This window comes from Gavia stellata, chromosome 4 (assembly GCF_030936135.1).
Source record: "Gavia stellata isolate bGavSte3 chromosome 4, bGavSte3.hap2, whole genome shotgun sequence".
Taxonomy (NCBI): domain Eukaryota; kingdom Metazoa; phylum Chordata; class Aves; order Gaviiformes; family Gaviidae; genus Gavia; species Gavia stellata.
Genome location: NC_082597.1, coordinates 9,653,628 through 9,797,806, shown reverse-complemented (window position 1 = coordinate 9,797,806; position 144,179 = coordinate 9,653,628). Strand labels below are relative to the sequence as shown.

The following is a 144,179-nucleotide window of genomic DNA, read 5'->3' as shown; positions in this document are numbered from 1 at the left end:
TTCCAAAAGTGATGAGGCCTGCAGCCATGCTCTCTCAGGGGGTGAGCTGCACACATGTGTCTTCTCTCTCAGACTGCTCATACTTGGGCCAGATCCACTCAGTTGTGAGTCACATCCACCAGCTCCCGCTGGCCAGCTCCACTTCTTAGCCCTCACCTTGCTAATAGTGTTTCACTGAAATATCTTGAGCTGAGTGGTAGACAGAGATTAGAAGTTACTCCAGAGGGCTGAAGGATGCAAGCCCCAAAGGAATGTCTTGCAGCTAGGCAGAATGCTCTGAGGTAAAGCAGTACCTCTTGCTACAACATGTCCACTCCATCATCAGGGAGTTTTCCTGTGTCCTTCTGGACACTTCCGCAGTCTCCTCTTGCCCCTCTAGTCTCTAGGGGCTTATAGTCTCTACTTCGGAAAAGGACTAAAAATAGTCTTAGGTACCTTATAACCAATTTATTGTCTGTGAAGACTATAATAACTAGAAAAAAAAAATCAATTATTGGTTTACATGTCTACACCAAAACCTCATGAGGGAGGCCCCGAATCCCCTGCTGTGATCAGTGTGGTCAGAGAAGAAAATCACGGTGGTGTGTTCAGGATAGCGTGTTGCTAAGCAGGGCCTGCTGTTGTGCTTCAAACAAATAGTGGCTTTCTTGGTTTATGAAACTTCATTCCTTCATTCCTAGGAATGGAGAATCTTATTAGTCAAGTCTGAGAGGGAAGAATTTCTGCACCAGCAGAGGCAGGTATGTGCTCTAGTGGAAGAGACAGTACTCTGGCCCATGCAGATGGAAACTGCCTTTTTCAGGCATTTGGTAGCACTGCCAGGAAGGACTCCTATTTTGTTACCGACTTCCTCATGAGGCACCTCTCCAGATAGGACTGGGGAGTTCAGAGAAAACAATTTCTCCCAAATGCTCCTTTCTCCCTTGACCAGTCTTTTTTTTCCTTCCTTCCTTCCTTCCTTCCTTCCTTCCTTCCTTCCTTCCTTCCTTCCTTCCTTCCTTCCTTCCTCCCTCCCTCCCTCCCTCCCTCCCTTTTTAAAAAGCACTTTATTGTTTCAGTCTGGCTCTGAGGAAGGTGGAGATGCAGTTTCTGTCTGATACCAAGCTGAGCTAACTGTGAATTGCCAGGGACATTGACTGCTGATATATTAGTCCAGATTGCTGCACAAGGTTTGTAGAGATGTTGAACAAGTACAGAGAATGTTAATGATTTCTCCAGGAGAGAGAAAGTCTTCAGGGGAGATTTCAAAGTGGAGAAACGTTGTTCATGGAACACCTCAGATACTACCTGAGGGAAAACAATTAAACCACTTTGAGTTTTTGCCATTTAGTTTGCTCATCTCTGATTGTCAGGCAGAAATTACTGGAGTACTTAAAGGAAAGAGAAATTATTATATTTCTCCATGTGAATGCACTGGAATCTGGCTATGCTCAAAATAACAAATGTACACTCTTTAGACATTAATACAAAACAATAATAAAAAGGATGCATAACTTACAATTTACTCGCACATACCTGTTTATGTAGCCATGGCTTGCAGAGTTTTTCCCAGTGATTCAGCAGATGTCTTTTATACTATTTTTCAGTAGTCATAATATGAAGAAAATCTATTATATTCAACTTGTCCCTGAACTGATTTTACATCAACTTTTAGTAACATTGAAAATTTTAGCAGCAATATTTAAGTAAGAAAGGTACCAAAAGGCACTTTGCAAAACAATGGGGACATTTACTCTGTGTCATTCTAACAAACACAAACCAAAATATAAACAGGGAAAAAAAGGACAGGAAATTTCATTTAAATGTTGAAAAATTAAATCTAGAGACTGCAACACCACAGCCATTAAGCATGGCCATGACACTGTATTCACTTTCTACCCCATGAGACTAGCAGGACAGAAGAGCTTGACCTCAGGAGACATCCAGCACTCCCACAGCTGGCAACTGAGTGGGATACTGGGGTGTTCATGCAGCCACAGTCATGGGCAAGTTAGAGCTGTTAAAAGAAACACAGTAAGAACAGTAAAATTATTTTCCTAATTTTCCCAATATTGCACATGAAGCTTGAGACAGAGTCAAGAATTTGTTTCTCAGTCTGATACATCTATTTGCTACGTTATCTTTTTTTTTCCTTAAAATCCATGAATGCTTCTGAAATATGCTCTCTAAAGGAAAATCAACATGCTTTCAATGGAGTTACATGGTCTGCTATGTAAGGTAAGTACCCAATAGATACCATATAATATAATGTTTTGTACTTCATATTTTGCTGGGTTTTAACCTATTTACATATTGCCTGGTATAAGAACCAGGACTTATTCCACAAACTATTTCTCTCTTTTCCTATATTTATTTTTTTAACAGGCCTAGAAATTTAAAATATTTTCCTATCCATGGGACTGAAGCCAGGGCTGGGCAATATTTCATCACAATAGCAGTTCGTGAAAAATAATGGTTGTGTCAATGTTTGGAAATGGCACATTTTAAAGTGAAGTCATTATTTATAGGATCAGAGAGGGGCCCATATACAATGATCTCAGATCTAGAATGCAAATTAAATAGACATGGGGTGATTTTCTCAGATGTGATGCCCTAAAGTTCAGAGAGAAGAAAGCAAGCCTCTTCCCTTCACATTGAAATACTTTAAAATACAATTGTGGGCAGTCAAGATGCCAACTTAAAAAATTTCTCCCTATTACATATAGTTAGACACTTCCCTGAGCCACACATTATCCTAGAGCATGCTTCTGAAAATCTTAATGGTTTAACTGGTAGAGGCTTCACAATACATTATTCCTATATCTTCAAACACCTATATCACTTCAACAAGCTAGAGGAGACAATTAGAATAAATATTTTAATAAAAATGTTCTAAGCTAAATATCTGGCTCTGCACTATTCTTTCTATTTATGGCTTTCTAATGAACATTAAGAATGTGCTGAAGATATTCTTACAGATGGATCACAAGGAAGTTCTGTACATAATTTACATTAGCATACTGAAGTTGTTCACAGCAAAGCAGAGATTTCAGAAAATTAAAGTTTTGTGTGGTTTTTTTAGACAATCTTGTCATATTGGGGGGAAATAGTCTTGCCAGTTCTCATGATTTTACTTCATTTCTCATGACAATTGTTAGTTGCTGAAGATAGCTGCTTCTAAAACTGAGAGGTATGCAAAAATCCCACTTTTCTCTCAGAAGGAAATGGAGGAAGAGGAGGAAGAGGTAATTTTCTCTCCTTACTAATCAGAAGCAAACATCAAAGACTCAAAAAACAGACAACACAATTTTCTATACCTTGAAAAATGACTTTAGAAGTCTTTATTTCATTGCTAAAATATGTTCAAATGCTGAAAACCTAAGAACATTTCATGCTTACAGTGAGGATGATAAAGATTTTAGAATATTAGAGGTCTGCAGTATTACAAATAGCAGTTTCATGTCTTTAGGGAGACAGAACATATGCCAAGCAGAGGAGACCACACAAAGTCTATAATTATTGTCTTGTCTGGCAACTCTGATTTTTTTAACTGGCCAGCTATCATTCATTGCTGGGGAAATATCCAGCACATGGGTATTTTGTGGGTCTGACTGGAAAAAAGAAAAAGCAATGAATGCAGAAAAATAACAAACCAACTACAACCTTAAGTCAAGAAACTTCTAATTGCAACAGGGACTCGCCATGATTATCGGCCTTTTCCTTAGATGCATTAATGGCCTGCAGGCAGGAAGGCTGATTCTCTGTTCAATGAATCTCCACACAGCATATACAGTGTAAGGTTTAAGAAAACTTTTCTCCAGATACCTAGTGCATTCCCTAAGCACAGACATCCCTGATTTCTTCTTAAAATAGATGTCTAAAATAAGACAGATGAATTAGTCCCTAAAAGTGCCTCTGACATCACCATGACCCCAAAAGGAGTGTCTGAGGAGGACATATAGATGCCGGCAGTAGATGATACCATTCCCACTCTGGGTAGCAGAAGTCTGCTTACTGAAACAAGCCTACGCAGGCTACTGTATCCCATTTCTCAATAATAATGCTGCATCTGGTATTTGAGTTAGAGCTGTTAAAGCTGAGCTGGTCTACGCTGACTGTTTATACCATGGATTGTCTTCATCATTACTGGGAGTAACAAAGTAGAGAAACAGCCTTAACCTGTCAGGAGTTGGTGTAGTTTCCAAGCGGGATATGGCATCTAAATTCTAAAGGAGCCAGGGATTGAATGGTTTCTCATGCAAATCTACACCTTGGAAAGTCAGGTCATTTTTAATAAGATGCCAGTATTTTCAAATAGCTGTTTCACATCAAACATCTGCCATTTCCACATTGGCCTTCGTTCTTTCAGAGTTGATTGATTGTAGAATAGAGGTGGAGAATAAGTTTCTTGCCATCTAAAATGGCTGTTGACATAGAATAACTCAGGAATGTACTTTTGGTCTTTATTTTATAGTGCAAATCTGTGATTCATTTTGACAATCTAAGTAATCTCTTTATGATCTTAATTTTTTTCCTTTGTGTGACTGATCATCTTCTCACTTGTTTTGATCAAAAGTCCAAAAGGTATGTTCTTTATTTGGTTTTGGCAGTTTGGCCATCTTCTGTAGTAGCCTGGGAAAAAAAAGAAGAAAAAACCTAACAGTGCAAGGAACTGACAGATGGTTACAGTTTCCTGACAAATTATTTATTTGAATTCTCAAACACTCAGCTTTTACTCATGACTTTTTCACTTAAGTTTTAAGAGTCCATTTATCAACAAGAATGATCACATATTGACCATACCAGTACTCAAAAGCAAATGTATTCGTTTGTTCACTATATGGAAATGAGTTAGTGACAAGTGAACTGATTCAGACAAAAACCCCAAACTAAGGCTTCAGTCCAACGTTTGAACTATTACAAAAAGCTTGTCTACATCCTTTCTTTCTGCCTTTTTCTAAACCTTGGTTGTAGGCCCCTACTTGATATTGCATGCTCTCATGTGGATCTCTAACTGTTTCCTTTCAGAAAACGGATTTAAAAAAATCAGAGTAGGTATTTGTTGTTATTCATGTTCCAGTTTAACATAACCAAATCTCTCAGCTTCTTGAAGCAAGTATTTCTTTTACAGGTAAAACTATATCTTTGCAATTTCATCCCCCTCAAAAAGGACCATTTCTCTGTGTAATGCAATTCCTGGGTTATATATGTGTATATATACATACATATATGGTCTCTTAATTTTAAGTGAAATATAGTTTACTGGTAAACATCCACTTAAAAACATCACAAAAATGAAACACAGATTTGTCACATTTTCTTTGTCCGATTTCTCTTCCAGTACAGTGAAGCTTTGCTTCTTTTCTTAAGACATATGGTTCAGTGTTTAATTTGTAAGTATATCCAAGCCCCGTTCAGACCTTCGGCTTGTGTTTTGTCTCATTAAACAGTGATTGCACATACACTGAATTCTCATGCTACACAAATGGAGTATTTACTGTCTCCCAATGGAAACATTTGGGAGTCCAAGCTGGAAGTAATCTCTTCTAAATGTAATATTAGATGAGTGAATGTGTGTGTATATGTGGGAGGTAAAGAAAGACCTTCACTTACTCCACAATAGGCGCTGTGGAATGGAGGCAACCTGGCAAGTAGACAACGGAACTGCAAACTATTTGATTAATGTTACTTTTACAAAATGATAGCATGTTACTGAAGCAGGAATGTGGAAAGTTCCAGGTCTCTGATTTGCTTTTCCTAGGTTATTGTCTATCCTAGGATGTGAGCCGTAGTCCCTTTTTTCCCCAAAGCTTCTGTGAAATCTGCAGTAGGATGAAACAGATGAAAGAGATTTCAGATTAAGGGACAAAAAAAGTGTTTCACTCATCTCTGAACATAGTCTGTTCATTCTGAGTGTGCAGGTATCTTAAAAATTAGGTCCTTCACAAGAAAATTTATCTCACATAGTGATGACCTTAACAGTGAAAATAAAAGGCCTGTCACAAACTTCCAAATCCTATCAGCCTAGTAACAAGAATATCCTCTATTGATTCAAGTAACAAGAATTTCAGTGACACAGGACTCTAGCTGCAGAATCAATATTTAGAACATGATGAATGGGTACAAAACTAAGAAAACACACCAATCAGCCCTGCATCTGAAGGCCTTCTCTAATGGAAAAAATAACTAAGTGATGTAAACAGAAAGGGCAAACCAAGTGACAACCTGCAAGACCACCCATTGGGCTAGGCAGCTTGTTTCAGGGTTATCTGACTGCTTCCTTTGTGCCAGTTCACACAGTAACTATTGCTCTAAGTTTTGTTGACAGTGACCACAGATTAATTAGATCAGTGCATTTTTAAAATGTAAACATTCCCAAGTTAGAAGACATAGTTCTCAGTGATTTTGCTAGAAAAAGCCATATCCTCATAGATTGCTTAACTGTTGTGTTTCTACGACACAGCCTTCTTTGGAGCTTCTGGCAACAGAATATAAGTGATAGCATCTGAAGTTGTGCAATCGCAGCTATTTACACTGTATTTCTATAGTACACTTTTAGAAATCACATTTAAAACAGTTTTACAGCTTTTTGCTGAGAATTGCCAAAGATGTTCAATGTCAATTCAAAAAAGAAAACTAAGCATAAGTTACATACAGCCACTGTAGAAGAGGAACATTACACTATAAGCAAAAATAAACACACTAAAATATTTAACTGAACAGAAAAAACTTTACTAACACTCTTTATGGTATATTGGGTTTTGAAATAGCATGATCAGAGGACTTGGATCATTTCTTTTTATTGTAAGCCATCAAAAATTCAACCGTATGAATCACTTTTCTGCACAGGAAATAGTACTACACTCCACTAATAGCCCTCATAATTTCAGTGGCCTACTTTTTGAAGAAAAAAGTACTCCGCATGCGTCACAAGCCCTAAATAATGCAACGAGCTCTTGCATCTCTTGCTTTTAGGTATTTGTTCTCCTCCCTAATTTCAAGTTGCTAATAAACGCCTGAGCTTTCTATAGCAGATCCATCTAGTCCCAGATAAATGCCTTGTTCCTCCCTTGAAACTGTTGAATTGTTACCTTTACTTCCCTTCTGTGGAGTCCAAGCAAAGTGCTAGGGGAAAGTGATTGAAAGCTCCAACAACCTATTTAATTATTAAGAAGCACAATAATAAGGGGCTTGGGACAGATAACTGCCTTTCTTTTTCCAGTTTGGGAAACTCTTTCCTGGTTTTACAGGCTCCCAGACCATACTGTCTCTGAGTACAGAGTGATGACCAATAAATAGTTTTACTGATCACTGGTTGAGGGCTAAGCTATACAATTATTCCTGCTTCTCCTGAGACAAGCACACGAGGGAGGGATCAGCAATATGCTAGGAGCCAAAGTAACGCCCCTCTCCTTTTGAGAATGATATCCATCTCCGACAGCAAATATAAAAGCAGTTGAAACAAGATTTCATGGGCCTCAATTCCCACAGCTTTTTCTGGGCATCAAATTTGATCACCATTGTAAAACATTCTATGCGAGTAGCTTGGACATTGTAAAAAAAAAAAAAAAGAAAAACAGAAAAAAAATCCCAAACCCTTTAGTTCTGTGTAATTTAGAAAGTAGAATGAATCAGTTTTGTGGACGACATTTTGATGTGAACCTGACAGCTTTTAAATCAGTTTTCCACTAAGTGAATAAAGGATACTATTCCTCTTTGTTGAGCTATTGTACAATTCTTTTACCCTGATCTACCTATTGTGACTCCATTTTTTTCGATTAATGGAAAAGAATAGTGGTTGCTATTTGAACCTGGTTTAAAATACAAAATCATTATAGGGTTACAGGAAGAAGATAGCTGCTATATTATAAATTAGTTTCTGTGAATATGACACTGAAACAATTAAAATACCATGTAAAAGAGTTTTTCAAATCTGATATTTCTGTTTGGTTTTTTTCCCTTAATAGAAATGATGCCTCCCACAGCAACGTTGGAAGAGGAAAAAAGGTTAGAGATTCTTCATTAATCTTTGAATTGTTCTTTCTTTTCAGAATACATAATGCTGAATCTTATGCCCATAGACTCCATATGTGCTTTTATTCCTGGGCCAAACACACAGATCATTTTTTATTATAACCCAACATGTATGCATAATGGATGGCTACCAGATAGTCAAGACTCTTGTTTTTCTCATGTCACTGACAGATGTTTGCATAAGAATTCAACTAGGTTAACCTTACCACATTTAAAAAAAATGTTTCAGTTTACAGGCATCACAAGCCATAGGCATTTCAGTATATATTCCTGCATGTATTGAAACAAAACAATATGGAGATGTATCTAAGGCTCACACATAACTCTGAGAATGTTCCCTGGTGCTGAATTGCATGCATTTAATAAGTCTGAAAAAGGGGAATATTCTGCAAAAGGAGGGAATAGAGGCTTTCATATGACAGGTATAGGCAATTATAGAAAGATTTACTTTATTTTACTGCTGAACAGAGAACTTACAGTTACTCCAGGGAAATGGGCTCAGCTTGAACGGTTCAGCTGGGTTTAATACTTTGCTGAGTCATAGGTAGGGGTTTCTGTCATGGTGATACCAACCATCGTCATCCAATAACTGAACATTTTTTACATCAAAGTCATCTTTCAGCTTGGATAAGATTTGGACTTACTGCAACAGTAAACAAGAGGTTAAAGATAAAATCTTTCCTGTCCTTAAATTAGTACTATTTCTACTTCACATCCACTGAAACATCAGAGATTTCTCTCTAAAGCTGCCAGTGTTATTCTGTTCTGCTGACCCATAAGTAGCTGAAATTTGGGCTTACTCCAGTGTGTGATTTAGGGGTTACCCTCTCACACACAGAGCTAGCATGTGGTCTTTTTTTGCTGTAGAACTCCCTTAGCAACCCACACTTCTCTCTTTGCCAGGTTTTCTCTTGTGGATTGTGAGGGCTTGAAAACACATAAAGTCCAAAAGCTTGGAGGTTAGAGCTAGCAAACTGTAGCTTATTGTTGGGAAATGTTTTTTTCTGGAACTCCAGTAGGAGAGGAGTTTGCCTTTTAAATTCCACAAGTTCTGCTGAGTTTTGTAGGGAGAAATGTAATTTCCCTATGTTTGGAAAAATATAAACATTTCTTTTCCTTTTCTCTTCATGCAAGCCAAGTGTTATTATCTCACAATGTCTTTTAGGAAATGTTTTGTGGTAAAAGGAACATTTTGCTTCTTTGATCATTTTGTAAGGTACTATAGGATTCCACCAAACAATTTAAATTCTGTCGTTAGCTAAAATACTTAATTAATATTTAGGCTACCTCTAAACACCTTGCAAGACTTTGAGTGTCCTGCATGTATTCTTGCTAAGATGTTAATCTTTCAAGTGCAGTGAACCAACACTATAGTTGCCATAGAAAGAACTGACTGGCTAGGCTGTTCTTAATGCTTGGGAGAGTCTGGTTTTACACACTTGAATGCATACCTACAACTATATGAGAGGGTATTTTCATATGCCCTATCTTATTAGATACCCATGTGTTTCCAAGTTTTCCTGAAACTTTGGAGAAAGAGTGAGATCGCTTCCTTGAGAAGCCATCAGCAGTCATCAGGATAACAGTAGCCAAGGTGACCTGTCTGCAAAAGCTTGACTTTTATTAAAAAAGAAAACATGCTCTGACAGAAATATCTGTGTCTATACTGCATTGGCCAACCAACTTTTTAGAGTGCACTGAGGGTGTTACTGGCCCATTCCCCCCGCCTAGACACAAGATAGGGGAGAAAAATTGGTGTACTCTGAATGGTATGGAGCTGGGATGCAAATGGGCACACAGCTAGGTGTAGGAACTGGGAACTGCTCCAGCATCTGATGATATTAGGCAGAACATAATCATGTCTGTTCTGCATCTTTACTGCTTAAGGAAATACAAGAATGGTTTTAAGGCTGTTGCTGTTTTGGGATTATCAACACTGAAAATTTTCTGTGAATTTATCACACTCCTGTATAATGGCAAAACATTTTTTCTCCATTTGTGTATATCTAGTGGCTCAGTAGCTGACATTCAGTGAAACTATATTCTATATACATCCATGCATCTCTAAATAGCTGAAGTCCCCATGCGAGGACCATAGCAACCAGCATCTGCAAAAGTGATCATACTTAGAAATGTTATAAAACATAATACAGGAGATATGGTCAAGAGGTTATTTAAGCCTTCCTTGCTATTCAGAGTTCTATTATTGTCTTTTGTAAGCAGTTCATAACAAGAAAGCCTGGTTTTCTGAGAGCCATCAAATACTGACTTTTTTACCTGTTCTATGAATACTAGGACATAAAAAACAATAAAAGCTTCCTCCAGATATAAGTTAAATCATTCAGGTTAAATCCTGGCACAACTGAAGTCAGTAGCAAAATTCCTGCTGACTTCTGTGTTCGTAGATCATACACAATCTCCATTTTTTAACATTTCTCAATCTTCAATGTATTTAGCCTTACAGCCTCCTGGTGAGGCAGAGAACAGCTGTAATTTTACAGATGGCAAAGTAAGTCATGAAGGCTAGGATTCATTTAACCAGTTCCACCTATTGAAAGTTAGGCATTTAGTGTAAATTGATCACTTATGCTTCTCTAGTCAACAGAAACAGATTTTTCCTTCTAGGGAAAATCTTAAACAAAAAAAAGAATGGAAAAAAAAAAACAACAAAAAACCCACAAACAAAAAGAAAAAGTCTAGTTTAAGTAGGAAGAATCTCCTGAAGGAAGTGCCTCCGGCATTGCACAGCTCTCTCTCCCCCTGGAGTTGCTTATTTGTCTCCGCTGATAATGGGAAGAGCTCTAGATGACCAGTTTTCAGAAGAGTGAGTTAAAATCTGAATCTGCAAATGAACTTGGGGATCACTACATATACTGGTACAATGCTTAACTCCTGATCATTACATTTACTGGTACAGTGTTTAACTCATAGGCATTTGCCCACAGTGCAGTCTGTGGTTTGACCTTTGGTTAAATATTTGAGTTCCACATACAGTGCTCTGCAAGGTGGAGTGCAGATGCCACCTGAGATCACCAGCCAAAACAGACAGTAAGAGACATTTAGAAAAACAGCACTGGATCACTATTCCTTCTTAGGAGGCTCAAGAGTCTATGTTCACGATAAAGTTCATGAAAATGTTCAGCTAGAGTTCAGTTTGGATTTGTCTCCTGGGGCTGGACACCAAGATGTCCATTTCTAAAAGCACAATACAATCTCTTCTATGCATTATGTCCCTGTCCAGAGAACTCTAGAGGAATCAGAAAACCTGGGTTCAAAGCTCATCTTCTCATAAAAGGATTCATTTTAAATCCACACCTCTCACTCCCCCAGGGGAGAACTGTACGTGAGCTGTTTCAGGTGAAAGCACTTACTCTGTTCAACTTCTTAGAAAAAGACTCATGATCCAGTGAACAAGAGGGGTTATCTTTTTCTAAACGCAGTGATTAAGACAAACATCGGGTGAAGTGGAGACCTGGTCTTTGGTCTCTGCTCCCTGACTTTTAGGTAGTCTAGCTCCAGAAGCAGAAATCAGAAACTGAGTTTCCCTGCCTCAGATACTGGCTTGCTAAATATTCTAGCCAATACTGTTCCACATCTAAGGTACTGTTAAAGTTTCTGTGGTGGACTACAGCTCTCTGAGACACAAAATAATGAACTATATACCCAGAAATATAGATAATGTCATTTGATTCCTTATAAAGTGTTTTCAATGGGAAATAATTCACTGAATCTCTCTCCTCTGCCCATAAACTGTTCCAACAGTGTAAACACTTAGAATTTAAATGTTCCAACACTGACAATAGCAACTGTTTCTTCCTGAATTACATGTCCTTGCTAACCAGTGACTGCAGGCAGATGTGTTCATCCCATCAACAAACAGTGAAAATTTTCCCGGAGGTTTATTTTCCAAGGTAATGATAGCCACAAACACCTGTATTTTAACCAATAGACATCTGAAGAATTATGTGAAGTAATGAAGAGGCAACAAATCTTAACCTTGCTGCTGAACTCCCTGACAATTTAATTGTGTTTGACGGTGAGATATTTTAATCACAAGACTAGGGTGAACCCGGTCAGACAAAGAGGGTCACATTTTGTCAGTTTTTTCATCTGTGAGGGATGCACTCCAAAATTATGGGTTTCTTTTCACCTGCATAGGTATGGTAGCTTCTTAGTATTACACTTCACTTGAAAAATAAGAAAGGAAAATCTAAACAATCACACGTAACAGGTTATGCATTCTTCAGTAAAAGTCTATGGTGGCCAGGTACCATGCATGGTTGTGAATTCAGAGACATTTGTCAATGGGGGCAGGTAGCATTTTGACTATTGATACAAATCCTAGGGTTAGTGTCCTATTATTCATGTTACATCTTTTAATAAGGTATAAATTAGATTTCTATCATCTTCTCCTTTTCTGCCTATCATACATAAATGTTACATATACAAAAGATAGTGTAAAAATATTTTTATGGGCTTTTTTTTTTTGTTATGAAAATATGGGCAGTAAGCTGACTTTGCTGTATTTCTGTTATTTAATAGCAGGAAAAAGGTAGCAGATAAAAAACCTCATTAACATAAATGTATATAACTTTTGCTTACAGGACATTTATGGAATGATGAAGCTTCTTTCAGTAACATTTAGTACTGAAACAGTAGTAGGAATGCAAGGTGTATCCAATTTAATAATTGGAAAGCCTGTGTGATATTATGATCCATAATTATCAATGCAATCAGAGCTTTAAACTAAGAAAAAGATGTTTTATTTATTAGGCACATACATGAACATCATAACAGAATGACCAGACACTAGGATACAGTACAAATAATAAGTTTATTTGTCATTGGAATAATATTCCAAGGATTGTGGTAAAGTTACCAGAACTTTAAATATAAGGTATGATGAGCAAAATATATGCTTGGGTTGAACACAGTGAGCTTTACAGGGGAATTACTAGGTAAAATGATGTAGCTTGTGACACATGAAGAATAGAACCACATGGTCATAACTGCTCTTTCTGCTCATAGATCCAGGAGCCACTGGACATCCATCCTTGCTATGCTTCTCTGAGATGATGATGCTACCTTTAGTGTTTGGTGCAAATGGGGTAGATGTTTTCCTTTTTTTTTTTCTTTTATTTGTTGTTTTTTCTATTTGGATATTTTAATATGAAAAACTAGGTAGGGATTTTATCAAAGTCATTGCCACACAAACCTTTAATTGGATACTAGAGTAAGACCTAAAAAATCCACTGCCTGTCATTACTGATTTGGTTTAGAATTGAATTAATCACCCTGTGTATAATTCATTAAGTACATTAGAATATTAAGTTAATTTAATCCTCTCCTTTCCTGATTAGGATATTTTGTCAATCTCTTCTTCAGTTAGGTTTACAGTGTCAGGTATTCCAATCAGTGACATTTAAACATGACTAATTTCAACTTAGAGGTGCAATCAGTGATTTTTCACAAGCAATCACCCCAGTAGATTAAAGAGGCTGACTCTCTTTTGGGAAATCATTTTCTTCTATAGCATTTTCTGGGAAACAATTTGGTTTGAGGGTAAGCAGTATTTTGAATAAGACCCAGTAGTCTTGGCCTCTGGTATTTAACTGGAGTGTTACAAAAACAGGTGCTAATGTCAAGCACATTATGTACTCGCTCCCCAGCAGTTGTTAAGGTGATAGATAGCGTGGTGGAAAGCACCTCTTGGCAGATGAAATTTCCTGAAATGTCCTTGTATTCCACACCAGCTGTGTAAAAGTGGGGTCAACAGCCATGCCCTGTGTGCTGAGATGAGCGATTCAGTTATGAAATTTCTCAGCTACAAAGCTTTGAGGCCAAAGTAGGAATGTGAGAGAGAGGGTGAAATCCTGACCCTGGTGGAGTCCGGGGAAATGCTGCTAATAGCTTTAGGAAAGACCAGGTTTTCATTCAATGTGTTTTAGTAATTAAAGTCAGGTAAAGGATTCCCAAAAAGACAGAAGCTAAAAGAACTGTTTTGTTGGCTATAGGGCAGTAGCCCTGTTTTGAATGAGAACCATTCAAAAACTCACTGCTGAAAAACTTACGTTTGCCTTTCTTCACAAGTTTGTATCTTCTAAACCAACAAATAACACCAACCAAACCATGATTCTATTAAAAATCATCCTGATTTTATCCACAAGACAATAGTGACTTCAAAATTTCTGCATGATCCAACTTTAACATTGGGCTTTCTACCCAGCATAATAGCAGGTAAGGAAGGAGCTATGCTGAGAGTGGGAAACACACAGCAGCTTATAAGCGAAATTGCTGAAACATTTGTATGGAGCCAACAAGCACTCGGATTGCAAAGTCAGTGCCAGGCTGCCTCTTGTTCCAGATAAAGGGTGATACAAGGTCACTTCTCTGTCTCCAGGCTGTTACCACTGGTGCAGGCTGCGCTGGAAGCAGGAAGCACCAATCCCTGCTCTCAGCCACTGACTTCTCAGGAATACACAGAGGTGGTGAGATCCACATCCAGCTTTATCCTGCTTCAAACATTAACACAGACTTATCTCACCAGTTACACCATTATAAACCATGGCTGGAGCACGGGGCTTGCATTTTTGTGAAACACAACCCCCATTGGCGGAGCTTGTTCAGCAGTGCAGCTTTTCTGACCCTACTCTCTAGCTTTTGATCAATACTTGTGTCTAAAAAAAGGAATACGGAGAGAAGCATTCCTCATATTCATAATATTAATTCAACTTATCATATATAAGAAGAACCGTAATACTGTTTCAGGGGACACCTATGCGAAGTAAACAAAGAAATGAAAGGACAGCAGACAGGTTCTTTCCAACACATGGCTGCCAAAGAGCTATTTCCTGGGACAGTCTCCTAGCAAGAATATTCATTCAACATCAGAGCAATGGCTGGCTTTTTTTGAGTATCTGAGGAAGGAGAGGTTGGACAGAGGCATTCAAAGCTAGAAGGCATTCATTTGCTGGTCAGTTGCTGGAATATTCAGGACACCAAAACTATTTCCCCCGAGCTTTAAATAAGAGAACTCATTTGAACTTTTACATAGTTTATTTTTACTGAGTGGAAAGCTACAGTATTGTACTGCTCCATGAAAGAACAGAGATTAAGGCTTAGTGTTCACAACCTTGACCCTGTGGCTTGCACATATGTATCATGAGCGGCTCTCCCATTACATGATCACATAACAAATTCACACCCCTATTCCCTTTAAATAATTTGCAACTGTTAGAACCTGAGAGTTTCTCACTATTCAGCCAAGCCCCATGCCAGCCGACCACAAGTGTGCACCATATGAGCAGCTGAGGCTGTTGCTGCTCTGCTGGCTGTACCACCAAGATACACTCCCCATCGCCGGGTAGCACGTGTCCTGCTTATGTACTTAGACACCTTGTTTTTAAGATGTTTAGGCAGGTGGTGGTGTTATGGCCTGTGAAGCAGATGTGCATCTATGACTAACAGATCATAAAATGGAGAGGTTAATAAAGGGATAAGAGGTGTCACGCTTGCAATATCAATGGTGAGGTGGGCTCGACGGGAGTCCAAGGTGTAACCATTGTTTAAAGGATATTATGTGATTTGTGAGGCTTATTAAAAAGTAAGAACTATGCCTCAGTCTTTCTCTGCAGTTCTCTCTCACCTTTCCTATTGTCTTCTCCCCACACTCCCCATGTATTTGCAAAATAATTTTGTAAGTACTGTAGTCAGTTATAATATCTCTTTTCCATACATGTTTAAAGCATAAAGCAGATTAGTTTGTATATTTCCTTCGGAATAATCTAGTAGGATGCTTGAACAGCCACCGTAATGTTTTTGGCATGATCTCTCTCTTTTTCTTCCTTTTTCTTCTTTTTTATTTATTTCAGAAATGAAAAGACCAAGCAGCATATACTGAACCCTCATGCAGATTAGATAAATAAATGAATAAATAAACAGGTAAAATCAAACTATTTGATAAACTGAAATAGCTCAGGAAAGCAAATGAGTTAAAATACGATTTCAGTACACTAAACCTGAGTTTCAGAAATCCTTTCCTAAAGTTCATTTAGGGTCAATCAGTGCTTAACAGAGAGTTAACAGCAATAATAGTAGGAGTAGCAAATAATAACAATAGCAAATTAGAAAGGAAGAAAAATGTGATCGTAATGTGCATAGTTTAATGAAGTAGATTAAGAATCAGATTTTCAAGTGGTGTAAACTCTTCTGATTTCATGGATTTTAGTTCCAACATTTTATTAGCTCTGTTTTTGTCTTTGTTTCACAACTGGATCTACAGTAAATTTCATCATAATTTTTCTCTGCCTCTGTTCCCTGATTATTTCTAGCTGCTGAAACACAGCTAGTTCAGACAGAAGCTGTATATACTTAAAGCTTTACACTGCACAGAGAAGTTTGGAAAAGCAAATGGCTACAACAGTGCATTACAAATTTTATGAAAGTCAATTCCTCATGTTAAGCATCAAACGAAACGTCTTCTCCGGAAACGATTGCGCTTTCTTTTTTTTTTTTTTTTTAAATAAACCTACTCTATGATAGAGTACAGACGTATCATATAAATGTATACTACAAGCAGAATATTGTTAAAAAAAATTAAATTGCAGGTTTGAGCACTCTCAGCCTCAGACTGGGTAGGCTAGTAAGAACTTAAAGGACTAAGTCTGAGACAGCAAAGGGACTAGATCTGATCTCCCTTTAGCTCTTTAATTTAAAGCTCCCACCTTGCAAGTTTAGAATCACAGAGTAGAAATAGACTTTTAACCTAATTCATTTAAAATGCATATTTAAATGTCTAACACTGAGACTCAAACCAGGAACTTTTTTTTAGCTGAGTCAGCAGATGCAGCAATAAACTATTCTCAGCTGGAAGTCAGTCTTTGAAGATCTTACGGAACCATTAATCCACATCTACTGATTCACCAGACTGAAGAACATAATTCAGTAACTTTTCAACTGACTCAGCAGTCCCCAGGAACTTGTGAGTTATTTGACTTTCATCCTTCATGAAGAAAAAAGAAAAGAAAAAAATTATAAAAATATGAAGACTTTTAGCTACAACATCTGATTTCAAAGCTGGCCACAATATCTAGGCTCTCCATATTTCCCTCCTGGATTATATTTCTTTTAATGGAGTTGACATGTTTGGAGTATCAATTGTACCCTGCACAAAATTTAATATCTAATTACAGAAAGTGACTGAAAGCCAGAGCAAAGATGACACCAGTTGACAGTCATTCCAGCTCCTTGGCTTTGACACAACATTTTTCATTGTTCAAGTACTAAATATCAATCCAGAGAACTTGGTGCTTCCCCTTCGGACTGCATAGTAAATGAGTCTTGTCCTCCAACACCTGTGCTTATGCAGTGTTTTGCAATTAAAGTGTGTGAGTAATGGAGTGTGAAAGAGTATCTCAGACATAAATCAAACATGCGCCCTCTGCATCATGTGAGATTTTGCCCAGACTTGAATGATCAGGAACGCCTCTTGGTGAGCAATCTGCATTTTCAAGATAAGACCAACTGCAAATGGCATAACTGGGTGCCGTGGAGAGTATTGTTTAACTTCACATGGGAATACTCTAGTATGTAACACATCATCTGTAACTTATTCCCCTTCAAGAAAATGCATGGCAATTTTAGAAGGCTTGGTCTAAAATTACTGTTAGAATGTAAAGATAAACTCTGAGTCTGTGAAATATGGAGACATTCAGACCATGTTTCTCAATTTTGACACTTTGCTATTAGGAAAGGACATGAGAGATTATCGCCAAGCCTGCTTGTCTTGCTTTCAGCAGAAGTTATGTTAGCCCTGTGCTGATTGCTCCTGAAAATCTTGCCTCCTTTAACATGCACCTTCCTGGTACTTTGTGCTGTAAGGGCAAAGTTCTCCCATTTGTGTAATTCCTTTTCATTGCAGTGGCACCACCTTTTACATGTTGATTAAAACCTTGTTGTCGGGCTTGAGGGCAAATTTCTCATCTTTTCATACTTTCCTCATTCCTTGTGATGTCACTGGGGGTTGTACTGGGATGAAGCAAATTGATTATGCCGTACAGAATAGAAGTCTTAAAAATAATTAAATTTTCAAATGCCACTTGAATAACAACAGTCCTGACAAAAAACACCTGCAATTAGCTGAAACACTTTATGTTTTGGCATAGTTTCTTTTTCAGTGGAATTTGAACTAACATTTCAACAACTCAGATAAATGCAGAATACTTTTAGTTTGAAACTGCACTGGATATCAGCAACATTGCTACTTTATGAAACTGCTAAGAAAGGAGAGTCAAGTCCTGCTTATGTTACTGGAAGTAACTATTCAGATTTATGATTGATTAGTCAAATTTCAAGTGATCTGTATTTTAATAAGAATATCCATGACAATAGAGATATAAATTTATACTTTTTCCCCATAGTTTGACAGTCGAAGACTGCAATGATCAGTCACAGAAAAGCTAGGCATTATTTTTTTCCAAAGGAGCAGTTTTCCAGCATAAACATTGACTAGCTCAGCTTGAAAATTTCAGAGGAACATGACATTTTTATCAACAATTTTTTTTGAGGAAATCATCAGAATGCTTGCTTTATCTTGGTAAATAACTTTTAAAATACAAACTACCTTAAAACATTTTAATAAGGTCAAAACAGAAATATTTCATAATATTTTGTTTGACATAAAGTTTTAAAGTGTTTGATATTTTGTAACAATTGAGAAGGAAAACAAATGTCAAAATGTCAGAATTTCCCACGGGCTGGAAAACTGTTTTAGAGCCCACTCTTAGGACAAGTATTACAGTAAACTGTAACAACGAAAACTGATGTGAGGTTTGGGAATACATCCTTGTAGATAAACTAATGAGCAGTCTTTTCAAAAACTATGTTAGGACCTGGGAATCACTTACTAATGGAATTGAATGGAACTAGATAGCAATCATCCTTCCACTCCTTTGAAAATCTTAGCCACAAAGAACAAAGGAAGGAAGACCTCTGAGCAGATTGCACCCTTAACTACAACAGATTGCTGAATTTTTGGCCCTAGAATCGTGAGAAAAAATTAACATTGTACATCCTGATTCCACCCAATAAGTGGAACATCTTCAGTGACATTTAACCTCTATCCTTCTTTTAAGTAGTGGAAACATGCATAAGTAAACTTCACAATGTCACAGTGTTAGTTAAAAGAGCGCTATTCAGAGTTTCAGCTTGAAATTCTTGGAAATTAATCCTGGCATTGGTACTCAGACAAAATGATGTCTTACAGTGGCTGCAATTTTGTTCAAATATAAGTGAAAAGACTAGTAAAAAATTAGCTTATAAGTTGTGGTTTTCTCCATGCTTTTTTCCTCCTTTTTGGCTGTATTTTTGTTTGTTTGTTTGTTTGTTTTGTTTTTATTGTTTGCCTGCCTGTATTTTGATTTTCATTACTTTTTAATATTTATTTGTTTGTTTGTTTGTTTGTTTGTTAAGAAAAACAGTATAGGAAGTTTGCTTAAAACTACAGACTTGCTGTATCTGGTAGTCAGATGTAGCAGCTTTTAGAAACATACATTTTCTGGGACTTGAAAATGAAAGCACTGAATAGTTACAATGTGAATTCAATCCATAAGCCTCGGGGTATAAATTGATTACCAGATGGGGTAAGGAAGAAATATCCCCTATGGTATAATATCATATGCACTAAGTGGGTTTAACACCTTCCTCTGAAGTGTCCAGAATTGAGACAAGATGCTGGATAAGATGGATTATTGATCTATTCTTTTAAAGCAGTTCCTCTGCTATGTTATTCCTCCCTTAACATGATGACTCATTTCATGCAATGGATTGCAGCAGCTCCAACTTGGGTGTCTCACATACATAACACAGCAAGCCACGACAAGGAATCAGGAGACCTCCTTGCTTAGCTTATGGCAAAACTGTTATTTTATTTGATAATTTTGGAAACAAGTAGGAACTTTGTTTTCAAAGCACCTAAACTCTCCAGGTAGTGTCTACAGAAGCAGCAGGTGTTCATGTCCGTCTGCAAATTCATCCCTTGGTCTACAGTGTGCATTGAATATGCTGTAAGGGGGTAGGGGGTGGGGAATATAAAGCAGAAATACAGGAAAAAATTGTAAAGAAAAAACAGATATCTTATGGTAAACATCCAACTACTCAAGGATGCGCTCCAAACAGGCATCATATGGACATCTAAGAAATTGGAAAGGAGATTTTCTCAAGGATCTGAAAATTTAGATCCCAAATTACAATTGTTAAAAAGCATGAGAACAAGGTTGATGGCATGGCCAATGCTGCCTGAGGCAGTCTCACTCTCTATTTAACTTTCTAATTGCTGTCTCTGTATTTTCACTTTCTCCTCTCTTAATTTCCTGGCACTCAGTGCACTAGATATTGAGCTACCCTGGGCCTGTATTTTGCTCCTATTGCATTTATAGGGAATTTGTAATATTACCTCCAATGGAATTAGAGTTTGGAGGGGCAATGAACTTCAGACTTTCTCAAGAGGTGGCAAAAAGTTCAACTTTTGAAATCTCCAGCTGATCACACAGGTTGCACATACTCATACACATAAAATTTGTGTTATAAAGCCGGGGAAGGAAATCAGGGGAACTCTCAAGATGTAATCAACAGCATAAGCATTTCTTACTCTGTCCTCAAAAGTTTATCCTGTCCTGTATGAGGTTACCTAAATCCTTCCCCTCTCTCCTAAGCACTGTGTAGAATGAAGGACAACTTCGTAAGTAGGTCATATGCAAAATTTCATCGTTGAACAACAGTGTATCAGTATCAGACTTCATGTGTAATACTCAAACCAGTTTTAACCTGAGCTAGATCCGCTTTTTCATTATCCCTAACCCTCAAGATGGCATATCTCTTTGACCTTTTTCTTTGATTGAAAAGTCAGCACGAAGACAGGTATCAGACACAGGTAGATTATATTGCATGAACTGAGTTCATTGCAACCATTCTGTTCGATTTCTCCCAGTACTCCCGACAGTCAAATATATTAGGGTCTGCTGGGAAACATGTGATAGCAGTTTTCTGAATTAAGTAGATGCAACAAGCTTGCATCTTTTGTAGCTGTGAAAGGAGTGTGGATACTTAGAGGACTTAAAAGAGGTGATTATTTGATCAGATTGTCAAGTTGACAATTGAGATTCTGAGGTTCTGCAGGAACCAGCATCCTAAGCATGGACCTGTAAATCCAGGGACTTCATCCAACCTTCTGCTTAACTTAGCACTAATGTGTCCACTGATAAGAAGCAGGACTGCAGAAATAGACACCTTCTTGCGGGGGGCGGGGGAGGAGATAGTAATCCAGCCAACAGATTTGCTGGTGCTCTGCAGCTGAGCATCCCCAGTAACAGGAGGCATCAGGACTTTGTACTGTTCTGCACTGGAACAACAATTAAGACATTGCTTCTGCTCTGACAGGCTGGCTCTTGAGCAATATTGCATTTGCTGCTCACCAGCACATTCAGTTTTGAGTGAACTAGGACCTTGCTTTTTACTTCATTGCAAAAAAATTATATCCTTTTGATACAAATTTTATTAGCTGAGGACAAGAAAAGTAGGAAAGAGAAGAAGTCTACCCACCTACTTTCTATGGACTTGTTCAAGTAAAGAAATGATTGTGGGAAAGATTTTCCAGATAAGACAGCTCTCCCAGTTTTTTCATGGAGACCTTGAATTCCCATTCATGTCATGCTTCTCTCTGAATCCCTAAACACAACAAATAATCATGCTTTAGTAAGCACCTGCTTGGCTTATTTGAAGAATCCTTCGGTGACGGCATTAAATCCTGACCTTTGACTTTTCCTGTCTGATGCCAAAATGATTATTTCTGCTGATTCTCAGTTTGACATCAGGGAGCAATTGGTTAAGCCTCGGATCCTTCACCTTGTTATCTGCCATTCTTATAGATGTCTGTCATGTTTCTGTACTTCAGATTTATAACGAGAGATTTAATATTCTAACAACTATAGAAAAAGATGCCTCAATTTCAACTGACGTTATCTCACCCACAATGAAAAAAAAATCCCAATGCCTTTTTTTTTCTTGCTCTTTCTTTTTTTTCCCTGTTTGCCCACAGAAACTCTGATGAATGATAAGCAGACAGCTCAGTCATAGAAACCAAACAGGCAGTCACAGACAAGTTTGAACTCTGTAGAGTTCAGGTCACCTCTGTAGAACAAACTCTGTTAATGATGATTCTGCTATTGCCGATCACATCTAGATTCAAAAAGAAAAAAAAAAAGAAAAAAGTAGTTTTTGGATTAAAGCATGTTGCAGATTAGTGCTGTCTTAGCCAATGACAAAAAAAGCTGACATTAAATGTTAAAACATTAAAAAAATAGAAGCATTGGTTTCAAAGGAAAACATCAATTTTTCAAGTCAGCAAGACATTTGAGTTCAGATATGCATATTAACAAAAGTGAGGTGAATGTACATGTCAGGTGTACCTTGGAAGTGAAGGACTCTTTTTGAATGAATTACCTATATTTTGAAGACAACATGATATTTTTTCAATCTCCAGTTTACCAAAAATGCTGACAAACTTTCTTCTAAAACAAAGCTGAAAAAAAACCCCAACGCACACTCAGAAACTCTGAGCTTCCTATAAGGGCGGGGGGGGGGGGGGGGCGGGGGGGAATCACGTACATGCTAAATTTTAAATTTTCAATGTTAAAGTTACCATTACTAGCAGCATAAGCAACATTACAAACAACTAGTAATTTTGGTTGCTAATAGAAATGCAGCTCACTAGGAATATGTGGTTTCTATGTGGGCAAAATTCTGTGCTAGCCCACTTCTGATGAAAGAAGAGACCCAGATCAAGGACTCCAGCCCCCATAGTGGAGTAAATACAGCTGCCACAGTCATGCTGCTAGAACTAATAAGCTTGTGCCATCCTGATCTACCAGCTGGGTCAACATGGATCTCCACTAGCTCTGGCAACCTTATTACACGCTCCAGCGGTGGGTGATCCATGCTCCAGCGATCCCACATGCCAGTGAGATTTCCACAAAAAGATGATGTTAGAAATGCCTTGGCACTTGTATGCAATGGAAGCTAATAAGCTGAAGTGCTCAAACACACATCAAAGTCAAGAAGCTAATGCCTAGCATGGGCAATAACAATGGCAGTGTTCTGGGTAATTTCCATTTGTGGTGCTGTGTCTTAAGGTGGATCCATTGTGACAATTTCCTAACGCATTCACTCAGAGAAGCACAGATTGTCGGGAAAGTGACATTTTAATTTAAACTGTTCAATCAAATCACATTAGATGTCATTTGTTATTTAGTCAGGTCATTGAGGTTGTTTCTATCATTGATGATTTCCTCCAAGTGCAGGTCACATCATTAGCTGAAATCAGTGCAGGAGCTCCATTTCACATTAGCACTTTGTCTTCTTCACAAAATGGATGAATTCTTTTGTTTTCATATTGGTATTTTCTTCATTATTACAGTTGCTTCCAGAACCTGCCTTGCTCTAGCCATTCTTTCAGGTAGGCAGATGTTTTATTCTGAATTCGTATATGGTTACTGTGGTTAATCCTACAGTCCACAGAGTAAGGAGTTCCCTACTAAAACAGCATATTTTTGATTCTCATCCATACCCACACTAACAGAAATAAGTAGAATGTATTGTTTTTAATATTCCATTCAACCTATCCTCTGCAGGGCTACCCCAGCACCAGATTGCCACTGTCAGTAGCCAGAACATCTCTGCTGTGCCACTTGACTGGTTGGAGACCTTCTCTTACAAGTAGATGCTGGTGCTGGTTTCACTCTCTTTCTCTAGTCCATCTTTTATTACCTTATCTTCTTCAACTACCTGCTGCCATTGATTCTCCATCCTGGACTGTATGTTGTCCTTTATCATTTGGTTTAGCCATTTGTGGTGGGTTCTGCGCCCCCGCCCCCCCCCGGCATTCTCTGGCATGCAGACTGTGAATTTTGCTTCCAATGTACCAATTCAGCACTTTGCGATTTCTACTTGCACAGTAGCTTCTTGCCGAAGTCTGTTCCCACTGAGGTCAGCTGGCAGCTCGCCACAGACTTCAGTGGGAAGAGTATCACACTGTTATTTTAAGTGCAAATTCAGTCCCAAATCTGCAATTTGAAGGATGACATTATGTCTCAGCCTCGCTCAGTTTGATCTGTTGATATTTTAACCAGTTTAACATCTTAGATCATGTTCTTGGCATGTTGCTCTGAAGCTGGACACTCCCCCATCTTTTGTTACCATCATGATTATATTCTCCATGGGTTCTTACAGTGCTCTCATCACTGTTGTATCTGAGGCCCTTCCAATTATTCATTAAGTGACTAACATCTGTCACATGTAATTCATTCCTGGTCTCCCAGGAGAAGCTCAGTGGAGAGTTTTGCCATGGCTTCCTCTTCACCACATCAAACACAAGCTATCCCCTGCCCTACCCATCAACTAAAAATTTGAGCTGGTAAGAACACACTGTCTAAAAAATCCCTCTCCAGCCATAATGAATGTTTCCAAGGTCAAGACGTTGCACTGTTCCCTATGTAAGGGTATGTTTTTGCTCCAGGATGTATCCAGATACAGATGTCTGGGCTACCTAACTCTGCAGGAGGGCATCTACATTCCAGATGTGGATTCTCATTGAGATCATATCTACACTCACGCTGGCATTACATGCCATAGTCTTGATTATTTCACGAATGTAGCTTGAGGGGTGTAGCATAAAACACTTAGATGTGCTGCAGGTATGGCTTGCCACACAGTCAGGCAATGTCCTTGTCCTCCCAAGTCCATCCACCGAAGTTTCTATTCCCTCACTGTCTCCATACACCAGCACAGAGCTGGCACTGCAAAGTAAGAGTGACTTCCTCGTACAATGTCTCGGGTTGAATATTGTCCAAAGACTGGGAAGTGAAAGAAAGAAGTGAGAAATATCATAGTTTAGAACAGCAAGTAATATAAAAATTAAAGTACTAGTTATATTAAGGAAAAATTGTAGCAAACTGCACTAGCATGTTCTTATCTATTAGAAAAATATTAATTCTTTATAAAAATACCTTACAGTCACTGAATACCCCAAAATACAATTGATTCCAATAGGGTAGGAAATATTCAGGATTAGGACTACATAGGGGATTGGAATTGCCTTTCATGATACTGTTCACAACCTTTTATTCTTCATTAGAAAAGAAAACAAAACTTCAGAAAAGCTGCAAAATTTAAAATTGTATTAAAATAACACTTTGGAAATAAAATCTTCAGGATCTTGTGTCAGAGGATTTCAGGCATTAGTCTGAACTGAATGTGCATATAGGACATTAACATGGGATATGAAATATACAGATTTCCAAATCATCTTTACGGCTCTGCAGATATGCAAAATCAGTCTGTCGCAGGTGGATTAAACCTAGATCTCATCCTTGCTCAGTGTTATTATGCATTAATGCATATAAGACCACTACGCGCAAAGAAAGGAGGGTTAAACAGCCTCTTCTTTCTTTTCTCTTTCCATCCAAAATCACATTTTGTGAAACTAAAACTGAAATAGTTTGAAACTGAATAGCAGGGCTTTTCTGTCTTAATGAATTAACGTATTTTAACAACAAAAAACTAATAAAAAGTGTTATCTATCTTTTGGGGAACAACTGGCATGAGGACCTAACAGTTGTTTTGATTTGTTGTTTTTCTTAACACCATGTAAAAAGTGAAAACATGTGAAAGTAAAAACTATTATTTCCAAATATTTCATCACTTAGCACATGAATCATGGCTTGGCAAATAAAATACTTTTGGATGATTCAGTCTGTGCAAGGGAACAGCAAATGGTGTACAATGCCACTTGTCTCGCTGGCCCTCAGAGGTGCTATATTCATCTAAAAGCAGATTGATAGGAATGCTGACATAAAATATTCTGATCTCAGACAGTCACCAGATTGATTTATCAGTAATAAGATTCTGTAAAAAAACCCCACCACAGACCAAACAAAATTCACTTGAAGTTGGAGCAGTGGTTTTCGGCGCCTTTCTTTTTAAAAGTACAAGCTGAAATTCTCACTAATTCACTAAACAGCATGGCTTTAAGAAAACATGTGATTTTGGGAATACCACAAGAAAATCTTGACAACAGCACTGGCAAGTAAAGTGGAACAGCTATACTGGGAGTAAAATAGTCTATTTTGGTTAGTATAAAACATACTGGATCCTCTGAAGGAAAACATTATTTTCATTAGAAGTTTTTATTTAAAATCTGGACAAGTTTAGGAGTGATATTTGTATAAAACTTTCATATGTTTCTTTTCATTAAAGCAGTTGTAACCTTTCTCTGTCCCCACTGTTTATGCTTTTAATGGGTCCCCTGAATAAAGGACTCAGATATTATAAATAATCACTTTTGCAATTAGCCTTCCAACTTTCAGAAAAGTTATTGGATGAATCAGGAACGCAATATGACCAGTTAGGTTATTATGGAATCGTTAATAGGGAAATAAATTCTGAGACAGCATGGGAATGAAAACCTCTCCTCTTTCAGAAATGGGCTTTATTTTTACTTTTTGCTAAAGTAAATTGTTTTAATGATTCATACCACAATAGTCAAATGTCTGCAGGAAAGTGTTGCCTTTGAGGGTTATCTAAATAGTTACTCAAATTAGTATAAGTTCACAGTGGAAGATGGAATCTACATTAATAACATGAAATACAAAAAAAACCCTCTGATCAAAAAAAAATCTGTGAGTGAGATTAATTATCCTCAAATAAGAAGCTTTCACTTGTTATAAAAATCAGCCTGAAAAGCCATACACATATGAGTAAAGATTTTGCTGTTTGTAATGGCAAGACAATATAATGAACATTAAATTTGACTCGTTTTGGAAAGCAGAATTTTCCATTTCTTCCTCTGAAATACTACCTTTCTGAGTACAGAGTCTTGTTCTACTACATCCTCTCTCTCTCTCTCTCTTTCCCCCCAAGAGGCATAACATAGGGCAGAAATCCAGGGTATCTAAGGATGTAAAAAAACTTAAATAAAAAATATTTTTTGTTGTTCTTCTAGTTCCTTTTTTTTCCCTGATCTGTTTCTTAATATTTTCTTTTACATTGTCAGTATAGCCACAGTGCTGGGTTTTGGTAGAGATGTCAGAAGAGAGGAGGATCTTTTAAAAAAAAAGTAACTTTAAGTTTTATTTTTTAAATTATTTTTATATTTAACTCGAGGGAGATTTGTATTTTCATAAGAATTGCCATACTGAAATGAATTAACCACTCGTCCTGACCTAATACTTTGTCTCCAGAAATTGAGGTGTCTAGTAGAGGAAATCAATAGAAATGCACTTTACTATTCCATACTGTCCTATAGAAAACAAACAACAAAAAGGCTTCTGCTGTCAATCAGCATTTTTCCTGCAAGGGTAGTAGGAGTTAGTAAAATTGTTCTATACTGGATAAAGACAGGTCTAATTACTAAATTATTCAGTGGTACTGATGGACATTTGAAGTCCGTGCATACTAAAGCCTGGTCTTTTTCTATTTATAATATATACTCATATATCGTCATGCCAGACTTCCAGCTATATAAGCTGAGAAAATTGTACTGTTGACAGTCACATCTTTTACCAAGTAAGAACAGAAATTCTATGCCACAAATCCAGATTCAAGGGTTATACGCCTAAATCTTTCTGTACCATATGTTTAGCCTGAGATCTTGATCTAACACAGTGACAGTTGGATATGATCTTTATTGGTCTTACCTTTGCAGAGGTTAAATACACAAATGAAACCAGTCTGTGTGGATTTAACTATATTTTTAAAATTATATGAACAGGGTGGCAAAATGCACACACAGAAAATACAAGCATCTTTCCTTTGGTGACCCAGGTTTGATCTGATTCAGCACAGAAGCATAGAAAATGTTAAAGGTCTGGGTTATGTTTTTGAAAGAAGACTCCATAGAAAATATGCACACAAATTACTATAATGAAGGACAGTTGGCAAAAATGATAAGAATGATAAGAAAAAAAAGCGAGCATTTTTTAGTCCTAAATAGTCTTTTGCTATCACATACCATCTGTTTCCACAAAGCATTGGAATGATGCTTAGCAGTGTTTTCCTAGCTGAAAATAAGAAAAAGGAAAGTCTTTCTGTCAATTCTTCATGATCATGCTAGCAATTGTTTAATGCCATGGTTCTGAAAATCTTTTCTTTGAAGTCAGACTCCCTGGAAACACTGAATTCACAGTTTATGGCAATATCTTAATGTAAATCAACAAATAATCCCCCTGGATTCTCATTCTTGCACTCCAAAGCAAATGGAAATATTCCATGTTCAATACTAAATCATTGCTTTTAGAAAAAATAAACAAACACATGGAAAAGGTATTTCAGAGCAAGTTTCACTTTGATTGGCAAATAAGAGTTTGGGTTTTGTTTGTTTTTTGTCATTTTCTTCCCCAGCTCATCCCAGGCAGCACAAGAGCTATTTGACATTTAGACTCTTTGACATTTAAAACCACTGAAATAATGAGACACACCATATTTAAAATGTCTTCCATGGAAGGAGTTGCAAAATTGAATGAGTGACTTAGCAAAATATTTAAAATACTTGGCAGAAAATCTAGGAATTTTTTTATTTTATTTTATGTTCACATAGTTCCATTTGAAGCTTTCAAAAGAAAATCAGATGTATCTGCCACGCTTTGTGAAATAACACAGTTAACTCTAGCTTTAAGTTTAGCTGAAACTTGCCCGAGAGTTTTCAAACGCTGGTATAGAACAGAAGCTGCTTCAATCAATTCAATTATTTTCTGATGCAGAAGCTGCTTAGTGAGGAATAATGTCAGACTATGACTTACAACCCATTTCTTCAATGCTGCTTACATCATCTCCCAACTAATCATGGAGAGGTTAAAAGATTTCAACAAGACAACTCACTTAATAGACTCCTACTTAGCACAGGTCAGGCAGCAAAATGGGGTTCTAAAATTATGCAGTGAAAGCTTGTCTTTGGTCAAGTCACATCGAATAACTGTGCAGCTCAGGGGCTTTTTTTTCCATCTTCAAGCAAAATGAATTTACGACCATGCCCATGTACTGCATTATGTGTTAAGTGAATGTACAAAGAAGCAATCTTTCAGTAGCGCAAATAATTTTGTACTTTGCTGACACATACTGCATTAAGGTTGAAGGAGCTTGCTCTATTTGCCACAGCAGAAGATAGGGACTCCAAGTCTATTATATCTTACTAGCTCTCTTAATCAATTCAAACAATTTGGAAGGAATTTTGAATAATAAAAGGACATATCTTTAGCCCTTTATCCTCAACACACAGTTTAGGCAATTTTGGTATCGAGTTTGAGAGATCACTGGTTGTATACAATTGATAGGGAACAAGTAACAGCGCTTGGCCATTCTTGCCAAATTTCTCTGCCACTTGTGAATGAATAAGGTTCACTGGCACCTCACAAGTGGGTTCATCAGGAGAAGGTTTTCAAGTAAATAAACTTTGAATAAACGTTTTGGCTAGCCAGGGTGGATAAATTTATATTGATAGCAGTCAATAGAATTAAGGCTGGAGATAGGTGTATCCAAAAGACTCTTCAGAGCTCCAAAACACCTTTTTGAAATTCAGGTGTTTAGGTTATTTACAAGGTTGGACAAGAGATTGGGAAGAGGGACAGAGGGTTAATGGTTGTGGAATGAGATCCATTTATGGGACTAACTTTCAGATAACCTATGAATCACACAGCACAATTAGGAAACTTTCCCACTTGCAGTTTGAGTCCTGGCTGCTCATTATAATCACCTATAATCACCTATACCAATGACAGTGCAAGAGACAAGATTTTTGGTGCTGACTCCGTATTCTCAAGTCAGACTCTTTAAAGAAAATGTTTTTATTAAGAAAATGTTATATACAGGCCTCTTGGAATTTGAAAATAGATCAACCTGCCTACAGAGAAATAACTCATGCTTTTTAGGGACGTTCAAATTCATTTAGTCTGTGACCAACTTCCATGTAGTTGATAAATCATGGATTTGTTCTTTAGTGTGCCAGAATTCATAGCTAGGGTTCTTCAAACTCTGTGATACACTCATTTCAAGGCTTAGCAAAGCTGTCTTCACAGCACAGCAGTAACCTAAGGCACGCGGGTCAGATTCAAATGTACCAACGCAGCACTGAAATGGGGCAAAATTTAAATAGGCTATTAGGAAAATAAATAAAGGAGGATGTGATATTAGGCATGCCTTGGAAATTTCAAGTGGATCAGACTGAGTTTACTGAAGCTGGAATTCAGTCAATATGCTGGAGGTATATCAGCCTGGGCTAAATTAAGTTAACTATGAATGATTTAAGGGAATGACCAAGGGTTGGAATCGCACTCCATCACATTTCTGGTACTTTAGGATCTATCATTTATGGTAAGCAAGTGAGAATGATGGCTGTTATCCTGCCATCAGTGAGCAGATGGATCCCATATTTCAATAGGAAGTAAACCTACAAATGACACAGCCAGATAATGATGGCTTTTGTGAATAGCCTTTGATAGAATATCTTTTGTAATAAAATAAGATCCTTGTGTATGGGCTATAAAACAGCATTTCAGAAAATGCTTTGAAAGATTTTTATTTTTTCCTTTTAAATATTGTGCTCCTGCAACAATATCTACAAAGACATAGGGACAAATATGCAACATCTGTGTATCTTATTTCTTTTTTTGAATAGACACCCAGCACGTTCACAGATGTATTTTTCTCAAAATAATACAAACCAGAAAACACATTATTATTTCCATTAGTTTTTTATCAAGAGAAAGGAAAAATTGCTATTCTTTTCATTTCAGCATAAGATTTTTTATTCATTTTGCCACCTCTGAAACAATGATGTTTATGACACTCACTACAACATAGTCCTAGTCACTCAGCTAGTTTAGAACTTACTTTGTCCTAATACGTTTTAGGATCTGTCATTAAAAGCCATGAATACATCTCTCATTGTTCCCAAAAAGCTATGATCAAGATTCTGTATTTTGGATTTCTCTCTCCTACAGGTATCACATATCAAATCACTGCCAAAGAAGGTGGTGTGGCTGCTAAAATATTGGCCGCTTCTTCTAGACTAAGATTTCCTTAAATCTTCTCAACTTTCTTAATGCATGTATTGTTGTTAATATGTTTCTTAAACAGTTCCTGTTACTGTAATTATTTTTATACATGCCTCAGCCAAAGTTCAGATTTTTAATTAAATGTAAGTCTGTATTATGCAAACAAAAAAGATTCATCTTTGAAAAACCATGGTGTATGACAAAATGCAATATAGTATAAGACAAACAGCAGTCTTCCTCATATACTTTCCAGGTCTTTGAGTTCCTGTCATTTCATTTAGCCAACTGGTTGCGCATTGCATAAAACAAGCTTCCCATATTATGTCTGAAATTTTGGCAGTTTCTTAGTATTATGTTTTCCTCTTTCAAATAACTTCTATCCGTAAATGTAATCCTACATTCTGTTATGAATAAAAAAGGTCTCCTTACAGTCTAAACAAAAGCAGAACATATAACGCAAACAACAAAAGCTAGAAAATAAAACCCAGAAGATTTAGTGTTGTGTGTGGAGAAAAAGGACAAGAGCACTCATGCTGAAAAAAATTCTTTTAATAGGAACAGAATGGAATTGCACCAGCGCGTAAAATAGCATGTGCTTCCTACCACTTATATTCCAGAGCGTTTTCATTTATCATAGAGGACTTTCATATGCTGCTTTAGTGACATCGAAAAGGACCAAGGAGGGAAGCTGAATTATGCAACAAGTGAATTGTGAATTCCTGAGATAAAGGCACCTCTACAAAATGGAGTTTAGATTGTATTAAGTGAAATAAAACATTGTTACCCTCTTCACCGTGTTTTAAATCCTATAGTCAGGAATGCACTTTGAAGCATGCTCCGCGTGAGAATGTGCCATCCTGTCAGGAATAAGAAAGAAAAAAATATAACAGGAAGTAAAAATACTTACCAGCTGGAAGGGAAAGAGACAAAGGAAACAATAGACAGATTCAGAAGTGTTGATTGTTGCCTATTCATGTTCTTCTACGATTTTCTTTTCACAAAAGAAAGTAATTTGAAATTAAAGGTGCAATATGCCTGTTTTGTGCAACATGCTTTACTCATAGTCCATTCTATCCAAATTGAGAATATAATTATGATTTTCTGACCTGGCAGCATATTCTCTACTGCCATTACCTTCTGTGTGGACAAGAGGTACATCAGCAGAGACTTGCACTCTCTCCTTCTGAAACTGCCTTAATGCCAGGTAAACAGATTCTCATGTTTTTGGCTTTGTCCACAACTTTGTTCAGGAGAAAAATCTGAACATTCTGAAAACCAAAAATGCTGTAACTTCTTCCCTGTTTAAAACCTTGGGTTTCAATCTAATTGAAGCAATCCTCCTCTTTATCTAGTGGCATCCTGCAGATGACACTGCAACGTTCAACTGAAGCTCAAACACGTTCAGAATTTCTTTGCAGTAAAAGGCAGATACACACAGAAGAAGGTTAATTCAATAGCTGGGTTGCTAGCCAATGTCTTAAGGTTTAGAGTTCACTTATTTTTCTCTACCACAAATGTTAAATTTGTGATTTAGGGCTAGATCCTTAATAAGACTTGCTGCCACTCTGCGACACAGCTCCTGAGCTTTAGCTGCTTAGTCTCCAGAATCAAATTTTTTGTTCTGGATTTTATGACTGGGCTGCCTACACAAAGCTGAAAAGGTGTTGGAAAAGTGTGTGCGGGGGAAACAGCTGATGGCTAGATTAATAATAACTGGCAATCCTGCTTGTTGCCTAGAAAAGCAGCTGGTAAGTTTTCTTGTACCATGCCATGTAGGGTTTACTCTCCGTGCCCCAGTGACTCACACAAATCTACAAATCCTTGTTTATGCTGCAGTCACACAGCCTGTTTGGGTCACTTATGCAGCTGTTTCAGGCCCAACAGATTTTCTGAGCTCATGTCTTGTCTCCAGTACATTAGATTCGCTGCCTTACACAGGTACATACATGGAGAATCAGAAGAAGGATGGGCACCAAATCTGCAGTTTTACATTATCAAGGCCAGATCACCATTTCCCATGTAACTGGGAGCAGTGGTACCTTTTTCATATAATAACCAGTAATAGATACATCTTCCTATTTGGCATTAACTGAAGTAGCTCTCATACAGCGTAGCCCATGCATACCCTTGGTATACCCTAGGTATACCATGCATACACTACCTTCCTTACCTTAATAATATGTTGGAAGACACAAATTAAGACATACTCTGAACATTGACTTATGTCAGACTAAGAGACAGGGAAATTCTGGTCTTTCCTCCATTAAAGGAGAATTATCGGTGTTTCCTGCAACTTTCTTATTACTTATCTGGAAGCCTGCTCTTCAGAAAGCCTTGGTCCACTGCTGAGCTTTGGGGAATGGAGCAAAGTTTACCTTAGCTGCTGATATCTAAGGGCTTTCCCTTAAGGGGAACAACAATTTTATACTGTGACCGGTCTTCCCTGTAATGCAGCATTACCCAAAAGGTGTATTACTTTGATTCCGTAACAAAATTCTGTGTTTCCTTAAATAATAAACCTCAATGACAATGACTCTCATGTGAGTATTTTTAAAAAAGCCTTGTATGTGCCCAAGCTGTTAACTTTCAAAGCTAAAACAACAGTTTCAGTGCTCCAAATGCCAACACCTGTGCTCAACTTGAAATCACTGAGAACAATCCCAATCACAGAGAGAAGCAATTCTAGTATGTGTTAGCAGATGCAGTCCAAACACTGAGTCTTTGTGGTTGTTTTCTTTATGAGGGGAAAAAAACAACAGCCAAGTTTTCCTGGGAGAAAGTTATGGACCACACCTACCTGTAAGAGAGAAGCAGAAAAGAAGCAGCTTGCTCTTTTGCTGCTGATTTTCTTTCCTGCATGTGGAAATGTATCTAACACTGGAAGACGTAATTGTAATGTAATGTAATTGCAACATTGGAAGATGTAAAAAATGATAGCCATTAACACTTTTATTGCAAGGCAAAGAATCAAACTTTGGCCAAAGGGTCAAAGTTTGTCATTTCCTGTCTTAACAACACTTCAATTTCATCCAGCAACTCTTAAAAATGCTTGCTAAATTTTTCCATTATATATTCAGTTACAAATTGTTATAAAGAATTTTAAGCAAAAGCAGGGAGGGAGATATGTGTAATAGCATTTCATAAACTGTCCTCTGTAAGCTGGTGTACATTTTTGTCCAGTATTTGATGAGGATTCCTGCAGAAATGTGCTTGGGAACTTCAGACTCTGTCACTCTGCACCAATATAGTTATTACCCTACACAGTAACTACATGGACACAGTGGTGCAAAATATATGAACCCTTAAGTATCCTCTACACTGTGTTTTCCTTTGCAGAAATCTAAATGATTATGAAGAGGCTGTTAGCTCCCAGTCGCTTGTTTTCACAGTACATATGGACTCTGTGTGTGAACACATCCCAGAACACTTCCCACCATTTGAATCATGAAGGGCTGGATTTTACTTCATACCTCTTACTTTAAGCACAGACTTCCTCAGCTAACAGCCCTTCTGGTTTCTAAGGGCCTGAAAAGAGGCACCACACACTGAAGAGTGGAGCAGAAAGAGCTCAGGAAGCAAATCAACTCTGGAAATGTTTCTGAGCAACTGTAGAAGAGCTTGCGTGCTTCTTCACGAGACTCATCACTGATTGTCTTGAAGTTTGACCCTGCTAAATCCTTGCAGAGAAAATGACATATTTCAGCCTAATTAGGTTTTCTTCCTCTGAGTGCACACAAAACAATGCTGCGTTTAAGCTCTTACTGAGCGAGCGGTGGCAGAAAGAAGCTGAAGGATTTCTTTCCTTCTTTCTTTCTTTCTCTCTGATGCCTGCCCCTGCTAACGAACCTGGATAATCAGGCAGCCTGTGCAGAGCACCTCTTCTCCTGCAGGAGCTGAAAGTGTTTTACCAGCTGGATGCAGGACCAGCTCTGGGAGACGCTGGCAGAATTCCCACTTACTTCAATGGGACCAAGATTGATCCTACATGAGACATTATCAAATGCAGCCACCTGTGGGGAGGGAGTGGGGAAACACAGCAGCTGTTTAGCAGCGCATGGTAACACAGAAACAAGAGTTCAGGCTCGGAAATGAAGAATACCGTATCCAATTGCAATTGCAGGTGGAATTTAGGTGAGGAGAACGCTATTGCTGCAGTTGGGATTTGGCATCAGCTTTCAGGCGGCAGTATCCCGGGACAAAGGGTCAGAAGCATCGTGGTCTAATGGACACAGCATGGGACTGGGAATCAGGCATCCTTGAGTGCACCAATGCGGATGTCCTTGGAAATAACATGCTGACCGTCTGTTAACAAAATAGCCTCCTTAACCTTTAATAAATCCCCTGAAACACAGGGGGCTGCGCTGAAGGCCAGAAGAGGAGGTGGACCAGTCACCCTATTTATTTTCCTGCCTAAAGATTTTTTAAATTTTTTTTTCAAAAATTTCCCTCTCCCCATAACTGTGGACAGAGGCAGCAATACCTGATTAAAAAAATGAACAACCCTTCCTTCTCCCCAATTATCCCCGTCCTGAAAACACTCTGAGGGGTGGGAGACAGTCACACTCCCTTAGAGCCAAAGGTGCTCCTGAGGCAGTCCAAGATGGATGGGCGATCAATTTGGCTTGAGGGTAACTGTAAAACACAATGTCAGTGCAGTCTTTAAGGACAACGGTAGTTGCTAATCATCTAGAAATGCATGCATTAAAAAGCTATTATTGAATTTCAATTAATAAGCATACAGCTGCCTATTGTGTATTGCTTTGCATGTGTTAATCCAAATCACTGTGAGGCCCATGGCCTCTCTAAGCTGGTGGTGTAGACTCACTCTGTTGGTCTTAGGCACGTCCTCAGTGGGGGTGTGAATCTTACCGTCCTTACTCAGGTAAAACTTATGAAGTAAGACACTTTAGATTACTGAACCTTGCATTAATATCCTTGCCATTTCCATGACATGTTGCAGACTTTGTTTCTCTGAAATCACGGGCTTAAAACAGAAGCAAAACCTCAGAATTTGCTGTTTATTATAGTACGAACGAAATATACATTTATTTCAGTTACCTTTGCATATAAGGTTAAAATATTTAGTAAAACAGCAGGCATGGCAAACACATAGCTTATTTAAGCTATACTCAGTTATCATATCAACTCAATGAGCTGCACCATTTACAGATACTCTTATTAAAATGTCTCAGTCTTATTACTCTATAAATAGTTATACTACAGAGTGAAAATCAGCCTCACTCACAAAGTCAACCTAAGTACCACTCATGCCTTACAAATTAAAAAAGAAGGCATATGCCACCCAATTCCTGTGCTGGGCTTCTGAAGGAGTGATGAATTTCACCTTACGAGAAAATATAGTCTTTACTGGTCAAATGTGAGGTATTGATCATAATCCTTGCAGCCAGTCCCTTTGGTGTGACTTTTCATTTTGGAATTTGGAGATTATATGTTTTTGTAATCTCTTCCTTTCTTCCCAGCCAATATACAGCCTGAGATATTTACTGGAGGACAGGAGAATGGAGATGCAAAAAAAATTGTAAACATTTGGAGATAATCTATTTTCATTTTTCATTTGTATTTTCATAGATTCATATGCTTTGCATCCAGTCTTTACAGCCAAGATATGTTCACAGGCAGTCTTAAAATGTGATTATTACAATTCACTTCTACAGAAAACGTCCTTGAAGAAAGTCACATAAAGTCTCCAAAAGAGGACATGAACAACCTCTGATGCTGCTTTTTCTTTGTCTTTTTTGAAAACACATGGAAATATAAAATATTTTCTATTTCCACTTACAACTTTCCCATTTTTTCCTGCTGGTTTTGCAAAGAGAGACTTGAAAGTGCAGATTTTAAAAGTATTTTAAGAGAAAAAGTATTTTCTTAGTGAAAAACATTTTTAATAAACATATTTTAAAATGAAAATGACAGCATTTTTAAAAAATAAAGCATTTAAAAATATGAAAATAAATTTAGAAAGTGGAAAACTGGGAAATTCTGTTCATGTATTTTTATTTTGATATTTCTGGTAGGTATAGATAACAGACCTAATAACAGACTAGATTTTCTGGATCTGTTTACATTGACAAAATTTCAGAAATTTAAAAATATACCTTCTGTAAATCTACCCTCAACTTCAGCCAGGGCCAGAGAAATGGCACAATGGTCTTTGTACTCTTGGCATAGTCACTTAAGCCATAAGACTTTGCCCCTTGCAAATGTACTCTGTTGTCTCCATACCAAAATATCCACCCAAGCCTTCTGTTCCTCTTACTGATTCATCATATGTTGCACCACCAGAAAGCTTCTGGCTTTGGGCATGGTTCTTTTAGTAGGAGAAATAACATGAAAAAAATGAGTAGAACAAAAAAAGCAAACCAAACACGTAAAACAAAAAAAACAACTCAAACCAAACAAAAACAGAATGCCAAAACATCCCCCCAAAAAACCCCAAACCAAAACCAAAACAAACCCCACTCCACCCCCCAAAAAACCCCAAAACCCCAGCCAAAGCACTTATATACCATAAGAGGAAGGGAACAGAATATGAAACACCACCAAAACTGAGATGTGTCTGGGCTCCTTAAAAAATATCACAACCATCTATGGCTGGACAGATGATTTCTTTGGCTTGTACTGTTTGAAACTATTAACCAGCAATCCATATCAATCAAAAAAATCACCTGGAAATGTTCTGCTTCTTACATCACATGGAAAATCTTATGCTTTAAAGCACAGAAGACTTTGATTTTAAAATGGAGAACTATACGCAGCAGCCACATCAGCAAAAAGAGAAAGGAGAGCTCTAAGCAACAGTCCCAAAAATTCCCTTTGTAAATGAAAACCCCATCTGGTCTCCAGTTTACCTCACAGTGTTTGGTTTGTGTCTGCAGCTGAATGCAAAAGCTAAGCTTAGGAAAGTCATCGTCTGAAAGCAGACTGTGATACTATGACTTTGTAGGGTTGTTTATATGTCGAGGAAACACCAGATCCCGAAGTATTCCTCCATAGAAAAGTGGAGTTACCTGACAGACCAGAGAGTCCCAAAGGCAGGAGACAATGGGCTTAACTGGTGGAAGAAAAAAACAAGCAAGTAAAAACCCAGTCTTGCTACAGCTGTCAGACCAGATGTTTCAGCCACACACTGGCAAGTGATAAACTCAAGATCACAATTTGTTATGTATCCTTACCTGACCAAAAAAAAACCCCAATACTGGTGTTTCTAACACATTTTAGGATAACTACTATTCTGATACAGAGAAATGAAATCTTACGAATCTGCCTCGTAGAATTTATAATTAAACTCTTTTCCCATGCCTTCTCTTTTGTTACTGTAATGAACTTATTTTACAAACCTCGAAATCTGGATTACAACTGCAAAGAATGTCACACTTCAGCTAACGACAGAAGCCTAGTTCAGGGTAATATTAGCAACCCTATGGTAAAATATTACAATAGAGACCATTTAAAGTTTATAAAATGTAACAGAATATATTAGAGAGACATGTGGGCTTAATTTTCCGTTCATGCAGATGTAATTCCTTAGACCTCCACATCTCATCTACAACTGTGTGCAAGAAGAACCGGGCCAATATACTCTACAGAGCAACACATAGCTTTGGGTGTGTGACTACCAGACTATAAATCAGTTAGTCTACTTAGGCTATGATTCAGTTCCAGAAGGATTTTAATCTCTTGCTGTCAGTGGAAGCTGAGCTGAACCTTGACTCCTGAAATCACACTTGCCTTTTGCAAATTAACCTCTGTTACAAAATGAACAGAAAATAAGACATTTGTATATGCACTTCTATACACATATGCTCATATGACAACACATTAGCCATTAGCAAACTCAATTTCCATTAATTGTTATTAAATATTGAGACATTATTATGAGACATGGACTCATTAAATGAATAATGAGTAATAATAAGAAATAATTATTCATTTTCTGAAATGTTAAATGCAGATCAATACCCATAATGGTTAGATTAAAGTGTTCATAGCATTTGAACTGTAGGGATCTTCTGATCTCAAAAGCACATGAACCAGAGAAAATATGTTGCATTTAACCTAATTACTTCATTATGAGTGACATAAGAACCAGGTCTAAAACCTATGTATGAACTGGAAAGTATTCAGGTTCTTAGATACCTCAAGCAATGTAAGTTTAACAGCTTAGAGAGAAAAGTATTTGCTTATGGCATGAACACACACTCACACCTGTTGTTGGAACAGTTTCCAGTAACGGAACTAGTTTATCACAATAAGTGTTAATACTTTATTCCTTTTTCTGCTAATCCCATTTTCTGTTTTATTTTAACTGACTGCAAGATTGCTACAAAGTTTAGGGCCCTGTTGGGCTTTAAAGCTTATGTCAGTTTTCAGCATTTTTATAACTACAGCTCACATTGTGCTGGTTATTCTAAGAATCTGTTTGAAACCACTTCAGTTCAGTCCAGTGCTGACCTTTTGCTGCAGTAGGGTCAATGGAAAGGTTTTGCTGAAGGAAAAGATAATGTATTAATAATTGGACTCCTGGTTGAATGCATATGTAAATAAATATCTATGTTGCATCATACGTGCTAAGGGATCTGTTTAAAGCATACAGTTATTAAGGCGGAGGCAACTTTTTTCCACCCTGGACCAAAACTTCATTTAACTTTATTTTTATGGAGCTCCTGAAGGAGGCTAGGCTCAGCTTCATTTTAACTATGGGCCTGTTGTGGCTCATAGTACAGCTCACAGCAGCCCAGCTGACCCCCAAATCGTTGATTTGAAATTTAAGCAGACTTAGGGTTGAGCCTTTAAATTATACAGAAGTGAAATGGTTTTGAAAAGAGGGGGATCCTCTCCTGTTACAGTTTCTGGGCTAGCTCATCCTCTGAACCCCTCTCTGGGACTGCAGGTTGCGGAAAGACCCACTGCTCCCCCTGCTCCTACTCCTGGGTTTGCATTGCTGAGTCCTGCCTAACAAAACCCTGTCTTACCTCCTGTAGTGATCCCTGATCTGTCCCTCTCATTCTCTGGTCTCCAAGGTCCTCCGGCCTCCTTGCATGTGGAATACCTGCTGTGCACGAGGAGCTGTGCTAGCCCTGCCAGCTATAGCATACATCTTACCCAGTATATCAAAACACAGACTTTTATCTATGCAATATTATTAAATATGCTCCCTGGGGTGGCCTGAACCCAATACAGCACACGGGTTTGGAGGATATAGAATTTATTTCCCATGATGGAAGAGGCCTTATATCTCACTTGGGGTTTTACGCTACCACTGTACCCCAGACTGATGAGGTCATTTCTTTAAGAAGAATCTCATTGCAACAACGTTTGAAATAAAAGAAATGAAAGTTGTTTTTAAGAGTAATAACATTTTAATTCAACCATTTAAATCTAATGCTCCCAGCACTGAGACCCTTAGTCATCCCAGACTTCTACTAAAGTCAGTGGGGGGAGTTCATTTGTGGAATACATACCCCCAATCATATCTAAACATAAATCAGATGATTTAGCTTTCATGGAGGAGAAAAAATATGGAAGAAGCAATCGATTTGCTTTTTTATGAAGTAGGCAAACATGTGATGAGAGTTGTCTGAAATGCAATAATTGAAGTACTGCGTCAGCACCTGGGAGAAGAGTAGGTCCTTTGTCAGCGCATGCAAATGCTGACCACCTGTTGTTCCATAGCCTTGGTGTGGTTCCACTCATTTACCTAATGTCCAAGTCAGAGAAATGGGACTTTGTGGACTGATAAAAATCTAATAAGGAATAATTGGGCAGGTTCTGTATGGTGACAGCATAACCTTCCAGCCAAGAATATTGACTATCCCTGTCTTAGGGTGCTTTTTATGTAGTTGTTTAATACCCCCCCATACCTCCTTTAAGTAGTCTTAATTGGCCTTAAAATCAAGGTACCCAAAATGACGAGCCTCTTGTGAAATGCCTGGCCTACATTATTTTGCAGCAAGAATGCCAAAAAGTTCTCTGCGTGTTCTCAAAGTACTGTACAACTGGTTAGTATCTTCAGCATCAGTCTCTCTGCTGATTAAAGGTCCTGTGCTGAGAAATTCGCTCCTGCCCACAGACGTATTTTATAATATTTAGCACTCAGTGCTTTACACTATCAAAGCATTGTACGCATGCTATCTAATATCTCCTAATTAACTCACACATCTCCTATTTAAAAAGCATCTAAAATTAATGACATATGGTATCGCTGGCTTTTATACAACACATGCAAACTCAGCTTTCAGGATTTACAAGAAATGTGGGCAAGCTGAGATTCCTTTCTGAAATCTGACAAACACTTCGCCATGTCTGACTTTCAACAGAGAGGAAATGAACAACGATGCAAATTGGATCTACACAATTATTGATCAGGGACTGAATGCGCACACAAACACTCGCATGGGCAAGGGCAAATCTACAACTTTCAGAGCCAACGTTTTCGGTTCCTTAATGAGGTGCACACCAATTACACGGGTTTCCCACAGACTTTGCTCTCCAGATCTGTAGAATGCATGAGAAACAAGTAAAGTCTGTCGTTTTGGTATCCATCAAAGCTCTCTTCCATGTGAGGAAGTGGCTAATTTGTCATTTCACACTCAAAAAGGCGTGAAAGGCAAAACGGAGGGAGGTTAGATGGAAGAGAGGAAAGGGGGGTTGTGACTCATGAGAAGAGACAGTAGGCCTGATTTTGAGCTTGTGTTTGTTGCTGCATATCAGAAATAAATTCAATGAAATCACATTGATGTAAAATAGACAAGAATGAGGCCAGTGTTTCTTGCTTATATGGAAAAATTTACACTATTAAAACGAAAATATGAACCAAGGAACAAGGAACACTTTACAAATGAAATTATGGTATATAGCAAATTTCTAACTTACAAGTTTTATTTACACATGGACATCTTTTGTTTTATTTAATTATAATAAAAGTATTAATTCCAACAATGCAAATTTTCAACTTAAAAATACATAAGATCTTTGGGAGAAAATCCCAAAGAATACACACATCTGAGGAATGTCAGCTCTGTGTCAAGAGCACTGGTCTCAGCCACTAAATATTTTCCCTCATCGTCTTTCATTTTAGCTTTGCTGTTGTCTGTTATTTTTCTTTCCTCTGCATAAAACAAAGCTAGCAAAGGGCCAGAGAAACACTCAGAGTCAAAACTTTTGAGAGATAGGAGAGGTGCAGGCAGGAATCCCATTATTTGTTAATAGGATTTGTGCACATACCTCCCATGGACCACTTAGGAAATTTACTCTCAAGCATCTCAGTGGCAGTTTCAATTAGTGTCAACATTTCATTTCAGCAGATGGCCTGCAAACTGGTGGCTACTCAAACTCTACTGAGTAACGCTTGATAATTCCCCTCCTTAAACTATGATTATGCTTTCTCTTTTTTTTATGGGCAGAATGAATGTTGTCCCTAAGCCAATGCTTAATTTGATTTTTTGCTGAGCCTCTCTGTGCTAGCAAACCCCACCCATGTGCCTGCATACAAGCCCAATGGGTAAATTAGCGGGTATTTTTGCAGATCTGTCACACATTTCTACCATGCTTTTTATTCAGAAAGATGCCAAAGAACTAGAAATACATCTTCCCTCCCCTGAAATGTAGCCACCTTTGGGGTGGAATGTGGCAGCAAATATTAACATGGGAACACGGACACTAAATCCTATGTGAAAATTATGCAGGAAGTACGGAACACAGCTCACGTAGCCTCAGGCTACCCAGAAATTAGCTAAAAGTGTACATCTTCTATTTTTAATGAATGCATTTGAAGTTATTGCCTGGTGTGTGGTACTCCAATAAGGAACGTCTCGTTTGGTATCGAATCCCATTGTACAGTCTCATACAGATTAATAGTGATGGTGAGTTATCTGATTTCAATAAGAAGCAGTACTAATTCATAGGCAAGATGCACAAAACCAGAACACAGTATTCTTTTTTTCATGGAAAATGTCCTCTCTTTAAATAGCATTTACAAACTATGTAGACAGTGGCCTGGCTGGCTCATGGTGCCTTCGGTTTCGCTTTTTTTTCATCTCCTGCACATGCTTCCATTTGGCACCACCTTTGTTCCGCTGCCGCCGTTTCTCCCGGTGCCACATCTGTTCACAGTACTCATCCAGGCTAAAGCTGGGGCTGCTGACGAGCTGGATGTAGTCTTTGTACCTCAGACGGGACTCCGTCAGCAAATCCCTCACCCGGCCCTCCTCATCCTCAGTTTTCTGAGTGCTTTCCATTTGCCCATTCTCAATGACGTTCAAATTCAGCTTCACGATGGTATGGACAAAGGTGTGCTCCTGGGCTTTGCAGAAATAGGCTCCAGCATCCCTTCTTTGCAAGCTGCGAATCAGCAGCCCATGCTCTGTTTTGATGATCCTTTCGTCAGCTTTCAGCTGTGGGGTTGGACAAAGAAGGATGCGATACGTGAGTTTCATAGGTAAAACCAGAATGCGTGTCAGTGCAATACAGATGTGGAGAAAAGGCTCGGCTGGCCCATGGCATGCCCCATCCCTCGGGCGTCAGCGTGTAGTGGGGCATGTGCAGCTGGGACAGGTACCAGGAGATCCTTTCAATGTCTGAATTCTGCTCCTAACTATAGCATCTGTATCACTGACATTTCAGCATGCAGTAGTAAAAGATACATGCTGTACAGCTGAAAGGACAGACAGTAAAGCTCGTCACACCACAACGCAATAAGTTAGACTACATTCTCCAAGGAAGGGTAGCCATTTAGTGCCACAAATCCCATCCATTTTTAACTGCTCTTCTTGAGGTATCTGTAAGGCACCCAATATACCAGGGTGCTTGTGTGTATCTGGAGTGCTGCAACGCTATTACACTGACAATAAATATTACTACTGATTTTTAAAGTGTAATGCTGTGATTCTGATCATCTTCAACTGGATTTTACAAAAGGAAGTTGATCCTGGCTTTGACTCATTGAGAAGTGATTAAAAACACGCAATGAGGTTAGACGAATACAACCCATACAATTCTTTTATTGTTTTGACTTTAAGATCTGGAAAGATCTTACAGGTGAAAAAAAAAAAAACCAAAGAAAAGAATGAGATTGCAAGTGAGAGCTGAAGTCTGTCAGAGTAGAACTGCAGTTTCATTTACGAATGGAAATATTTCAAACAATACAGCATGATCTCACATATTAAAAATAAGGTGCACCTTAAGGTAATAACACCGTCAGGTAAGTTACATATCTGGTGATCTGAATTATTTCCAAAAAAACCTAAGACTAAAAAAAAGCATAAAAAAACACCCAAAAAATCCAGGATGGGGCACTGGGCACCTAAGTATTTTTGCAGCTGGGGAACATAGAAGGTAAGTGATTTGCCAAAGACCGTATAAAGATTAGTAGCAGAGGTGGAAGCAGAAAGCAGAACCCTAACTCCCAGTGTCCAACACCAGCATTTCCTTTGAAAATGATCCTGGTCTAGTCCAAAGCTGTCACCTCCCAGGCGTGTGATGTTCTGCTGCCACACAGAGGCTGCAGCACACAACAGCACTGAAGGACCTGGAGTGCTGCTTGCTCAGCCTGCAGCAAAGCTAGTGCCTTAAACACAGCCCCAGCACTGCTGGTGGCATTGTTATAATGTAGAAAAACTTCAGCACAAGGCTGAGTAGTGGCTTTAAAAAGGGAGGGGAGTGGGGGCAGAAAGAACCAACACAGAATCTGGAAAATTTCCCGGAGTGCACATCTGACCCTCCAGCAAACTTCAGAGGATGAAGATCAGGGAGGCATAAAGATGACTAAATTAGATTTATTCACAGTGGGTAAGCTACACACTGTTTCTTTATGTAAAAAATCTGCACATGATTCCCTTTTCTACTCCATGGGAAAAAATGTATACATACGTATGACTCTCCATCTGTTATGATTCTAACTCACTAGTACTTTATCATAATAGGGTCTCTTGGAGCAAAGAGGTGGATGAGATGACCTCCCGGGGCTTTTTGCTTTACCCTGTTCTAAGTTTCTATGATAATGACTTTGGAAGGGTTAAATAATTTGAGAGACCATTTAGAGATCACCAGAAAAAGCAATACACATATACATAATAAACACACAGAGAGAGCGCCTTTGGCTTGCTACTGTATCAGCTGCAACAGTCTTCAATAACATACAGATTAGGTAGGTAGGTAGGTAAGTAGGTATGTAGGTAGATGGATAAATAGATACATGGATGGATGGATATAGGCCTATGTCCTACCATTGATCTGACTGCAGCAGATACAAGAAATCAACTGCCACAAAAGCCTGCTCAGAAGTGGCTCTGGCTGCCTGCTTCTGTGGCCAAGAATTTTTTGGCTCCTGCCACCAGTCGATGGTGTTGGGTCAACCCTGAGCTCCAGTTACCTTGTTTATAAACTATATATAAGCATGCCTACTTGGCACCAGTGGGGTGAAATCATACTAATTTCAGGAAATTCCTTGGAAAATCGATTGTCCTGACAACAGGTGCTACATGAGCACAAGCTACTTTTGATTTACTACACTGAGTTTAAACCAGAGAAATCATGGTCAAAACCCAAGCGCGTACACAGAAGATAGCAGGGAGACAGACTAGAAAAGATCACTTTTCCACCTCCAGAACCTACAGCATAAGGCAGTAGTCCTCAGTTTTATCAGCTGGTGACATTTCATCCCAAGTAAACATACCTTTCTTACAGCAAAAACAGGAGCATAAAATGTATAAATGAGTCCACAGATAAGTAGCTGTAGGCAGAAATATGTCTAGGGCAGGTGTTTCCTTGTGGTGCTGTACTCCACAGAGAGAAGCAGGAGCAGGGGCCAGGTGGAAGTGCTCGGAGGCTTGGCTGTTGCAATATGACAAGGAAGCCCCTCTTTCTCCTGCCCAGGCTTCATGTCAACATGAAGAACCAAGTTTGAGAAATGTAGGGAAAAGGATGGGAAGAAGCAGCTAATTTCCAGACATTTGGGTTTCATAAGGCACTATGCAAAGACCAAGTTCCCACATCATCTGAGTGAAAACAGGACGGATCTCTTTGAGCTCAGGGCTTGATGCAATTGCAGTAGTAGCATCTGCCTATCGGTGGCTATGCCAGTATTGTAGTCTAGAGCGTCTTGACAGCTGTGTACCTCCTACACTTGGAAGATCTCCAGCTGGCTGTTTCGGCTGGCTGGGCGCTAGTCCAAAGAACCCTCACTAGTGCTTCGCCTATTTTCAGTGAAAGAAAGGCAGAATAATGGCAGATCTAGACTTGAAAAGATCACTGGACTCCCAAGTCCAGCACCCTGCTACTCATAACTATTTACCATTTGTGTGGCAGCCATCACTTTCTAGCTGTAAATGTGTTAACTGATGGAGTCGCTCCCCCCTCTGCCTTGGGATACCACAGAGAAAGTTAACAGAGTCTAAATTCGTTGTGTCCCTTAATCCCAGCCCATCACGACTCCTATTTTTAATGAAGCAGCATTCTTACAGAATGTCCTGTGTTAACCTTGGATCTTGATTTACAGTGACTGTCACCTCCTCCTTCTCTGTGCCTTCATTGTTCATTCCTTTCTTATCCTCTGGCAAGATGAAATTATGGCTCTGATTTCACACGTATTGAGCAACACTTCATTACTGTTTTACCCCCTCACTTCTCTTTTTGGTATCCTGTTTATGTTGTTTTACCCATAGGTTCAGAACTCTTCCTGTCTTTCCTCTCTACTTTTCCCCCCACAGGGCTCTGGAGTTTCATAAACACCTGGCATTTCATTACTTGGTAGTAGATCTTTAACCTTTCACTTGAATGCTTAATGTGCTCTTTGGTTCCTGACCTATAGATGTGAAACATATTTTATTAAATTTTGAGGAGAATGAAAAAACTAGTTAGATAAAAGACATTATTTTGTTTTGGTCAACTGTGGATTCACTGCTCCCCCCCAATATGTCACAATCAATAACTCTCCTAAAATATTTGTAAATAGGATTTAACAATTCAGAAGCGTAAAGGCTTTAATGCATAAAAGCTTGCTGACATGTGCTTAAATTTGAGCATACAATAAAAATTAAACATGAGAGACACAGTTTTGTTCAATAGGGAACAGATTATAAACCACAAAATGAAGCAATTGATTACCATTGACTTTCTTGTCTCAGTGGAGTGGGATCAGATTTTTGACAATATTTTGTCAACAAATTGTACTTTTCATCCTTCATGACAAACACATCAGTTTGCCTAAAATTACATTACCTGAATTATGTCACATGCCATAGATACTGGCAATATTTGACAAAGGGAAGAGATTTCCATGCAAATCAAACACTTTATTTTTACAATCTGAATTTAACAATGGAGGAAAAATAGGCATTGCCAATAATGATGGCAAATCTTTAAACAATCAGCAAGTTGGAAAACAACCAAGCATTTGAAAGTGCTGTGGCACCAGGTTAGGTCAATGCCTTTTGTCCTTTGCTAATGATGTGTTTAGATAGCTCCCTCTTTACAAATAATTCACATGTCAACTCTTTCACAGTTAAAACACTGCACCTGTCTGGGAGAAGAAAGTGGCTTCAAAGCCTGCCTTCCCTCATTAATCAACATGTGAAAAAATGTTAGAAGTAAAGCTGGACTAATCATGGGTTAGCTGCAACCCCTGAACAAATTGAGAGGAGGAGAAAGGAAAATGAGGAACATTTGCTGAGAATTCACATTCATCGTTGTTTTTCTATTGTTTTCTTCTTCATCCTCATCACTTGACTGGAAATAAAGATCACTCTTGGTTTTTTTGGCATTATTGTTACACATGACTTTGCTTCTCTCGTACTGGGAAAATAATCATTTAACTCCAACACAGCTGTAGAGTTAATTTATCTTTTCTTTTTTTTTAAACATCTTTTTTTATGTACCAAGAAGCCACAGGAAGAATGAAGAATGTGTTGCTGGTACAATGTCATTATGGAGATGTATGATTCATGTTATTTTCAAGGTGAAGCTAACTTCTTATCCTGAGCTAACTTCTTATCCTGAGACTAAATTTTAAACTCCTTTCCCCCCCCCCAGTATATCCAAATCAAAGCAGAAATGTCACGTGCTGTATCTCAGTTCAGAGTTACTTCTTTTTTTTCCCCGGGAAACTGTCCAAAATATTAGTCTTACTTAAGAATCTCAAGGTATTAGGGGAAAGAAAAAGACAGTGAGTCATATAATAAAATGAAAGAGTGAAAGCACTAGACCTATAAGTTGTCCCTAGGCTGCAGAATGAATTTCCCCCTCTCAATCTCTTTCTCATTGACCTAAGGCTTCAAACACTGATCTACACTCCTCTAACAGAAGGTACTGCTGGAAACTCAGACTTTGGTGTACACCTTCTTCCTTACTCAGCTCTCATCCAACTTCCAGATTTTAGGGCTGGCACTGAATTTATGACCTTTCTTCACAAGATGCTGCTCACCAGATGTTTGTAGCAAAGAAAATGATCAGCATGGCACAAAAATCTCCAGCCACAAAAAGATACGGAAACTTATGTCTTGGATAGACTGAAAAATGTCTTTTCAGTCTGGCTAAAATGTGGAATGGAAACAACATCTCTTTGCTCTGAGGGGGAAGCTAGGTCACAATCTTGTGCCTAGCAAGATGTCCTGCCCAAGAGTGGGTCACACTCCTGTACCTACCAGAACATCAGATGCTCATTAAACTGGGTCCACCAGAAAAACACAGCTCAGGCTGTGGGCCAGGAATATGGAAAAGGTGAGAACCACTGAAGAAGAAACTGGAATGTCCTTCTGCTTTTCCGTGGATTGATTTTCACCCCCAGATACGAGTAGAGTAGGAAGGAGAGAGTTAAAAGTGATCTGCACCTATTCTGTCACTTCAGACCACATGGTTTGCTCTGTCCCCTGCAAGGAGACCTGGCAGCTTGTCAGACCTGGAGCCACAGGAGACTCGGGGTGAAGGGCAGCCTAAAGCAGGGGGGGCTAATACTTTTCAGAGCCATGGGGCACCAAAATTAATGGCTTTGTAGGGAGCCATGCATTTGCTTTTTGCAGTCCTGACACCTACTATATACATAACATAACACATAGGATTTTTTTTGAGAAGTAAATAAATATCTGTTTTAAGCTTCAGAAAACTTGAGCCGTTTAAGACATTAGGAACAGATGACGTCCCCACTTTTTTTTATGAACTCCAGCCACCGAAACGCTCTCCCTCATCTCAGTGACTAACCCTGCACGCACAGGAACAAACATGATCAATTGCGTGAGCAACACTAGACACAAAAGCACTAGATATTTGACTCCTGACCTTAAAACGGCCCCAAACTACACGGAAATGTACTCCCACTGGCAGCAAAATGACCTGGCGACAGCTCCTGTACCGCAGGAGATCCTGTCCCTCCCCACAGGTTGCTCTGCCTGGAAGTCACTGTTCTGAACCATGACCCTAGGGGTGAAATGTCTGGGACATCCTGCTGGGCCAAATGCTTCCCATCTAGTCTGGATTTTGCCCTTTTCCTTCCCTCAGGAAGCTGTAGTGCATGTCTGGGACAGTGCAAAGTCATCTATTTGTAAAGCCAGGTTTAAAGACTTGCTGAGACATTACAGTTCCAGCCCTGGAACTAAAAGTCCATAACCTAAGTTCCAGGTGCATGGAGTCATTTGCGACGCATGGTATCGTCATCACAGTAAGTTACACCGCTAAGACACGCACTAAAATAATGTACAGTGTTATTTGAGAAATCTGCTGCAGGAAGGGAGAGAGCGAGCAGAAAATATAATTGTAATGGGAAAAGTTATGGTAAGGCATTGGCTGAGCAAAGATCAAGCTACACATTAAATATGACCACACTGTTTCTGTCACACATGGTACTTTTGTCAAATGTAAGTACTTTGAAAAGAAAGTCAATTACTCTGCCAATCTTTGGATTTTTTAGGAAGGCCTCCATTTAGGCTCTAATACTGATGAATTCATTTTCACTGACAAGTCAAATTAGAAAACCTGAAAATCTCAATTTCTGGATCCCCAAATTAACAGGGGATTAACATTTTAACCTGCAAATACCCTTATTCTATGTAATAGGAGAAGTGATTGTTCAGCATCTCTACAGACCTGTTCATTTATTTAGGCAACCATATCTGAAATTAGGAATTTAACTTTATGTACTTGCATTTGAAAACATGCTGTTTCTAGATTAATAACTTTACCTTAAAAAATAAATAAAAAAGCTTCTTTTTTTTCTTTCTTCTAAAAATTACATCTCCTAATGTGATGATTCAAGATGTGCAAGATGAGTTTGCTCAGAAGGTGTTCTAATTCTTGGGACCCTGGAACTAACCTGGGTCAAAATACTATAAATTCTGTTACTACAAGAATTTTCTGGCAGGAATCAAACAAAACTAATAGTTATACACTGTCTTTAAGTGATCTGATCCTGTAATCATCAATGTGTGCGTATGCATTTATATAGGCTGTTATCTTCAAAGACTGTAAAAAAATATATAAAAATAAACAAACAATACCACCCCGAGGAGCTGCGGAACATGTGCTCCAACTTCTGTTTTATCAAAGCTAGATCACAAAAGCACTGCTATGGCTTTAGGGACAATATGTAGTAAAAAGCTATTTGCCTACTGTTACCGTTCATAATGTAGAAAATCTGTCTGCAGATTTCTCCTTCAAATTTTCTTCTAAATTTACCTCAAAGATTAATCTAGGCTTTTAGCAAAGCTTTACTTTTCTCATACAAACAGATGTCAGACTGTTTACACTGAGCAAGCACAGTAAACATTGCTGTGGAAGGCTGCTAAAGTGCAAAGATGTATGCTGTGTGCCTTCTGGAGCTTCAAATGCCATCACACATATGCACGCACTCCCTTACTCTCTCTCAACCTGCACAGCCTTGGCACGTTGGGCAGTCCTGCAGCAGTGAATGTCACCGTGCCTGGGTAACTGGCATTTGGCCCAGGACACGTAGCAGGGGCCAGGTCACTGCTGCAATGAACCTTTTGGAAATACAAAGTGTGGAAAAAAATAATATAGCCTTAACTTAGGCTATGCTATATAGGTTAGCCTGCCCTAACTTTGTTGAAAAGTTGGTTTGACCTGCAGTTTGTTCTGCAATCAAATAAGAAAGATAGCTTGAGCTTGGCTTCCTGACCTTCAGAGGCATATCTGAACCTGGGATTTATGAGACAATCAACTGATTATTTTTTTCCTAAATTGACACAGATAAAACTCAGAAGCAACCCTCCAAAAGAGGCTTTCAGATCTTGAAAGTGTGACTTCTTATGATACAGAAATATTATATTCTTTGCAGGGAACTGGCTGCTGTACAAAGTTTGTAGCTCCTTTTGAGAAGCTCAGGCACATGCTATAGTTGCAATACATTATTTTAAAAAATGATTGAGTGTCCTCAAAACTTGACATAACTTCCTGTTCAGAACAAAACAACAAACCCACACCAAAAAAAGCCACGAAACAAAAACCTGTTAACTATCTGCTTAAATTTACTTAAAAATGCGTCTTAAATACATGGTTAGAATTAAGCAAGTACTTTGTTTCCCTGATCAAATATGTAAGAGCATTTACAAACTGCTGCCTTAGGGAAGTAGAGCAGAGAGTCTTTTGTACAGGACACTTAAAGGTAAATCAATTAAAGCACAAACAATGAATGCCCATAGGTCTTTAAAGGCTGATACATTTCTAGCTGGGTTTTCACTTTAATCACCTGCGGCTGAGAGCGTGCTTGGCCAGCTGATCAGAAGATCACATTTTTTTTCCAAGTATGGACTGTAATGGAGGTTATAGATGGTATTTCAAACGAGTAATCTCCTTCTTTTGGTCTTTAGTGCATGTTGTGGGAAGCACTGTGTCTACAAATGAAGCTTTTATTCTCAGCAGAGGCAAGAATCTTTGCCAAGCCAAAGCATGAGTAAAAGAAGGGGAGTAAATTAAAAGTACTGCAGTGTCATAGTCAATATACAGCCTTGCAGGGCTTTCGTCATATCTGGTGGAAAATCAGAAGTGCCTTGTATCCCCTTACTCTGGCTTTCTGGGCCAAGACATAACTGGGGTGGCAACTTTGGGACTAGTCATGACTCACATCTCACCCAGATGTGATGCTCTCATGGGCACCTGCCCTGGCCTGCATCTCCCCAGCCGTTAGCAAACCAGCACACTCTCTGCACTCAGAAAGGCTCATAGGATGAATTATCATTGAGAGTGGAAGACTGGTTGGGTGTTTGATAGTCCCTGTCATTTAAACTAATTTTTGTCTCGGATGAACATTTAACAAAAACACATATCTAACACCTGGGACCAGCTCATTTGAAAGGGCGGTTCTTTTCCCTTCTCCTTCTCCGTTGCCATGGTTGCCATCACAGCAGGACTTGGCCTCAGACACAAAATCACTCGTGTAAGAGAAAGGCTATGAAAACTCCCGAGGTTTGAAACTCACTCAAACCCAGCCCAAATCAGTTCCAGCACGTTGACCTTTTGGGCTCGTCAGAGGGCCCCTTTGACACTAGCTCAGACAGGAATCAGAAGGAAATTGTGCAGGGGGTATGTGGGGACCTGGAGGCTTCTCCAGGGCTTCTCCACCAGTGAGGACCCCAACCCTGCCTCCTGCAGGAGTTAAGGGCCATCACAAGCCTCACGGCTTTCTGCTCCAGATGCAAGGCGAAATCCTTTAACCTGAAATCTCTTCATCAGCACAGAGTGCCATTTAAGAAAAATTCTCAGACACCACTAACAAGACAAAAGCAAATAAAAAGCTTTTAACTGCAGAGACCAGTCCTTCTCTGGGGAGAGGTGGAGAGAAGCAGCAAGCCATACGTGCAATTCTTAGCTACACTGCTTAACATGATAATGGAAGGCAATCAGACACTAAACAAAGCAGAGGTTTTATTAAAACAAAGGGGTTTGAACATAGTTTTACCGACACAAGTAGTTGTTGTGTTAATTACTGGATAAAAGGGCTTTTTTTTTCCAGTACTTTGATTTTTTTTACCACTATTTAAAGCCTAATTTCTCTCCTCTTCTTTTTTTTTAATAGAATGAGCACGTAAGTCAAAATAAATATCTAAATCTGCTTATGACACAGTGCAAATGGCTTCTCTCTTCCCCACTGCATGCCCCAAATGGTGATACCAGAATGCTATGTGATACCTAAGGTGAGGCAAGAAAATGTAAAATATTGACTAATCCCAATAACTCCTGCCTTTCAATGCTCAGCTGAATTCTCTGTAGAGGAAACTTGCCTTGATGACTATAACTTACCTCTTCTCGATGTTCTTCTCCAGAGCGCTGAATATACCACCTAATAGAGGCTTGCTGGGACTTAGGAATACATTCCAGAAAAGTTGAATTAAATTCAATGCCAAAAATCACCTTTTCATCAGCAGTTTCATGACTAATGCCTGGAAAGCAAACATGGTACAGGAGATTAACCCTGACCTGGTTTTTAAAGCAATGGGAAAATAGCCTGATTCAGAACAGATGCTATAAGAGTGAGTGAATTATAAAAAAGCAAAAGGAAACTTAACTTTTAGCTTAAACTATAACTATGAGGATTTAGAGGTGGCTGCTAACCTTCCTTCAGTGCAACTGGTTTTTAAGGAGGTCAATAAAATCTATATCATGAGCTTGCTCCATTTTACAGTTGAGGCTTTCACCTTTGAGGAATTTAAAATCTAACCTCTATTTTTCCTTTAAGTAATGCAACTACTAAACCTGAGCTAAAGCTGCTGAAGGTAGATTGTAGGGTCTGGTTTGTTCATCCCAAACACTTTAAAGGAGTCACAGGGCTAAAGTAAACTGAAGTTTACCTTCCTTCAGTATAATTTGAAATGTTCTGTAGTATGTTTCCGATCAAACACTGAAGGAGCCATGAGCAGATCTGGGGTCCTTTCTTGGCTTTCTGTAAACCTGAGCAAGTAGTTTCTAATCTCTGCATCTCCATTTCCCTTTCCATTCTGTTTTACCTGTGTCTTATCTGCCTTACCCTCGGACTAAAACTGTTTCTTACGCCCTGCTAATAACAGAAAGGCAGGTGAAAGCAGTGTTGTCTCCTTAATCCAAAGTTAGCTTAACAACAAAATGAATAAAATTTTGGATGGTTTTTTCAATATAGTAAGTACGAATATGAGATCTATAGAAATTCAAGCTCTCCAAATTAAATGCTTTTCTTTTATTTCACTGTGCCACTGAGATTTCAGTAGAGCCAAACAATTTCATGCAGCCAATGAAGTCTCTGAGAGGGAATCTCACACAGTGGAGCACTGAATTTAAATAGGTTTTGGGGCCATAATATTATTAATTATCGCAAATAGCATAAATAAGCCAAGACCCTGGAGTGGCACAGGTCAGCTTCATGGTTTTATGGCACACAGGGGTCATCCCCAGCTGGATAAGATTACTATTGGTGGTGCTACATCAGGGCGAAGGATTAATACCAATTTCTGTGCTAAGTCATTTTACATTTGTCTAGTAAAGCCAACTCTTCCAGTATCTCTTTATCCTTCCAGGAAAATGTGACATTGTCAGCTTTTCTTCTAGGGTTTCTATAACCTTGAGCTTTGCACAGTCTCAGATACCACTATTTGGAGAGCCATGGTAAGCAGCAAGCGGGGAAGTTCTGGCCCTTCGGGAATGAAGAGGAGTTTTGTCGTTGACTTTAATGGAAATGAGATTTTACCCTTACTTTTAAACTATGTCTGCAAGCACACACGTATAGTCGGAGCTCTCTATACTCTGCAACAGACTTAAGGCTTTGATTCTGTGGCAAGCAGCTCTGATTTCTACCGTGACTCACACCGAGCTCTGCGGCAGGCATCCAGCACCACGACGGCATGAAAATAACCAGAAATCAATGGAAAGTGGTGGCTCGTCCTGAATCAAACGTTCAGTGCAGCGATACAATCAATACTGTTTTGACTGGGTTGTTCACTTTAATAAGTGGCTAAAAGAGCTCCAGACAAACCCAAGCTTGGTTTTGAACTCTTTTCATTTATTTTACGCTGCCGCAGAGATTGCTGCGCAACCGCAGGATTTCATACTGACAGTGCTCGCTGTAAGAGAAGTGCTGCAGTTGCCAAAGGAGCAAGCCAGACCCTTTGGCATCTGAAAAGAGGGTGTGGGAAAGGGAGGGGGGAGATGGGGGCGGTAGGCTCTTGTTAATAACAGGAGTATTTAAGTAGCTGCAGGGAGGGGAAGGGGCTGGTTTGGCAGCTGGAGCTGGGCTTTGGCACGTGTGGCAAGTGTATGCGGCGGAAGGGGAGAAGATGGCGTGTTCCCCATTCATCCCTGTGGGTTTCCTCGTGGGATTATCTCCCCTGTTTCTGGATGAACAGAGGTCCTGGTAGCTACTTGTAGGGATATGTGTGATGTTTTTGCCTCACGGGCACATCTTCCTCCCCTGGGTGAGTGCTAGGGAGGGTTGCCTGTAAGGGATGCAAGGGTGCTGTCCCATACTGGCTGCCCCTTATCATCCGCAGCACTGCAAATTTAACTGAGGGAGTGGTAATGTACATGAAGTGTGGGAAAGGCAACTGCTTTAATAGTGTTATTCTGTCAGGCTCAGCAGGTTTTCGCAGACAGACGGAGACCCTTACAGCAAACTCTGTTGTCAAAGTGACTAAAGGGCAAGAAAGGTGCAAAATACTCACTGTCTTCCACATCCCAGCACTGTGCAACAGGGTCTCCATATTTGACGTCTTGCCTTCTGGCTCGCCTGTGGGAAGAGCATGCAAACTTGTAACACTTCAGGCGTAATTGCTGGAATTCAACAACAAAATACAGAGGAGCTCAGCAGATGTGGACTTGCATTGCTCCCACCCTACTGCTGACAATTACGGTCTTAACTAAAACCAGCCTCACCCTCAAAGCAGCATGTGGCCTAGAGAGATTTGTACAACCGACATCAAGAGAAGGGCCTGTGATTTGGGAAAACCACTGGGAGGGGAAAGAGAAAAAGCAAGAGAAAAAAATCTGCCTAGAATAAAGAGCATGCAATATAGTGACAGAAAGAGTATCTAAACCTGCTTTAGGAGCACGGAGGACGGGTCTCCTGGTGGGATGGACTGTCTTGGAAATACCTCAAAACATCCTTAATGTTGTATGTCATGGAAAAGATCTGAGATTCAACAGGTGATATTCAAAATTGAGCTCAGGAGAAGCCTAAGGTAATACTGGCTAGTAAACCAACTGTTTAAATGAAGAGAGAAAAGCACATGTTTTAATTTGGTAACAAACAATTGACAAATCCGATTATCTTTCATTTTTATGGACAGAAAAAAAGCTTGAGACAATGGTCTGAGATGGTCGGCTCCCTTCCACAATTAACTTGCCTGCTAATCTCTGGGTGTGTTACTTAAACTCACTGTGATTTAGTGTAATTTCAGTGTAATAGCATTTAAAAAAAAAAGCAAACTCTTCCTCTGTGGATGATTGCATTTATCTCCCAAGAGCTACAAAAAAAGTTTGTATTTTAATTTTTTAGTAGAAAAATTAGAGACCCAGGGAGGAACTGGTTCCTCCCTCACAGCCACACTGCAGATAACAGGAGTGGGACCTCCTACGTGCAGAGCAATGCCTCGGCAGGAGAGTAGGTTCCCAAGGCCGAGCTGTCCACTGTGGTAAAAGATGTAGACATGCTGGAAGCACAGGCTGCTACACAGAAGTAAAATATTCAAATAACTGATCTACTGGAGGATTCCCAGGGCCACTCACCCATCCTTTGTTTTGAAGCCACAGACTTTTGGCCTTCCCACCAAACTGCACATCTGTTAAAAAGCATGGACCATCAATCTCCGTGTCCCAGCCCACCTCAGGCTTCAGCAAGCCTCATGTGTCACTAACTTTGCAGTGAGCCTGAACACTTGCTTTTCTCCTTTCATTTATGCTTCTCTGAATTTAGTTTGCTTTGGCTTTGAGGGAAAACACATAAAGTTCCTTGACACCATGACACGATAACCTATGAGTCATTAACTTCAATGGTTTGTCTAATTGCTCAGGTCCCAGCCCTGCAGCCCCTAAGGTAGAAAGTCTCATTCCAGAGCCTGAGCTCAGACTGCAACCTCCGACCCTCACTGAAAGAATTACTCTCAGGAGGGCTTCGTCCAAAGGGTAATGAAGAGGCTGTGAAGGACCCTGGCTCAACGAGCGAGCTCAGAGCTCCGGCTAAATTAGGCAAAAACTCCAAGAGACACATCCAGCAACTTAGGTACTGCACTGCTAGAGCCCACAGCGTGCTCTCCATCCACGCAGATTCATGCTGCTGTCCTAGTGGGTGAGTACAGAAAGTTCAGATGAAGCTTCTCTGACTGTGGAAAAACTGCTCCAGATGCGGCCAAATCACAGTACTTAAATCTCTGTCTCCCTCTCATGGCTAGACCACAAATACTATCAATGAGAGTGACACTCTTGGAGCCAAATTATCTGGGTTAGTTAAATCAGTCAGGAGAAGCTTCAGGGAATTTAGATCAGGGAATTAAATGTATGTTATTATTGACCACTCTGGGATACAATTTTAAACTCTGCTTTATAACTACAGTGGTGCCCCATGCAAAAGGCAGAAGCTTAAGAGAGGCTCTTGCACCTCAGGGAGAGTCAGCCACAACCTGGACCTCCATCTGAGCAGCTCATGCCTTAAAGCATTCAGCGTAAAAAAGGAAAGTGATGGATTTATGACGTTAGCTGCAGTAGCCGAGTTACTGTCACACACACTTAAACAAAGCTATGTTGTCTTCACAGCTCTTTCAGCAGAAATGTGAAACGTGGCCAGAGTACGGTCAGATTTTAAGGCAAATGACATGCTAAGTAAAAAGGCAACACCTTCTGACTGGGAACCTCTGAAATTCTGGCAAGCAGCAAGATCTTTTACAGCATGTTGTATTTTTTTTCTTACCTTTTAGAAGTGGGGGCATATCTGGAACACGAGTTTCCATCCCAGGCACAGTATGGGTCTCTGGCAAGGCAGCAGTCCGCACAAGCCTTCCCATACGTGTGACATCTGTGCAGAGAGAGCTGAACCAATCCATCCCTGGAACCAATGTACAATTGTTGCTGCAAATCAGGCAAAGCGAATGAATTAGGAGCATTCTCCAAGTAGCCTGTTTAAATAAAAAGTTCCCTTCTTCAGTGCTACACTTGCAGACTTTCAACCCTGTCCCAGATTTTACAAAACGAGGAAGAATTCCTCCTTTACTGTAAAATGTTTCTGAGGGGTCAGTGTGAACTGGCCAGTCCCCGTCAATCCCTGGCAACACGGCAGAGAGGAAAGGGGACTGCAGTCCTGGAAAGGCACCAGCACTCAGCACTCTTACACCTTTAGATTTGTGCTGTAATAAAAAATCAGAAGCAAACCATGGAAAGAATGGTTTAATAACACATTTAAGAACAAGTGGCTGGATAACCATGACGTTAAGAATCTGGGAACTAGGGATGACCTTGTGTGAATAAAACTTCATCTTCTGCTTCTGATCCTTAGGTAGGACGGGGATAATATTACTCCCCTCTCCCCATCGTGTGAGTAGATTGGCTGTTGAGACAAGGGTGGTCCAAGCGCTTGCTGTTGAGCCGGAGCTGGCTCATGCAACACTTCCAGCTGGCCTGCCACCTTTTTTCAGGGGAGATGGGACCCAGCTGTGCTGTGCGTGCCTGCGCAGTAAAATACCTCCTCCCGTGTGAGGGAAGCGTGTTGTGCCGGAGCTGCTCTGGCCACTTTTGCCGGGCAAGGAGGGATGGCTCTGGTGTCACGCTGCCTCCCAAACGTGCATGTAGCCATCATAGAGCTTCTCCCATCAGGAAATTCCCAACTGGGACTGGCCCCTGTGACTGCCAGGATTGGACCACCCAGACTTAGACTGCAATTTTAGAGGAGGGGGACTGGTTTTCAGCCTGCGTGAGCACGAATTTTAGCACAATGAGGCCCTGATCTCTCTTGACTACTAATAAAAATAACAATGATAAAAGCAATAATAATTTATTACTGGATCGCAAAGAGACAAGTATTTCTAGTGTCCAGAAAATGAATGTACATTGACTTCATTCACAAATGCCACTACCACATGACTAAAGATTTGTTTCCATGAATAATTACCAACTTGTGTACACAAGTTACTGTTTGTAAGCAAACGTGAATTAGGCAGGCAAACAAGTTCAAACATATCTGCTTCTTTCCAGATACATTTTAAGAGTCATCCATGGAAAGCTTGGCCCATAAATAACCAGCAACACCTGAAAATAACAAGCTAAGTGTTCAGTGTACCATACATCCTGCAGTAATTAAATGAACTTGTGATTACCTGCTTCTGAGAAATCTCCATGGTTGAGATAAACGAAGGGTGCTGAAAAACAAATTAGTAAGGTGCATTAGTTTACACATTCCCTGTTCTTAATGAAAAAGAGAACAGAACTTAGTATTACAAAAAGTAAATAAAATTACAGATCCGTTTTCTTGGTTTAAACAAATATTAAAAACAAAAAACCAGAAATCACTAAATTCATGCTTCCAAAAATACCTCCATAAATTTTCCCTGATACTTATATGTCAACTGACTTTAATTCTTGGAGTTTGCAATCTATCCCATCCTGGAGATTGACAATGAACCTTCACATCAACTTAAGTTCTTATTAAGCACTATTTGAAAGGCTTAGATAGCATTTACGGGATACATAGGCAGATCCTCTGTGCCAGGATGTATTTCACTGCTATGAGAGATAGTGAAATTTTTGCCAGTGACTGATGTAAGAACAGGACAAAGCTCAGAGTATTATCTATCGCCTAATAGCAGATGATTAATCTAAGCCTATTGTTAATGTTAATGCAGTTAGAGGAAATAAGGGATGGTTTTTCAGCCTTTCAATTTTCTGGATTCAGAAACATAGAGGTAACAGTTATAGATGTTACCAATAAAAACGTGAAGGAATGTCTGCTGAGCAGAAAAAAAATAACCTTTTTTTGTTTTAAATATGATATGGTACATTTGCCCTTGACGTTATGTTTTAAGAATGCAGCAAATTGGTGCACATACTGAAACTGCTGATTATTTGGCAGGCCACTGAGTAATCTTGAAACTTTCAAAGAGTTAGTTCTAATTGGTGTCCAAGACAGTGGGAAGAAGACATGGAGATTCTTTAAATTATCATACACATGACATATCGAAAGGCATATGGAGAAATATACTCTTTGAAATAATTATTAAAGATCCTGCCCTTACATTTGGAAAACACTGTCTCTAAGTCCCAAATTCATTTATTTAGTATGGGCAGAAATTCTGGCTGAGACCTCATACAGCACATAGGAGAGGGGATGTGTGAGAAAGCAATCAAAATGCCACGGATACAGATAAAATTTGATGAAAAAACAAGGCGAAAACTGAAGAAGGGCTATACAGAATGAGAAAAAAAGTAAAATGAGAATGTAAAGAATGAAGAAGGAACTACTAAATGGAAAAGAAAATCAGTAGGGAAGACACAGGTCTCCATTTTCCTGCTGTAAGTGTATGTCGATGTCAGCTCCCTCACCAGCAATGAGGTTAATCAGAAATTGTGCCTGTGCAACAGAAAGGAGGTTTGGACTTTTGGCAAGCTCTGTTTATGAAGAAGTCATTGGTGTTAGCAGGGCTCCACTTACTTTTCTTCTTTATCATTCAGCCAGAGTAACCAAATCAAAATGGTCAAAAACGTTGAGTCAGCCTTCACCAAGAAATTAAAACACATTGATAATCAAAACTAACTTTGTTTTATTTTCTTTATGTCTTCAACTCCTAAGGTTTTTATTTTAAATAATTTCTCTGCATCTGTGGAATTTTGTTGGGTTTTTTTTTTTTTTTTTTAAATAATTGTACTACAAATAGTCCTAAAGCTGAGACAACAAAAAAAAAGGCATGAAAGATAAAATACTACTAATAAAAAAATTTGGACTTATAATAAGATTTCAAACTATTACAAGGCAGGATAAATGAGACCTTCTATGAGTTTGAAAAATCATGGTCTGTTTGGTTCTGGACTTTTTTCAATTGACTTACCCAAAGAATACCAAAGCATTTAAAAATTTACATAGTGTCCCTCTGGAAACTTGAACTAGTTCCAGTAAATAAACAACCAGACAGACAAAACCAGATTGGGCCTTAAAGTGCCCTGAATAATATTTAATTGATGTTGTGGCCACTAATGCTTACCTTGAATATCTGCAGCTCTTCCAGGACCACCTCCTCCTTAGTCCACTTCTCCTTTGTGATACTCACAGCTTTCAGGACTGTGCCTATGTCTGAAACAAATGTTTACCATGTAAAACCCACAGTTAGGCAGGATAAAGCTAATGCATCAAGGATGTAGTTTTCAGACAACCTCTCTCCCTATCTGCATCTATTGCTATTTACATAGCTCTGTACAATACATTTATGGTTTTACTGTACAGCCGAGCCAACAGAATTGTAGGCTGCTCCTGGCAGGGATGGTCTAACTCTCCTGCTACGTAAACACGGACAAGTACATCCATGCTGCCAACTAGAAGTTTCTGCACATTTCCTTGAGCCAGAACTGGTGCCCATCTGACCCCAAAGAGATCCAGCTTAGGGGACTAAATTGGTAGAAAATGATTTCCTCTTTTTCAAAGAATTAATTTTCATCCAGTACAGCACCTTAATCAGAAGTAGGTTTCATTTTAATGTGGGAAGTTAAGCAATGTACTTTTTTCATTTATCTTTTAATTGTAGGGAAATTTTTGAACAAAATCTCCATTCAGCATCAAAATCTTAATTTAATCATTACAGAAACTCTTTGGAGTTATCTAGAGATATTTTTTAAGTTAAATCTATTCATGAATTTTAATATGAATTCCTGCTTGGTGAAAAAAATTGCTGCTCATTTCATCTCAGACTATTACACATTGGTGTAATAAAAAGAAGTCTTAAAAACTGCTCTGGGGAAGTGGGCTGGGTGCTGGGATGTGCAGTGTAGAAATGACACAGAGCAGCTTAGTCCTAAGCACTGTGCATAGTACTGAAATGATGAAAACCAATACATTATAACAGAAATAATGAGTTTTTCATTCTTGTTTTCCCAAACTACTGAAGATCATATTACCAATCAAAGCCAAAAGTATTTCAGTTTGCCTTATGTATTAGAGCATTTTTTTGTTTGTTTGTTTGACATAATTACCAAAGCCTGCATATATACAAGTTGGTTGCATACATTGAAACTTATAATAAGCTCCTGATCCACTGCTCAAAATCTCCTGGGTTATTTGGTATGTCTGTATTCAGTGTCTCTATATAATATTTGAAATTTTATCTTCGAGGTTTGGGGTTTTTTTTTTTTCCATAGGAGGAGTTTAGAGGATAAAATATGACAAAAACATGTGCTTCTGGAAAAGAAAACTCACTTTTAAGGAAGGCGCTGCAGATAAATAAATATCTGCATATTATGGAGTGCCACCTAGTGACTGCATGGTACATGCTGGCCTTAACACCTCTAAACCCGAGGATTTACTCTGAAAGAATTACCATAGGTGCTGGGTAGTAACAGTTAATCCGGGAGTATTCAAGTTGCTGGTCTCTCAATATAATTCTATTCCTATGACAAATTCTATAGTGGAGGATAGCAAACATCTGAAAGCAACCTCTATAGACACTAAAAGAATATTTTGTACATTTTAACTAGTTAACTCATCTTTTCAGACAGCTAAGTTTTAAATTACTTTTTCTCATTATTATCAGAAGTAAGTTTTAGTGACTACTCCCAAATCCTAGGCATCTCACAGCTTGGGAATATGTTTCCTTTCCTTCTCTGTTAACTAAAGATTGCATTCAGAAAGCAAAAAGGATTTTCTGTCATCATGGCTAAAGCTTATTCCTGGCCTTCTCAGGCAGCAGGGGAGCAAACTGCACTAATGTTCTTTTTTATGGAGCTGTGCTCTTCTCTCTGACACCACTGCACTTGACTTGTGGGGATCATAGAGGGACTCTCACATCATCTTGTTTTGGAAGACAAGAGTTGTGAGAGGGATTGAGCTGAAAGACAGAAATGGTCCAAGAGAGGATATCTCTGGACTCGAGTGTGTCATAATGCAGCTGGGAAGCTCTTGAAGGCTGAGACAACCCACACTTTATAAGAGGCGATGTTCTGCAACAATTCACTCCTCTCCCCAAATCACTTCAGAATATCCATACCTATCAAACTATACTATATGACACCAAATTTTCTTATAGGCCAGAGAAAATGCTGTGCAACACAACAGCACTGGGATAGGATTCAAACGGAAATCTTAATTTCCCTGCAGCTCATGGCAGTAGCTCATCCACTGCCCTTGGGTAAATGTTTTCACCTCCATGTACCTTAGTTTCATCTGCTGTGTGTGGTGGTGCATTCCTTCCCCCTCTCCCCTGGACTGCTCTGCAGTCTCAGAAATTCCAGCTAGGCCCTGGCCTTTGTGTAACGAGTTGGGCGGTTAAGCGTCCCTTGACCGTATCAGGAACTCTTGCATGGTTAAGGCAGGGAACGGCACTGACTGTAGCAGGCACTCCTCTTACCTGACGGAGGCAGGTAATGAGAGCAAGAAGAATGGGATGATCTATCATTCCCTGACAGCGCTGGAGCACTCCTTATCAGGATCGTAACCCAAGTGGAATGACACCAGGGTTACTGAAATTCCATCATTTTGCTAATGACTAAAGCCAATCATCTTGTGAACCTATAAACAGCAGTTCCAAGTGAGGCCCTTCCAAGTGAGCTCTCCTGGACTGCAGCGGGCTGTGACCAGCATCTCCCTCTGAGTGGGACGCCTCTCAGAGTTTCACAAACCCTCCAGTTTGTGAAATTTTGGAGGACCGCACCAAGCTGGCAACGGGACCTGGGCTAAAACTCTCTCCTCCCTGAGACTCAACTATTGTCCATTGAGAAATGCTGAGACATTTGAAGTGAGTATTTTCATGGAACTCAAAGGGATTTTTTAACAGATACACCTTTGTTCATATCTATCTATCTATCTATCTATCTATCTTTGTGTCTGTGTGCATGCATGTGTGAATCAATTTGAGTACCTGATAGCAAGTATAGCATAAATATTACCATTTTGAATCTGTAATTAAGTCACTGTTGTGATTGTAATAAATTCTATTAACTCACTTTGCAAATGTTAACCTAATCAATGGTTAAGTGCTGCTAAAATCTTGTGATCCACCTTAAATTGTGAATGAACCTTAGATTGCTGCTAGATACATATAATCCTTTAGATATAAACCATTGACCAAGTCTGGGACTAGGAGTGGACCTAGCCAGTCTTCTCTGAACCTTGTGATTCAACGGGAGGATTTCTTTATTCCTTATACTCTTTCCTTTAGACATGAACCTTTGACCAAGTCTGAGCCTAAGTCTGGATTCAGATGCACCTAAACTCCTCTGTGAGAAGTTTAGAAAGCAAGGGGGTCCATTCTGAACCTCGTGACTCAATGGGAGGGTCTTCCCTATTCTTTACCCCTTTTGTTTCTCCGCTCTCTCTCTCTATGTATAAATTATTCTGATTCGATTTTAATTTGATATTCCTTTGTATGTTTTAATAAGTAATAGTGTGGACCTTGCCATCGAATTCTGTTAAGTCGCATTTTTTATAAACTTCTATTAAAATCACTTTTGCCAATACCCTTGAAGGTGATTCTTTAAACGGCCTAAACCACTCATTCGCAACACTGTGAGGTGGGGATAATGGCAATGACCTCCTTATTAAAGCATTCAGACATACCAGTGAGAAGTGCTTTATGAGACCTATTGCCAGTGACAGAATGTCAAATTGTGGATTAAGAACAAGAAGTTCCAGTGGAGTAAGACAGTAGATTATTACTTCAGAAATGTTATGAATAGGTATGTTAATATTTCTTAGTATACCATGCTGTTGGGCAATTCATCCAGTGATTCTAAATTTAATTACTATGGTAAAACTAGACTTTTTCCTTAAGGAATATAACTATCATAAAAATGTAAATAGATACATAATTATCTATAGAAAAACTGCAAAGCAGGTTTCTTCCCTCTCTCTATTCAGTCCTGGTCCTTTTGTTTGGAGCTATTCATGTCACTAAATGCTAAATCTTTAAAAGTATTTAAGTGGAATTGTTGCCTTAGGCTCAATTTTAAATCTTTCTTAGCTGTTCAATGCCACATGAGATTTAATGCTGAAGCACCATGTCACTACTGGTAATAGGAAGTACTCCTTGAACTTATTAGGGTTAATATTTTTTCTTTTAATCAGTTATTGATGTGCTGCCAGCAGGAATTGGAGCCAGACTACCATGTAATGTAAAGACAGATAGTGAATGGTACTTAGAGGGTAAGAAAGTCCAGGTACTCTGGCCCTTAACTGGTTTATCACCTAGGGACCAGAAGACATTAAAATCCCAATAGTAGCAGTCTCCTGAGCTGACAAATTAATCTAATTTTAGCATTTGCATGAACACCCTGCACAGAATCAGGAGTGTCTAAATGCTTCCTGAAGCTGCATGCACAGGAAAAAGATGTTAATCAACAGGTTTATTCAGGACCTGCTGAAGTAAAAGTGTTCGTAAAGGATGTGGTTTGTGCAGAATGATAGTGGAAGTCCTCTCTCATACCTGTTCCTAGGAAAATAACATCATATTGCCCATCCTCTGCCATGACGTGATCCACCACAATCTGAGTCAGACGATAGTCCACGTTGATTCGAGTGAATACCGGTCCTCCCGTCACTGGGTAAACGGATTTGTACATCAGTGGATGGCGTTTAATAAAGCTAATGACTTCATCGGGAAAGTCTCTTGTAGACTTTATGAGAGGATCATAGGTTTTGCTTGGACACTGAATGAAAGAGACAGAACGAGAACATGAGAGGAATATTAGGAAAGAAGTACAAGTAATCTGCAGGTTTCTTTGTGTACTAGGAAAGCTGCCTGGTCCAGGTCAGCTATACTGGTTTACAAAGCACATTTGCCAGCAGTTGGTAATTTGATTTTCAATTGAAAAAGCTCAGTGTTGATTTGAAAGCATGGGAGCTCACTGACAGTGTGTGCTCCTCTCGTTCTTCAAAGGGTCGTTTTCTCCCTCGTTTCTCCACTCTCTCCTCTTTTCATTTCTACCTCTCTTCAAAAGCTCTTCCCCTTCATCTTCATTTTCCTTTATCCTGTTCCCACCTATTCTTCTTTATCTTTTAAAACCACCCAAAACTTGTTAATCTGTTTCATCTCACTCATTTGTACTGCTACTCAGAATTATAAATCTTCCATTCCTGTTAGTTATATGCTCACACCTGCAACTACCTATAGATATATGCAAGCTTTGAAGAAAAATTCTTACAGGCTTTTCTTCTTTCTCAGTCAGAAATTTTGATAACCTAAATTAAAACTTAGAGGGGAGATGAACTTCCTTAGCTTCTCTAAGATACTCAGGAAAAGAAGACAGCATTAGAAAAGAGAAGTTGTCTGTTTGATGTTAGATAAAATGTGAATTAATTAATATTTATTGCATTAACATATCTGTAAACACAAACTACTGAAAGCTACACAAATTTTTTTATTTTTATCACCAATTTGTCTTTAAGACCATAACTAAGACCCTTTATGTTTCTTCATCTAGCAGTGTTCCTGAAGATAGTATGATACATGCCTTAATATTCATACCACTATCGCCAATAATGAAAATGCATTATTATTATTATTATTAACATTCAAGCAGTACATTCAGTACTGTGATGCACTTTTACCTTTTTTGTTTATCATATATTGGAGCCAGCAAAATTTAGCCATAAACAATCTAATAATATAGGAAAATACCTAATTTTTCTTTAAACATTTAGAAACTACTTGTATATAATACCATAATAGATGTCATCAGTGTAGGCCACTTTAGAAATTTGCTCTTATGAATGTCACAAATTCAATCCATATTCAAGTAGAAATCAAGTTTTCTTACTCTTGTGAGTAAGAAATCAGGTTGCTCAGTGATTTTTCTCATCCCAAAGCAGCACTTGGTCACCATTACTTCATTTTTTGAAAGCATTGCTTTAAAACTGGAGAAATTCTCATGATGGGCTCAGTACATCTGCAACGAATTTCACCTCCTCATTCCCTGCCCCAGTCACGGGGGCCTTATCAAGCTGGATATTTTACAAAGACAAGGAAATCAAGTCTGGAGTGAAGGAGACCTGTTGCGCTGTCTAGCTCTCATTTCAAGGCACTGGTACCAGCATACGGTTAAATTTGCTACATGCTGAACAAACCAGTGCAGGTATCAGTGTAAGGGACTTCCAACAGCAGGTCTAGAGTGCCCTCCGGTGGCTACCGTGGGATAATCGCAAGTACTTTAAGTGCAGGATCTTCTCACAGATCAGTTTTTCTGCTTTTTGTATTTCTGCTCCTCTTACCAGGGCTGAGTTTCTGTCCGGCTGATGGAGTGAGGCAGAAATGGGCAAGAGCCTCACCAGCATGCCCTGATGTTAAACGGCTTGATTTCTTTTGGGAGAGACGCTCAGAGTTACTGTGGCAGAAGGCCCCTAGTAAATGCTTTAAACGTGTTCTTTTTTCCAGACTGAAACACCCACATCTATCTTTTCCCTGTATATGGCCTGCAATCAGAGGCCATAACTTTTCAGTGAACTGAACCTCCTACGCCTGCTGCTTATTATTTTCTAAGAAAGGCGGTTTCTCCAGATACCAGATGGACCCTATAGCTCATTATTTCTCAGAAGTGACTTTCCTTACTCATCCACATAGCTGAAACTCTTGCCCAGGCCAATGGCTCAGCTGCTGCAGCATCCTTTTCTCTGGCTTTCAACAGCACAGTCTCATACTTTTCTGGTCCAGACAACTGCTACGGCGATCACTCCCTCAGACACTTCCCCAGTGTCACTCATTGCTGGGGTTGGCTCCCACCTCTATTAGACCCATACTGACAAACTAATCAATTCAGCTGTTTCTTTGGCTTACACAAAGTAAGTTGCTTCTCACACATCTTGCTTGAAGACCACCTTCAAACCTACCTCTTCAACCTCCTTCAAATTTTTCCCTTCTGTGCCTTTCGGGGGGAGCCCATGAACATACTTGCAACGTCAGTTATGTTAGTGACCCATCATCTCTCATGCTCACCTCTCTCTGCTTTCCTTCCCATGGATGTTTGTATATCTTTTCTGTCCCTTGTCTTACACTTAGTCTCTAATCTGAGTCTGAGAAAGCTTCTCTTTTGAATCTGGAGGTATCTGGATGTGTTAGTGGGGCACTACAAATCCTGGATAATAATAAGATGAACTGGAAACACTATTCCAGTTGGTGACACCCTTTTACATATAAACTGTTGATTGCTCCTTTTTCAACACTATTTTTAACTAAGTAATCCCTGTGTTTCCTGCCAGATGGAGCCATAACACAGCCTGTGAAGAAAGAAATGTGATTGAATAATGCCTTTGTAGTCTGCCAGGAGAAAGTTAAGATTTGCGGTGAAGTTGCTCTACAATCCTCCTTCATGGCTAATTACAACAGAGAAGAATTTAGTTCACATTCCCAAATCTCCAGTTTGACATGTGTTCAATCTATGGTGCCAGTTAAGGGCTTGTGGTTAGGATTTGTTCCACTATGAAGGGTTTGGCCTTATCCAAACCATTTGCATTAGAAGCAACACGCACAGCGCCAAGGGCTGAGCATGTCCCTCCTCCATTACTGACCAATACCCTTCTCACAGCTACACAACGTCAGCCACTAGCAGCAAATACATCCCCACTGGCTCAGGACCCGCCTGGAACCTTTTCTCCCTTGGGTTTCCACTGCCTGTTCTCTTCCTGGGCTGAGGGATGCACACAGCACACACCCTGTGGTAGTGCTTGCTAAAAAGGGAATGTAGCCTCTTCCCAGTGCATACAGGAATTATGTACACACGCCTAAGGATGAATTCTTCATGCAGTAAATACAGCTAATACATTGCAGAATCATTCTCATTATATAGTTCTATGTAAACATGCCCCTGTATAAATAACCTAAATGCAAAGACAATAGTAACCAGCTAAAAAAAAATTCTGACTGAGAATAACACGCTCAAATGTATCAGAGACTACCTGTCTATTCAGAAACAAAACAGGTCACTGAAGCACAGAACAGCTCATGTTCTACATCCACATCTACGGCCACATCTGAAATGCCTGTTGGGGGCAGTTCGTGGTCTACCTTAGACCCCAAACACTGCCGCAGCACTGCTACAGGGAGGGTACCGTTTGGAGCATGCCTGAACTATGGCAAAGCCCATCCTAGCATTAAACAGTACCGTGACTATCGGTCTGCACTTGAACCTGACTTCTGGTTTTATTTAACACAATTGTGATTTAAGAGTCTACAACCTATTTCCTATCTAGAGCCCTAACAGATTTTGTGCAAGTACCCACTTGCTTAGCGTTGTTTCAATCCATAAGAATTAAGCCTGTGCATCCTCATCTTCATAAAGGCTCTGAAATTGTTCATTGAAAATAGGCCTTAGGCTCCTGAGTCACCTAATCGATTTTGAAAATTTCTCTGTGGATAGAAAACCTGTGCCAATTAGAATTAAGATATATTCCACCGTATATTCAGTCATTTTGTTTCACTACACAATTTAATGTATGGATGTGAAAAGAACTGACAAGAAAAAATAGGTGGGTTTGTATTGTTCTCCTGTGATAACTGCTCAAAGGGCATCCCTTGAAAATACAGTTTAATACAAGTAAAAAAGAAGAAGAGGAAAGTCCTATTGAAAAAAATAGTTCAATTGGAAACATATATTGCAGTGAGTTATCCCTAGGGGTTTTATGCTCGCATTGCTGTAAGAGCTTCACCCTCTGGCTTGCTGGGTATGATCTCCCACATTCTGTTTTCTGTTGTGCTTTCACAAATTAAAGTCTTTGTAAGGTTACACCCTTAAGGTCGGCTGTAGTCAGCTTAGTTTTTGAAGATAGTATCAGTTAAATAATTTCACAAATACATGCTTTTGTATTATATAGCAACAGAGACTACAGAAAGACTGTGACAAAAAAAAACCCAATTTAGATTTTAGACTTTGGACTAAAAAATAAAGTGAACCATAATATGAGAGAAATGATTCAGACAGCACAATAACTACACAGAAATCAAATCACATGCATACTTGCTACATGAGCAGTACTTCAGGAATGAACATTTCTCCTTACCTTTAGAACAACCAAGGTCTGAGTCTTTGCCACTTATACCAGAATCAGACCTCAAAAACCCGACTGATTTCAAAAGCATGTTTATCTTTGCAGGGGTTGAAACAAAGTTTGTTGGAATCAATAGAAAGAAAAACATGTGCTTTAATTGCCTTTGGATCAAAATTTTGCAATAATTTATTCTATAGAGGATGAGAAACAAATTCACTTCTTCACTTCCCCAACCATGCAATAACTCTCTTCCCCATCACTGTGTACTAGAGGTTGACTTTTCTGTTATATGTACATTTTCAGTGATTCATGTTCTCACTCGCTACTCTGAGTTACAGTCCGCATCTTCTGGAAATTTGCTGATTGCTCACCTATTCACAGCTTAATCCCAGAAGTCCATTTCTATGTGAAAAATGGAAGTAGCCCCGCAGGTCTTAAAGATGTCCTAGATTTTTGCCAAAAATGCATCAGCAGAGGAAGATGAGAGCAATGACATCACTTACTAAAAACCACTAGGATAAAATGTCTACCAATATGGAACTATAAAGTTGTTACAGTAATCCCAAAGGCCCAAACCCTAACATGCATGATATAGGGAAATCTTTGCCAGCTTGCACAGCTAATTTAGTAGAAACAAGGACTAAGGGTCTGATCCAAAGATCCGCTTGAGTCAACAGGGCCTTTTCCGATTATTTCAGTGGGCTTTGGATCCCATCCTAAGACAGCATGACCACCAAGAACAGCTGGGCAGGTGTGACCCTGTTATGCTTGGCCAAGGGAGCTATTTCCAGACGCATCATTCACTGTGGCACGACGGATGGAACAGAGGAATGAAAAATTCATTTTGGCCACCCTTTGGCGAAGTCCTCAGGCAGCTGTTTAAAGCTGTGTCCACCCATCGTTGCAGAACAATTCCTGTAGGCTTGTGCTTCCTTTCATAGCAATCAATAGGATGTATGATAGTAAAGGCTGCAGGGCCAAGTGGGTGAGTGAAGCAGCCTTTCACCTCTGAAAATGTGAGTTCACATCCTGTTGCATGTCTCGTGATAATGATATCGGTGTTCTCTGCCCAGTTCATGGAGGACATTTATTCACATCAGCAGCACCAGATGCTGTCTCAGATATGTGACATCTCCCACTGGAGACAATGAGAGATTTGCATTTATATCAAAGGTCAGAGGAGTAGGTTGGCAGGATTGTTTCATGTGGACTACAAGAGAATCTGGGTCCATAAAAGTTCTGATAACACCATCACTTTCAGCATCTTCTGCTTTTGCAACAGGGTGGGATTCATCTCACCTCACCTAGAGTCTTATCTTGGGTGTGTGTGAAATGGACAGAGGAGGTGCTTATCTCTTTCTTTCTGATAGAGAAGTCTAAACAACTCGCTCAGATTTGATGCTTTTCTTCTAGATAGCTCACATGAAGAAAAATGAATTACATTAAATTTGTAAAATCAGCACTGCTAGGTAAGAACCCTACAAGAAACTTATAATTTAGTCTTCTGAGGTTGCTTAGGCCTTCACTGCCATGAATGATAACTTGGTCCAAACAGACATGTTAAGAAATGAAAAGTAAACAAAACAAAAGAAAAAAAGAAAAAAGAAAGAAACCCAACAGAAACAGAGTTGGAAGTGCTAAGAGCATCTCTATTCAACTGCTGTATAAACTCCGTGGCACAAAACTTTCAAAGAATCAGGTCAGTAGTTATTTAAAGTTTTTCCAGTGCCTTCTATGTGAGCTTGATTTGACAATAATCACCCTGGACTAAGTCCTGATCCCAGATGATCTACAAAGATGCCTTTTATTCCCTCACCTATTACTTGTATCCCAATGTAATCAGGAGGTGGCAAATTAAGGCTAATCCTTCTCAAATAAAAGCAAATAGACACTAACTTAGCAACACCACACATAAGTAAGCTTTTCTCTTTTTTTCGCTTGTCTTATTAAATTTGCAGCTTAGCAGAGTGCTGGATGTGTAGATCTCGCACAACACTGAGACATACGGTGTGACTGTGTTAACATTATGTGGGAAGCCTGGCCAAGATTTTCAAAAGCTGGTGCCAGAAGTTAGGCTCCTAAATAAACCTCCAATTTGCCAAAATGCACAGTGCTTCACACCATCCAGTGAAGTCAGTAAGAGCTGCTGGATCTAACACCTATTAAAACTGTGACAATTATTTGGGAACTTATCTATAAGGTATGTAAAAAATGTCCTTTTCCTTTAAGGATGCATCTTTAGTTCAGCAGTTCTGTCTACTGACAATTTTAAAACAGAATGCTGTTCCCCGTGAGCTTCAAAAGGGTTTCTATTTCAAGTGTGTTGAAAATCCCAGTTTAAAAGTGACTTGCCACATTGAGCCTTAGACCCACTTAACAATGAGACTCAAACACCCATAGGCTAAATACACAACAGGGACTTGATAATATTGAGTGCAGAAGGCATCTGCTTGGCGGATTTTGCAATGTCCAGGCTGGGAATTTTTATGCATTTCACAAGGAGAACTAAGCACCACACCAGCAAGTCACTCTCTTGGGAACATCTGAAGTCGCTGGTGTGAAACATTAAGGAGTGAAATATTTCTTAAATCTCTCCTATACTGGGGAATTAGATGTCTTAGTCTGGGCTTCCCTCCTCGGGGAGGTGTCCCTCCATTCCAGGCATGTGGACCAGAGCCATCCCGGGAGCTCCTCTCTCCTTCCTGTTCAAGGTGTTTCACTTTTCATGGGATAATTACCTCTCAGCTTAGCCAAAGGTAGTAAGAATGTTGCTCAGATGTTAACCAGGAAGGGAGAATATCTGTTTTCCTCTGAAAAGCTCTCTATTTTATTTTAAGTGCAGTAGGAACTGGAGCACCAGACCCTCCCTCAGAGGGAATGAATTAACCGCATGGTCCTTTTCTCCCAAGCTTTCAGTGAATAACTATCAAGGAGATATGGCCTTATAGTCAGCATTCTCCTACGATGAAACGTAAAGTCTTCCAAGCTCTAAATAAGGTCCCTTATCACTGATCCATCAAGCAAAAAGCAGAGAAACAGAAGAACTGCCTTCAACTAGTCACTTCTGTGTTATATGGGGATCTCCCACACACCCAACACATTGAACTTTATTTGTAGGGTTTACAAAGAAATGCAAAGTCTGAGTCCTAAGGGGTTAAGACGTAACACTCACGATTGCTGTGAGCTTCCAAGATGCCCAGAAGTACTTTATAAAATGTGGTACTTATAGGTTTGTGGTCTTCTGTGTATTACATGACAGCTGAGAGATGACTCTCAGGGCATAGGCACTTATGAGCCATAGGAGATTCAACCATAAGCCATTCTGAAGACGAAACTTGGGTGCCTGAGTAGCCTAAATACTGTGTGGCTTCTTCTTTGTAGTCTGATCAGAGTTGCACAATACATTTTGCACTTGGACATGCCTGCAAAAAGCCTTAGTGCTTCTCTAGAGGATGGATGGGTTGTGCCAGAAGGACTGGATACTCAGCAAGGAGACTTTCACGTTAACCTTGCAGCTACTCAGAGCAAGCCTGGAAGAGGGCAAGGGAGAGGGGAATGAGTCAGGTTCTGCAGGAGACAAGCAAACAACTCAAATTTTGAATGGAATCAACCTCACTCCATCCTCACCACAAAAAGCATAAACAAAACAAACAAAAAAATCCCGAAAATACATTGAAGTCCCCATTTTTTTTAAGATAGAGTTTGCATCCCACAGGATGTGTGAGACTTGTTCTATCCTGTTCCAGTGTTTGTCTTGAGAACTTTGTATTGCTTTTCCATTTAACACACCTGTTTTGTTGACAGAAAAAGCTGACATAAAAGAGCATTAATCTGAGGCTAACTGGGCTGAGACCAGCTAGGTGAGTGAACTTGACTTTGCAGGTGGCACTTTGCAATTCTCTGCCGACCTCTTCCGGCGGGAAAGGTGGCTGGGTTCGCAGTGTTTCGAAGGGCTGCTATGAACTGAAAGGTGATTCATGTCGGGGAAAACAGGTTGGTAAGTAAGAGGAGGTGGAGGAGGCTTCCTCAGGAAAATAAACCCATAAAGTGAAGCATTTCACTTAATTAAGCAGCCCCATTTACAGTGGGGAGATCAAAGGAGGGAGGAATTGGAGAAGCAAAGAATGCAGTCTATCCCATAAAAGATCAGGTGAAAGAGGAAGATAAGTCTAAAAATAACAAGGGAAACCTGTGCAACCCTCAATGTTTTATGAACATGCTTATTAAAGCAGCAAAACTAACCAGATGCGAGGACGGGGGAGGCTTTTTGGCAGACAGTATTTCTCTGTGGCTCAGCCAAGTCCCAATGGGATGGACACCACGTCTCGAGCAGCCTGTGCACTGGATTAGCAGAAGAATAAAGGAAGGGGTTTCACTGAAGAAAGGGAAAAAAAACAATAGAGAGAGAAAAAGATGAAAAAGATCACAGGAGAATCTGAGGACTTGAAAGGGAACTTGTTTTGAAAAAAATACACAAAGAATTCAGGAGCTCAGGGCCATATTCAGATCTGGATTGGAAAGAGGTGAGACAAAAAACTCTTCAAATGGACAAAAGCAATGTGCTGGGCTGTTTCTTCTTATACCTAAGAAGTGGCTTAGACTGAAAGAATCTTACTTTGCTGATCCGGAGCTTTGTTTTGAACCTTTGGCAAATCAGTTAGTAAAATATCCAGATCTATCAAAAATATTTGGTGTCGCCTTGGATAGCAGTTAGAGTCCTAGGTTTTGCAGTAGATCAGACTAAGTGTTAATCTACATCTTTAAACACTGACATTCGTCTAAAAATCTTACCTCAATGACATTTAGTCATCATCAATGAACTGAGGATGACTCCTTTGTATCCCCTCAGAATTTCCAAATGGGCACTGTGAGCTGCTCTGATACTGCAATGGTTACAGCTAAATAGATAGGCTAGAAATGTTTTTTCCTTCTAATTCACTGAAAATCTTGTTCAAATGCCTTCTGTGATTACTGGGAGGGCATTATGAAAACTCTGTTTCAGAATACAGAACACACTTTAAGGGAAGTCCTTGGTGATTTCTTTATCAATGGACAATATCCGGGGTGACACCCTAGGAGATTGGAAGAAAACTGGATTTGTTATCTAGGGACAGCTGCAGATACGCAAGTCCAATTTTTAAACAGCTAAAGAAGTCAGAGCAAAAGCTGCCTTGGTTTTGAAATCGCCCTTTGTGGTGGGGCTGCCTGCTGCATGTTTTTTCTGTCTCTTTTCTTTTCAGCTTCCAAATTGGAATAGATTTGAAGCCTTGCCTCTGTTTAATTCTCACTATTTCCACTTGCTCTTTAATAGCGCTGGGAGAAGTTAGAGCAAAAGAGCGGTACATTTTGCAGTGTATCTGATCCCTGGTCACCCTGTCCGGGGGTCTTCCAACGACGCCAGAGGGCAGGCGGACCGCGCCGCAGCACCGGGGCCGGGGCAGGCAGGGGCTCCTGCTGCCTGCACGCCGCTCAGCATTGCCAAGGCATGATATCATGGTCATGTTGGGAGTTTATCTCCGACACAAATTGCCACAGGAAGCATTTTGTCTAAATTTCAATATCAAAGTGGTCACAGCCTCTATGGTGAACAGCTTTATTTACTTAGGAGATAAAGGCAGCTGAGCAGAAAGTTAAATTAGGGTAAGCAGTCTCCTGCTTCTGTATAAATGCTGAAAGGAAGTCAATGCCTCTCTCAAAGCCAAACTTCAAAGGCAACGTATTTCCTAGTATAACCATTTTCAGACCTCGCCAGTAACTTAAAATACAAGGAATATAAAATCAGGGCAGTGCTGGCTATGCTAACTGTAGGCAACACTTAGGTAGAGTTTAGATTTCAAAAATGTTCTAGTAACTTAAAAAAGGATAGATTATCCCTCTTTGGCTTTGTTCTGAGCATTCCTGAACCACCTCGTAGTTGGCAAGAAATGATGAAATTAATCTTTAAGGAAGAGCGTTTCAGCATTCACATTGCAGTGTTCTGCAGGGGTGTAGTATGCTACTTCTTTTCCCTGCCTTTGAGCACTTTACTGCTTTTTCAGGTCCCAGCCTAAATCTGTTCATATCCCAAGGTTTGGCATAGCCCATTATAAAATGAGAGCATGGCATGAATCTACTTATTTGGATATCCTATATTAAACTACTGAGCCTGAAGTATGTTGAAGTCTGAGAGTAGCCTAGCTCACTAAGACAAAAGATAAATAGCTATGCAGCAATACATTTACCTTATCTACATGGCAAATACTACAGATATTTTTCTTCTGAGGGCTTTCTTCAGTAAAATCCACTTCCCTATTCAGTCTTTGGTCAGACAAACTCCTACAGAAATCGACTGGGTATGAAGGTCCTAAGGATTTTTATGAGACCATTTTCTCACAGCTGTTATCAGGTGCTTAAAGGAAGCAGTTGGAGACTTAAGGGGTGGCTTATGGAAAATATCCATTTATCTTTAAACTTTCCAACTTTTAAAGAACTTGCTAGCATGGATATTCAAATCGGTGATAAAGATCAGCATTGACATGCTTCAGCATTACATGTTTCCTTCCTTGCGAATCCCAGCTCAACCATGTGATGGCTAATACACTCAAAAATGCAATGAGCTTATGACCCGTCTATCTGTGCAGAGTGTTCATCCTTATGGGGCACTCAGAGTTTTTAAAGAGAGTTATTTTAATCTCTTTAGATGCCATGGGACCAGCTATTGTTCTCACTGGCACCATTTTTGTACTTAAAACTAAATGCATCTGCACTTCTTAACCAGTAATGGAGTTGCACACACTTAAAAAAAATAGAAATTAAATGTAATCTTCTTCTCAGGGGGCACTATGTATCCCGCGTGAGAGAGAGAGGCACAAGCCTACAGTGTTTAAATTGTCAAACTAGGAGCGTATTTGCTCCAGCAGAGCAGATCCTAGGCAGGCCAAATCGATCTCTGGAGCCGCCTTACTCTTTATAGAGAGAGCTGCCCTCTGCGATTCGCCTGCAGTTGAGAGGAGGGAATCAGAGCTCAGGGCCTGACCTGCTGAAGCCTGGGACCACTGAGTGCAGCAAACAGCACAGGCTTGGACGGTGCAATTGGGTTCACTGGAAGGATGATGAAGAAAACACAGAGACACAAGGAAATGTGTGAAAAGAAGAGCTAAATAAGCTAGATAATGTGGCTTGAAGCAAAGGTTACACCAGTGCTGATGTCAGAGAAATAGTGCAGAAATACCCAGAGGGCTTCTAGGTAAGGTACCAGCAGCAGCCCAACCTCAGCAGCTCAGTGCTTGGCTGGATTTATGCAGCTGCCTAGTGCTAGTCCACTGAATACTTGACCAAGACAATGTAAAGCTATCCTGGCTAATATCTATCTTACTCTTAAATCATTGCTCTTTTACATTCTACGTACAAAGAGTTGCTCAAAGTTGTGATGACTTTTTTAAAGTAGATGCATTTTTTGGAAATACCATTTTCTTCCTCAGCTGTAATGTAGGTCTGTGCTTTTCCAAATCCAATACCAAGACAGAAGTGGGGGAAGAATTCTATAATAACTCTTTCAAAATGTTCGTCTTTGTTTTGGCCCAGTTGCCATCTGAAGTCTAAGAGATTGGGGTTTAGAAGTGTTTCCAGATACTAAACTTTTCTTTTCTTCCTATCACTTATCTTTCATCACATAAAATCTCCACCAATTAACTCCTTATTTTACTTCAAAACACAACACATGCACAAACACACATAATACAATCAATGACCATATCTCAAGGAACAGGATTTTAATAGACACAAAGATAAGAGAAATACAAGACTTCAACTAAAATACCTCATCATAACTTAATACCCCACAAAGAAATACCTTTGGCTTTTTATGAAGTATTGATGTCTTACAGGTGATCCCAACAGATAGAAATACAGCTGTACAGTAGGAGAACACAATATGAGAGACAATAAAGAAATAGACAGTCTGGGCACAATGTTATCTCAGAGACATGGAAAAATCTGTATTTATTTACCTACAGGGGAGGTAGAAGTCTGAGCTGTCAACAGAAGAGAAATGGTTGAGAGGATAATTTGAAACATCCTTAGTGGAAAATATAAATTACAGTCTGTTGAGGGGTGTGAAGTATGATTGTTTTCGAGTAAAAATAGAAGTATGTAATTAAGGAGACACTTACTGTACCAGGTCTGGGATATGGGATGCGCCCTTCATATTGTACCCACCGATGATCCACACTCTCTTTGTGAGCATAAGGGCCATTGAAAACAGCTCTGATATCTGCCATGCTGTACACACAAACTGCAGAGCCCTTGAAGACAGAGCTGAAAAAGAAGATGGATTGATATGCGCATTGTAAACACCTCTTCAGTGCATGCCTCACCCAGTGAATTAATCAATTCCACAGAGTCTAATGGGGTTTGGATCAGTCCTACACCTGAGAGTCGATGTAAGTGGTGCCAAATAACAGACAATGTGTACAGGTCTGATAACTACAGCTATTTAATGTCACTGTCATTACAGTTTAAAGCTTTGCTCGGTCAAAACCTGGACTTAGCCTTTGGGACCACTTGATAGACTGACATTTTTTCTGGTGGCTGACAGTTTCCAGCTATCATTTATTAGCTGTTTTGATTAGAAGTTTCTGCAAATGAAGGACATTCCTTTACATTGTGTTCATATCTGGAAGTCTGTATATTAGTGATATTACAGGTGATGTGCCTAAGAATGACAAGTTGCATTGGACAGACAATAAAAAGAGATAGAAATAAACATTTATTTATTTTTCTATGTCTTTTTCCTTTTTTTTAAGTATTTTTCTAAAAAAAACCCCAAACAGTTCAGTTTTCCAAAGAAGACCATGGCAGGTTGTTGAGTGGCAGGTACTTTAGCTACTTCATATGCCATTTCATTCATTGTGCAACATTTCATTCAATTTAAAATATTTTATGTGGTTATATATTCTACGGAGCCACTGTGGTGGCTGCTTCTGAATTAAGGAGTGCCTTGGCAATTCTTCATTGTACTCATATTGTTCAGCATTTGGCTAGTCCTTATTATTTATACTTAATTCAAAGGTTCTGGGGACAAAAGAAAGAATTATTTATTTCCTTTCTGACAATTCTGTATAAAGCACCTCACTGTTACAGCTGAGAGGTTCATTAATTAATTAATCTATCCCCTTGAGATAAAGATGGGTTATTCTTCCATCAACTCCTGTCTATAAAAACACTGAAATATCACTTTAGAACATAGTGCATTTTGACCCTAAGTAACAGCTGATGTCAAGTTGTTGCTTACAGAAATAGTGCCTCAAGACAATGATTTGTCTTAAATAGTAACTATTTAAGTAACTATTGGTTGCTCAGTAAATATGACTGAAATTTATAAATTCAACTAGATGAGGTTGAAATAATCTAGCATGCTTTTGGTTGTTACATTTTTATTATTTTACAATCATTCTCAAAAGCCAGGCACACAAAGGTTTAGGGACATAATTTATTAATTCTGTTTCTGAAAATATTGTCCTCAGTGACTACAGCCCCAATATGGCAAGCCTTATTCAAGCAGTCTCTCACTACTCTCTGGAATCAGGATCTAGTAATAGAAGGGTTTAATAAAAGGCTGGAGTAAGATCTTCAGCACTTGTTTCCAGAGGCAAACGTGATTCTAGCACATACCTTGTTGTAGTGAAGACTCCATATATAAGCGGGTTTCTCTCATCTCTTGTAGAAAGTAAGAATATATCTTCTGCAATGGGAAAAATGATGTTTTTTTTTAATTAAACATCCACAGAATATTTCTACATTTACCATTTATAATTTGGAGATTTGTAAATATATAACAAAGCTTTATTTTTGTCTGAATTTTAATTTCTGCCATGTGAATTTATGATAATATTCTGAAGTTTGTCCACTTGCAGATAGTCTGGTTTTTATACAGAATCAGATTTTTGTTTTCCAGCTTTTGGATTGAAAGGGGAAAACCCCATATTTCTGATCAGACAAATTCCAGTTATAATCAGGGACTTCTGATAAAAGTCAGAGATCTTACCAGCACTGTTTGGAGAAGGAGTAAAATCAGAACAAGACATAGTCCTTCTACAAACGACAAAAAAACCCCAAGCAATACTGATGTCAAAATACACCGTTAAAGATAAATCAACTTACGCAGCTCATCAAAATGTGTGTCTGCTCCTTCAGGACCAGGTATCGAACACACAAGCCTGGCTTTCAGAAAAGTGGTCCACTTGTTTATCAGGCTCCTTTGACCTCCCATATCATTCTAATAAAAATAAAATTAAAAGACTTAAATATTAAACAAAAAAGAACAGTTTTAACATAAGATATTTGATGGTAGCACAGTATTAACTGTGCTTTTTCCGTCTGATTCCACAGTGTGATCTTACCACAAGAACGACAAAGTCTTCTTTTCATTATTTTTTTTTCCTGCAAAAACAGTGTAGGACAGCCTTTTTATAAGTAGCTCCAATAGACACTTCTCAGCTCAGACAGTGGGCAACTCAAATTTCCTAATTATACCCAAATCTGTTTGCAAAGTTCTCTCACCAGCTCTACAGCTGGAATGCTGTGAAAACATTGTCTATATCATGCTATTTCTTGTTCCCTAAGATGCAAATTTTTGCAGTCAGTTGTTCTTCAAGAATTCTTTACAAACCCAATAATAATACAGAACATTTTGGATAGATTTCTCAAAAAAGAAAAACTATATTCATCAGCAGTTCTTGCAATGTAAATACTGCGCTGCTTGTTTTGTGTACATAGCACAGGGAGTTACGCATTCCAGGGAAAACCAGTCATATTATTTTAATAATCATTGTTGTGGAAATATTAGTCAATCCTCCACAAAAGGGATTTTTTTTTCATTTATTTTACTATGGGTTTCCAAGTTATGAGCATGCTTGCCCAAATTTCCTGTAGTCACTGGAGAATGAAAAAAATCTATAGTTACTTGAAATTTGAATTGCCCTTCTGAAGGGTAGGTGTCCTTCTACTGACTTGGATCAGTAGAATGGTGTAGGGAGAGGGGATCTTAGAAGAAAATTTAAAATTTTAAGAAGCTGGAACCAGGAGTTTGCTTAGGAGTTTACCTCCTTCCATTGAGTACATGAAAAATCTAATGAATGACATTTATCTGTCCACTTTGGCCACAAATAACGGATCTATTTAGGTTCAGCAATGTTATTTAGGCCCCAGTTCTTTTCATACTGAAAACTCTAAGGGCAATGATATTCCAGCAGGAACCAAGAATTCAGAGACCTAAGAGAAATGTTATCACCAACAGTAGTCTCCCAGCTATAGGTTCTGAATTACCCCATGAAGGTGCCTACTTCTTTTCATTTACAAACTCTGAAGCTTAGAGGATCTGTGCTGTAAATTTAAGCACCACAAATGTGGTCATAAATATTCATCCCCTCTGGATTCATCAGGAGAAATCACTTTTTTGTTAATTGGCTTTGCAACTCTGAAGGTATAGAACCAGCCAGTAGGAAACACTGCGTGGTGGAAATTACATGGTATTTCCAAAGATTGTATTTGGCCCTTCAGGGCTGTATCATAAATATTACAGGCATTCAGAAAGATGGTTTTAAGTGCTGAAATTCACTTCACAAGGGGTAACACTTCTCTGGTAATGCACTCTAACCGTTTTCCCTTTTCATGTACTTGCTACTTTTAAATAGGTTAGCTCAGTTGGAAATAATTCCTGTTAATCTGTCGCTTTTGCAACTCCTGTTCTTACAAGAATTGCTACCTCCTCTCTTGATTTCCTGAGGTCCTGCCAAGACTGAAGCTTTGCATCTAGCCAACAGATTTATTACAAAGGTGTCAAAATTAGCAGCCTGAAGCCAATAGGAAAAAGAAGCTCTGCATGTGTGTGTTCTGTTCAAAGGCATGGCAGACAAACTTAGTGGTGTAATTAAACCCAAACAATTACAGAGATGCAACAAAGAATCTTAAGAAGCAAGAAGCGTTAAGCTTTTCCTTCCTCTGGCAATTCGGATTAGCTAAGCAATTCTCACGTTGCAGGGCTTCCACTTTGATTTCTGGTGGATGCAGTGCAGCATCACAGGATGAGATGTCTCTAACTGCCTGACTAGGATCAGAAAATGGGGACGAAGCAAGATGTGATGGGGCTGAAATGGAAAAATCACCCTCGTCTAGCTCCTGCTCCTGTCATTGCAGGCGTTCACCTTCTGCAAGAGATGGGAAAATATGTACTTGTGTTTTACCACCCTTAAGTCATGATCCAACACAGCATTTTCGCAAACGCTTATTTTATATATGTCAGTAGTTCCACTGAGTTCCTAAAGTGTAGTGTGAATCAAATACTGTGCTCAAAGGAAGCACTCTTAGCAAGTGCTATGTGCTTTAAAGTATAAGATTCCACTGGATTTAAGATGTATCCATATTTCCTCATTCTCAAGCTAGGCCACGATGTTAACCATGTTACTCGAATTTAAGAGACATTAGAACTGACATTCACTAGGTGTGCCTTACATACCCAAAAGTTGCCAATAACACTGTACAGTTTATAAAGGAGCAAGGGGAATTCAATGACCAGCCAGCACTCCATGATCTACCAAGTCATTCTGAAGCCAAAGAGTGACAAATTTATGGTGCAGAAATGGAGAGACTGAAAAGACCTTTTATTGATTTAGACAGTTGCAGATATAATATGCTGACATATCCTCCAACATGCTTCTTCCTACTGCCATGGCTGAATGAAACAAAATGTACATTTTATTAGGAGGATGTTTTCATTTGGGTTTTTTGGGTTTTTTTGGGGGTTTTTTTGATTAGCAGCCATATCACAGAATCACAGAATCACAGAATGATAGGGGTTGGAAGGGACCTCTGGAGATCATCTAGTCCAACCCTCCTGCCAGAGTAGGTTGCACAGGAATGCATCCAGGTGAGTTTTGAATATCTCCAGAGAAGGAGACTCCACAACCTCTCTGGGCAGCCTGTTCCAGTGCTCCGCCACCCTCAAAGTAAAGAAGTTCCTCCTCATGTTTAGATGGAACTTCCTATGACCAAGTTTGTGCCCATTACCTCTTGTCCTGTCACTGGGCACCACTGAAAAAACACTGGCCCCATCCTCCTGGCACCCATCCCTTAAGTATTTATAAGCATTGGTAAGATGCCCCCTCAGTCTTCTCTTCTCCAGACTAAAAAGACCCAAGTCCCTCAGTCTCTCCTCATAAGATGTTCCAGTTCCCTAATCATCTCTGTAGCCCTTTTCTGTACCGTCTCCAGCAGCTCCCTGTCCTTCTTGAACCGGGGAGCCCAGAACTGGACACACTACTCCAGATGCGGCCTCACCAGGGCAGAGTAGAGGGGGAGGATAACCTCCCTCGACCTGCTAGCCACACTCTTCTTGATGCACCCCAGGATGCCATTGGCCTTCTTGGCCCCAAGGGCACATTGCTGCCTCATGGTCATCCTGTTGGCCAGCAGGACTCCCAGGTCCCTTTCCACAGAGCTGCTCTCCAGCAGGTCAGCCCCTAACCTGTACTGATGCATGGGGTTATTCTGCCCCAGGTGCAGTACCCTACACTTGCCTTTGTTGAATTTCATAAGGTTCCTCGCTGCCCAACTCTCCAGCCTGTCCAGGTCACGCTGAAAGGCAGCGCAGCCTTCCAGTGTGTCCGTCACTCCTCCCAGTTTGGTGTCATCAGCAAACTTGCTGAGGGCACACTCTATCCCTTCATCCAGGTCATTAATGAATATATTGAACAGGACTGGACCCAGTACTGACCCCTGGGGAACACCACTTGTTACAGAGTACAATATGGTACTCTTCAATTTTTTATGCCATCTCTGAATAATACAGTGTCTTTGCTTTCCTAATATGTGCCCAGGATTCACTGACTGAGAAAGTGCAGGAATTAACAAAGGCCATGGCAATTTTATCAGCAGGTGGAATAAGCTCAGCTCAGGCCAAGGAGGGTCAAAAACTATTAATAGGATAGGCATATCTTTGCTCCTGGACTCTCAAGTAGTAGTTGTCTTACAAAGCTCTGGAAATCTCCATTTTTTTAAGAAAATGCACCCTTTCCTTCCTACACTATTTTTCGGTGCATATTAGGTCAGTCTTTGATACGTCTTGAGGCTTCAGGTGCTGGAGAACATGTGATTATTCTCCTTTCCTTCAGACCATGTTGGCATGAACTCATTAGCTTTGCATCATATCTGCCTACTTTGTTGCAGATTCCTTGGACCATCATAGTTCATGATTCCTGGCCTTTGAGAGGCTGGACAAAGGACATATTGGCCCAAAATCTTTTTGAGACTAGGTTCCTATGGAAAGAAGACAGTGTCTTCTGTGGAAAAGATTATTTAATAATATCAGTCTGCAATGGATCACTGACGTGCTCAAATGCAGTGAGCTGGATGTAGAGCATGACGTTAATATAGTAAGATGTACAGGCTGGGTAGTCAGTGGATTAGAAAAAACGGATGGAAGAGAGAAAATCACCAAGGCAAAGGCCAGTCAGTGAGCAGGTGAACAGAAATAAAGATTCAACACAAAGTTACAGAACCCTAAAACCACTGGACTGATTTACACCAAGCAAGGATTTACCTCAACCCTGCTGGAAGTGTGTGGTAAAGTGGATGCACTGAAATTATTTTGGACAAGAGATACTGGTACTGAAGACAAAGAGCATTAGATATTTTGGAGAGATGAGACAAGAAGACAAGATAAATTGAAGTGCTGAGAGAGGGGAAGGCAGCATGAGCAAGCCTTTCGTTCCAAAAATATGGCTAATCTACTTGTAACAGACGAGCAGCCACGAGTATCTGAAATCTTATCTTTCAAAATATCACTTCTAAGCACACTGGATTAGCAGTGTTTACTATAAACTTTGTTACAGTACAGATGAAGGCACTCAGGACTGCATATTTCTTTTTGAATATAAATAAAGGTTTAATTAGCACTTACTGCTTTGTAATCTCACAAGCTGTAACAGATACCAACACTTCCGCCTGAAATACCTTCTTTTTAACAGAAAGAAGTGCTTGTAAAATTTTGGTTACTTGTGTTTGCCTGAGATAGAGATTTAGATAATTGCCAACTAGAAGGTGGGCAGTTCAATCTGTCACCTGTTGAGGAATATTACCAAAAAATATCACAAAGATTTAAACACATAAATTATCTAGATAAAAGGGGAAGTGATCCAATATGATTTTAATAAACCTGACAGACTTTTATTCTACAGAAATCCTAAAATTTCAACCCTTTTCAATGAGCTGGTTCTAAAAAATAATTTGTTGGAGTGAGAAATTGGGTTTCTACCAAACCACATTAAGAATTCAAAAATCTGATGCACAACTTCAGTGAGCACAGGTAAGTGTATGGCTTTCTGGCATCCAAGAAGAATGCTGTTTAAATGCCACAACATAAAATTTGTGAAGTAAATTAAAGTCATATCATACGCCTTTCTTGGGAGAATTCCATGGAAATCTCCTTTTTCTGATCTGTATTTTATGTATAACTGAGCAAAACAACAGGTTTTTCAAACCCTCTAGTTAAAGATAACTTTATAATGAAAACAAAAACCATCAGAAAAAATATTGCTTTATGAACAAGTGATTTAAAAATCAACTTGTATTAAAGACTTTCTGTTGCATTTATTTTCTATTCTGTTGTATCTTATACATTATATAAATGTAGCTTCATTAAAATGCACAGATGTTAGCCTTGGAATCCAGTAGGCAGGGAAACAGATGGCAACAAAGCTAAAGAACATCTGCATCTTTGGGGTTTTAAATCCTTATTTGTTTGTAAGTAACAGTGACAAATTGAACATTAGAACAAAAAGTGCAGCTTTCTGAAAATCAATCAACATCAAAGATGTCAAACACTGTGATTCATAAAACTTTAAAGACAGTAATTATCCTGAACAGCCTCTTAAATAAAAAAAAAAAAAAGAAGACAATGAGTGGAATTTCTAGAAGCAGGTTATTAATTAGAGCCAGTGGCAAGATGTGCAGAAGGACCATGCAAAGTGAATTCCTGCCCTGAATAAAAGAAAATGCTGGAGAACAGAGGGGAAAAGTGCTGAAACTGCAAAAGGCCCTGGAGCCCTTCTCTTGTGTGAAGCCTAGCTACGTTACAAAGCGACCAGAAACAAACAGCATCCCCTGCAGCAAAGCCTTACCTTATGGAAAAAAACCCCTTCTAGCAGACTTTATAAACGGAGAAGCAGCCAACATCTTCTTTGGGCTTCTGTTTTCAAATTCATAGCTCTTTTTTAATTATTTCATTTTACTTTGCGTATTCTGGCCCTACCCAACTCTGTTAGGTACTGACTTAACATGGGAAAGGAAGATTTCCTCCTTCAGGAATTCAGGTTCAAAATTTCCTGTCCAAACCATACTGATATCAGATGAAAGATTCCTCCCATGATTTCAGCAGGCTATGGGTTAGATCTAAAAACATCAAGTAACACATGAAGTGTGACTTGAGAGAGGCTAAAAATACACTTGCTATACAAGCAAGAGAAAGGAGGCACATGCAATTTTAGAGCTTTGAGTGCTCTGCTATGGCTACCTTGAGTAAACTTGGGAAAGTCTGTTCATCTCTGTGGCTGCACTCACCATCTGACAGCGAGAGCAGTGACTCTGTTTAGTAATTCTGCTGTTCTATGAGATTACAGAACCTTTCACAGGGAAAGCTTCTCATTATTGCATTGCTTCATGTAAGACGGCACCAACCCCTCTGGATGCTGCAGATGCTGCTAGTGTATAGTACTTCTGCTGCTTGAACTAGCTGATCCAAAGGTGAGGATCTGAGTGGGACTCAGCTTCATGTACCACATACTTACTCACAGCGATGTCCCTTATCAAGGCTAGCGTGGCAGAATGATGCAATTCTTCGGCCTGTGGACTGTGCCTTGCAAGGTCTCTACCACTGCCGTAGCATTTACACATAATTAGACAACAGAAATAAAGGTGCAAACATGCACAGACCCCTGATAAGAACTGCACAGATTTGCACATCACCTCAACAAGAAAGCCTGGAATAAACTCGGCCCTCCTGATTTCCAAGGTCCTGGCTCCTTGCTTATTTTCCCCGTCCTGAGACAGAGACATCACGTCAGGCACTAAGACTTAAGGGCCCTCATCATTAGTGCAGTATATTTACTGATCTCCTAACGTGCCACTGCTCTGTACTGGCTGGCTTCATTCCCTTAGTGTAAACCACACTGCTTGTTGCAAAAAGAATTGGAGCGGTTAAATAGTATCTCCTACAGACTAAGATTATAGGCTGTGGATCAAATCATTCATTCAGAGATGTGCATGTCCAAAGTTGATTGCAACCAGGGTCAAATATAGATCTCAAAAAAACAAAAAGAAAAGCTAAACATTTATCTCAACCCATGCCCTTGCCTAGACAGCAGGATTAGGCAAGAAGGGCACACATACCTATAGACATCACCATGCAGGAGTGCCGTGGCTAGTGCCAAGCCTGCTTTTGGCTTCCTTGGCTGAAATTAGTAAATGCCCAGGAGGACTGAACCAGGGAAGCCTTTGGCATGAAACCAGAATGAAGCTCAAGTAGCTGAATGTATGGCAAGATGACCCAGTCTCATTGGAAAGCTGACATGAGACCTATGGGTAAGGATGTCACTCTGGGCATTCACATATTTCTAGGCATTAAGACAATGGGAAAGAGGGTCTTTATTGCAACCATAGCAAAAACTACAAGACTGTAGGGCACACCTACAGTGGAAAAACCCTCTGTCTGAACTATGAGGGAGAGAAACAGCGTTTTAACAACGAGTTCCAGCTCCTCCAGCGGATTTGTAGTTATTTCATTCAGAATGGCAATGTACTCACATTAAGCATGCATAACTGTTTTGTTCACTATGGAAAATGATGATTTTTATTTTAGAAAGTATTTAAACATCACACCCAGAGGTTTCTACTGAATTATCTTTGGATGGGATCCAAACTGGAAAATCTAACTATACAGCAAAGAAAAATTCTGGACTGTTACTAAGCATACCACGAAAAAAAAAAAAAAAGCCAGAAACTAACAGGCTCAGGTAAAGACAGGCAGATGACAACAGCAAGTTTGAATGTGGTCTGGGACAAATGGAATAATAAAATTATGCACCATTTTACCACAAGGCCGTTCAGCCATCCTGCCACGATTACCTCCAACAGGTTTGCTAGTATTGAGGACATTCCCCAAAACTGTTCAAAGGCTGCCACCAAGTAGATGTACACTACTACATCCATCATTAGGCTGTTCACTCCAACTTCAATGGAAATTTGAAGTGAGCAAAGGGTGATGGCTGAACTAATAAAGTATGTTAAGGAATTCTCAGGAAAATCTACCTTAAATTTTGAGTATAATCTGTTCATGGTTTATTCCAGTGTGTTTGACTTGCCTTTACCTGTCTCTCATCTAAACTTTCATATATACTTAATATAAATCCTATGATATAAATACATAAAAAGGATATAAAAAGACAGAGGAAAAACCCCAAAGAACAAAACCTTCAGGTTAGGAAATGTAGCATTCTTGACCATGAAGCTACAGGCAAGTCAAGTGACTAGATGGATCATGCAATTAATGTCAAATACGAGATCAGAATTTATACGGTTTGAATGCATTGAGAGCATTGTGAAACTGAAGCAGTGTGACATGCAGCACTGGGATAGGCTAGTTTCTTTCTGAACAAATAGGCCTGAATTTGCCATTCAGAATTTCACATTCTTAAATAAGAATGCCTTGAATTTCATATTCCAGGGACCCAGTAGGGCAAAGTTTCCTTTATAGTCAGTGGAAAATATGTCCTTCAAAGAGTGATTTGGGCTGAAGATGGAAGGACTCTTCCTCTAAGAAATAGCCATCTGCCTTTATTGATTGAAGTGAATGCCTGATAATTACTTTCCCAGCTTGGATACGTACAAGTGCCTAAAATCACTAGTGTGGGACAGTGTGACCACAGTATTGACAGCCACAGGTTGAGAGCTGGAAAAGCATGAGACCAAAAACCAAAGGTATGTCAACATCTTACAGAGTCCTTTTGGATTTAGCATCCTGAAACATCTGCATTTACATCAATATACGCAATCAACAACAGCAAAGCCTGAACTGTAAACCATGGTGCATTTTCATATTAAATGTACTGATAGGAAAAAACCCAGAAAGATAATTTTATCACATCAGAAAATTTCCAAAATCACAAAGTCATTATTTGCTACTCTTAGAGATATTTGAACATCTGAATCAAAGCACTCTGAAGTCAGGGACTTTGGATGAGACATTGGAACTCCACTCCAATTAACTCTGCAGTCTTCCCACTTCCAAGCCAGTGGGTTACCGACAGTGTCTTCTGCAATAAGTCTCTCTGGCAACTAGGATGATTTCCAGAGTTTGCTTCAGAGGTTGTGCAGCTGCATTTCCATAATCCAGTTTTTAAAGCTCTATCTTGACACTGCAATTTCTTTTTCATTTTCCCTGAGGCTCAGTAAAATTCAGTCACACCTCTTTATATATAAGCATAACTTACATATTTGTGCTTCATCTGCAAATCATGATTTCCCCCCTTAAAAAACCCCACCAACTACATTGTTGAAACACACCCATGAGGGACAAAAATATACAAAACTTCCTATACTCATGCCTGTACCCTTGCCAATAAGGAAAGTTGGACCAAAAGACCTGACAAAGCCTGATGTTATATCTCTTAATTCATCACAGTTAGAAGCTGACACTATATGGAACTGGCCTGTCTCCAACACATCAGCCCTTAAAATGAAATCATCTTGATGAGCATCTGCTTTTCTACATAATTTGAAAACTTTCAAATGGCACATAATATTCAAATATCAAATTTGGAACTCCAAGAGGAGTTGGCTGCTGATAGAGCCACTGCTGCAAAGATGCTCAACAGGCAAATGAGGACTAAAGTTTTTCTAGGGATGACATTTTCAAAGCGGTTTTAATCATTATCATTGAGAAATAAAAAAAAAAACACACCAACAAAAAACCCCATTACCCATGGTTAGCATTGTGGCTAGGCAATATTATGGTGACAAAGAAAGTATGTAAGCATGTAATACGCAGTAAGTTACATCTCGTCTGGAATGAGTTGCCTCCAGAACTGGAAGCAGGGTAGCTGCACGAGCGTGGCTCTGAGCCCAGGCTAATTAGCCCTGCTGAGAACATGTTAACATGGCTATTTCGCTTCCGGGACCCAAGCTAATACAGCTGAACGGTAAAGCATTACGCTATGCGGACAACTCAAATGGTTTTGGAGATAGATCAATTATCTACACAGTGATGCATTACACAATATAGAAATAAAAAGAATGTTAATGACCCAGTTATCCCTAGTCACAGTAAAGGCATGGCTAGACTATTTCCAGGACAAGAAAAACACCTCCTAACTTTTACACACAAGCAGCCCCATGGCAGAGCCCACCGGAGACCCTGGACTTGGAGTCACAGAGGAATAGCTCCCTCCTGCCATTCCGGGAATACAAATTGCCTTAAAACACCAGACGGGAGGCAAGGTCATAGCCTTGAACTCTGCTCATGTTCATGACTTTGGAAATAAATCACATTACCCAAAGGTGGAATGCAGGGTGTGTCCTGCGCTCTCAACTCAGGAGCTCTTAAAATGATTACATTCCAGTGTGTTTAGAAAGTACAGTTTAACCAAGAGGGCTGTGCCTAATTGCTGTGTTCTCGTCCCCAGGTACAGCATGGTATATATGAGGGTGGAATGGCATACCAAAAAACCAGACAAAGAGCTCACTTGTTCCCACTAGAGCAAAGGCCGCCTCTGGATACTGAACGCTTTGGGAAATATGGGAAAGCATCAGGGGTCGAGGTCTGATTTCTTGGCAGTTGAGGTCTCGGAAATCAGTCTCTAAGACTGCACACCGTAACTTTTGCAATACATCACCAAAACCGTTAAAAAGAAGCTTGTAACACAGCAAATGCAAACCGCTGTAATAATAAACAGGATTTTCATACTGCAGCAGAGAGAGACTGCTGCTTAGGCTAATTTCCACTCCATTCCAATAGAATGAGGTTGTAACTATGAAAAATTGTGTTTCTATACAGAAAACAAACTAACAAAACCCCAACAACCTTCTTCCCTCTCCAAACCTTTCTGTGGACTCCTGTAAGTTAGGGTTTTCATTTCTCACTATATTTGAGTGAGGAAAACTGGAGGGAAACCTAGGTCTTTTCTAGGGCTATATTTGTGCATATGTGAGGTTGTCCTTAAATGAAATTACAATTCCGTGATCATTTTGTGGTGGATATGTATACAAAAATGTAGCTGACTTATTACTTGACTGCAGAGGACACAGTGCATGGATGCTGCAATTTTTTTTCAGTCTGGTTCAGTGTGTAATGACTGTGTCCTGTCTTTAGCTGATACAAACTGGTTCAGCAGTGTGGGCTTGAAGACAATGTAGCTTTAAAAGCTTATGTCTGTGTTTCTAGAAATAGAAATATGTGGGTCCATGCTCTTAAGAAGTTAAGGTTTGTATGATCATGTAATATACATATATGTGTATCTGTATTGTTTTAAAAAACAAATAAACATTGCTGGCTAATCTTTAATAGTATTTTTTCTTTTGACTTATGACCTTACTTGAAAAGAAAGCAAATAACCCAACAGATTACACTTTATGTAAGTAGGAGCCTACCATAAGTAGTATCAGGTATTACGGATAAGCCACTGATACTTTTTCTGCCTCCCTCAAACCAAAAATAGGAAATGCCGTTTGCCATGATAAATTACACAACTGGTTCTGAAAGCGACTGTTGAAAGCACTTCCTCCCAATTCATACTGATATCCCCTAGCGATATACAGAATGCAGATGACGTAAATCTAAATTAGTGCTATTTAGTGCTACAGTGGCTGCGTTATTACAAGGCATGCTTCAAGATGGTAAGTATGGTCTTATGAACAGGACAAGTGACAGCTGTTTGACTCGGGGAGAAGAGTTGCCAGCAAGAGTATTGTAATCTTCTGGGTCTGAAAGTAGCTGGGAGAAGGGAATGCTTTCCAGAGAAGATTTTCCCTAAGGGGGGGGATCAGTGAGAGACCATATTGTTGAGCCATTGAAAAATAGCCAAAGAATAGGCTGCAGTGACTAACCTCATTAAAAACAAAGCTTATTCTAATTTCAGCATGTGTCTCTGGCATTAATGTACAGGAGCCCTAAGGCAGAGTGAGGTAGAGAGCAACTGAGTTCTAGTATAAAAAACCTGGGTTTACACCAAGCAAATGTTTTCAAAAGTTGCTGGGCTTCTCCCATCCACTGTTGCTCCCTGCTTGCTGGGGAAAGAAGGCAAAGGCTTAACTTTATGCAGTACAGGTCACATTAATAAGACAGTGCAAGTAGAAATCGTTGTGTTATCAACTGTTACAACCAAAGACATTGATCCCATATCAGAAAGTATTAAGCATAGCAGATGTTTCATATCAGAGCACAGATCCACAGGATCTTAGTCAATAAACAGAAGAGTCTGTTTGCATGGTTTAATTTATATTAAATACCCATAGTAAGGTAATCAAGACAAATGTACAAAAAACCAGGAGTCTGAATTTTCAAGAGAATTCTGCATCCATTGGGAAATGCTCAGTAAATAAAGATGACAGTGCAAAACTAACAATAATAAACACCTTACTTGTTTGACTATTAAAAATAAAATTCAAGACATTTTTTCCCCTTAACATGATTACTCTACAAATAAAGTCTCATTTGAGGTACGATTACGCATGGTCATTAGGATTTCCTTACGATACATTTGCTTTTATTACGATATCTTATCTCCTTTTTTCTCTAGGTAAATCATGCTGGAGATCTCTAGCTAATATATCTTAGTTTACTATAATCTCTGATGTGCCTTGGCTTGAAAATGTTGTCTACCAATTTCTCCTAATGCATTAAGTGCTTTCTCATAATCAGCAAATGCCATGTCTAGCAGCAAATCATATATGTTTGCATTTCCATTCTGCCATTAATCACACTGCTGTGAAATACCCAACTAAAGATTATCCATTCTTTCGTCTGGCTAAAAACCTACTAGAGAACTGATTTATGAATGGTTTTTGTTTTCTTAACATTTTAGGTCAAGGACAGAAGTGTGAAATGGCTGTGGTCACTGAAATCTCAATTGGAGTTAGGAGTTTGCTAGACTGCAGGGCAGTTGTAGATTTACATATTCATACACACGTGCCCACTCTTTGTTTTTCACTGTGTGTCCATTAACTGAATGGGTGCTCTTCTCCTAGACACATCTTACTGCAAATCACAAACTCTTTTGGTTTTCTACTAATTTCAAGCTTCTTAAGAAGATAATTTTTACTGCCAGCAGAGTCACATTGCTCAGAAAATGCAATCAAATGAAAGCCTCTGAACAAAATATCACAGAAATGGACCTACTTGTGTAGCTACAACGATCGCTGTGATGGTATTGCTGATATCTAGTTCATCACGAGAGAAACATTTGTTCAAAGCTTATATTTATTAATATGAAGACAACTTTAAAGTCCCATTTTCCTGACTTTTACCAGTGATTCCTGGGTACCTGGATTCACTGACGACCTAAGGACAGGATGGGAGCCTTATACTTACTGCTTCTGTTCCTATGCTATTATGGGACAAAGGAGTGGATAGACAGTATATCTGACACACAAGCCAACAGACCCTTCTGCTGTAGTGGGAAGAAGGCCTTAGCAAAACCAGCAGGTATTAAACAGCAAACTTTACACTGACTGCTGTCTTCATGTGCAGGAATTCGTTTATCTTCTCATTACCACTTGAGGAGGCTTCTGCCCTTGACAGAGATGCATCTTCAAAAAGAGTGCAGCTCATGAAAATCTGAGTCTGCATTATGAATAATACCTCAGGGGCAGAAATCTTTCATAAGGGGCATAACCAAGCATAATGAAAGCAAAAGTGAAGGCAGTAATCATTCCAAGAAGGTCAGGCACCAATCAAATGAAACTTTTTACACTGCAGCAGACCCAGGGCCTGGTTCCTCCTGGTCAACAGGTCAAGGACTGCACTTCTTCCCAGGGGAGGAAACCTCCGGGCAGATGTGGGTGTAGCTCAGAAACTATATACATTTTCAGCCTCCTCTCACTCCAACTGATTATTAGGAATGTGCAGAAAAAAATGACTGACGCCAGCCCTCAGTAATGCCCAGGAATGATGTACTGAGGGTTTGTATATCCCTCCGTTCAGTGGGCACTTTCCACAAAAACCCAAATACCTTGCCATTGTGTACACTTCGACAAGTCAATCCTTGCTGAAAGCTTATGAAAGAAAGCAGGTCACTGTTGCATATCTGAAGGTCAATACATTATCATTTAGACACAGGATTACAATTTATAAGCATATTAGCTTTTTAAAAAGAGGTACGCAGTCAATATCAAGTCTATTTGTCAGACAAGTAAATTTCAGACAGCATTAGTATTCTATAATCAGAAAAACTACTACCATGGCTCATTGGGTAACAACACTATTTCCTTCTGATCTGATGGGGAAAACAGATTTCTCACAGAAACAAACAAAATGTTTTTTTCTCTTTTTTTTTTCTTTAAATAAAATAAAAAGATAGAGTCCTCACCTTACAAACTCTCCCAACTCGGGAAAGGATTGTCTTGTCAGACGTGCCACTATCTTGTGATATTTCTCGGAAAAAGAAGTAGATTTTGTCATCATCTGGGTTGTAAGTGTCCGGGATGGGAAAAGTTCCAATGAATTTTGCTCCTAGAAGTTCCCAAAAAAAGGTTTTAAAAATCTGAAGAAAAGTCTTAATACTTGCTACTGAATTTCTGCTTCAATATCTGCATTGATGTTGCATCTTTCCATGAAATAAAAATATCACTATATAGACATGTACTGGCAAGTTTCTTACTAACTCCGAGCGAAAACCACCATAGATTCTGAAGTATTTACTCTTAGTGTGATGGTTTTGTGTATATATCTTACTGCCACCTGCATAAATATGCAGCACTGGCTATCATAATCTGTTTGAAATAGGATAACTCTCAGTACAAAACATTGCCTACAGAAATCTGCCTTACTGCTCTTGCCACCAATACCAAGCTAAGCAGATTTTCTGAAATCACATGGTATAATTTAAATTAATTTAATTACACCTTGCAGCAGTTATGAGTACAGAAATACACTACTGTTTACTAGAGCTAGCTTGCAAAGGAATGAAAGAACCTTTATGGATCTACGGGATTAAAAATTCAATATAAATACAGCTTTCCCAAGTTAAAAGTTTCCTACATATCTGTGCTATAACAATCTTACTGACTATACCTACCAAATCCAATACAGTGCCATGCCGGGATTCCCAAGTTAGCACACCAAACTCCACAACTGACCCGTCAGTCTTAAGGACATAGTTCCTTGTTGTGCGTGAAAACAGATTAGCTATATCAACGTAATGATTTGTTTGGGTTATTTAAATCTGTTTTTTGCAAGAAATGCTACAGCATGCTTTGCCTTGACATGCTGAGCCGTTATATTACTTCTGATGTCTTCCAAAGCAAGTTTGGATGTGCCTGCCTGCATCTTATAGGCATGCTTATTGGGCCAATAATTTAATATATATTCTTCACTGTCTTCCTCAGCTCACTCATCCATGATCTTGTCCTGCTCTACCTTCTCACCAGTTGTGGTTTTTTGGTTTTGTTTTGGATTTGGGTTTTTTTTCCATTAAATTTTTGCACTAAAATCAGAAATAAAACTAATTCCAGGGGTCCCTGACTGCAGCAGGGCAGGCAACAACACTGTCTTGCATGAGTGAACCAGATACTAGGGGAAGTGATTTTTAAGACGGTCCCCAATCTGCTACAATAGATGAGCTTTTCTGAGGGCACTTGGATCAATGATGTTTTTCTTTAAACAGAAGTGGCTATACAAATACGGTGCAAAGAGACCCTTGACTCTAAAATACATTCTTTCAGCAATAAAATACACAGTCTTTGTCCGCCATAAGCAGGCAGGCTCCAGTAGAAAGCAGTGAGGAGGATGACGTAAGATGGCAGAGCAAACAGAGCGCACTGGTGATATGTGGGGAACACTATTATCAGCTTTTAATGTATCTTCATGCCTTTGTCCTTTTTATAATGGTTGTTACTTTATAATAGTCTTGAGGACTTTTCACCATGAACTCTACAGTACACACAGGACAAAAAGAGGGTCCTTGATTCAAAAGTTCACAGTCGAAGGCTTGAGACAAAATGGGATGTGTTTAAGTGCTGAATGTGCACCTTCATGACAGAAGAGCAAATTTATGGGTCAAAATAGCCACAGTGCTGCTTCCATTTTAAACCTTTCTGACACTAGAGAATGGCGTCAGCAGAAAAATGAAATGATGCAGGCATCAAGCTCTATAAATTTAGGTTAGGATTTTAAAATGAACCTAAAGAAAATATTCAATTACCCCTCAGGGCCTGTAAGGCTACTTTGAAGATTAGATCTCTAAGCGTGAATAAATACATAAATACACTTCCAATATGGTTTCTTAAATATGCGGTTAGCTAAATAGCCATTTAATAGGAAAACCTGTGAAATACTTCTATAGCATGCTTTTGAATTTCACACAGGTTTTTTTTTTAATCCACGTTCATGGAACAAAACTCTGAATATATGGGTTTTTTAAATTAAATTTCATTGCTTTACTTGGCAAGCCAAATGCAAAAACAAATATCTCAATACCAATTCCTGGAAAAGATTTAGAAGAATCTCTAACAAATTAAAGGAACACAAATATTTGATGATTTTAAATCACAATTGAAAACACTGAAGTTGAAAGTTAAATCCAAACAAAAATACACTGTAAAAGATATGAAGACAAAGAGACTGAAAACAATTTAATGAAAGACATCATGATCTTAAAAGCACATTATGTTCTGCAAGTGAGATCTTCGTCTCATCTTTTGTAATCCATCCATACAACATAGAAAAGTGTGTTTAAACCAACTGTGAATTACGTTTTTGGATTCTTTGCATGGGAAACAAATTACATGATGATGATTTTAAACCACTGTTTGTTTTCCCATACACACAGTTGTCCCCCCCCAATTGCTTCAATGGAAGGTTTTCCCACATATTAATCTCATGGCTAGATTATACGTAACGAGACAGGGGGTTAAAGGCATCACGAGCTCTGACAATAGATGGTACAATAAATTTAGGTATTGCTCGTGCTTTTTTAAACATGCTCTTGTGACCTAGCAGGAAGAGCTGTTGTTACATCTAGTTCTTCACTGCTGGGTTTGTTGAAGTGGTCACGTTTGCTCTTGGTTACCTGCTGGCTATCACACCCTTCTAACGCCAGCAGTAGTTTTAAACAGTGCAACCATGCATGCCTTAGTAAGACCTACAGAGAAGTAAGACTCATTAGGCTCAAAAAAAGAGGACAGGGAACGAGTAGCAAATCCCAGAACATGAAAAAATGAAAAAGCAACCCAAAACAGTGGAAGACAGCGGCTCTTTGTAGCTGCGCTGCCAGAAATATGTGGCATGATAAAATGCAAAGGAGAGTGTTCACCTCATTTACCTTTAACCATCTAAAAGTCAAGCTCCTAACCTGTACTTATCCAGGTCCTCTCTCAGGGAGGGACACAAGGAAGAAAGTGACAATGAATAATCCTGTTTTAAGACAGACTCCTACAATAGGTGGGGTGAGTCACCCTCTGGAAGTGTCACCTCTCTCTGTAAATTACAGGGAGAGACAATCAAAACAACTGAGCTCAGACAGGATGCTAACTTTTGCCTTCTAGAGCTAAGTGAGCTGAATCCCATCCAAGGTTAGCAGGATATAAAGAAGTCATTGCCTCCAAGTCTTTGCCCTGACAAAGATGACTAAATTGCAATGAAAAAAAAAATTTAAAAAAAGGGGAATGCCATTCAGGGAAGCACTCATTCCAACTATGGCTTTAGCTTCCTATAAAGGAGGGAGGAATGCGCAGCTGTTTAGTGCATGCCTGTATGTAGGGCTCGGGTATCCCGCCACGGGACGCCTTCCTCTGCCCGCTGGGCTGGAGCGGGGCAAACTCGGTTCCAGTGGGCGGCTTTGCCATCTGGAGCAGGGCCACCAGCCCCACACGCCTGCCCCAGCCACGGGTAAGGCAGCTCCGGTCCGTGGCTGCGGGAGCGCCTGATTCTTCAGCTCTGCAGGAGAAGGGCTGAAGTCTGAGCAGAGGCAGCATCCCCTCTGTCTTCAGTGCCACCGCGTGCAGGAGTACGAGCCTGTGTGAGCGTGAATCATGGGAAAGATTAGCTGCCTTCCTCCCTTTCTCCATTGTGGAGCTGCTATTCAGTCATTGAGATTAAGACATGTCTTAATTAGTCAAGATAGAGATGCCCTGCAAGGAACTGGAAAGTATCCTACGCATTTTTCCCTTATGCTTTGTCTTCCCCTCCCTTCCCTCACGAAAGGATAATCCTGTTTCCAGAAACAGAATAAGACTAAACTTTAAAAAATATTAAGGTGCATTATAGCAAAGCTTCCTCAGCCCTCTGGAAAAAAACAAGTTATACATTTTATGCTTATCCTAAGTAAAACATGAGTTACGCCTGGAAATAATTTATTTCTAATTGTACAATTACTCAAGTATGTACAACCTTTCCTGGAGGTCTAACACACGCTTGGTAAATGGGTGGTAGATTTAGGGAAGAGGGGATTTATATGAGATGGGAATTTTAAACCTGAAATCAAGTAAATATTTTCTTTATACCAATATCAGCTGAAAGCACAAATGTAGGTAATTGGTAATATTACACAATAAACTAGAAATATATTGGCTACCCTATGGCTTATTGCAGAAATGATCCCATCATTTGGAGTTGCATTCAAAATTTTCTCCAACCTTAAAAGGACCATTTCAAAATATTAAAAGCACCTAGTTTATATCTATGCCCCTTAGCGTAACAGTGCATGGATTGTGTATGTGAACTCTTAGACAGAGCATGGCTGTAGTTTTTTATATGGCTGGAAACAAGGTAAACCTGAAGAATATATGGGGTCTTCAGTGTTTATACAGTGTGGGGTAATTTTCACGTCGCAGTCTAACACACTAAAGCTGTTATTCAAACCCAGACATGTTAATATATTATTCTCCTTAGAAAACTTTCACAAATACAGACGCTTTAAGTGAAAACAGAATAAAAAATGAATCAATCTAAAAAAAAGAAGAAAGGCAGACACCCCCACCTAGCCTCCAAACTAAAACACATAAACAGTTCTCAAACCTTTAGTTTATCCTGTGTTATTGTACTGTTCCCTTGCCTCAAACTGCTCATGAAGAAACATTAATAGCATAAAGAAATGTTTGGAACTGGGTATTTAAGCTATAAGTTCTTTCGGGCTGCGAACTGAACCCTGTAATGCTCATCAAGGTGGATCTATACTAATGATAACACCAGATGCTCCTCAGAACCAAACTGCAGTAAATCTTTCTTTTTAGGATATTAGAGCATCCCTTAGGAAAGTGGCTACCCCAACCACTTTCCATGCTGAGCATCAGCAGGTCGCTGGTGATAAAAGTGGATATCCAGTCACACAGTCAGTTATAGTTAGAGAACTGCCTGCTGGAAGGACCCATCCTGGTCCATATCGCTTACAGCCCCAATGGTCTACATTGCACACGGGATGTGTAGAAATGAGAGACAGGAGATAGGGAAGGTGGAACAAGGAAGTTTTGAGCGCAAGAGATGAAAGTGGGATAGGTCAGCAGAGTCAGATGTGAGATTTTTCTATCTGTCCAAAGGACTGCTCCTATTTGGAAAGGTAAAATGACTTTAAGTGGCTTCTCCTTTCCTCCCAATCTCCCAGCAGAAATCCTGAGGTTATGGAGTTACATCTAGACAGAAACATAAGGCAACATCTTAGAAGAAGGGAGAGGAGGAGTAGGGAAAAAAAATAACAGAAAAAAGAACACTTCCTCTTGTTGAGGTCTCAAAGAGTTAAGAGGCAAAATTATCCCTTTCAGAAGTTGTCTGCTGGGAAGACAACTTAACCCTGTGGTCAGCAGGCCCTGGCTTTACAATACACCCATAATAGTTACACAGGCATCCTGAATCAGGGCCAGTGTTGCCACATCTTTAAAGACAGTTGACGGCTAAAAGGGGGATGCTTTAATTGAGCAGGGTTAGCTTGTGAGCGAAGTTTTCCATGTTGCTCTGTGTGTGGTTTGAGACTGGCTGGGTGTAAATGCAGCCAGTTTTTTAGAGGGTTTACTAGCTCAGAATATTTTTTAACGGGCAAGAAAAAGCAGTGTTTTGCTTGGGAAGCTATTTTAGGGTGCCCTTAGTGGTTTTAAAATTATCCTCACAGCAACAAAGGGTATTTTTCCCCCTCAAAAAAGGAAAAGGAAAAAAAAAAAAAAAAAGACCTCCTACCTAAAAACGTGGAATTTCTAGTCTGTCATTTCAACATGCTGTAGGGAACAGCTTTTAACAAGTGATCGGAAAAAAGGGTTTTAAAAAAAGTTATTCCTACAAGACTGGAAATAGAAGCATTTAAGTCATGATATTATTCCAATTACAGGACTATATACAAATGTATAGATCAAAGACGGAAAGAACGATTAGGTCTTACGCCCCTACTCTTTCCTTAATTAGCATTTTCACCTCTGTGACTTTTCTCAAGTGCATTTTTGTTCCACTGAGCTTTTTTAAAGAAAGCCTACATAATCCAAAGATACCATGATACAATATCTATATTTATAGTAACTGGACATATATTTATATAAGAAAGGGGCTATTAACTTCAGAGAGGCAGGGACAATGCAAATGACAACAGCATATGTTTGGGATCTTACCAGTAAGCCAGTAATGTTCAGAAATGTCAGTTCTGATGTAATGGTGGTCGTGAGAAGGGCCCAGAGAACGTGTTAGAGCAGTGTCTTTGCCAAGGAAATCAGAAGCTGTTCCAGCATAAAGATACTCATCTGCAAATGAAAAAGAAATGGGGTTTCTGCAGCTGTGGGGTAAACAAAATTAAAACTATTTGTGTTTTTTTGGGTGAACCACACCTGTGTTTAATTGGCCTATGAACTAATTTAATATATTAAAATATTATTGGTTTATATTTTAATAGGATTTTGGGTTCTGTGAAGTTACTTACATTTAAATGAGGGTAATATTTGTAATTGTATGCTCGAGAAGTAAAGGAGTCTAAGGCTAATTTTCAGATCTTCTAGGCACTCAGAAAAGTAAAGCCCCCAGGCTTTAATGGGTGCTGGGCTCTTGAGGGTATAAAAGTGTATTTGATCTGAGCATCCTGCCCTGTGAGCCCTGACCATGGACGTGGGGGCCATGGTGAGGACACAACCATCTATTGATTAAAGCTAGCTCTTCTGTCCCAGATTTGCCACAGCTCCAATGGCTTTGCTGCGCCTGGGCTTGAGCTAGTAAACATGATGGATGCTTCACTATAGAAACCTCCTAGCTTGGCCCTTTCCTGGTGTAGGGATCTCTATCCAACACTTCATTCACAAAGAGGAGTTTAGGCACTATGGGAATTCTTCCCAACTATGTAATATGTTAATGGTAAGAATATGGCTACAGACCCAAACCGTGATCATTTTAACATAGCAAGTGGTCCCACTAAAATAAATGAGACATCTTGCATGAATAAGGCAGCCAGAATTTGTCTCACAAGGAAATTTTATCTATAATGCAGTACAGTGTGCTTGCTGCAATTGCCGTTACTTTTTAGTCTTCTGCCAGCTTTGTGGGCAATGCAAAACTTCACAATCTTAAGAACTGCCTAATATTTTCTGTTTTCCTTCAGATCTCGGCACTTTTCTACAAAGTATCAAAGAAACAGTATCACTGTGAAATTTTGTTTACCGCATAGTGCATTTTACAATTCTCTTTTTTCTGCAGAATAACAAGATGGCTTTATTGGTTGGAGGCGTTTGGTTTCTGTTTAATGACTTGCAGCAATAAATCCCTAGAGTTTGTAAAAAGAAAAAAGGTTCATGTTCATAGCTAATAATCATATAAAAAGCTATATGATACATAAAAATCCCCTTCCAGGAGTTCCTTCTCCAGGTTTTCTGATACTCTGGGTGGAAACATTTCACAAGATCTTTTAGAGAGAAGTCTTTTGTTGAGAGTGAATGCAGAATAAATACCATTCAACATAGATGTTTGTGCTTTCATTTGCAAAAGAAAACCACAACCCACCATCCACAAGTACTTTATTTGGCGGAAAAAAGATCTATCAGCTTTCTTTTTACCTCATTATTATTGTTACTTATGTATTATTTCCATGACAGTATTGGAAAGCACATCTTTCAGACAGCATGTCGCCTTTGTAAAGAAACAATAGTGCATTCTGAAAGGTATTTGTCATAATGAGGAATGGGCAGGGTAATCGGTGTTTGCTAACTGACAGGCACTCAGTGATCAATAAATCTGAAGGGCTAACAGAAATTCTCCATCCTTGCTTAGGCTCTGCTGACAAGGCATTTTCAGCACTTCTCTCGGCTTTTGGTATCTCTCATTCCAACTTCCAGTTATGTTCAGAACAGTTTTGGTGAGCGGTAATTTGTAATAGAAGATGAATGATGAGCAGATGATTTTTCAGTCAAAATGACTAGTTTTTCAAATTTATCTGTGGAATTCACTTGGGGCAAAATGCTGTGTAGAATTCAAAGAGAGATTACTTATTTCTACAAAGAATTAAAACTACTCAGTTTTGTTAACCTACATACATATATGAAAATATAATGAAATCATATTTAACTCATATATGTATAACTGATTAGAAAGTGCTTTCTGAAGGATACAAGTAATCTGTATCACCCTTTTGCAGATAAATAAAACTAGACAGAGAGAAGTGACATGCCAAAGGTTACTCCTCTCGTCAGTGGCAGAGACAGGAAATGAGCTCCCTTAAGTCCCAGGACAGTATCTTATCCACGAGCTATACTGCTCTTCTAGTACTTTTGGGAATAAAGTAATCATCAAAAGATAGGCCAAGAACGCATTCTCTGGTCAGGCCTGTAACTCTTTACAATGCTCCTTGTACATTATTGCGAAGCACTTGACACCAGGCACAGTCAGAGAAGGGATACTAGAACACCCTGACCATTAATTTTAGCTAGCCTGAAAATGCCTATGTACCGAAGTTCATGTTTTAGTTAGCTAAAAGACGGCAGCTTCTTCATTTCACGAGATTTAATAGAGCAGTCAAAGCACTAGAGTGCTACTGAAATTAGCCAATGCAATAATAAATCATGGAGTTCTATTGCATTAAAAAAAAAAAGAAAAAAAATTAAAGTTTCTAGAATCCCATTTTAAAAATAGACTTCACGGTCATTAAACAGTACTAGGGGTCCCTGAGAAGAATAAGTGCTGGCTTTAATCTATTGTTTTTAATAAAGGAAGTCCTGCCCCTTCTGTTGGGTCAGAATCACAAATCATCTATCTTATTATCTGAGAATAAAGACTGAACATTAGTCATATTCTTTTTATAACACAGAGTGACCGATACTTCAAAGCATTGTCACCACTGCTCTTTAGCTGTAAATGAAAACGTCATGGTGCTTCACTCTTATCTTGTATTCATATGCTTGACGGACAAGTTAAATGAAAATTGTCCAAAGCTATGAACCAAACCATGACAAAAGTAGCTCTTACAGTGATTTGAAATCCGGAGGTCAAGCTGACATTCCTCGGCACCAAATGTCAGACCACACAGTGCTGCGATGCTCGCAGCAGGCAGATTGCACTATCTTGTTCCTAGGCTTCCAGCTTCAGAAGTGGCTACTCGAGTAAATAGAAACCTCAAAAATGTATTTATGGAAATAGTGGATGTCAGCAGACTTCAAAGGGCAGTACATATTGATAATTGCAGCAAGAGGCCCAGAAGCGCTTGAAACGTTGTGTCCGTGTGGTTTTTTTTGTTGTCTTCTTAAAGGAGAAATGACTGGGAGAGGATGAAACCACCTTCCTGCTCAACTGGCAGAGGCTTCACAGCCACTCAGATGTCTCTGTTTGTGTTGCTGCATTTCCAGCTCTTTGGTGTCTGCAGTCTGAGGTCTCCCTCAGCACAAACCAGCTGCATTCTCTGCATCTACCTGAAAGGAGGTTGTAGAGAGGTGGGTGCTGGTCTCTTCTCCCAGGTGACAAGTGATGGGACAAGAGGAAATGGCTGCAAGTTGCGCCAGCGGAGGTTTAGATTGGATATTAGGAAAAACTTCTTCACTGAAAGGGTTTTCAGACACCGAAGCGGGCTGCCCAGGGCTGTGGCTGAGGCACCATCCCTGGAGGTATTTAAAAGATGTGTGGATGAGGCGCTTAGGGACACGGTTTAGTGGTGGACTTAGCAGGGTTAGGTTAACGGTTGGACTTGATGATCTTAAAGGCCTTTTCCAACATAAATGATTCTATGATTCTATGATTCTATGATTGGAAACATGGCTAATGCCAGAGGAGCTCCAATGATGGCATCTGCTGAGCTTCTGACCCCAGACTTCGCACTATGAACCCATCACACATCTGAGAGGAGCGCCTGGCTCTGATGGTTTCTTACCTGCCATCACCGAAGCAAATGGCTGCTGAGGATCGAAAGGGCATTTCAACCTGCCAGACTCCAAGTTCTGAGTATCCAGCCGGAATACTGTTTCCTGAGAATAAACACATATTCGTTATCCTGGTGTGGCTGCAGAGAAAAACTCACTTAGACGAAGTGGTTTGCTAACATATCAAGTGAAGGTGTGTTAGATCACGCAGCTGTCATCTCAGCATTGATGTTTATAGTCCGTGTCTCTGTTTTATATCTAGATTTTTTTAATTTATTTTTTTAACACATCCGGTTCACTCTATAGTGACAAAAAATATCCAAAAAACATAAAATTATTTTCAGAAAAAAAGATGCATTGTTCATTTCTATTCAAATTAAAAGCTGAATTGTACTTAAAAGGCACTGGCTTCTATTTGGGAAAGTGCTGATAGACTGTGTTGCAACAGGAGACCCAGAAGGGATTCTGGCTGACTCTTAAATTTCTCCAGGGACTGCTGAATAATGTTAGTGGCAGACACAGTTCAGCCCCTTTTAAATGAAAGCAGCATATGCTCTCTCTTGTTATTTTTAACAAGGCTAATGATACAAGGGATATCAGAATAGATCCTTCCTTGTAGTTCCCAAATACAGTGTGATTAATTCCTGGGTCACAGAACAAGGGCATAGAGAAAGATAAAGAAAAGAAATTATTTAAAAACTGTTCCTGATGTTTTCAGTGGGCAATCAACAACTCAATTGTTGTAAGCATCAATTTGAAGTTTTATTATAGTTTTGAATTTTCAAAAAGGATGCTTTTACTTGTTCCTTTCATTAGTTTCCTAAAAGCATGCTTAACCTGAAACCCATAGTGAGTCCTTCTGAAGGCAAATTGATTGCTCAGAGGAGTAAAGTGAAGTCTTTGAAGGTATAGAGACTTGATTTTCAGAATCCTGCTGCTGTTAGAGAGGAAAGCTTGTCTACAGAAGTGCTGTTAATACACTCTCCTACCTACAGTGATATTTAAAATCCCACTAGTGTTTAGGAATCAAATCATTGTGGGTTTAATGTCTATGGTAGAGACATAACTTTTGAAGCTAGTTTAAAAAAAATCAAAGCACCACTGTGATTTAAACAATTACTTACAAAAGGGTGAAGTGATTTTAATTATTTGTTTCTATACTTGTGCCTTGCAAGAGGAGTGAAGATTACAAATGACAGTTAAGTATGCCCAAAGATGGCCACATAGGATCAGACTTCACAACACATTAATTCACTTCATCCTTAATGTACATCAGCTTATAAATGACCAAACCTTTCTATTTCATTAAGGTGTCTCCTAAACTCTCTAGGCTCAGAAGATAAAAGCCCAGGATATTGAATAATTAAGCTCCTTAAGAGAAGAGAAAAATCAATTCCAATCTGTGAACATAAATTCCATTTCCTCCAGCAATCCTGGCTGATATAAAGCAGAATTTAATCATCAAACAAACAACCCTTGTTATCTTCCCAAACCTGTGGGATATCAGGTAAACCAAATTCTCAGGCTACTGAAGTGGATCAGAGCACACCAAGGACAAAACTAAATTAAAAATTAAGCTTTTTTTTTTTGCTGACAATGCTATGTTAGTGTCCCATTCTCCTTTCTCCTAAGATGTGCAATCCTGAGCTGCTCAGAGGACCCTTGCTGTATCACATGCAAAGAGGCTGTCTGCAAGTCCAGCAGTACTCAAGGGACTGAGGGCTTTATAGATCAACATCGAATATTTCAGACTTCACCCAGACAAACTAATGGACACTACCAGGCATTCACACAGAATTAACCTCCTGTTTTCACTTCAGACAAAGCTTTCAAAGAAAAGAGCATCCCTTGGAGAGCTGTGGCTAACAGCACCAACCGGGCCAAGCCTCTTCTTCACCAGCCAAGAGAAGTTTTGGCAGTGACTTCAGCAATAGCAGGACCAGGACTTTAATCCCCTTTAATTGTGTGATCCCGTAGGGGATTTGTCCTGCTTCAAAAGCAGTGTGTGCTGTGGTTTTGAGTCACCTGATCCACACTGTTTTCCCCTCTGTTTTCACAGCACCAGCACTGGCCAGCTGAACGCTGGGCAGATCCACCAGCAGCTTTCAAAGGTCAGTGGGGCACTGCCGGGTTTCACAGACTCCGTGAGGCTATCTCAGGCTCTGGCTCTCCCAGGCATCCCACAGCTTCCTGTAGAGGTTGCTAATTACCAAACAGCCATTCTTATAACCCAGATATAATGAAAAAGGAAAAAGGGGAGGAAAAAAAAAAACCCCAAAAAAAGGCTAAAAGAATGGATTTGCAATAAAAGTGCTTTGAATTACCACGTAGGACTCCTGGCTTCAGTTCCTACAACCAGGAGACATTTTCAGCTGTCTGTCAAATTCACGCCAATGGGTCTGTCCTGCCTTGTCACATTTATCTGGAGAGGCAGTGCAAGGACAGTGGCTGTAAGGCGTTTGGGGTCCAAGAGGAAAGGGAAAATATGCCTGATGCCATTAAAAGCTGTTAATTCTGTAGGAGGTTGTAGAAGGGACACACCATCAGAAGAGGCATGAGTAGTGCTGAACACTGTCCAACCTACCACTGCAGCTGAGCAACCAGGAGGAATGCAGGAGAGACTGGGAGACAGTGAGGGGATTAGGAAATACAATACTGGGATTCTTCTTCCATTTCCTCTCATAAGGTAATTGGCCACGTCTAACTGAGAGAGACCCCTTGTCTAGACTGGCTGCCGGACTGAACAATCAGACCAAATCCATAATTTCATAATGTCTGATGGAAACCACCTTCACAAATGAAGTAGTTAAAGGTGCAATGGTAGAGTGAATAAGGCTAATGACCCAGAGGTAAACCAGAGCCTTACTTATACTCTTGCTGAGAACCGTTCTGTTCAATACATCTGTGTATTTGATCATTCAGGCTAAGGCATCAGCATGATACAAGGGATCTAAAATTTCAGTTGCTTCAACTGGAATATTTAAAGTAGTGAAGCAAAGAAGCCTACGAAATTATTTCTTTACAAGCCCAATTATACAGCATATACCAGACAATACCAGAGGCATTAATGGCTTATTCGGGAAAGAACATCACCGTACAGATTTCAGGCAGCTTCAGTTTTCTCTGACACAGGCAGCCCCTCTGGGCTGGTCAACCAACCCACAGATTGTGTGGAATATAATGATGTGTCTCAGTCTGGGAAAGCATCTATAAATTTTTTTCTTTTTTTTTTTTTTCTTTCTTTCTGTGAGCATCTGCCCTTGATTCCGTATGTCAGAATAACTCCAATGTGTACATATTTCACATTTATCACATTTAATAACATATCATTAGACCTCATTTCTTATATTCTAGAATTTCACCAAGACCCAAAGAAAAAAAGAAAGCTATTTCTATAGCAGCATAGAAAGGCTGCACCGCAGGCACGCAGCCAGACAGGTCACATCTCGACACCGTCTGAGAACAGAGCCAGTGTTATAAATATAGCCAAGGTGTCATACATATAGGAGTTAAAAAGAGACTTGTGTACTAAGTGGCTGCTTGACACAACACCAAAATGCTTCTGTTGTGGGGGTTAGGTCTCAAACATTTGCCACTTAGGACAGAGATTTCTTTGTCACCAGCAAATGAAGACCAATCAGCTGCTAACTTCAGTTCAGGAATCAGCCACTAGTGATGGACAATACCCAACATCTACTTAGCTACAGGGCTGCAAACCATCTGCAAAGTCCTGAGATGCTGCCCTTGGACTCAGGCTCAGAGACTATTTACAATCTCTGTATTACTGTCATGCACAAGGAATAGGAAACCATCTCTGTGGACCAAGGGTATATATACATTAAAAAATAGAACTACAAGTGTCATCTTGAACTCTGCATGCGTGTGTGTGTACGTAAGCAGAAAGTATGTGCGGAAATGACTTACTAGAAAGACAGACATCTGGGTTAAATGTTCTCTTCACTTAGTTAATCATATGAAAGTGTCATTCTGAAGAACTTTGTGTATTAAGCCTTACCGAGGAAAGTGCTTTGTTCAAAAGCGATACGCACATATCAAATGTGAGAAGACAAGTTCCCGTCTGACCTGCAAAATCCACCATTTACCCTGTTATTTATGCAAGCTGCTGTCAGTTCATTTTTTACACACTCGCATAGTATTTTCCAATCTATGATGAATGCTAAACAAGATGAGGGTTATTCCTTGACATGTCAGAGTAGTGAGGAAAATAAATTACCTCTTTGTGAGTTCCAAGCTCAATGTATCCACAGAGAGGGTGAAACGCTCCTGTGCCACAGACATAAACATGGGTTCGGTTGTAGGGCTGAAGAACCCTGATGTAATTGGCACATTCTGTCTATTGGGAAAAGAAAGACAAAGGTTAATTTTCATGTTTATTCTTCTCTTTCACATTATACTTTGTCCTAGGTTATAGCCATAGTATTGGTGTATTTAGACTCAAAACTACTGTAGCAGAGACTGTTTACTACATAGTTCAAAGTTGTGATGGCTACAATTTTGCAGTGGCTATCTACTAGGCAGTTCATCAATCAGACTTGCAAACCTAATTCTTACAGCCACGAGTAGCTATGTGGTTACAGCACAGTTTGGAGGATATTTTCTCAGCCTGTGCCGCAGCAAACAACTCCTGTCAACAACTGGGCAGAGGTCGGAGAGGCACTGGGTTAGTCTGGCTACCAATCCTCCTGCCTTTGCTCCCAGTTCAGGGTTCTGCACAAGCTTTAACACCAAAGATTACATGATAGAAATCATTGTGGCAGACTGAAGGACTTCAACATCCTTTCAAGGTATGTTTTGTGTATGAGTGAATTATCTTTTGTACCAACCACATCCTACTGGTCACTTTTATTTGGGCATTTCAGAGTCCTGTGGGATGCTTGGGTCAGTCCTGGCTCTCGCTGGGCTTGGTCCTTGCTAGTAAGTCGCACAGGCATCTGCTGCACTCTGCAAGGGTGCTACATGAGGTGATAGGAAAGGCTTGCTGCAGCCTTCCCCAAAATCGAAGAAAACATATACATATAACAAGTTACTTAGGAGGCAATACACAAGAACTATGCATATGTCCAAGCTACCACCCTACGCCTAAATGAGAGGCAAGTTGCAGAGACAATGTAGGAAGCAAAAAAGGAGATATTTATGATTGATGTCCAAGACAAATATTCCCCTCTCTGATCCCTTTCCTTTTGTCTTCGTGTAGAAATAGACCAGCACAAATCCTCCATATAGACCAGTATCAGAATTTTCCCAGTGCTCAGCAGAGGTGTTGTTTAGTTTTTGTCTGCTGTAAAGATAAGGGTAGCAATAAGTTAGGATAAAAAGTTGAAATTCCTCAGGCAGAGAGCTGAGAGAGTGTTTTGAGCTGGAGTCCACCTTGGTAACAGACAAGCTGGATAGAAACCACAGGATTTGTGGAGAGAAAAGGAAGAAATTTTATTATACAGCCGGGAAATGTTTACATTTATAGTGGGCTCTAGATACATGATGTAATCTGTGCTAAAAGAGATATGAAAGTTCTATTGTACATATGAATGCACCTTAAAAAAACTTCCTAAAGAGACCTCCTAAAGAAGATTTGTGGTTTCAGGGAAAAGCTAATGAGTCTGAGATTTTGTTTTAACCTTAACTGCAGCTGTCTGCAAATTAAGTTAATTTGTACTCTGCTCTTCTACTCTGTTTCGTTAATGAATTATAATGAAGTTACATTCAGGATATTCCCAAGAAAAAAGAAGCAGTTTGATGGGAAAGAAAGGATTTCAGGGGAGTATCGCCTGGGTTACATTTCAGAGGAAAGTCCATTCCTCTCTCAACTGCATTTGTTACACACAAGGATGGCTTAGCATGATTGCTGCTTGCAATATTGAATATTTTTTCTTGAAGCATTAACACTTAAAGAAAATAATAGAAGTGTAACCTTTTTTTAAATAAAGAAAAAACACGTAGTGTTCAGGAAAAAAGTGTAACAACAGCTTACTAACCCATTTTGTGCATTTAGAAACAAATACAAAGATATACAATATTCTCAGCAATAATAAAAAAATATATACCATACTTACATGGGCATCTTTCCCAGCTAATTTGCATAATTCTACCTTTTCTTTTGCTGCAGGCCAGTAAATCTGTAACATAGTTAAAATAAGACAAAGATTATGAATATTATAAATTGTCCTGTGATTGTAGTTTAACTATGTCCTTGAATGAACAGTTAAAACAGATTTATGCATGTTGAAGGAATGTGCATGTAAACTGAAATGAATGTGACTTCGAATACAGGGTTCCATTACAAAAAGTGAAGAGGCTTTAAATAAAACCCCCTGTTCTTTGTTCATTTCTTCATTGACTATATGTACTTTTAAAACATACTTAGTTGATCTGGCTAGCACACCTTGTCACCACTATGAATTGTATGCTTTTCTCAAAGATATGATGAGCCAAATCATCTTGAAACTAAACTGACTGCAAAACAAGGCAAATTACATTTGTGATTAATTTGGTCCAGTGAACTTGGCAAAGCCATTATAAAATAATACTTAGCTGTTACTGCCAATTTTCAAATGAAAAGAAGTTTTGTTCAAAAAACTAAAGGTAGCTTAAGGGAAATTTGTAGAACAAAAAGTACATTTGACAGAAATTAATAGCACACGGTTTTAAAATGTCACTCATCAACAATAAATAAGTTTACTGAGAAAATGACATAGAAGTTTAGAGGAGAGTCATGTAACTTAGATAATTAGTAGCATATATTATTACTGTTTCTCTTTCTTCTTTCATCTGCACTGCAGAATTCTGTAAACTAGGTTTTGGTGTAGATGGAGCCAGATGATAAATTACTACCAGTTACTGCAACCCCAGCTATGTTAGCAAAGAAATGTCAATGAACAACAGCTCAGGTTCTGGCTCATTGATTTCAATTAAACAGTCAAAATTGGATATTATTGAGTATATGTTTGATTCTATTAAATTCAAACCAGAAACTAAATATAAAGCCTTCCAGAATCACCACGCTAAACATGGATCTTTCTTCCTTCTTATTTTGATAAGACAAAGCTATAGCCATTTCTCATGACTAATCATAACAACAACAAAACACGTTCATTTTTGAGCAAATATTGGTTAGGAAATTGCCTCAAGTCCCAGGAACCAGTATGCAGGTTACTAGTAGTCACAGATGCTTTAGAGTAATGTTGAGTCTCAAATCACACTTTATAAAATATTAAATAGTGACATATAAAGGAATAAAGAATTATTATAATATGCATTAGAAAAAAATCATCATCAAGGAAGGGTGCACAACTTAATCACATGCAAGAGGAGTTAACTGCTGTAATATTCCCTTTCTCTCACCCAGCTGTTGGCACCTTGTAGGATGTGGCTCGCCACATACACAGGCTCAGTGCCACACCGGTAAGGAAAGCGAAAGAGTGCCCTGTGTCAATTAGCTTTATCGCTGTCCAAAATCTACAGTCAGTGTTCCTCTCAATCTGGAAACAGTCTTTTTATTTCACTTCTTCCTCTTCTCTTCCCAGTGAAAATGGGAATTAATTAATTTCCACAAGGAAATTAATTTCCTCTCAAGTGAATTTACAGTTACCTTTCTGATTAGAAGCTCTTAGTAAAGATAATGTATTTTAAGTTACTTAAACCTTAACCCTTTACAGCAATATTTACTTAAAGTCAGAGATAAGGCAGTATAACAACATCTCAGCACCGGAGCGCAAATTTCCTTTCCTGGAGTATTTTCTCAGAATGATGTCATATTAGCATCCAGGTATGAAAAAGCAATCTGAAATCAGCCATGCCAGTGTCTGGATTACACACTGTACAATGCCAGAGAGTATGGAGGAAAGCATTGGGAACATTGCAAAGCCATCGGGAAGAGCTGAAGGTAGCACCAGCGAATTCATCTGGTCTCTGCCTGGATAGAGTGAGACGAGTCTCACTTGTAGCACTGGTCTGGCACAAGTGCCACTGGGTTAAGGAGGAGAGCTGCGGCTTAAGAGGTGCTGGTGAAGAAAAGCTGATGAAAAGGAACAGCTGGAGGAATATAAGATCATGGATCTCCAAATACATTTGGCCAAGGAGACTTAAGCTGAGATCTGATCTTCAGTTCTCTTGTACATAAACTTTATGCCCAATTCTGCCCGAGATCCCCGTATCAGTAACAGAGAAGTCTAGAGGTCTTTGGGGGGTTTTGGAGATTTTTGGCCAAAGTTTAGGTGTCCAGTTAGGTAGACAAGATGTCCCGCTGTAGGCTTATGAAAATGCCCAGCTCTCCTTGCCAACTACACAGAAGAACTGGGCCTCTGCTTTGGGAGGCCCAGTTACATTCAAAGACATCTGCTTGAAGGCGTCTCACGCATTAATGGACTCAACTCTACCCTCAATTCTTCTACAGATTCCTTCATGGGAAATAGGGTTTGTCATAGAAGGCTGAGATATACAAACCCCCTTTCCTATGATAATTGACCACAGTCAATTATCATTAAAAAATCAATTGTTTTACTTTCTGGCTACTCAACAGTCTCAGTATTTAGCATTATATGAGGCCACATTAGACAATGAAAAGTGAAGCTAAGTGATCCAACTTTAAAATCAATTTGCAATTATATATGGGAGAGTTAAAGTGATATTTATTTGCTTTCCGTATGAGAAATTAGAGGTTCCCAGAAACTGTCAGTTCTACATTGTAAAGGGTCAAGAAAATTGTATAATAAATAATGAGCTAATGTGCTGAGCAAGAAAGCATAAATTTAATTTTTTATTACATCACATGCTGTGTAACAGTACTACAGGTCTGGTTCCCTCAAACACTGACACACAAGTAATTTTACACATGTAAAATAGTCCCACTGAATTTTCACATGCATAAGCTTATTTACATGCATCTGTATTGGCTTTTCTGTAGGGGGTGAAATTAAGTCTTAGTATTATATTTTATTCAGTTGAGTTACTTAGTTTCACAATATGCAAAAAGTAAGACTAGATGCTCCAGCAGTTTCTCTTATATTTAAAATCTTTGAGCTTGTAGATGGTTTGATGCTTTGAAATTGGACATTTTTTTTCATAATTTTTTTCAGTTTACATGTTGAATTCACAATGGTAACATCTTATTTAACAAAGTCTTTTTCCTAAATTCCTCAAAAAGTAAAACCTCAAAGAAAGAAAAAAAACCCCAAATAACCAAACAATACATAATAAAGGTGACAAGAATATTGATATGTAAAATTATAATCATTTCATGTTACAAACAGCACAAATTATATATATAACGTATTTCATAGTTGCATCTGTATCTGAAATGTCTGGAGAAATCTTAGAATAGCTAGGTGGGGCTACTGAATTTAAGGCAAGAATGCAACTAGTTGAAATGCATGAACTATATACTTAAATAGGATTATTTTCTTCTCTTAATCTTCGGTTTATTTTCCTTGCAAAATATCCGTATAAAAATTCCAAAGGTTGGCTACTGTCATGATTTCCTGATTTTATCTTCTATAGCCCAATTACAAAAATACCTTACCATTACTTTTTAAATCATTCTACAAATATTTTCTTAAATTTAGCAACAGAAAATAAATTAAAAACTCCTGATAAATGCAAGTTAATAAGTTCTCTGCTAGCAGAGTGAAAGAAAACCTCCCAAGAGTACAAAATTAAGTAGTACATAAGTGCAAGACAGATAAGGTATCACCTTAAAGGGTAGCTGGAAATTGATGTCTGATTAAAACAAAACATTAAAAACCACAAAGGTCCTTTTCAGATCAGGAGCAGAGTAATTTCTAAAAGTAACATTTTTCCTTCCTCTAAACATGCATGTTTACTATAAGAAAGGAATGAAAAGGGAAAAGTGAATTAAAAAAAATAGATTATTTACATACATAAATTGATATGTGGATGCTCTATATGTCATTATACGTATATATAAATAACAGCTGGACTCACTTCTAAGAGTTTCATTTCAGCTGCCATCTGTCATGAATTAACAATACTGGTTACAAGCAAGTATTTTCCTCATCTTTCTGTATCTTTCTTTCTCTGTACAATTTTGTTCCTAGCTAACACTTAAGACTATAAATCCTTAGGAGAAGTGATGCCTCAAAAATAAAACAGTGAACTCTGATTCCAAAGAAACTGTTGTATGAAAGTACAGCTTTTTCAACAATCATTTCTCATGAAGTTACTAAATCTGGGATGATGCAGGACTTTACCAAAAGAGTGGAAAATACTATATATCGTCACAATACAAAAGAGGAGGAACACAAGATATCTAAGCAAATTGGTCTTATTTCATCTGTTTGTAAGGCTTCCAAACAAATTTTTAGCTAGGGAAGGAATAACTTAAGTTTCCAATGAATATGGAGTATGGTACAAAAGACAACGTAACTTGGTAAAGAGCCATTATTCCACTCTAATATTGTACTTTTAACATAGCTGAATTGCATACTACATTAATGTGGCAGAGCTTCTCTTCATCAGGGCTCAGTTAAGTATTTATTAAGTTGCCACATGAAAATTGATTAGCTCAGCTGGCAAAAATAGGCATTATAAGAAAAAATGGTCCGATAAGTAAAGAATTTGCCGTAGAAAGTTACTTACGAAGTTTGTCAAGAAATAGTGTCAGAGCTCATCCTATTTCGTATACCCTTCAGTAGCCTTGGCAAAAACCCAGCACCCTGTGCAGCAACATGTGCAGATGACAGAAAGTTGGGAAGCATCACTAATACAAATGAAGACTGGTAATATTATGCAGGAAGCATCAAAGGGCTCTGAAGACCAGAATTATAAACAGTCAGAGGAAATGGGTATAAACTGGTCATAAATAAATTTAGATTGTAGATTTTAACAAAAATACATCTGAAACATCAGAGTAACAAGGTTCTGGCCTATAGCAAAAACGTTGCTAAAGAAGTTGCATGAAGTACCCCACCAGGCCCCTTACAGCAGATTTGGACCAGGTTATGAAAGGAATAACTGCTACATGAGGTAGTTGCTGGTGATAGCAGGGAGTGATATCAGTTGACCAACGTGACTCCATCCAGTTCCATGTCCCCAAGATAGTCACGCTCATGCCAGCAGCAAGCACTTGAGTATCTCATTGAGGTCGACGGCTTTCAGCAGCCCTGGGGGTTTCACTGGAGCCTCTCACGTGCTTGACGCTGCACACGTGCTTCAGCACTTCTCTATCAGTATAGCCTCTGGTACGAGAAACCCCGAAGTGTTTTATTAGTGGTACATGTAGCACCAGCAGGATGTGTCTGTATCTGGAGTGAAGGACATCAGCTGATCAGCATGTCTCGTAACACTCACTCATTGAATTTGAGTCCTGTGAAGAAAGGGATTGCTTCCTCCCTATTTCAAAGGAGTAAGAGGTGGAAGCACTTAGAGGAAAAATACACTGATTTTAAATAGCTACTTGTTGCAGCAAGAGAAAGCCTGCTTTCTTCCCTTGTTTTGTTCTATCTACTAGATATTCGTTATATTGATGCTTGAGGGAAGGCATGCAATAAAATTACAGCTTCCTGGGCATCAAAATGTCTCATTAAGGCTTTGTGAATCATGTAGACCATAACTCAGAAGCTTAAGCTCATTGTTATAAGTGAATCCCCCATACAACAGTCCCAATTGCAGCTTCCAAAGAACAAAGCCAGATTGAGCTGTAAACCCATTGTTAGGCTGGCATATGCAATATACTCCCCCTGAGAAACTCTCCTCCACGAGAAACCACTCCCCTGCGTGAAAAAAAGAAAAGGATTCATGACTTAGCCCAATGTGACCATAAAGCGGGTACAGTGAAGAGGGCAACACGATCCAAAAATACCAAAGAAAACCAGGAGACAGTTTAATCCCAGTTCTGCCATTGCCCTACTATATGTGACAGTCAGGTCTCAATTTTCCCACCAGTAAAATGACAATAATGTGACTTGCTTTTTTTTTTTTTTCCCCCCAGAAGAACTTAGTAATTCAAAGCTGAAAAATCAAAAGCAAAGAAAAACAGTAAGATAGAGGAGCGCTGAGGAAAGATACAACAGTGATCCAAAGATAAGACTGTCACACTGCTGCATAAGACAATATCATAAATATCACAGCCCAATACCGTAAGAGTGGGTGTTCATGGATTGCTTCCTGAGAACTAGGACATTTGTCACTTCTGTATACTAACCCCGGGTCACTTCACTGAAAATTACGGCAAGCACTAGAAATTTATTGAATTTCCCAACAAACACTGGAAAGAATTTCATGCTTTTTTAGTATTATTTGGCTGAAAACAAAGAGTATTTTAATTAATGGGAAAAGGAGCTGATTTTAGCATACCATGCATGTATACCAGTTGCTCTCTAAATACCTCACATCTGTTGCATTCATGTATGCGGTATGGGAAGTCCACAACTTGGGGAACTGGACAGATTGTTCTCATACACAAATCCTAAGAGGAAGGTTACCCTAAGCAGTTCTTGTAACTGGCTCCCACTGTACTTGCTGTACTCTGGAATTCAATGTTTTAAGGTCATCAGCAAACAAAGGAAGTTAACACATCTCAGTTTCTTATCTGAATTTCTCCCTGTATTCAAAACCTAACCAGACTATCTTTAGAGTTAGATTTTTTCAGCTAGCTTTCTTTTTAAACAGTTTTATCTCAGAAATACTTAGAGAACCCTAAAAGCCAGGAATGTATTCTTAAATATATTTTATATCTGCCACAGACCTTCCTTCTTCCAACAGGTATTCGTACATCCTAGACACTAATCCTCATACTTGAAGTATACATCCAGGGAGACATTTGATTGGAATTTCGAACTCCAATTAGTTCATAGCAGTGGAAAATTGGATCTCTGAAAGATATAATTTGATATGGCACGGGGAGGGGGGCGGAAGAGAGGATATGAGGATCAATTCAGAGTGATTTACAACACTGCGGGAGGTACCAGTGCCAGTGTATGGCATTCTTTATTTTCATGGTGCTGTCACACTGAGTAAAATGCACTGGAAGTTGGAGGGAAATAACAGTTGTGTATTTGGATGACATGTTCACAGACTTTTGGTCGCTTAAATTGGGCAGGTGGCAGAGTGAAACCTCTTATTAGAACCAAATGGGCTTTTTATATCACATCTGTCTGAGACAAAGAGAGATCTCCACATGCCACACTTCTCTTAAACTGTGATCCACTCTCGAACACAACTTAAGAAGCAGCCAATGCTTTCAGTACTTAAGGGTTTTCTGAAAAATGCATTTTTCCATGTACGTTATGAGCATATGTGAAAGCTTAAAGAAAACGGACCAGATGCTGATTTCATTTACACTGGATTAAATCTTGAAAGGCTTCAGTGCTTTTACACCTCATTTTCCCCAGTACAACCACAGCAGACTTCTGACTACCGTCTGTTTCTCCTAAAAGGAAACAGTACACCAGGATTTTTAGGGTAAATGGCATTGCTCCTGACATGTTTATCACTTCAGACTGAAGACAAATCCTACCTTTGAAAAAGTCAAAACCTAATATGAGCAAATGTTTTCAGAGAGCAGGATACTGGTGGGTCTTTATACCTAAACATATGGGTAAAATATAAAAATGACAGCGGATGTTTAGGGAAACATAATTTATGGCAACAATGCAAAAGGAAATAACAGAGACACTCTCTTCCACCTAGGATTGTTGTCATTGTGGTTACATACTGCTTTCTTCACGTCTTGCCCCTGTCTGTTGTTTTGTGTTTGTAAAGACTGTTTAAAAGCTTCCACCTTGTCTACACAGGTGCCTAAATTTAAGTCTATCAAACAATTTTATGGACTCTGAAAGGTTTTCAGAGGTTCAAAACAAGAGTTACATAGCCCAATGGTAAGAGTCATCCAAGGGCTAGCAAGCACAAAGTTATCACCTCTGTCTCTGGAAGTCCCTAACCTGAAGCACCGTTAGCGCTTCTTCTCACACTCTTCCTTCAGTGCCCACTGCTGACCATCTTAGGGGACAGGACACTAAACTATATGGATACCCAGTAGATTGAGTCTTGTTTTTTTGTAAATGGTAGATAAGATGGTTTCTATTTCTATTAATTTTGAGAGGAAAGGAAATAGTCTAAAACAGGTGGAACCTATTTTATAAAGATTTTATAAATTTATAAAATAGGTACCCTATGAACTGCAACACCCAGGAAAGTTCCCTTTGTTTCGAAAGCAGGGCCATCAGCGTGCATTTATGCCTGGGAACTAATTCCCCATGTGTGGAGGGTCAAACCCTGCCCCGTTAAATCTCAGCCTCACCTCACTTCTTTTCTTAGAACTTTTTCTGTTCACAGAGACTGAGAGCAAACCAATGTGATCCCAGATGGACTCATGATCATCCTCCTCCAGTTCCACTGGCTTTATTCTAGACTTTCCCAGTCCTTCTGCCCCCACTTCCAGAACTTTAGATATCTTCAGTGGTTTCCATGTGACTCTTTGGCCTTCGCTGATGTCTCCTAGCAAGCCTTTTTCTTCTGACAGGTCAAGAAAGCTTCACGCTCAGACAGTCTACAGCTTTTGCTAACAGGCAGAAAGCTAAATTCCTTTGACATACAGAGTAAGCAGCAAGTATTCAGTTAGGAAGAACCAATCTTGGTGTTACTGTGTTTCAAGGCTGCAATAAACATCCTGGACTCTGTGTGTATTCCTGAGGCTCTGGCTTGACGGCAAGAACAAAAGCCTCTCTTCGATGCTGGCTAAATTCCCACCGGGTTCATTCCTAATTGAGACGACGCTTATATGGACTGGCAGGAGTTTTCCCAGTGCAATGAAGGTAAAATTTGGCTCCTGAATCTCGAGGGTGCTGCTTTACATAAATATGCATATGTATTTGTATAGATGTTCCCCTCCCTGCAGAGATGGGTAGGTCACACTGCAAATATTGCCCAGTCACAATAGTGCTGACATATAACCCCACTTGGACTGTTGGTAAGCACTGGAGTTATAGAAAGGCGCAGAATTTCTTTGCAGCTATTTCATAAGCATTTACCCAGCTGGTATGTATATATGCATATGTATTTTTTACTGTGAAATACAGATAAAAATCAATACAAGAGGGCATTAAAGAATAAGTCACAAGACAGCTGCACCTGGAAATGACAAAAAAATAGTAGCAACTACAAACTAAGGATGCTCCAAGTGACTATAATTTGTGACCCTGTGCCAATACACACTGGGGCAAATGAAAACAACTTGTTCCAAAGCTGCTATTGGGGATCTGACATGTTTATCTATTTGGCCCACATGTGGCTGTGTCTTCTAGCACTGACAGCTCCTGCAGGTTGGCAGCTTTTCAAAAGCTTGTCAGCCCTTGATAGCATTCCTATTCCTGCAGAGATGGGTGGGTCACACTGCGGATTACACGGTGATAATAGTGCTGACATATAACCCCACTTGCACTGTTAGCGAGCATAGGACTTACAGAAAGGTGCACCATTTCTTTGCAGCTATTTCATAAGTGTTTACCCAGCTGATAACATTTTGTAGTTAGTATTTATTTAGTTTAAGGAGTAAAATAACAGAGGTTTTAGGCAAACTCACAAGAAAATTCTATGTACCAAAGTAATCTTTCCAGCAGGATGCCAGAGCTTAGGATTCCTATAGCATTTCTTCTCCAGCTTCCCAGCCTCTCATGCTATTAAACATGTATGTTTGTTTGTTTTACACTGCACTTCTGCTGGTTATGGCATAGTTGTCTTCAGATTTATTGCCCACATTTGCAATGCCCTGATAAATGCAGGTTGCTGCTCTTTGCTGCTTTCTTTTGCTGAACATCTTTAATAGGAAGGAACCACAAATCCTCCAGTTTATAAATAGCTTGCAATACTTCGTCAGGCATCTCAGGATCTTTCAAGAAAAGACTATGGCACTTGATAATGCTATTCCTGCAATAGGAGCCATAGGCTTATATTAAGGACAACTTCACAGAAATTATATCCCTGATACAGAAAGACAATTATCTGTTGCTAAGCTTTATATATTTGCAACCATTTTAGTTTTCTGCATTTATCTTCCATTCTGGAAGACTTTTCTATTATACTACGGTACTCACTGTTGTTTTATAATGAGGTTTGCAAGCACTGGAAACTGGATGGATTTTTTCAAGCTGCCAGCTAAGGAAGTTTTCAACCAATTACACAATAAATTAAATAAAAACTATGATGATTTAAGAAATTTGAACTCCAGAAGAACTATTGATTTATTTCATCAGGGAAAATATACCAGGAAATAAAGCCATAACTTAATATATGTAAGTTAAATTAACCAATTTAGGTAAATAATTAGGTTGTAAAAAGGAAGTTATTAAATGATATATATGTATACATTAGAGATGGAAGCAGGATACAATGCTTTGGATGTTTCTTTGAATACTATTCCAGAAATGTCTTAATATAGAGCGTCAGACTCTACAATATAATCTTGCCAGGTAATTATATCCACAGATGAGGATTTTCTGAAAGTAAATTTTTGGGGATCCTGACTTGGCTTTTTGAGGTATCAATAGTTCCTAAAGTACTAAATATCTGAAATTGAGAGCTTTTTTAAAGTAATCTGAATCTACCCAGCATACAGCATTCTACAGTTCATATACAGTTTTGGTTTGAAAAAAGAAAACCCCAAACTATGCACAATCTTGCATTTTAGTTTCAAGAAGTTCTTACATTTCTTTTACCCCCCTCAACTTGCTATCTTTTAACCTCCTCCCTCAAAGTCATTAATAAACACGTCATTTATAGGCAGAAACTTAATATTCTATCAATTACTTCTCATTTTAGTGGCTGCGTATAAGCAGATACACTTTTTTTCCAGGCGACTCTTACTCCAGAGGAGTACAAAGGACACACTTCAGACCCTTGTAGTCCCAACATGTGTGGTTTCCTCGCACTGGGAAATCCTGGAAGCGAGCCGCCTGGCCCGGCGCCAACCTAAACCACGGTCAGTCTAAACACAGCGCCGGCAAATGCTACTCTCTGACACTTCGCTGCTACTGGAGAGTATCCTTTAGCATTGAAACCTCGTCAGTGACTGAGATTTATACACAACCGCTCATGAAACTTCCTTCATCTCATCTCTTCCCTCCCCAAACACGTTTCTACCAGCCCAGCACAGAGGAACCAAAGAGAAACGCTTGTGTTATATCATCTCATGTTACCTGGGCATTTACCTAAAAGGATAAGTTTAAAAAGTTGCTGAATACCCATGGAGATCTTGGACATCAGCACACCAGGATGCTTTGGAGAGCTTTTCAGTCAGTTTTAGCTATTTAAATATACTTTTCCTCACTGTTTTGTCTGAAAAGTTAAAGATGACCTGAATGGTTAAACTAAGTAGAAGTATTTGAACCTGCAGACAATCATTTCTTTAGTCCAGATATGCAAGTGGTTATGAATTTTATGCCCTTCTTTCAGGTTACCACCTGCAAATTTTCTTTCCAATATAAAGTGAGTCTTTGCTCTACAACATCTCTATTAAATGGCACTGTCTGGTTGTACACTAATTCTCCTGGCTCAGTCTGTGTTCTGCTCTTCTTGGAAAGCACAGCTTCCATAATGATCAGTGGTGGTTTGGCTAAAGGGGAAATGTTACCAGCTTGGATGAAGGGGCGGCTCACACAGGGTGCTACCGCCTCCAGAAAGCTCCGAACTAATCAAGACCCGCTGAACATAATGGGAGGTGACAGCACTCAGCATCTCTCAGGAGGCAAGCAGCATCCCACAGAAACAGAAATCTGCTTTTCACACAAACAAAATTTGCTTCCCACAGAAAGCCTATGCTAGAAATCAATTGTAGTCTGAAAATCTGCAACATGAATAACGCTGTTATTAATGCAATATCCTGAGGAGGTGCTGGGTTTTGAGTAAACTATTGAGATGGCAGATGCAAGTTAAGTGTTTGATAAAGCATCGCAGGGAAGAAATTTCCTGAAACGCTCAGAATCTGTGTTTTAAAGAAACTGGCATATGGAACATCGCAGAAGTCAAAATAAGAAACAACATATTCAGCCTGGTACTGTATCTCTTCTATACAATGACAGCAAGTGTTGCGCTCAGACACGTGGGGCAAAATAGTCTCCAGTTACACCTGCTAAGCCCTTGTGCTGCAGTTATATTAATTCAGGGTCAGTTACCTCTTCAGAGCTGACAGCAGAACATAGTAATTTAAAACGTCCTTCTGGTGCTTAAAGAAAATATCAAACACAGCTGAGAATTTAAATTTTCTTCAGTAAGTAGCATATCTGAAACAAGCAGGAAAGTAGTTTTCATGTGCATTCCTGCGGAAGCATCTGCTTTTTACATGTACCAGTCAATTGCGCTTACAAAAGCTCCAGTTCATCGTGTCTGCTAGAAATACCGGAGGTAAAATTGTCATCTTATTATCTGGAGTTAACACATTGTCATAGGGCATGGGAGTACATTAGATCCCAGTGGAAACTTGGCCTATCACTATTAATTCTAGATATTAATACAAATGTTAATATTAAAATTGCCACTTTTAATATAATTTAAACCATTCAAATTGCCTCTGCTCTGTTTAATATCACAGTAAAGTAATCCCAGTGATGCCAGGAAGCAAGGAAAGAGCTGTCTTCAGTTATCTTCTTTCAAATGCTTTTATTTGAGGAGGGTGACCATGACCAGAGAAATTAAGAAGCAAACACTCCGAGCTGCATTTTCGCCTATTTGCTGATATTTTGATGCTACTTTCATGCACTGCAGGACTCCTCCAGGTAGCTGATCTCTTGCAGGACATCAGCCTCACAGGAGATCATCTAGCATGAAAAATTCAATTGATTAAAGATAATCTGTATAACTATGGGATGTAAGATTATCAAATCCTGGTACACAACATTGCACAATGAATCTGCCAGTTACCCAGTGAAGAAAAAAAAAAAGGTTAAAAAAAGAGAAAAAGGAACAAAATAGAACTTAGGAGATGAACTCTGTGGAAAACAAACTGACCTTTTTTACATTTTTGTTTAAATCAACCAAGTTGAGCAGGAAGATGTGGTCTTTAGCCCCGATTAGCAGCCGGCCCCTCTCCTCATCTAGCAGCAGGGTTCGAAAATCAAGACCCTCTGTTGAGCCCAGGAATGGGATGCAGCTGTTTGAAAGCAGCAAGTCTGTGGGAAAATGAAGAAAATCTTTATAATCAAAATGTTTACATATGACTCATTGGTGTCTTTTATAAATATATGCAACCAGCATGGAGTATGCCGGTGAGATAACTGTAGTCTTGGAGCATGTCTTTCCAGGGTCATAATACAGTTCCTGTTAACCTTGGTTTTCTTTGGGGTTTTTTTACTTCCAAATTGGGTAATATTTACTTTCACAAAACATTTTTCTATATGAAATTTTCTTAATAATTATCTCTATGACAGAAAGGAATCAGAAATTCAACAGAAACTAGAAACAAAAGGACAGATCTTTGCAAAGTATGTGCTATACCTTTCCTTCATTGTAAGAAAACTAATGTAAGTTTGTATCATCATACTCATGGATACACATGATCAAGGATCAATATCTCACCATATTTGGTGCTCTACATATAAAGCAGCAAAGAAAGTCAATATCAGCAAAGAATATTTTGGAGCAGGAAACAGTAGTAAGATGTGGCAGGAATCATAGTCTCATAGACTGGTTTGAGTTGGAAGGGATATTTGGAGATCATCCAGTCCAACCCCCCTGCCATGGGCAGGGACACCTTCCACTAGAACAGGTTGTTCAAAGCCCCATCCAACCTGGCCTTGAACACTTCCAGGGAGGGGGCATCCACAACTTCCCTGTGCAACCTGTCCCAGTGTCTCACCACCCTCATCATAAAAAAAAAAAAAAAATCTTCCTTATGTCCAATTGCAATCTACCCTCTTCCAGTTTAAAATCATTGTCCCTTGTCCTGTCACTACAGGCCCTAGTAAAAAGTCTTTCTCCATCTTTCTTATAAGCTCCCGTTATACATTGAAAGGCCACAACAAGGTCTTTCTGGAGCATTCTCTTCTCCAGGCTGAACAACCACAACTCTCTCAGCCTTTCTTCATAGGAGAGGTGTTCCAGCCTCTGACCATTTTCATGGCCCTCCTCTGGACCAGCCACAACAGGTCCATGTCTTTCTTGTACTGGGGACCCTAGAACTGGATGTAGTACTGCAGGTGGGGTCTCACCAGAGCAGAGTAGAGGGGGATAATCACCTCCCTCTACCTGCTGGCCACACTTCTTTTGGTACAGCCCAGGATACGACTGGCTTTCTGGGTTGCAAGTGCATATTGCTGGCTCGTATCTAATTTTTCATCTACCATTCTCCACAGGGCTGCTCTCAATCCATTCATCACCCAGTCTGTGTTGATGAGGATTGCCCCAACCCAGGTGCAGGATCTTGGACTTGGCCTTGTTGACCTTCAGATGGTTCGCATGGGCCTCCTCCTCCAGCCTGTCAAGGGATCTTTTAATCCAATTAAATGAGGATGGCATCTTTTCCCTCAAGCTGACACCACTCAGCTTTTTGTCATCCACAAACATGGTGAGGGTGCACTCAATCCCACTAGTTATTGATGAAGTTATTAAATAGCATTGGTCCCAGTAGGGATCTTTGAGGGACACCACTCATCGTAACTGATTTCCACTTGGACATCAAGCCATATATATAGTTGAGAAGAACTGGAAGGAGGTAACAACCATAAGGTGTGTAGAAAGTTTGATATGAGGTTCAACTTGTCCATTGTCTAATATTAAGTTCTGGTGGCAGTGTAGAGAATCGCTACAATTAAATTTTCAATTGCTATCATTTAAGTTGAGAATTGAGATCTGAATCAACAGCCATCAAGGAGAAGTATATCCCTAGGGAATAGTACTGAAATGAAGGCAATATAGAGGCATATTAAGGGGAGCATCCAGTAGCAACAGCTCTAAGATCCTGAGGTCTTTACTTTCCATACAGAGGTGGCAATGGGTGGCTGTTCCTGCATCTTTGCCCTCTCTGCAGAGGAAGTTTTCCTTATTAAAAGCACAAATTTGACACTTAAGTTTTACTGTGATTTAATAGTGGTTTCCAATCTCTTTCAAAATATAATTAAGGAAAACATGTTTCTCTATGAAACTAATGAAAGAATCTATGCTTCTCCTGTAAAAAAAAGCTAAAAGGCTGTGAAGTAAAAAGTCTGTAACCTTTTGCTTAATGAATTCTCTGTGGACGTAATTCTGGGTAAGGACACAAACAACATACAGAAAAAAGCACAATGAGAGTTTAGTCTTGTTGGGTAGTCATTAATTTGGGGAGAACAAAAATAAACATGTGAATCAGTTCTTCCACAAGGAAACTCTTCAAGCTAAACTTTTCAGAAATCTTTGGACAGAAAGGCAAATCCTGTATTTAACTGAACATAAAATTAAGGGTATTTCCACCTTCCTGGCACTGGATAGAAAATGTAGCCTTCCTGCTAGAGATGCCAGACTTACAGCATAAGTTATTTACACTTCTTGATCATGATGAAAATCAGGGCCAGTGTTTTGCAGAGTAACTCCTGAATGAAATAAAGAGGGGAGGAAAAAAAAAAACAAAAAACCAAACTTTTTTCTCCAAGGTCTCTCACAAAACATGCAAGAGCCAAAGCAAAGATTAAGTCCTGTTGTTAGCTAATAAAGAGCACTGTGGGAGAAAAAATATTTTATCATTATTAATCTGACTACCTGGTGTATAATTATGACAATTATTTTTTGGCGCAGTCACTTCTACTTAAGCTCATGTGGTTTTGTCTGGCTCACTGCTGAATGTTGTTATGGTACAGTCTGAAAACAAATTGTCTTGTATTGCAGCTCCTATTCCCCTAGGTGAGATTTATTTGGCAGTACTTTGAAAAAAAATCTTACTTCACATTGAAAATTTAAATCCAATGTTAAGCACTATACTGCTTTACACCAGCGCTGTCCTTTCTCACATATCTTTTGTGAAGAAAAAGGTGCCAGGGTGTTTTTTTTTCTAAATTAGTAACACTTTGAAAGACCTGCTTATTAATTGACAGCAAGATCACATAGGAACAACTAATTGTTAGCATGGTACTATAAAAACCTAAGTCCCATCCAAACTACTCCTTACACTAGAGCTGGCTGATGAATAGCCTGGCTGAAGAATAGCCAAGGCAGTGTAATAAATAAATACAAATTTTAAAAAGGAAAAAGAAAAGCCCTCTAATCACAGAACTTCTGAAGCTTAGCTCATTCCACTAGTGTGTTTTCCCCCAATAAGAAATAAAGCTGTACTCCTCCTGACACTTGTTGTTACGGGGTTCTCTGTTACAGGACAACCACTTCTAGTGAAACTCTATTAATTTTTGTGTGTCATGTAGATATGTCTTCATTAGACGTCATACTCTGTACAAACCTCCTCCCTTGTTTTTTCTGACTGGAAATTCTTGATACTGGATATGATGCAGCTATTTATTGGGAAAAGGTTCTCTGATGCTGATCACAACACAGCAGGAGGTTTTAGTTCCCTTGGGCTACTGCTCAAATTCTTCTCAGCTGATCTCTAAAATACTGTTTACCAGCTGAGCGTTGCTGGAGCTCCTCATCTCTGAGTCTTTCTCTTCTCCACCCATGACATAAGAGCTGGCTGCATTATTAGATTATCTGATCCATTGTATATAACAATAAAGGCCTTATAAACTCTGCAGTGTAGATTAAATCCCTATTTAACAGTTCTATGTCCCAGTTAGTACATAGGATGGAGGGAAGAAGAGGAATACAGGCTCAAATTATCTAGTAATTAGTCATTCACAGGCATTAACATGAATAAACAGGAGACATTCATGAATTTCACAGGCTACTGTATTTCAGCAATCCATATCACCCTCTGTTACTTTTAAATCTCCTCTGATGACAAGCTTCAGTTTTATCACAGTGCTCGCCTGTGGGACATGAGTAGCTAAGACGCAGAATGCGAGGGAAAATTCCTTCTCATCTCCAGCCATAGGAATTTGATCTGAGTAAGGATAAATGATACATCTGTCCAAATGCTCTAAAGCACTTTCATTACTTAGAGTCATGCAATCCATGGGCCTTGGCAAGTGTGTCACTTGCCAAAATATGTAGACCCCATTCTCCACATACCTGAAAGGGGATGACTGAGACTGCTCTCCACTTCCCATTTCTTTTTTATTTGGAAGGAATGATCTCTGTAGTGACCATCCCAAAAAGACATTTATCATCTATTGCTTAACTCTTCTAGTATTTCTCAGTGAAGAACCACCTAGGACAGCTACGACAGGGAGGGAAAAAGCTGTCTCATGACTGAAACGCCCAAGTGGGAATGAGCCTTGCCTGGTGCCTTGTACAGTCATTTGTTTCATTGCGTCATAAGGAAAACATCTGCAAAATGTTCCAGACTGAAGTGACAGCATTGCACACCGATTTCTTACTGACGCAAATGGCAACACAAACTGCAAAGTGGTGAAGAACCAGGTTTGGTCAGTTATTTACTAACTATTGAAAAGAGCTTGGAAATAAGATTCTGAACGTAGCCACTGATAAGATTAAAACTGAAACATGACCTAATAAAATTTGTCAAATAAACATTAACAGAGAATTGATTAAATTACAGCCAAATTAATCATTGTTCTCACTCCATAAAAGCAAAACAATCCAATCTTACGGGTTGAAATTGCCCTTCACAGCAAGATATATTTAATATATCCAAGGATATTACACTGGAAAAATATACTATAAAAAGCATGTTTGCCCAATGGTTTTCAAGCTTAGAGAAAGCTGTTGATTTGAAGCATATCTGTAGCCAAGCTAATATAGAAACAGCATTCTCACAATACACAGAAACAAAGTTAGTTACAGGGATGATCTTTCACAAGTACATGTTCAGCACTCAGTTTATAGTGTGTATTTGCTGTTTTACTGAAAATTAAATACTTTTTTCCAGTCTGGCAATTAAATGAATATTCACCAAACTCCCTTTCTGGGTTATTATTTTACTGCTGAGTGGTAGAAGTTGGAATAGTGACTGGTTTTTATTCATTTAGAAAAGTGTCTCAGTGGACTTGGCTCACAACAGCATGATCATTGCTTACTTAAATAATCTCTAGCAGCAGAGCCACGGCGTAAAGGCTTCAAATGAAAAAATATCATTCTATTCTGGTAACATGCATTTACATTTATACAGCATATTTAGACTTCTTAGCCTCACCATATGTGGTGACCATGCTGCCATTCCTTGACTCCAGCATGGTGTAAGCATGCAGCAATCTGGAAACGCTTGATCGAGACTCAGAATTGCCTTTGTGGCTAGTCACAGACATTTTTGTAATGATAGGCCATGCCTAAATTGGCAGAAAGGGAACTCCTCAACCTGTTTCAAAACAGCTACATCTAATGACAACTTTGAAGGACTCTGAGTTTAAAGACTGTATATGTATAATCCTGTAATTTTCATGTATAGTAAAAAACAACTGTCACGTCATTTTCCTCTAGATAGGAGCAAGTCCGTTCAAGTGCTGGAAAATACCTGTGACAATTTACATGGGTATTGTGTGAATCCTCAACTAAATTTCTGGCATAAAGAAATGTCAATATAGCATGAATACAGCAATTTACTTAATTCCTGAGTTTAAAAGATCCAGTTGACCTCAGATGTATTTGTATGAAGGCAAAGAGAATAGTTCCAGTCTACTACCAATCCCTACTACATATTGCAAGAAGCAAGTTATATTGTGTTTAGCTGCGTCTCACCATGGACAATGATAATTTGTTGTGCATGCCTTGTGGCTCTCATTGCTATACAATGAATTTTATTTGGCCTGGAGGAAAATGTCATATTCATGGCATAGCAGGGTCTTTCCAAAAGGATATGGATTACTGGGAACACAGAAAACATGATTTCTTGTTGACTCATATTGTGTCAAAATCTTGGTTCTCTTTCTGAGTTCTTCCCAAAACCACCTTGTACGCCACCACACATTTTGGGGTTAGGCACTTCTGTTCCTCTTTTAGGACTGAATTTTTCTCCAGGAGGGTATTACAGTCTAGGAAGGTGACAGTGGAAAGAGAACTTTTTCAAAGATTGCCCCAAAATTCAGGAACAGTCTGCTGCAGGATTTAAGGCATTGCAGGGCATTTTCACTTCGAGCTTCAGGCACTTCTATGGGCCTGCTCAGCAATCAGCAAACTTAACATTTCCCATATCTCTGTTTGCAAATACTTATTGATAGATGTCAAATCTGTCAGCATTTTACAACCCAGAAAAATCAGAAGTAATTAAAGTAGCTCCATTATGCACTATGCTTCTCAAAGCATCATTACAGACAACGGTAACTAAGCAATAGCTCTCTGTGCAGTGCTGCAAAGACATTTTTTACACATTTCATTGGGAAGAGACAGATCATCTTATCTTCAGATAACCTTCGCAACAGCTACATAAAGAGGAAAAAAAAGAAAAAAAAAAGAAAGAAAAAAAAGAAGTAACTCACGCTGTGGGACCTGATTCTTTTTTGTATCAGTAAAGCTCACTTGAAAGGAGGTGCTTCTGCAAGATCAGAATTGAGACTAAATTATTTAGTTCGCCTATTTTAGAGCCAGGCATTATAACCAAACTACAGTCCTGTCTTTGACTCAGTGTTTTTTAAATCTGCAAAAATGGTAATACTGTAAAACAAAATAGGTAGGTGATCACCACCAAAAATACACCCAGTTAAAGCATGAACTAAACAATTCTTACTTATGTTTATGGAAGCGTACTTTAGTTGTGTTTTAACTGCAAATAAATTCGACTAGCGAACCAGCTGCACAAATAACTTGTAAAGCGTTATTATTGCAGAGATGATTAAAAGCTGCTTTGTGACTTCGTGTTATTGGTGAAAAAATGCAAAGGCCCAATTCACAAACTTCACAGAGCCAAACCAAATAATTAACTTTAGACAGAACAACTGAAAATGTATCTGAGTGAAACATTTGCTTTTCTGAAGAAGACCTAAGACCGTGGATCTGCACAGGTTCCCTTTTTCTAAGCAGTTTATCTTTCTTGCAAAACTGCCAAAGTAATCAAACTCACTGTTGTTTCCAAGGCAAATTAAATCACTTTTTTTTTTTTAAGTGATACTGTGGTTATTTAAAGAATATGCACTTCAAATGTAATTCAATATAAATGACTGGCAAGCATATGAGCTTTTGTAATGCATAGATAATTCTTGGCACCTCATCACACATACCTGTCCATTAAGAACGCCTGGCACATCGATGGACTTAAAAAGTACCAAATCTCCTCTCTAAATATAAGGCACAACATGCAAACTCATCACCTCTATTTCCTCATTTTCAATTGTCAGGACTGAACTTACCTTTTTTCCCTTCACCTCTCACAGATCCTCAACCTGGCTGCCAGTCTCATGCGTAACGGGTAAATAATCTGGGTTATTTGACTAGAAATCTGCTTTCTTCCACTTCAGCCTTATTACAAATTCCCTTCAAAGCATCCCAGTGGTGAGGGGATATTGCTCTCTAAGAACATAAGGCTTTTTCCTTACATCTAGCAGAGTAAAGTTTTAGGCCATTATTGAAGTCAGAGGCCAGTTTTCTTCTCGACCATACAGATGAGGAACTGTCAACTTAACTAGAGACCACGCTCTAGCCCTGTCTTTTAAAATTATCTTCCAGCGACCTGAGTATCAAGCAGCTGAGATAAAATCTACTCTGAGGGAGATGGCTCATAAACTCACCTATTCCTAAAGCCATTCTGAAAACCCACATTACTAGATCCATAGTGGCAAATAGCCTATGCATTTATTGACCCTGGGAAAAGGCAGCTTTAAATGAATTCTGCAACTAACTCCCACTCTCTCTAGTTAGAATTTCAATTTTTAGATGCCTTGGAGCAGCTCAAAATACAGTAATTTAATTCATGCCCTGGTTAACCATTTCCCAGTCTTTCATCCCTCCCAATCTATCAGCCAATCAAATACATAGAAAGAAAGAGAGCGATGATAGGCTTCAGGTGGAAATAATGGCAAAATCCTCTTTGACTGGCTCATTCAAAAAAGCTGAGTTAAACTCATTGATTGTGAATCAGTTTTACTGCTCCAACTAGTCTACCATCTCATCTCATCTCATGAACCTTCCAGCTACCTGGAGGTGCATAATCATATGACCTGCAATTAGAAAGGCATGAATCTTAAGAAGGACATAGACACATGAAGTGTGGAGATCAGTCCACACTCTGAGGAACAGGCAACACAAACAAAATGCACTGACAATAGGTTGCACCTAGGAGATGTCTAGCATCCAAACCATCTCAGGGATCTGGGACTTGATTAACTTACATGAATGAGCACACTCCACTCTGCAGCAGCAGACTCATTCTTTCCTGCTTGGATGGAGACATGTATTGCACTTTGCAAATACGTCCAGGTGTTAAAAATGTAACACAGTGATCATATTTAGCACTTCAAAGCATATACCTCTTACTTTGTCAAAGTATGGTTCATAAAATTATATGCAGTGCTATCCCTCCTTTCAAAACAAATTACTGTCATTATATTGCACTTCTCTTCAAAATAGTACCAACCTTTCATTTCAGACTTGACTTTGTTTGGAGTGGCACAAAAATGGCTAGAGCATTTTCAAGCACCTGTGCCTGCAATTTTCAACTAACTGCATCTTCAGAGAAACTTCTGAGAACATGATATTCTTTGGAGATGGACACTGCACCCTGAGGACAGACAGAGGAGCTCTTTGCTATGTCTTATAGCCCATATATTTGTGGGCTGATAAAACAACAGCAGGTTGTGTTATTTCTTCTGCCCATACTATCTGGTAGCAGCTGTACAGAACATGACACACTTTAAAATCCTTACTTAGTTTTGGATTTGTCAATGCAATTCCAGCCTTAGGAAGTAAGGTAAGTGGACTTTGTTTCACACTTGGAGCAAATGAGAATTTTGTTGTGGATTTCAGTGTCCAGGATTTAAACTTGGAAGGAGTTTTCTCAAGTAAATCCGTGGTACAACTGGCTACAGAAACCTGGATTTGGCTCAGTAGCAGGTCTGACACTACTGATAGGTGCTGACAGATCTCTCTGGGAGTCTGACTCACTTTATTCAGACCTGCTTTCTCAGACTGCGCACCTGACACCAGGACTTGCTCCACTGAGCCTACAGCTGTTATATATGAAAGATAGTGTTTTTAAAATGGTCAGATATCTTAATAATACGTTCACTTTAACATTTTTCTCACCAGGTATTTGCCAGCTTCCTAAAGAGTGTAATGTTCATAACAAAGTAGACAAGGCTTTCATGCTAAAAGATGAGAGACCTTGAACTGCAGTGGCATGAACTACTCTGTTGTAATAAAAGTGTCAGGTGGCATGGGCCTGGAAACCACATTAATATCGATACTAACAGGCTTAGGAGAGATACAGAGCAGCATGAGCTACTTGTGAAGAAGGTGAGTTGACAGTGCAAAGGACAGTTAATGCCAAACAGATTTGCCTGCTCAGTTACTTCATTAGTGCCTGTTTTCAAGACTTAAAAGAACAGCTCACAGACAGAAAAATCCAGATTTGTTGCCTATCATCATTGCTATTTGCAATTTCCATACTAGTGTAATTGTATACTACGCACGAGTTATAACCAGTGTCTGGGAGAAACACAGATTTTTATGAAAGCATTCAATGGCTGTACGTCCCACCCTTCCCCACCCTCTGCATGCTCCACAGGCACACAGACACACACCCCACTTGCACTCGCATCAAGACTCGAAGCCAGACCCTCAGTTTAACCACTGGGACCTGCAATAATTTTATCAGCTGAGGATTTAGCCCAGAGTGTATAGCAAGGAACCATGGGGGCCATTCTTCTCTCCGACTCCAAGCATTGGACCAGAGCCCACACAAGTTGTATGGTCAGGCTGTAAAGCTAAATAGGATACAGAGATAAAGTCCTAATTATTAATAGCATATGTCCTTGCCAAAGGGGCTGACGAGAGCTGGAGCTGGTGCAAGAGAAAGGGCAGGTCCATGCATCTAGAAGCAGATGAGGGGCGAAAGAAGGGGATATGTGTGTTTGGGGAGAAGGGAGCAGGGAGGGAGATGTCCTCAGTCCAGAAGCAGCACGCTGTTATGTTGGCCCAGCTGCCGTGAAACCACTGTCTCAGAGAGCCTATAAGATCTCTTTAAGTGCTGACGGTCCTTCAAGGCTCTTCCCACAGTCCCCCTGAGGACAAGAAAATTTCCTCATAACTGGCTTCAAAATGCTCTTTTGGTCTCTCGACTCAACCAAGACAGGTCCAGATGGAAGCGGAGGCAGAGCAGATATAGTAAAGGAGGTGAAACCAGGTCTGGGAAACAATAACCAGCTCAGCAGTGTGACCTGCTACTCAGGGAGCGAAGGCAACATTGGGCAGGGCTGAAGGGGCTGCGGTGGGAGGAGTGCCTGCACAGGAAAGGAGGTGAAGGGCAGGGACCTCTGTGAGCACATTTACCTGTCAATGGAACAGACATTTCCTCTATTGGCAGCAAACCTGCTTTAGGAGGTTCCTGCTTGCTCTCCCCACACGTAACTGCTTGTTCCTGTCCCTGCAGGGGGTTTCCCTCTCTGACATGGGCCAGATAATATTTCTTTCCCATGCTCTGAATGAGGAATGAGAACTTTTATAATGACAGTGGGGGAATTAATATTTTAGCTGTTTCTCCCATCATGACTCCTGGTTGAGCTCACAAGGCAAAATTAATAGCCCTGCTCTAAATTGCTACGGAAGGTGCAGTACAGAGATGCAATTGCTATAGGGAAACATTAAGTCACTTAGTCATTATCTGGGGTAGCTGCACAAGATGGACATTCTCTAAGACAATCTAGTTTAAGTGTAGAGAATGGTTTTTTGCAGGAAACTTCAAAGGTTTTCCTCCTTATATTCTTTTCCAGTTTTCCAGATACATTTTATTTGATTAAAAAGCAAGCAAGTGTAGCAAGGTAACTCATCTGGCTATTGTGAAGGTAGGTTTTTAAAACAGTTTTGCACTGGCAATAGCAAAAGATCACTTCCAGCAATGAAAATAAAACCAACTCGCATTATAATAGCTTGGACTAGCATCATGTTCTCCCATGGCAAGGTGAAATATATTAGCTATATTTTCTGACATTGACAGGAGTTAAGTTCTTATGAAGCCATTAAAACAGGAGGTCACTGAATATCTTTATTAATTCCCTTATAGGTTAGTTGTTTGTGTTGGAGATGTGCCTAGCAACCTCCATCACATTCAGGGTCCCACGTGCAGATGTGCAGGTGGACCCAATATCTGCCTTGTAGACTTAGGCAACATTGCAATAAGACCGTACCGACTGAAAATTGCAGGGCAAGGGATATCAGAGATGCGTGTCTGCACAAGGTAACCATGTGCACCATCCAATTACCTCCTGTCAATTATTAGTATATAGGCATAAGCTATTATTTAATATTGGAGGGTAGGGATTTTGGTATTTTTTATTATTAATATTTACATGTACTTATCCATTTTGGGGCACCAGTGGGTGTCATATAGATTGTTGTTTTGTTACACAGTTAGTGAGAAATACTTTTCAAAGAAATCCAAGGTGCATGGTTGATTCAGAGGGAGTTGTAAAGTTGTCTCAAAGCTGCCAGATAAGCTGAATATAAAATTTCGGTGTCTTCAGTAACTTCTTAGCCATCAAACTCTGTGGTACAATGCAGCATACTTCTCTGGGACAGCTAGGATTTGGATCACAAAGGAGAATGCCTGTTTTCTTGAATTAGTGGAAAAAAGGTACCTTTGTTACTCCCACCCTTGTCTAAATGCATCTGTTAACCACAGCTAGCCAATCCCTCTGACTTCTCTGATAGTGCTCTGGCGTGATAAAGGAAATTTTGTCTCTGTCTCTTTCTGCTATCTCTTTGTGTATTTATCTCCAAAGGACTTTGACTACAGAACAGACCTCCCCTGCACCCCTCGGCCCTTCTTTGAGGAACTCGTCTATAAATGGAACAGCAGAAATGGGGAGGGAGGAAAGGGAAATAGGATGTGACTCGAGGACCTGCACTGCAACCACAGATATCCAGTGCTAGACACACGCTGACGTCAAGAGGATCATGCCCTCAAATTAGCGCATAGAAAGAGAACAAGGTTGGGATCTTTAAACTACTCGGTATTGGGTTTGCTTTACAAATGTCTTTAGTAAAACTGCAATGAGACAAGTATTTTTAAAGTACCCTCTTTTAAGCTGAAGCCACTGGTCATGTATCTTCCCCACATTCTTCTAGGGAAGCAGGTTTCGGTGTTGTCTCATCCTTTTTACAAAGGACCAATCATTCTTCCCAAAGTCTTATTCTTTTGGTTTTTTTCTCTCATCTTCTGAGATTTAGTCAAGTGAACATTCAGCAGAATAGTTTGGTATTTTGTGAACACAATTCTTTTTTTATCCAATTGAGGCCCTTTTGTGATCACGAAAAAAAGAAAACTGTTGTGAGCTACAGGCTGTTTACACTGTTAAGAGGTTGATACGGGTCAGTTCTCTAAGGTTATTCTTAGTTCAACTGCTATGTAAACTGTTGATGTCACTGACTGGAGGCTGCTCTCCAGGACATTATATATATGATAATTATATGACAGAAGATGCAACATATAGTTGGACCTGACCTCCAAGTTCACTAGTTTAAAAAAGGAGAAAAATGCCTGTAAGAAACTTGCTGTTTTTCCCGTTACTAAAATGTAATAAACCCCTTCAAGTTTATACTTAGTGTACAGAATATACAGGAGTCTTTCCTCACATGGACAGCAATGCCCATCCATCTTCAACTAGGGTACATTTTAAAGTCTCAATGTTCACTGCGTCCAAAAAGCATTTTTGAGACAAAACAGGCAAAACCTATTTCAGAACTAGACAGGCATCTGAAACTAGGATCTTAACTGTCATGTAAACATTTTGTGTTACTCTACAAAGGAACCTGAGACAAATTTTTCAGAGAAATTACAAATCATCAAAAATGAATTAAACAACAAACAAGGTATTGAAGAAAAGCAGCACTTCCTCACTCAGCACATTTTCCTTGAGCTTCATGGGCATTCAGAATTACAGCTGCTGCTATTACCACAAAAGCATGTTTTTACTGATTTTTCTTCCTCTTCCTGTAGAGAAGCACAGCTGCAGAAATGCAAGCTCATTTCTAGGCTTTTTTGTACTTCACCAGTTTACCACGTTCCAACCATTCATAGTTGTGCAAGACCCCCTTCATGGTACCGGGATTACCACAGTGTCACAGACAGTTTAAGTGAGGCTCATGGAGCTGTACAATTCTAACTATATTTTACATGGATAATTAAACAATGCATGACATGGAAATAAGCCAGCTTTACTGAAACAGAACAAACTAACTGCTCTAATGCAACAGTTAAGCATCTCGTCAGTTATAAAATGAAACACATTTAAAGCAAAAATAATTTAGAAAACAGGGTGCTTGACATTGTAAAGTAGCATGTTCAGAGGATCATTTTTAGAACATTAAGGAAATGTACTAATGCAGTCAAGTTTTCAAAAGAATTCCTGGCACCAAAACGTTATCCTCTGCTTTCTTTTTCACCATGTTGTAAGAATGGGTCACTCTTAGGGGGAAGAAAATCATGTATGCAAAACACTGCATGAAGCTAAACAATTCTTAGACGCAGCTAATTTCCATGTGGAGCTAATGATTTAGCATTGTCATCCTTCAACAGAGGAGACAGAATTGCATGTCTTTAGTTTACTTATTTAAGATGAAAAAAGCGAGGAGTGGGAATTCAATCCTGCTTCAATTTACTTCAGTGGCAAAACTCTTGCCGTGACTTTAGTGGGAGTGAGAATGCATCTTAATTCATTCAACGTGAGGAAGAAAATAATGAGCTGAGAATAATGTTCTTGTTTATAAGATTTAGATTACTGCCATAGTTGTTTTTAACAGCATTAAGTAGGTTCTGTTTTAAAAGCCAAGGGTTGCCTTTAGTCTTGCCTTTTCCTATGTGCTGTGTCACAACACAGGATCCTGGTCCTCTGACCAAATCAGCACTGGTCACAGCAAGCGTGGCTTGCTTTTGGGTCATGGCAGCATTCCCGCATGGGAATGATACATGTTTTTGGATAACAATGTGGATGTGTCACTGGTGACAATGTCCAAATCTGGGCTGGGGCACACTCCCCAGCCAAGGAAGCAAGGTGCACACTTCTGTAATTTAAATGTATTCTTTGAGTGCACAGCCTACTTCTAAGATGTCCATGAAAAGCAACAAAATAAAGCAAATCAATAGGCTTAAATTTGTAGTTTAGGAGTCTGCATTTCTACTGGAAAATTTTAGGAGGGCCACAAATTGAAAGAGGTTGACAAATTTTTATCTTTTTTCCTAGAAGGTAATCAACCTTCTGGTCTAGTTATCTCTGTCTCTCCCTATAAAGTAAGACCTAGAAACACACACAAAAAATCTGTATAAAAGTACCTGCCAATAAATTGGCAAAGAGTACTGTTCAGAAGATAGACAGAAATAAGACTGTCTACGCAGTATGAATTAATCACATACATTTGTATGTATGGATTATGACACAGGCCCTTCCCTTCTTCAGTAACAGAACTGATGCCGTCCTGTAAATAACATTATTGAATGAGACTGGTATGTGAAAAACTTCTGCATTTGCTGTAGAGGTGGGAATAAGGATGTTAAATGAGGTAGCAGACAACAAGCATGTGCTGCTTAGGGAAGCTGAATGTCGCTTCTGTGTTTGCAGAGTTCTGCGGTTTAGATGATGGTCATGGGGTATCTCCAGCTGCATGAGAATGAATGATAAATCCACACTGTTGCTCTGAGACTGAATGTAGTGTTATACAATGACTATTAAAATAAGGAATATTACTCAAAAATCAGGCCCTAGTTTTCTAAAGATGGTAATCTTCAATCAGAAGACAGTTTGTTTACCTTCTCCTAATAATAAAGCTATAACATAATAATAAAACCACCTCATAATCTTGTAAAAGTATCTAAGAGATAGATTGATTAAGGTCTATATAGCGAAAGCACTCTAGAAGCATTATGATAGCAGTGATAATTCCTGGGATAGTAAAGACATGCACCAATATCTAAAAGCTAAAGCCTAAGTGAAGAAGATTAAAAGAAATTTTGAAGAATTATTCAATTAATGAATCAAGGAAAATGTGGGAATATAGGATGAAGTATGTAATTAAAGATCGTGATCTATTAACACAGGAGGAGTATACATGACTTTGCCTCTGTATTAAAAGATTCTGTAATTGACTTGTGTGTGTTTGTGGTTTTATGAGTGTATGATTTTTTAGAACACATTTTTAGAACTGGGGCAAACAACGAAGGAAATCCATCATATGACATCGTGTTGATACATCATTCACTGGAATATCTCTACCTTAGTATTTCCAGCACAGATTTCCACCCCTTAAGCTATTCACAGAAGATGAAAATGTATAATAGCCGTTCAGACAAGCTCTAAAATTTTAATTGCTGCCTGAACGCAGAGGACTTGTGACGCACTATGATTTATTGAAGCACTCTTGCGGTTATAGGCATTTCTTTTAGGTAACCCAACCTGCTCCTGCTCCCTCTTCCCCTATCCGTCACTGACTTCTTTCTTTCTCTCTCAATTTTCTCCTTCTCTGTGTTCCTTTTATACTGTTCCCTCTTCACCTTTCTCTCTTCTTGTCCCCTACACTTCACCCTCAGCATTTATGACTTGGGGGGCCCTTTCTTCTCCTTACTGTCAGGGCATGGGAAGAAGCAGTTCCCTCGCCCTCAGCTGAGGTGTGCCGGGCTGCAGCTGTGAGATGAAGTAACTGCAGGGGAAAGTCCTGCTCGCTTCCAGCTCTCCTGCCCAAGCAAATGCTCAGCTTTTCTGGGAAGATGGAGCTATGCCATCCCATAAACACATTGCACTTGGAAGGGGATGAAACCTTCCCTTGAAAGACAACATCTTTAGCAGCCAAATGAACACACATGTGTGACCAGGTTTTCAGAGCTGCCTGATGTGGCCAATTTTTGTCAGTTTTCCATAAAGAAGGAAAAGGGCCCCAGGTTATCCTCCTCATGATATTTCAAGTCTTAATTCCAAAGAATGGAGATGCCAGGACTTGTCAATGACATGACTGTAACAATGTTATGAGAACTGGCAAGACAGTTCATTTCTCCTACACCTTATTCTCAGAAACCTTGGAGTTATTTCGGCTGGAAAACTCGGGGCAGGGGGGGAAGGTAAGTTTAATTCTGACAACTATGTTCAATAGTCGGGACATCTGCCATGCAGTTATCAACAACATAAACATGATTTAATTATGACAAGCACTACCTGCACCATTCGCAACGCAGAAGCGTGAAAACAAAGCAGCAACTTTTTTCTTGTTCCCTGTGGAAAAAGAAAAATACCCCTCCCCCCAAAAAAAAGGCAAGAGGAGGGACAATAAAGTCTGATAATTCTCTTTCCTTTGGCTTTTCAGTTCCATCACAGCTCTCCAAATTAAGATTTATGTGCCATTTTGTATCTGTTGTTGCTTTTTTTTCCCCCTACAGGGATATAGGTGGATAAGTTTGGATAGGAAACTCTATCCCTCAAGCCAAACTGAAAGGTTTATAAAGTTGCTAATAAAAGTTTGGGTCAGGGCCTAAATATCAATCATCCGCTCATTGTCTCTTTAAACGAGCTCAGGCATTTTCCCAACCACTCCCAGCAGGTCTCTGCCACTATTTTAAACTACAATTTTAGTGAATATTTTTTTTCCTGTGTTGAACTCAATAATTTTTCTCTCTCCCCCTCCTTACCTGCCAAATGCATCCATCAGGATTTTGCCAAAGGCTATCTGCTTTTGAAGTCGAGAGGAATTCACTAATCGTGAGTGTCAGATCCACAATAAATGCCATCACCATATGGTATATGCTGCTATTGGGAATTATCTCAAAAGGCCGAGCTGTGAAAAGTCTGGCTATATGTTAGGGGCGTTTTATTGCTAACTTTCATAACTCATGTCAGGTCTTTCAGTTTCTGTATTCATTGGCTCAAGTGAGTGCAACTGTTTCCTGAATTTATAAAAACGTTGTCGAGATCCCTTGATCTCTCTTCCTCTGTCTCTCTCACACAAACACATTCAAGCACATATATACACAGTGGAATAGCATACACAGTGGCATACAAATCTAGCAAAAGAGGTGGTTGTAAATAAATAGTATGACATTGTGCTTACTCAATAAATTTCTGTGTGTGTTAAATTCATGATAAACATATCATAACCACTGATGAAGGCTTTACAGCCTCCTGTCCCATCACACCATCCTGAGTGTAATTCTATAATGCATAGGAAGACCTAAGTTGGAAAAAGAGAGCAGAATTAGCTGCCATAAGGGCAGGGTGCTGACATAACTGAAAAATAGCTAACTGGAGAGCATTTGCTTTAGCTAAAGAAGACGATATCAAAGTGAGGTATCTCTGTGCCTTGTAAAAACTGTGGAAGTGTACTGTACATTCAAAGCAACAAGAAATCTACCTTCTTTAAGAACTTGTCCAATAAAGAATTAAATGATACATCTGTGTTTAAACGTCTCAGCCTTTAACATTCTCAACAAGAAGTACACATAAGGTTAAGAAAGTCCTCAGAAAAACACACTTTTGTGATCCAAAGAGGTAAGAAGAAAGAAAACAACATTTCAAGAGTTTCACATACCAACTTCGTGACAGAGAAAAAAACTATTACAAAAATAAAATGGCAGTGCCATTTCAAACACTTGGAGCAGCTCTCTTGACATTTCCTGATGCTCTAGAAAGGTGTGAATGTCATCCATGTCCCATGTTACCCCCACCAGCCAGATGGGAACGTATCCAATGGGCCTCACGGCATTTCAGGTAGCGCTAGAAGCATATGTTTAGGCAATGACTCCCCCCTAATTTATGTATGGTATATTAATGCCCTCTAGGAGCAAACTGAAATAACAATTTAAAGACACAGTTATATTTCAGAAACATGTACCTCTCCACCCAAAAAAGAGAATTTAGTACTGTCCCTAGGCAGAATTCATCCATCTTGAAGGCTTCTGACATGTGTTTCTGGGAACTGTAGGGACAACCACATTTTGTTTTCCTGATTAATAATACAAATGAACTGCTGGCAACACCACATCAAAACAAAAGTGGCAGAATCAGAAAAACTGCTGAAAAGTTTACCTTTATAGGAAAGTTTAAGTCTTGGGATATTTTGTTTTGATGTTCCAGTGACTGGAAGGAACAGCATCGCTAAAGATAACAGGCTGCAGGCATGTGGTACTTGGGAAGCTCTCATTCTGCTCTCTTCTTCTGTATCTTCTTTTGCACTATGGTGAAATATCTCCCCGCTTTTCAAACAATCCAAATTTAATCTGGAAGCAAAAAGAAAATATCTGTAGATTTTTTGCATTGTTATATAAATAATAATCCCGAAAGCAAGCCAGATCTATCTTTAAAGAGTTGCTCATTTAACACATTTGCTACGAAAGTATTTTTTCTTCTGGTATAAATCAAAATGTTGTAAAACTGTTTCTTTAATACTAAACTTACACACTTTGAGCTTGGAAAAATATGTAACCTTTTCAAACACCAATGTCTAGCACAGGTAAAGTTTAAGCACACATTAAATTAATGCAGCATCCATAAAAAGAACTTTTGCCATTCAAAAGTGACCATGCAACTCGTTAGTTCGGACTGCTCCATTGGATATCTTAATGTTTTATAACTCTCTCTTTATCTCAGTACAACAGCTATTGTATGTTTGTCCTATGACTAGAATAAACTGTAATATCTCAGATACTATGGGCATATAAGCTGAGTTAACAGTGAGTACATACCCATCATAAACTTTCATAAATAAACTAAGAAAATTGTATAGAGCAAGCAGTTATGTTTAGTTTTAATAGAGAAAAAAGTCAATGCAGCTGATGGATTTAAATGTGCTTTCAGTATGATATTTCCAGCAGAATAACTGCCTCAATTCACCCACCAAAATGTCCTATAAACTTTAATGAGTGGTTCACGCTGAGGTCAATAGGCTGATACAGGACTTTGTTAGCACAGTGTGCAACTAAGCCAGCTTTGCAACACTTTTCACTTAATAACAGTCATTCATATTCCATAAATCTTAAAGTGTTTTACAAATGAAAGTAATTATCACTGTCCTTACTTCCCCAGAATCATAAAACTACAGTGAACCTACTTCCTCAAGGTCACACTGCCACCCCAGCAGCTGAACAGAATGCAGCAACAGTTCTCCTGGCGACCTGTTTGTACCCACTTGCAGGGTACAAACCTTTTGCTTGATAACTCCACTTTTGCATATGAAATTATTTGAAATGGCATCCTGAGTTCTGAAGGCAGAATTTGATAGTTAATAAATCACAGAGGTCAGAGCACGAAAATATCTGTGAGACCAGATCCTTTCCCCTGCAAGTGCATGATACCAGAGGTCAAGGGAGATAGTTAGTGAAATCACAAATGTCAGTGTTTGAGTAATGCTGTAAATCAAGGAGTAAGGAAATGTTATGGTTAGTAGCGAGATTAATGGCTCATGACTTGCCATGAAAATTCTTTTCTGAAAGGTACTGAAGCCGTCTGATTAAAAGAGTAATCCTAGTGCCCACATCAGCCAGCACTTGCATGGACATCAAGGGAAAGTCTCCTTGTGAGCCCATGGGAGATGCAGCCTAGCTCATGGCCCTGGAGCCACTCCACAGGTCTGGCACTTAAGCTCGCTGCAGCACTGGTGCCAGAGCACCTCTGTGAGCTGTGGAGGCATCCAGAATCAATTTAGCACCTCATGATGCAGGCAGTACATCCTTTCTGGCATGAAGGGACTGGAAAGAGGACTCTTTCAGTTCTCCGCCAGAGGAAACCTCTCTCAGATGAAGCTGGGGCTTTCTGAGCCTGCAGACCTTCTGCCAATAGCAAAAGACAAGGGAGTGTGCAGGAAGGGCGTGACAGGGAAAGAGAGGGAGGGAAACGATTTGTAAAACGCCCGAAGCATCCTTCCTATCGCAGAACACTGAGCTTCTTTCTTCTCATCCCTTCCTCAGCACTCACATTCAGTGTCGGAATGCACTACTTTTTGGCCAAGTGCCATCACATATTAATGAGATGACATGGAAAGAAAACAAAACAAACATGAAATGCCTTTGGTTCATCTTTCTCTTCCTTTTATTAGAGTATAGCATCCTGAGAGAAGGCCCTTACTTCTTCCATGTTGGTAAATCTGTTTGTGGTTGGACTGCGAAGGACTGCTGTTGACAAGACTATCACAAGGTTATATCACCTTAAAGAAATCTATTTTGGGGGGAAGAAGGGGAAAAGAAGGGGAAGGCGGAGGGGGAGTACTAT

The 144,179-nt window shown here is 39.3% G+C and overlaps 1 protein-coding gene across 1 annotated transcript; it reads right to left on the bottom strand.

Annotated features, from left to right (window-relative positions):
• Window positions 1-43,001: 43,001 nt before the first annotated feature.
• On the bottom strand, window positions 43,002-142,116 carry SEMA3D (semaphorin 3D). The gene is made up of 17 exons (XM_009814468.2): window positions 142,002-142,116; window positions 123,766-123,926; window positions 110,865-110,927; window positions 109,028-109,147; window positions 104,805-104,898; window positions 101,080-101,208; window positions 94,863-95,005; window positions 80,392-80,506; window positions 79,903-79,972; window positions 78,402-78,546; window positions 65,699-65,921; window positions 61,274-61,362; window positions 59,396-59,437; window positions 57,997-58,154; window positions 55,757-55,821; window positions 53,370-53,509; window positions 43,002-43,522 (listed from the first exon to the last, which is right to left on the bottom strand). The coding sequence occupies exons 1-17, from the start codon at window positions 142,114-142,116 to the stop codon at window positions 43,109-43,111; spliced, it is 2,286 nt and encodes a 761-aa protein (XP_009812770.1). The 3' UTR covers window positions 43,002-43,108.
• Between the last annotated feature and the right edge of the window lie 2,063 nt (window positions 142,117-144,179).

Excerpts from the sequence above, each read along its gene's own strand:
- SEMA3D (XM_009814468.2), bottom strand. The coding sequence starts at position 142,116 with ATGAGAGCTTCCCAAGTACCACATGCCTGCAGCCTGTTATCTTTAGCG. Across the intron at positions 95,006-101,079 it reads TGAACATTACTGGCTTACTG|GAGCAAAATTCATTGGAACT; the intron begins GTAAGATCCCAA and ends GGGAACTTCTAG. Across the intron at positions 59,438-61,273 it reads AAGAGCTGCAGATATTCAAG|CACCCTTCGTTTATCTCAAC; the intron begins GTAAGCATTAGT and ends TTTGTTTTTCAG.